The sequence below is a fragment of the Melanotaenia boesemani genome, chromosome 6, assembly GCF_017639745.1.
Source record: "Melanotaenia boesemani isolate fMelBoe1 chromosome 6, fMelBoe1.pri, whole genome shotgun sequence".
Taxonomy (NCBI): domain Eukaryota; kingdom Metazoa; phylum Chordata; class Actinopteri; order Atheriniformes; family Melanotaeniidae; genus Melanotaenia; species Melanotaenia boesemani.
In genome coordinates, this window is record NC_055687.1 from 11,047,964 (window position 1) to 11,162,842 (window position 114,879).

The 114,879-nt window shown below is 36.9% G+C and overlaps 9 protein-coding genes across 14 annotated transcripts; 5 read left to right on the forward strand and 4 right to left on the reverse strand.

Moving 5' to 3' along the window:
- Positions 1-404: 404 nt before the first annotated feature.
- Positions 405-27,818, reverse strand: bcan (brevican). The gene is made up of 15 exons (XM_041988969.1): positions 27,648-27,818; positions 16,997-17,079; positions 15,839-16,228; positions 13,087-13,261; positions 12,480-12,607; positions 10,725-11,018; positions 9,681-10,577; positions 8,476-9,234; positions 8,061-8,303; positions 6,104-6,208; positions 5,841-5,999; positions 2,620-2,702; positions 2,302-2,446; positions 2,039-2,221; positions 405-1,081 (listed from the first exon to the last, which is right to left on the reverse strand). The coding sequence occupies exons 1-15, from the start codon at positions 27,650-27,652 to the stop codon at positions 966-968; spliced, it is 3,765 nt and encodes a 1,254-aa protein (XP_041844903.1). The 5' UTR covers positions 27,653-27,818; the 3' UTR covers positions 405-965.
- Positions 27,819-31,527: 3,709 nt separating this feature from the next.
- isg20l2 (interferon stimulated exonuclease gene 20-like 2) lies at positions 31,528-36,363 on the reverse strand. 3 transcript variants are annotated; one of them, XM_041986789.1, is made up of 4 exons: positions 36,276-36,363; positions 34,155-34,937; positions 33,458-33,658; positions 31,528-33,081 (listed from the first exon to the last, which is right to left on the reverse strand). In XM_041986789.1, the coding sequence occupies exons 2-4, from the start codon at positions 34,809-34,811 to the stop codon at positions 32,968-32,970; spliced, it is 972 nt and encodes a 323-aa protein (XP_041842723.1). In that variant the 5' UTR covers positions 34,812-34,937; positions 36,276-36,363; the 3' UTR covers positions 31,528-32,967. The 3 variants fall into 3 exon arrangements, with proteins under 3 accessions (XP_041842723.1, XP_041842722.1, XP_041842724.1); XM_041986788.1 differs by having other exon boundaries at positions 36,022-36,322; XM_041986790.1 differs by lacking the exon at positions 36,276-36,363 and adding an exon at positions 35,548-35,925.
- A 79-nt stretch (positions 36,364-36,442) lies between these two features.
- Positions 36,443-41,758, forward strand: mettl25b (methyltransferase like 25B). Its single transcript, XM_041986786.1, has 8 exons — positions 36,443-36,898; positions 37,095-37,213; positions 37,637-37,844; positions 37,934-37,996; positions 38,220-38,357; positions 38,502-39,310; positions 39,543-39,727; positions 40,996-41,758. The coding sequence occupies exons 1-8, from the start codon at positions 36,797-36,799 to the stop codon at positions 41,082-41,084; spliced, it is 1,713 nt and encodes a 570-aa protein (XP_041842720.1). The 5' UTR covers positions 36,443-36,796; the 3' UTR covers positions 41,085-41,758.
- A 4,825-nt stretch (positions 41,759-46,583) lies between these two features.
- Positions 46,584-54,996, forward strand: LOC121640961 (atrial natriuretic peptide-converting enzyme-like). Its single transcript, XM_041986785.1, has 13 exons — positions 46,584-46,666; positions 46,945-47,310; positions 48,255-48,596; positions 49,065-49,448; positions 49,609-49,974; positions 51,110-51,463; positions 51,549-51,566; positions 52,381-52,444; positions 52,535-52,578; positions 52,938-53,088; positions 53,433-53,546; positions 53,659-53,726; positions 54,271-54,996. The coding sequence occupies exons 1-13, from the start codon at positions 46,622-46,624 to the stop codon at positions 54,292-54,294; spliced, it is 2,340 nt and encodes a 779-aa protein (XP_041842719.1). The 5' UTR covers positions 46,584-46,621; the 3' UTR covers positions 54,295-54,996.
- Positions 54,958-65,220, reverse strand: LOC121640959 (NLR family CARD domain-containing protein 3-like). 3 transcript variants are annotated; one of them, XM_041986782.1, is made up of 12 exons: positions 65,212-65,220; positions 64,332-64,428; positions 63,960-64,064; positions 63,513-63,611; positions 63,078-63,110; positions 62,747-62,801; positions 61,980-62,202; positions 59,101-60,883; positions 58,845-59,018; positions 57,221-57,394; positions 56,996-57,042; positions 54,958-56,310 (listed from the first exon to the last, which is right to left on the reverse strand). In XM_041986782.1, exons 2-12 carry the CDS (start codon positions 64,418-64,420, stop codon positions 55,778-55,780), a joined length of 3,315 nt encoding a protein of 1,104 aa, XP_041842716.1. In that variant the 5' UTR covers positions 64,421-64,428; positions 65,212-65,220; the 3' UTR covers positions 54,958-55,777. The 3 variants fall into 3 exon arrangements, with proteins under 3 accessions (XP_041842716.1, XP_041842717.1, XP_041842718.1); XM_041986783.1 differs by lacking the exons at positions 63,513-63,611; positions 65,212-65,220 and having other exon boundaries at positions 64,332-64,447; XM_041986784.1 differs by lacking the exons at positions 61,980-62,202; positions 63,078-63,110; positions 63,513-63,611; ... (1 more) ...; positions 64,332-64,428; positions 65,212-65,220.
- A 2,038-nt stretch (positions 65,221-67,258) lies between these two features.
- sri (sorcin) lies at positions 67,259-72,270 on the reverse strand. 2 transcript variants are annotated; one of them, XM_041986793.1, is made up of 8 exons: positions 71,983-72,270; positions 71,705-71,746; positions 71,512-71,581; positions 70,315-70,358; positions 69,069-69,216; positions 68,233-68,346; positions 67,863-67,921; positions 67,259-67,619 (listed from the first exon to the last, which is right to left on the reverse strand). In XM_041986793.1, exons 1-8 carry the CDS (start codon positions 72,028-72,030, stop codon positions 67,593-67,595), a joined length of 552 nt encoding a protein of 183 aa, XP_041842727.1. In that variant the 5' UTR covers positions 72,031-72,270; the 3' UTR covers positions 67,259-67,592. The 2 variants fall into 2 exon arrangements, with proteins under 2 accessions (XP_041842727.1, XP_041842726.1); XM_041986792.1 differs by having other exon boundaries at positions 71,705-71,749.
- Positions 72,271-74,880: 2,610 nt separating this feature from the next.
- LOC121640964 lies at positions 74,881-78,548 on the forward strand. Its single transcript, XM_041986791.1, has 4 exons — positions 74,881-75,173; positions 76,867-77,160; positions 78,121-78,190; positions 78,299-78,548. The coding sequence occupies exons 1-4, from the start codon at positions 75,008-75,010 to the stop codon at positions 78,369-78,371; spliced, it is 603 nt and encodes a 200-aa protein (XP_041842725.1). The 5' UTR covers positions 74,881-75,007; the 3' UTR covers positions 78,372-78,548.
- Positions 78,549-78,666: 118 nt separating this feature from the next.
- On the forward strand, positions 78,667-84,387 carry snrnp48 (small nuclear ribonucleoprotein 48 (U11/U12)). The gene is made up of 9 exons (XM_041988723.1): positions 78,667-78,989; positions 79,453-79,566; positions 79,712-79,772; positions 80,141-80,221; positions 81,570-81,752; positions 81,884-82,005; positions 82,921-83,024; positions 83,147-83,269; positions 83,440-84,387. The coding sequence occupies exons 1-9, from the start codon at positions 78,843-78,845 to the stop codon at positions 83,510-83,512; spliced, it is 1,008 nt and encodes a 335-aa protein (XP_041844657.1). The 5' UTR covers positions 78,667-78,842; the 3' UTR covers positions 83,513-84,387.
- A 68-nt stretch (positions 84,388-84,455) lies between these two features.
- On the forward strand, positions 84,456-111,439 carry zgc:113232 (uncharacterized protein LOC541546 homolog). Its single transcript, XM_041987460.1, has 26 exons — positions 84,456-84,701; positions 89,048-89,132; positions 89,615-89,692; positions 89,836-89,990; positions 90,373-90,507; positions 91,078-91,131; positions 91,229-91,282; positions 91,724-91,777; positions 92,684-92,737; positions 93,180-93,233; positions 94,371-94,424; positions 95,810-95,863; positions 96,664-96,717; positions 97,664-97,708; positions 101,571-101,624; positions 101,713-101,766; positions 102,558-102,611; positions 106,771-106,842; positions 107,651-107,686; positions 108,502-108,546; positions 108,661-108,693; positions 109,020-109,166; positions 109,409-109,585; positions 109,878-109,968; positions 110,601-110,678; positions 110,843-111,439. Exons 1-26 carry the CDS (start codon positions 84,681-84,683, stop codon positions 111,046-111,048), a joined length of 1,998 nt encoding a protein of 665 aa, XP_041843394.1. The 5' UTR covers positions 84,456-84,680; the 3' UTR covers positions 111,049-111,439.
- The last annotated feature ends 3,440 nt before the right edge of the window (positions 111,440-114,879 follow it).

Genomic DNA, 114,879 nt, shown 5'->3' on the forward strand with positions numbered 1-114,879 from the left:
AGACAAATACTGGGACAGTTTAATACCAACAGTAAAACTCTTTACTGATTTTACTGAATGTGAGAAGAGCTGATTCTGAAAATGAGTTTGCATTATGCGAGATGACAAACTCATAAAAATGCAACATTAGATAAATGTGAGATTTCTTTTTTTTTTTGTTTTGTTTTATTGAAATGTTAAAATACAATGTGTGGCATCAGTCAAATTTATAAATTCAACATTGTCATTGAACAGGCTGATTTCAAGATCTACTATTTTAGATTTACCTAAAATAACTACACATACACACTTACAGATTCACACATTATGTAAACCAGTAATGTTGTTAATTTTTTTCGCAATGAATGAATTTTCTTTGTGTTTAAATCTTTCTTCCATGAACCTCCTAAAATCATGTAGTTTCCTATTGTGTACTTGCAGTACATGATATTATCCATTTAATTTGACGTGTCTCCAGTTGTACAGACTAAGAGAACATACATTCTTATGATAAACTTGTTCTTCAAGCCTGAATGATCAAGAAACAAACTTTGTCTCTTAGTAACTTTTGCAGGAACATTTATCTTATTTAAAAAGAAGGTTGCCAAAACAAATCCACTCGTTACTGTTTTGAACAGAGCACGAGATTACATCTTTCAAAGAGATGTGAGTCTTTCACAGGAAAGCTATTTTGGATTTCATGTTTTTCAGGGATAGATAAGACTGTATGATTTCCAAATGGCTGAATGAACATACTCTCCCAACGTGTCATGAGCTCTTCTGAGAAACAACACACTGTGCAGTACTGGAACACACATTTTATTGTAGCACTTTTAATATGTGTAGGGTTTATGTAAATGTGGCCTTAAAATGAGTTTTTAATGCAAATTATTTGTTTTGTGCAGTTAAACATGAAGCAAACATTGGATGGGGTGGTCGTTGAAACACAGGCAAAGTGGGAAAACGAAGGAATATTGCTTCTTGCTTTAAAAACTCCACTTAATGTCCCAGAAGAGTGGAGCTGCTTTCTCTGTGGCTGCACCCATGACTTCCTCATGCTGGTGAGGCTCCAAAGTAACTGACTCCTCTTCTGCTGCGTGAGCTACAGGTAGAGAAACACATAAAAATCAGTTTAGCACCTTAATTTTCATTGATTTTGCCCTCATTTAACAGTCAGATTCGTGATGGTCAAAAGAGTTTTTCTTGTTATGCCTGAAAACTACATTGTCAACAATTAACAAAATTACCCACAAAGCTGATTTTCACTCTTTTTTTTCTTTTCAAACTTGGCCTTAAACCCATACATTAGTGCAGTAATTTTATTTCATTTTATTTCTGTTAGACACAACTACCTTTTTTCTGATTTCAGAACTTAAAAAACAAACAAATAAAAAAAACTTTCATAACACTTTTTAAACAGACTAGAAACGTATCCCAAAACATCTGGAGACACGTAAGATATTACACTTCAATTTATATAAATTTAAGAGCACATTAAAAATTCTCATTAAAAACTGTGTCACTATTGGAATCTTTTCACTTTACTTAAATTAGTGTTATGCTTTTTATTCTCTCTTTTATTCTCTCATCCTTTTATATATGCTCACTGTGGGTCCACATTCATGACAGCTGCTATATCTGTGCCGCCATTTTTACTATGGTGTCTCTGAATGGACAAACAACTCTGTATGACGTGAGAACTCTCTGAGGTTTAAAACTGAAGTACCAGCTTTTTTTAAATGGTGCTAGAGAACCATTTGGGATGGCACCTGAGTCCTCACAGATGAAAATATGTTTATGTTTGGAAGAAGATTTGACAGTGATGTAAACCCCACTATTCACAACTGTGTTTGTTGGCATTTAAAGTACTTTCCCTTTTTTTAAGACATGTTGTGCTCTAGTGGCCTTTATTGACAATAGCTGGACATGAAAGGGGGGCAGAAAAAACGGAGAATGGCATCCAACAAAGATTTGAGATTCTGAAAAAGTATTTGAGAAACCATTTAATCATTCAAATTACATGATGTGAATGACTTAAATAGGCATGTGATGTACTTACTTGACATGCAGGTAATCAGAGGCTCCTCCCACTGGCCACCAGGAAGACATTTGATAACAGGATTGAGTTTCTGCATAAAACCCTCCTCACAGTAGTATCGCACCTTGCTGTTGGTCTCATAACGCAGCCGTTTCTTCCCAAAGACCTTAGCAAAGGGAACCCGAGGGGGCTCTCCACAGGAGGCTGTTGAAAAAAAAATGTACTATTAATTCAATTCAATTGGCTGAAAAGAAATTGTAAGAGAAGTTTTAACAAGGACTCACAGACGCCCTTCTTGCATGTGTATGATAGGTGGTAGTTGCACGGTACATCACTCCAACGGCCACCATCGTGCCACACCATCACTGCACAGTCCTCACCAGACAGGAAGTAGCTGTCAGGCTGACCTTTGTACCAGTTCTCATACAGCTGACAGAGAGGTGAGGAGGTTAACACAAGCTCATCAAGGAAAAAGGATAAATCTAATCCAGCTTCTTAGTTTTTCAGACTGAATAATAATAATAAAAATACAGGATCAACTAGAGACAAATAAAAAATTAGTAAGTGAACACAAGGTCAGTGAAATGAAAAGTAAAACTCACTAGAGGGTTCCCATCTGACCAGCGGAAGTCACCCTCTATGGTTCTGTCGTTTAGTCCGATCCACTGATATTCTTTGTACTTGTCTAAATTAAACACCAAAATGTACGTTATGAAAGACTTCATTCTGAAAATAACTACAGTTATGTTAAATTCATTTCTACAGTGCCTTTTATAAATCAAATTTTATTTTTATAGCTCTTTACAATAACCTAAAGGAACTCAAAGTGCTTTAAAACAGACATAAAAACTATGTAAAAACAATGCATAAAAACATAAAATAATTAAAACAACATACAGAAACAGAATTGGAAAGTGCTGCAGTGCTGCAAGGTATTAAGAGCCTTCCAGAAGTGCAGGAAACAGACAAATAAGAACAATAAACTACACCTAAAAACAGGACTGTCCTAGTAGGAAACAAAAGCCAATCTAAAAAATTTTAATTCGATTTAAAAAGGCTGCAATCACTAGTAATAAAAGTAATTTATAAATTACATGCAAAACATTTCAAGATAAAAATATAAGAGATGAAGATGCAGGCAAAACCTTTTTTTTCCAGATTTAGCATTTATATACAGAATGAAAACAACTAGTGTGAATTCTATATTATATTGTTTTTTGTTTTGTTTTGTTTTTCTTTTAAATTTCCTGTTTGTATACCCCTCATCCACATCTATATACAAAACTTTGGAATGAACAAGTACTGTAGAAAATGAAGACAAAAGTAAAACAGATCTATAATAGAAAACGTGTTCTACGAGGAAAGTTACATTTTAGAGAAATGCTAAAACAATAATTTATGCTGATTTAAACAAAAATATACTATCTGCCCAAACTATAAGGCTTGTTTCGAATGTTTGCACACTGATCATGACTGCAAAACTGGATCAAAAGTTAATATCTGAATGGGTTAAGTCCAAAAACTTTTTGGTTTTGAGTCAGCCGTTTGCTGATATTCAGATTCCTGGGAGTGATGTCCTTATTGCTTTTTCTTACAGCTTTTTTTTTTTTTTTTACCTGTCCAGTCCAGCATCATAGCAAGTAAAATAATAATCTGGTTGCTGTATCATGTTGAACAAACTTGCTCTGCCAAGGGGAGGCCTATGGGTATAAGGCTCCTCTTGATAATCTGATTCATTTATTTACTTTAATTCACGGAATCTATGTAATCTTGCTGGACCTGACCGGAGGGGACAGAAAAAGATGGAAAATAGCAAAAAGATGCAAAAGGGAAAGAAGAGAGGAGACAAAAACATCACAGACAGAAGGCAAAGACCCTTCAATCCACACTGTCAACAGACAACAAACTGTTACACCTGTACATGAACACACTAAAAAATGTCCTACGGCTTTTACAGAAAAACAGGGCTGCTTGTCATTAAGAGTTCTGAAATAATGACCAAATCAAATAGACTTATTACAAAAGTAGCACAACCACGACCAGATACTAACTCACAGGGGAAAAAAAAGAGAAAAATGATCTCTTAGTGTATAAACCCACTGGACAACTCAGTGACTGTGTCAGCATGCAGAACATGACGAATAAGGAGTGATCAGTAATGAAGAGTGGTGAGTGAGATTGTGCAAATGCGACCACGCCTCTACGGAGGCTAGAGACAGACCAGGGCAGCCCAGAGACCTCGCCCTCAGCAGCAGCCCCAGAGCACTAACCCAAGCTACCCTTACCCGAAGACTCCAGCCCCACCCGGGGGGTGGCAGAGAAAAAGCCCCATCCAGAGCCCCCCCCCAAGTCTTGGGGCACAGGCCCCAGGGGGCCAAGATCGGCAGCCGCCAGCCCCGCCAGGGACCAGCTATCCAAGCAGCTCGAGCGAAGGGTCCAGGGCCCCAGGAGCCCAGAGGTGGAGAGGTGGAGAGGTGGATCCCCCCCCCCCCCCCCCCCCCCCCCGAACCCTCCACCTACTCCAATCTCAACCCCATATAACCCCACACTCACACCCTCCCCTGCGCGGAACAGCTTTTTGATGCCACTTCTCATTGTGGTCTTCAACCCTGCGTTTTGCAAGAAGAAAGTTAAAAATATCGAGATGAGTCCTCTTTATTGAGTAGTTAATATAAATATAGATCATACAGTTAATACAACTGTATTATCTAGCTTCAGTTAGCTTAAATAAAGCTAACACTTCATATGCTGGCTAAGAGTGACTGGTTAAAAACGATCCTTACATTTACAAATGGCATCATCAAGAAATTGTTTATAAATAAGTTCATATTTCAGAAAGACAAAAGAAGCCTCCAAAACCATATCTGATCAGAAGCAAAACTTTGCAAGAAGCACAATCTTTTATAGACTAGACCATGCAGTTAAAAACATGATGCAAAACAAAAAAAAAGAAATACACACTTTTGCAATATCCAACCCTGCTTTTATTGTTTTTTACTAAATTTAAAGTGGTCTTGTAAAGACGGCTCCTTTAAATTAGCCTATTTAACATTGTGAGTATCAGTTAATGCAATCTATAGCGACTCCCTGCAGGCTGAAAAACAAACCAGAGGAATGCCAGATTCTTATCTTGTCCCCCTGCCTCCAGACAAAATACCAACAGCAACTTCAAGACTGTGACACGGTCTGAGAAAAAAATGAAAGATTGAATAAGCTGGAAGACATGAAATGTCTTTGTCATGCCTGGACAAATTTAACCACTTCAGATCTTTCATGAATCTGAACTGGAAAATGTTAAGTGGAAAGATCTCTGTGTTATCTGCCGGAAGCAGTAACGTAGTGGTGGGTTAGGGTTTTTCTGAAGCCTTCTATTGGAGTTTTTGAGGACCTCCCACATGTAAAATGTGTGGATGTTTTCTGAGCAAGCTTCTTTCAATTAAAAAAAAACAGTTAAATTCATATTGTCCTTTACAAACCCCTAAATGTTGTACTGTTTGTAATTCAGGCCACTGTGCAATCATCACTCATGAAATTGGGCTTCAATCAGTTTTAAAAAATTGACCTCCAATACCTTTTTGCTCCTTTTTATGGAAGTTAATTTTGAACATAATACTAGTTATATGTTTGCCCTGATGGACTTATTTAGTAGCTCTGCAATATGATTTTCAAAACTATACTGAAACAGGGAAGCATTGCCTTGAAGACATTCAGTGACTTTAAAATGTGCAATATTGCCAGATTGTCGCTTAGACTCCAAGTAATAATATCTAGATAGATAAATAAATTAGTTATAACTGCCTACTTCTCTTCAGCCAACGTTTACCATTGATGTAGTCCTGCTCTTCGGGGGTCAAAACAGAGAGTAGATGTCCGCCACACATCCGGCAGTGCTGCTCAGCTGCCTCCCAGCTCTGCCGTTTGCTGAAGTGATGATAACAAAAGCCCTGAAACTTCTCCCAGCCTGGCTCACACTCCTCAGCATCTAAGGCAGAGTGGGTGAGATGGGACAAAAATGAGTAAAGAGACATTGCTAATATTTGGAAGACAATAGTTAAACAGTGTATGTTCAGATAGCTTGCACCACACCTGTCTGACAAAAGTCTCCTCCATAACTGGGCAAACAAAGGCATCTTAGTGGATCATCGTCAACACAAGTACCACCATTCAAACAAGGATTCTCCAGGCAAGAGTCTGCAAACACATGAAGGTCAAAATCTAAATTCTTTTGTAAAATATTTACTATGTCTAGAAGTAACTGTATTTTAGAAGAAGCTGTATTGTCAGAGTTGTTGGGGCCATTAACAACTTCCCTTGCAGTGGGTGCTGAAAAGTCTTTATTAGCTGCATCCCACTTTGGTCACTTCTGCACTGCATGCAGTAGATTTTTCATTAGTTATTAGTGTCTTATCATTTCAAACTGTATGTCCAGTCCCCACTTGATGCTGCACTTCACAAGCTGGGCCTCAGCAGAGGCTATTTACACAAACATTATGCTACTAGTTATTTTCCATCTGAATAAGAACGACAATGTTATATTCCCGCTTACTTTCTAATTTACAAAAGTTTTATATAACTTGCTTTTGCCTGTCTTTAGTGTGTGACTCCTGCAAAGCCAGATTCCATTTAGAAGCATCAGACAGGTTAGTGTCTCATTTATCATCTAGAAACACACTGTCTTATTGCTAGAGATGAGGTGAAACAGGTGAAGTTTTAGAGCTGTGGGAATAAATATAACAGAGAATCTGTCAGCTTGCCAAAGCATGTGACAAATTAGGACAACTTAAAAGGGTTAAACTGGCAAGTCAGGTTGTGGCTAGTTTTCATAGACAAAAAATAGAGAGCAGAGCTGAAGGAAGCCTCTACCTCCTCAGTTACAACCACTACAAACTCTCCAAGCTAAGTTCCAAGAACAACCAGTAGATGGCGATGTTACATCAAGTTTGGTTTCACTGACTGATCAGTCAAGTTTTAAGTGTAATAATACAAATCGCTTTTTGTGATTTTGTTGTATTTCACAACATTAACATTTTTGCTTTAGTAATTAAAAAAATGCAATATTTAAAAATATCTTATGTATGCAATGGTACAGTAAATACGGAAGTTTTCTTTCAAGATGATTTAATAGAGAAGACATTCTTAAGCTCTACATTTTTCTATCAATTTAAACTGATATTTTCCAGTATACTGAGGTTATACTCTGATAAGTATCACAGTATGTTCATCTGTTCACTCTCTTTTTCTGTTTATTATTCAAGCTGACTGGCTGCTTAGTATTAAGCGAACACTCATGAAGACCCCTAAAACACAACCAATTTGTACAAATAGATTTTGTATAATATTTCTTGTATTAAAAACACTAATTATGCCCCCATAGTGAGTTTCGTACACTGACAATTAAAGGTGCAGGAATGATGCAAAAAAGGTAAAGATATATGCTGCTCAAGTTGTATCTTTAAGGGGTACAAGAAAAATTTTGCTCCTTCTTGTCTTTATTATAGCTATAGTCAGTTTAAAATGACCAGTCTACCAAATATGAATGATATGAGTGAGGGAAGCCGACGTATCTAGAAAAAAACCCACACTCCAGACAGTAAAAAGCCACAGATGAGATTCAAACCAGAAACCTTCTTGTTGCAAGGTGACAGTAATTCCCACATGACCTTGCAACCTCACCTCTCTATGAAGAATTTAGATTAGATTAGAATTATTTAGATTTTCAAAGATACACTTATGAACAGTGATGAAAATCAGTGATGAATTTTGTTTAAATTAAAAGTGAGTCCACTGTATTTACCTAAAGGATCATTTCTCTCTTATAGAATACTTACTTTGGGTACAAAAATTAAAACCCTAATTTCTGTGTGCAGGAGGCTAATCCATCTGTTGTGTAGAATCTGCCTAAACTGCTCATAGTAAATTATAGTATATCTCCTGATTTGGCATTTTCAAAGGCAGACTTTCCCTTCCCCAAACAACAATAAAACACTCAAACACCAGCTGTTGTCTCCGTTATTGTCAGCTGTGCTGTGCAGAGTACAAATACCTGCAATGCCGCCCTTTGCAGCAGGAACTTTGGCAGCAGGCAGAGAGGGACCCATGCCTGTTTGTTCACCCTCTTCTTTTCTGAAATACTCAGGTTGCGGGGTTGGAGCAGCAATGGTCCAGTCACTGCTGTCAGTGGTTAAAACTGGACTGGAGGTCTCCTCCTCTTCGGGATGCCATGTGCAAATGTGAACTGAGGGCTCATCAGTGCTGTGCTCCCTCTCACCTCCCTCAGATCCATGTTCTGTTGAGAGAGTTCTGGTTATAATAAAACACAGAGAACAGCAACATTTTTTTTTTTTTGAGGCATGCCTGCAATAAATTCAAAGTGGCAAAATCATCTGGAATCTGCCTTTGTTTAAGTAAATTATTAATTCCACTCACAGCATAAAGGAGGCAACAGTCTGATACTTTACCGTTGATGTTACCCGTGGTAAACTCTTGCTCCTTAGAGATGTCATCAATCTCCTCGGTGACAGGAGGCTCGCCGCTGTATTCCCTATCAGAGCGGGACTCTTGTGGTGTGGAGGATGAAAGCTCTGGTTCCCAGCCCAGTGTGAGGGTCAGATGAGGCAGCAGTGTGATTTTTATCTCTGATGTTGGAGGTGCATCAGTGCCAGACTCATCAATAATTCCACCAGTGGTTTTATCCACTGAGAGAGTTGGGTTTGTCAAAAAGAGTTCTGGTTTCACGTGTGGGTTTTCTCCTGATGATTCATCGAATCCCTCATCTGGATCATTGCCTGTGATATTCTGGGCTGTGCTGGTGGAGACCACTGGGTTTTCTCCTAATCCCTCCTGGTCAACTTTAACCTGAATGTCTTCTATATGTTCCAACTCAAATGAAACATTATGTTTTGGTAGAAGTGTTAGAATCTCTTGAGAGTTGACTTCAACCTCCACAGAAGGTGGAGACAAGGTTACAGAGACTGGGGATGCCAACAATGTGAATGGATTACTCTTTAGGACAGGAGCATCTTCGCTGGAATATGTGTCTTCTGTGACTTGGACAATTTCTGATGTTGGGATTTCTTCTGGATCAATGTGTCCACTCTGCTCTGTTGGATCATCTGTTGCAGTATCCTCTGAAGTGGTACTGGATTCCCCATCACCACGGTCCACTGGGTTAGAGGACCCTACTGTTACACCTGAGTGCTCTTGAGTGGGATTATAACCTGTAAAGAGAGAACATAATCAGATAAATCTGTTCACTTCTGCAGCAATTTAGACTGAAAATGAAAACCGAGGGAGAAAATAATAGAAGGTCACAATGAAAATGCAGTTTGAGCATTTAAAATGCATGAAATATTTAATGACTTTTGTAGAAGTGGATTCTTATGTTGTAGTTTATGGGATTGCACTTATCTAACTTCTACTTGTTAATGGTGACTTAACGTGAAATCTTAAAAAGTTTCATTTAAATTCAATGATAACTATTTTTTTCTTAAGTTTTCACCAACTGCTTAGATATTTCATCCCACACAGGAATAGCAAACATCTAATTTCCCCTAAAAAAAACAAGTTCAAATTACCAAGAACAAATATGAGAACAGCTCAGACTTAAAACAGTTAAAATAAGTCTACAGTGAGTCTTATGTGTCATTTTCTATGTGAGACTTACTTAAATCAGAAGTAGGGACCACTTCAGAGGTCTCTATGGTGATCAAACTTTGTGTGTCCTCATCTGGAAGAAGATTTACAGCCTCCTCTTCAGATTCCTCTTCTGCTGAATCATTCTCATGTGTGCTGTTATCAAACGATAGCAGCACGGTAGTGGTATGGATATTTGTCTCCTCAGTGTTTGGTGAAATGTCAGATGAAGTACTCTCAACAGCACCAGTGGTGGCTTTTTCTGGTTGTTCTGAAACATCAGATTCAGTTACAGAAGTTACAGAGGTTTGCTCCATGTGGACACCTTGAACGATGTCCTCATGTGAAACGGGAAGATCAACCTCCTCCTCAGTCACCTCATCTGCATCTGCCTTAGATGTAGTGTTTACAACTTGCAGATCCCAGCTGTCAGTCTCAGGAAGATGATCCTCTGTTGGCTCTGTGCTTTCAATTGATGTAACATCAGCTGTAGGAACGGTTGAGTCTTGAATGGTTACCGTGGCATCAAGTTTCAGAGTTGTTGGAAGTTCATGGGACTCCTCATGATCTGGGTTTTCTACAGGAGCTGGCTGATAGGACTCTGGGTAGCTGACCTTCTTCACCAACTCCCAGGTATCTTTGGTAGGCAAGCTCTCTTCATGATCAGACGAGGGAGTTACAGACTGAGGAGAGTCTTGTGTGAATGTTAGCTCCTTTTCATAATCCTGAGTTGGTGACTGGGTGTTTGCAGGGTCCTGCTTTACTGGATTTTTTGTCCAGGCATGTTGAATCTCTTCAACCCTGTCTGGTGATACCTCACTTAGACCAACATTCTCCTCTGTGGTTAAGAAAATTATATCTTGACCAATGTCTTCTGGCTCAGTGGCAAGAAAATCATGGGGAGATTCTGTGTAGGGGCCGTGATCACCTGGAGCAAAGAGCATGATAGAAATATTTTACTTATGCTGCCTTTTTGTTCTGTTAACCACATCTTAGCATTACGATTCATTGTTATGCTGGACGGAAAAACAAAAGCAAAAGTGACACTTTACACAAAGAAAGGCCGCTCTCTTACTTCTGAAGCAGTAGACATCATGTCGAGAGTGAATCTCAGGAAAGCCTGTCTGGTTACTGTAACGGTAGATGGTTTTAACACCAGGTTCACCACCTCCACAGCGCTCCCTAGGGGTGACGATGGGGTACCGCACACTCTCATCGGCCAACCAACCCGGGCTGCAGTGGTTCAGGCCATCGTTCCAGGCTGCATATAGCTGAGCTGTGGTGGCCAGCTCTGCACCATGACTCACACAGTAAGCCTTGGCCTCCCAAAAGGTGAAGCGCTGGGGGGCGGAGCCATGAAACACTTCACCTTTTGAATAAAACAAAACAGGCGTCATGATTTTTTTTTTGTCTTTTGTCTGTTACTTAGAAATGCAAGGCCTTACTCTGTAATTTTTGCCATTATTCTTTTACTTCCCTTTCCGTTTTACATTGCATTTTATTGCTTTTATCAGATCATACATTAAGTCCTTTAGACGAGCTATATAAAATGTCAGACAAGGCAGGAGTTGTTTGACTGAAAAACAATATATTTATAGTAATTAAATTTTTTGTCTCATTTTGGGGGTTATAGAGGTTTGGTTTTTCTTTAAAGTGTTTTGTTAAATTTGTTCCTGATTTTGTTCCTGTCTAGTTAGAAAACTTGCATTTGCTCCACACCTGTTCTGTGTTTTCTTCTTCCTGGTGGGATTTTTGGTCCTTGTGTGTCCCTGGTTTGAGTTTATTTAATTCAGCCTTCCTGACTGTTACTTTTCTGATATGTTTGCTTCACTGACGACTTGTGCTTGACCTTTTTTGTTTGAATAAGTCTTCATTTAGGATTTTACCTGTCTTGTGTCTTCAGTCTGGGTTCTCTGTGTTATTTCATCATGTGTATTTATAATAGACCTCTTTTGTATTTGCCAAGCTTTTTCTGGTTGCGTTACGAAATACATCTAAACATGTTTCCACTACAAAAGTGTAATCTTATATTAAATATAAATGCTATTCTGCTTAACGGCCATATGACATTTATATGTCTTGGCTGTAAAAACTGTTAAGAGTCTGAATTAAAGACAAAAGGCAACTACAGAAATCAGTGCCATGAATGTGTCCACACAAACTGCTGACATAAATTTGGAAAACCTTTACAGCAAAACAGCATCCTGAGGTTTTACTTCTGTAGGCTGATATTTGCAAGCAAGACGTTTTGCTGCACAAAGCTTTTTGGTTTATGTTTGTAAACTGAATTTTATCAGACCTATTTGTGTGGACTTAAGAAGTGAAACACAATGCAATCTTAAAACTATTTGTCATTTTAAGATGATTTAGCTCTTTATTAGCTTTTGTTAAAATTTGTCTGCATTCAACCAACCAGTGTACAGAATGAGAAGTCTTATCAATTATGCAGATTAACTGTTTGTTACACTGGGATCCCAGACATGTTCTCCCAGAGACTAAGTCATCAGATTATAGCTGGTGGGCTTCTAGACAAAAAAAAAGGTCACTCCCTCTGTCATCAACTTCATTTTTTTTGCTGTGCTGTGGCAGCTAATTTGGCTACATGCAAGAGCTCCTATACAGGTTTTCCTTCATAAAATAAACCACATTCTTTGAATTCTTTTTACTCCAGTTTCTAAGTTTGAAAGATATGTTGCACCTTTAATATTGTTGGTATTTGATATCTGAATCCTCAAATTCTAGTCATTTAAACACAATTTTACAGCTTCCACAAGATAATTAAAATAAAGGTAACAAGATAAACTCAAGCATTTAGTTGAGGTTGCCTTACCTTGAATATTCTCCACGTAACAGTAGACGTCGTAGAGCTCATCAGGCTCTAACAGCCCGTAGTTCCTCACTCCTGGTAGGCCATCCATGTCTCCAAAACAGCCCTCTCTTGGCATCTGAATAGGATATCTATGGGTTGAAAGTCACACAACAATAAAGCACCAGCTGTCTCATCTCCTGTCATGAAAACATCAGATGAGATCCTTTCAGTTAGTTGATTATCTGTGTGCAAAAAGCACATCAATCATTAGCTGGAAGCCCTGCTGACATGCTGACCTCCATTATGTGTGCTTAGCTAACCGTCTCCGTCTAACAATATAGAGTTGTCATTCTCATAGAGCTAAAGGGAAATTTGTGAATGTGATTCTACTCTATATAACTCAATGACTTTCTAAACTTGTGGATTTTTATTAATGTTGACATTCTACACCTTGTCCAGGGACAACAGTTGAAAATTAGCTTTACAGCTAACACTGACACATTTACAGAAATGTTTATTAATGCTTACTGTCCCTGATAAATAAACCAATAAATGAAATAAATGCAGATGTTCAGAGACCAGTGATTGTATGAAAGTCCTGGTGGACCCTTTTCTCTCAGGTCCTGACCTCACTGAGTGGTCTGAGAGCCAGCCAGCATCACACTGCTCGTATCCGCTATAGTAGGCTGCAAGGAGCTGCTCTGGGGTGGCGATGTGAGCTCCAATATCCTCGCAAGCCTCTCTGCCTTGCTCAAAGGTAAAAGCATATCGACTGGATGCATCACGGTAATGGAACACCACACCTGAAAAATCCAGAGGAGATATTTTTAAAGTCTGGACCCTGCTATGACTCACATTTATACATTTAAGATATATCACTCATGTTCTTCAATATAGCACAGCTGGTTTCACACATTGATGCCTTTTGATTTAGATCCAGTTTCAGTTCATACTGACTCTTTACAAACAACGTCAAAAACACAGAAACTATCTGATTGGACTGTTCTTGTTTTTTTGTTTTTTTTCTTCTTTTTTTTTGCAGCTGTTATCCAACGTCACCCACAATATGTTCACAACTCTGGAAAATGTCAGCAGAATAAATATGAACATATTTAAATTGAATGTATCATTCTAGCATGAGCAAAAGCACATTTGAGAGTGATTCATAGAGGGCTGCTGGTAAATGTCCAGTTAACTTACCAGCTCTTTAATAGTTTTTATTTTAAAAGTCTAAATCTGCCTCTGTTTTTTACGAAACTTGATCATGTTTTAATTCTGTTTTTCCCCACACTGGAACTTTATTTCTTGCATTTTATCTATTTTCTTTCTTTTTTAATTTAATTTATTTAATTTCTTTTAATGTTTGTTTTTTTAATGCACTTGTTATTGCTTCCTGCACCCCGTTGTAATGCTATTAATGTTTTATGTAAAGCACTTTGAATTATCTTGTACATAAAATGTGCTATACAAATAAATTAGCCCTGCCTTGCCTTGTATAGTCCTTTTACAAAAAATACACAACCTTAAGACAAATATAAATGACTTAACATTTCATCCACCAAGGTTGCAGTGAAATGTGAATTATTTCAACCTCTTTGCAGCTCCAGCAACTTCCAATCACTGAATTTTACAGCATTTTGCAAGCTTTGTCCTATAGTTGCTTTAAAAAAACTATTTAATGTAAATTATTGATAGCTTTATAAATTGTCAAATTACCATCATTTATCACACATATTTTTAGACTTGGAAATTTTAGATTTGATGTAGTGACCCTTTGAAATTTGAACTTTGACAAGCCAAAACCAGAGAGCTCATCAGTCCGTTAATGTGCTTCTCTCTTTTACAGTCTAGCAAAAATGAAAGTTTGCTCCAAAATTAAAGCCAACATGACAGAAAAAGTGGAGAATAGAGGAAGGTCAGCTTACTGGATAATCTTTCTCCCTAATTCACAAATTGTGTTGTCCTGATAATAAAATACACTCAAAACTCATTTTGAAAGCTTCTGTTAATTTGTTTAGAGGACTTTTTACAGTGAATCAAAATTAATTACACATTGTACTCTAATACTAATATTAAGTACTTTAGTAAATACAAAGAAACGGAAAGTTTGATTCTTTGCCTGATATATTAGCTCACAATTGGTTGTGGTCAGAACATCCATAATCTATTACTTGTTGGGTGCACTGAATGAGACCACCATTCATCACACATGTTTGAAGCATACTGCAACAAGAATTAAACAAGAATTAAACCAACATGACAGCCTTTTCAGGTTTTTCACAACATAATTTGTTTCTTTATCCTCTTTTAAGACATCCATAGACACTTTTCATCAACCCAGTTGGCACATAATACACACTGTTTCACATGTTTCTCTTCACAGACATCTAGCAGTTTTACTAAATCCTAATAATTTTTCACAAAGAGATAAATAGCATAAACTTAAACACACAGGCTGCAAACAACTCAGCAACATAAAATGACAATGACCTTAAATAACCTGAGACTGCATGTCTACATGTAAAAATCTGCTTTAGGATTTTCGTCTTTGACAAACATTTGTGAGATAAGATTTTTTTTAGTTATTATAAAAACCTATGTAAACACCATCTGGAAAAAATAGTGCCAGCTAATGATCTTCAGGTTTCTCTCGAGGGTTGGTAGAAACATAAAACAGAGCTGCAAGAAAGTCAGTGGTGGCAATAACTTGACTCCAAATAATTGATGGATGTGTAAATAAACAGCTGCTTGCCAACAAATGAATCAATATCTTGCATTACTGTTGTGTTCACAGTTTGTCGTCACTACACCAAAGCAGACAAATAATTTGTTGTTGCAGGTTTTACTTGAGGTAATTTCTGAAGCTTTGTATACAAAAAGAATGGATAAAATAATAGGTTTACAATCTTCAGAAATACAGCAGCACAGTCAGGATAATCATGTGTTTGGAAATTCTCCTGCATCCAAATGCAAATAATAAAGCACATGTATCATAAATTTAAAAGAGGGAATTTCTGATTATTGTGTTGTATAATACAATTATTTATTTAATAGATATTTTACTGTTTAAATACAAGGCTTTAGAGTTACAGCTATGGTGCAAATATGTGGTCTTGAGATGTTATCCATCCTTTGATAACCGAGAAACTGTATCTTTCTCTCTGTTGCTACTAGACATTGTATCCCAGGGTTTCCTTATATTCCTTAGTGATGGTGCTTAAACGTCTTAGTTTTTAGTAGATTTTACAAAAGCAATTTTACTTTGAATGTTATTAAGGCTGTACTACAGTGCAACTATTATATACTATTGGTATATACTATTATATGATTTTACTTGTTAGGACTTCTCTGTCAGTCTGATAAAAAAAAGAATCTCTGACCTTTGACCTTGACCTGTGCCACATCGTCGGCATCCTCCAGACCCTGCTGCACCTCGCAACGGTAGAAGCCGGTGTCGTTCTGCCTCAGGTTCTCCAGATGCAAGGTGAGATCTGCAGGAGAGTAGGCGTAATTGAGCAGCGAGGCTCGATCTTTGTAGCTCTCGCTAACTCTCACCCTGTCGCCACGGGCCACCAGGATTTCCGTCTCGTGACCATGAGTCAAAACGCTCCATTTCACACGGGGCACTGACAGCACTGCGTGTCGGCCATTAGTGGAGGGGGATGGTGGTGGGTGAGTCAACGACACCAGGCAGGGTAAGGTCAGAGAACCCCCCAGGACAGCATTCACCGGCTGGTTGGTGATGGTTACCTGGAGGAGCTTTGAATCATCTGAGAAGATACATGTATGAGACAAATAGATAAAGATTCTGTCATTTTCTTGTCGAGAATCAGATAAGCCTATCGTGACCACTCTCAAGTCTGTCAGCTTCTGTAACCACACAGTCAAAAGTTAGCCTAGCTTAGCATAAAGATTGAAGTAAGGTGGAAGAGCAAGCTAGTTTCTGATCAAAGTTTTAAGTGTAACTAAATCCAGCAAAAGTTTATGTGATAAAGTAGCATTTATTTGATTAAATTATAAAAACAACATTAATATTAATGCAATAATTTGAGGTAATTTTCAGCAGGAATTATAAGCTAAAACTGCTTTGCCAAGTAACCTCACAGTAACCATAAGACAACACAAGTCCACAGTCTCTCAGAGGCAATATTTTAAGTCAAACTACTACTATGCTAAACATATACAATCACTTTTTGTTAGGAAAACACTTCTTGTGATCTTACATTGCTGCAAACTTCATATTGTCATAAAATTGTTCAGAAGTTATAGAACATTGTTGCAGCATTGATATGATCCAAGATTAGACATTTACAGAGCTACATCGGTTAACCTTGACTTCTTCTGTGTAGACACTGGGACATCCTTGAGAATGGTCTCTAGAGTGTATGTGTCAACAAAAGCAGTAAACAGCTGGAAATAAATGAAGACCACCCCAGTGCCACACAATGTCAGAGGTCACCGTGATTTAATTAAAGCACAAATGTCAGTTGTGGATTGGATGGCGGAAGTAATACACAGTGAGAAGGAGGGGTGTGTACCTAACTCGTGGTGGGTAGTAGAGGACGAAGGTAGGGCAAGGACACAGATGGCAAACAGCAGCACAGGTGGAGGCACATCCAGTCTACAATACGAGAGGAGAGGGAGACAAAACGTTTAAAAGTGAACATGACAAGGAATTCTCTGCCATAGAGTCTGAACAAGTCTTGTTGGCATAAGGGAAGATACGATCTAAAACAGAAAGCAACTGGTGGTAAAGATGTATAAATCAACTGTGCTGTGATTGTGACGTGTTTATATCGTACATCAAACTATAAAGCTTTTGTCACTCAGGACAAAAATTAAGATCCCTGTGAGGAGCAACTGTTTAGGGCTTGTTTTTAAAGTAAACGTGAGAATCAAGTAGGCTAGGGTTTGGTTTTAATGGTTAAGGTTAGTTTGGGGTCCAAGGGAATGCATTATGCCAATGAGTAATCCCCATGGGAATACATGAGTGTGCCTGCTGGAACAGAGAAACCGACTAAGACAGACAGAGGGACTGCCTGTGTGTCCTCTGAGTTTTCTAGCTGCTCTGAGTCAGACTTCAGGAGCTGCAACATGTGAGCTGAATTCTGATTCCCTAAAAACTTCCAGAAGGGTCGGACAGAAGCCCAGCTGTCAGCTTAACTAGATTTGCATTATTACCACTCCAGTTATCCTAAAGTATCCACACATTTGTTTCTTGTCTGACCTTTTTTTTTCTTCCTCAGTTGTAGTCAAATATTCTACTATAGGAAGTTACAGCATTGTTTTTCCTCTAATATTAATTTCTCTGCTTCTTAGAGGCTAACAACATGCTCACTTAATCAAACAACTGTGAATGGGTTTGATCAAATAAGAGAAAAAACAAAATCCACGTGCCATGGCTGATGAGTTAATATATATATATATATATATATATATACATAAATGACATATATGACCTGTTAATAAGAGGTTTTTAAAAAGTGCCAGAGGAAGGTTTTTTTGTGTCTAAGGTAAAAATAAATGGACATTTTTGCAGTGTCAGACAACAGAGTCATGTCAGCAAACAACTGCTTGTGACTGTAAGGAGTGTTAAACTTGGACAAATTACAGAGACAGACTTCTAATCAAAACCGGATTAATATGAAATCACTCTTTTTCTGCTGATGCAGTATGGAAAGCTTTGAAGACAGATGCCACATGGGATAAAAGTAACTGCTGAGATTTTTTTACTCAACAGAGATGTGGGCTGCCAGGAACTCATAAAATATAAATAGAAAATGCCAGCAGACAGCAAACTTCTACTGAATGTGAAAGAGGTAATATTGAGGTTTTTTACTCTTATGGTACTCATGAGAATCATTAAAACTACATTTTGAAATAAAGCTCAATCCTAAATTGTAAATCACTTTAAAATGAAGTAAAGTTTGTAGGCCATTGTTCAGCAATGTCCTCTTCCAGAGCTTAAGTAGCACTATGTAACATTCTGACCTTTAAAGTATGTGTTTCAGACTGTTTTGATGTCACAGTGATATTTATTATGAACATTCCTAGAGAAGTTGTTTCCCAGCAGTGTCCCATAAAACGGACAGAGTAAGAGATAAGGCAAGAGTCAATATTGGACTGACTTTTACTTGCTGGACAGAGTTCAGAATAAAGGTAGGATGCAAGATGGATGCTGAATTAGGAGGGGTTTCAATGAGAAAATCTTCTAAAGATGAGTAGAGCTTCTTTAATTTGTTCGTTGGTATTATGGCTGAGCTTCATATACTGTAGCAATAAAAGATGTCCACCAGAAAAACTGTCAGAAAAACATGATTTAAAGATTCATCAAATATTCTCAATTAGCTAAAGTTCTGGGGCCTCATTTATAAAACTGTGCATATGTTGTGTTCTAATATGCAGTTGGGTGCCGAGAGAGGGCGCTGGAGAGGATTGTATGAGAAGAGAAGAAGAAGGAATAAAGTTGGAAGTGAAGCACAGTAATGGTCCCTCTCTCTACTTCTCGAACACGTACTACTAAATACCACAGCATAGCAAAGCAGACTACAGGTGGCATACATAGGGAGAAAAGGAAATGCGGCACACAAAAACTTCCAGATTTATAAAAGAGTGCGTATCCATGTCCCACGCCTGTTTCCGTTTATATATCAGAATCAACTCTAAAGTTGGCGCACGTAAGGGAGCACCTTGCCTCATGGTGGCTATAAGAGGTCAGGTGAATGCCTATAATTAATATTCATCATCTCTTTTCCATGATGGCTCACAAGGGGAAGAGGGAAGAAGCTTGATTTGAAACTTGAGACTGAGATCCTGATGGACCATGTTGACAAACGTAAAAAGGTTTTAGTTGGTGGAGACAGAATGGTCATTACTTGTGTCAGAAAGGCAGAATAGGGGCAGCAGGGGGCAGATGCTCTCAACACTGTGTCAAATGACAGGACACTGCAGAGGCATCGGATGGTGCGGCTGGATATCTCAGTTGGCAGGGCATCCGTCTCCTGTGTGGGAGACCAAAGTTCGAATCCCAGAGGAGTGAATATTAACACCTTCCAGTTACGGCCTTAGGCAAGACCCTTAATGCAACAGGGGTAAGTCGCTTTGGAGAAAAGTGTCTGCTAAATTACAGTAATGATGCCGGTAATTTAGTAATTTGTTTTAATTTATAAAATAAATATGATGGACAACATAAATGTGATGGACCACAACTTAGATTGGTAACAGTTTATTTAGTGTTAAATAATATTTCTTTATAGTTCCTAGGTGTTTCGGCTGGATCGGCAGTGCTACAGCTGTGGCTGGAGAGGGTAAGGCCAGAGACTCCACACAGCACCACAGCTGTCACCTCAGAGGAAGTCCTGCAGGTGCAGATGGACACAATTAACACTATTAATGAGGTGGCCAAGGAGTTGCAAGAAATAAAGACCATCTGAACAGTGTAAAAATAAATAAAAAGAAATCCACCTCTTGCGTGTTTCATAAGTGTTGCATCACTTCTAGATGCTCCAGCCTCCAGTCTGCGTCTCACTCTGCTGGGTCTTAGAATGAATGACCTAAGCTTACTTTTCACATCTTCTTTTACTGAATAGTAAATGTTTGGGATGACTTCTTCAGAAAGACATCTGTGACACACCATGACCTAACTTTGATGACTTTGATGATGACATGACGACGTACTTTCATTAGCCACCTAAAGCCCTAGTTTTCAACAACAGAATACAGTGCATATCCTTGCAAAATATAGGAATCGCCTCAGTTATTTTGTATTTTGTTTTATTTTTAATTTTCATTTCATTCTCACTTGGTGCTCTTATTGCAACTTTAGTGCATCAATAGCACCGACTGCATGGGGAAACCAGGCATTGCTGCAAATTGCATTGTTATGTTTGCCTGTTCACCCCCAGTGTAGGGAAGTTATTGTAATGTTGTGACAAACCAATGATGCCATCTAACACATCTGGGATAATAAGGCTGAAGGTTGGCTGCAATATCCCCGACTTGTCAGCCCATTTCCTCTGGAAGGTGCCAATAGCTAGAAAACCCAGTTAGCACTTGCGGAGGAACTGGCACAGCATGGTTCCTCCTGGTGCGTCTCCGTAATGCAGGGTCCAAAGCATCACAGAGGTCCGAGAACATCACAGAGGTCCGAGAACACAGCACAAGGTAGTCGGAACTGGCTCAGGAGCCATTCAGTAAGTCTCACTGCTCTCTGAAAATCCGCTCACTCTGGAGTCTCGCACCATATTGTCCAGCAGTGACAGATAAGCCTTTGTGCTTCTTTACGCATTAGGGTGTGTGCCATTTTATATCCAATCATCAATTTTCTGAAAAACTACAGGTGGTGAAGTTGTAGACTGACTGACGAGCATGTTTCCACGGCAACCATGTTATTTTAATAGTAATTATTATTAATTTGTCTAGCATATGTTGGCAGCAGACTGTCCGCCTTATTTAGCATAAATGTATTTTATAGCATGCAAGTTTTTTTTCACAATAAAATATTTTAGTGGTTGAGGTTTCTTATTACTACTTTCTCCCTTTCTCTTGTAAATCCTGTTTTTTTCTGAGCATACACTCTTAGAAAAATTAATATTGAATGTGCCTCTTTATTCATTTTTGCAAAAAGCTTTAATATATAATGTGATGCGAAAAATAATATTAGATTGTGCACAAATGTTAAACATTTCACATAATTTCCTTGATTTTATTCTGTACCATTGGTGTCGCAGTGTCCCGTTTTTCCAGATTTTGTGCGTACAACTGGGTCAGAGTTGCTGTGGAATTAAGAACATTCTCCTGCCAAGTTTGGTTTTAAAAATCCTAAAAGTTGACTATAATTGGCGTACAATGGCTGTTGTACCTATGCTAGCTTTATAAATGAGGCCCTTGGACTGCAGGCCAGTAAGCCCAGCACCCGGAGTCTTTTACTACAAGCCTTGTTGTTGTGATAGAAGTAGCATGTGGTTTAGCATTGCCCTGCTGGAATATTTAAAGTTTAAAATAAAAAAAAAAGAAGAAAAAAAATCTTCAACAAGATGGGAACATATGGTATGTTGCTTTAAATTCTCCATATACCTTCAGCATTAGTGGTGTGTCTCCAGATTAAATTTACCAGTTCCTGGCACTAATGCATCCCCATACCATGAAAGATGTGAGTTTTTTTTTTTTTTTTACTTAAAGCTGTTAACATGCAGGATGGCCCCTCTCTTCTTTAGTCCAGAAGATGTGGCATCCATTTTTTCTAGAGAAAGAATTTCAAATTCTAATTCATCACAGAATTATTCCTGTTTCGAATTTAATGCTGCCTGAGGACCAAAAATTATGACTATTCAATGTTGATTTTTTTGGAATATTATTCAACATTTTTGGAATTTTGGTGAAACCAAGATTGATTAAATAGACTGACATGACTATTTCCAAGGACAATGTGAGCTCGAACTGAAACGCTAAACAGATTATCCTCAAAATGAGCCTGAAATGGAGAGATAATTTTGAAAAATGACAAAAACAAAACAACTGAGGTTTCTGCCACATTTTCATGTCAATGTGACGCAGACCAGAAAAAGCTTTAAGATTGTTGGAAAAAATTTCATCTTGCTAACAATTTTCTCACGACTAAAATCATTTCATATTTAAACTTAGCAATTTTCAGACTCACACTGTCTTGGGTGCTGAGCTGACTGTATTGCTCCTTGCCATCACCACATTTCCATATAGCATGGAGGGCAGAGAGACAGTGGGGGAGGGAGAAAGAGAGAGCAGGCTTTCCCCAGGCAAAGGATGCATCCCAGGCAACATCACGAGAGCAAAGACAGGCATCGCAAGTGGCTGAATAGTCAATGACTTCACCTTGAGGGAAACGAGGTTGGGGCCAAGAGAGGATGTTTGACCGCTCAGTTTGCCAAAGAAGGTCATTTGAGGCTGCAAGGGAGGAGGGAGAAGGAAGGGGGAAGCTACATTCTTAAAAGACTTCACCAGCTTTGTGAGAGTTTGGCCCATTTAGTCGCTTTACCCTGTGTGTGATAACTAGGCTGGTGCTCCAGTAGTTAATTCAGTGTAGAATGCAGCATGCAGCTAAACAAATGCTCAATATGAACTGATAAATCAAGCAGTCCGAAACGTTTCTTAAAGTTTCTGATTGTATTTCATGCTTTAATATGTAAAGGTTTAGTCTATTTATGGATAAACTGAAGTATTAAAGGAAAAATAATATGGAAAAAGTTGTATACAGTATTAAACAGCTGTCTGTTTGTTTGAGGCCAGCCAAGTTTGAAAATATGTAATTTAGTGAGCCGTTCTGATGAAAAATGAGTTTCTACATCACAATCCCAATCGGAGTAGAATTCAGCCTCCCCATCTTTATAACTCTGAAGTAGGAAGCCTTAACTGTTTTTTGTTTTAGTGCCAACAACAAATTCTTATTAACAGGTATATGGCTTCACCAACCCTTAAACTCTGTCGGCGTCCTTAAGTACAAGTGCTTATGTTGTGGGATAAACTGTGATTACCCTTTGGGTAATCTACAAAAGGCATTCATATCCTCTCTGTCCAGGAGATTTACAATCCAGTTGCCAAATGTAGTGATTATTCAGAGACTCTGGTCAGTCAACAATGAGAGATTCATGATAACATAATTACTTATCACATTTTTGTAATTAAAAAGAAATCACTATCACTATTATGTTACCAAGAGACCACACTGAAATTAAATTGAAGCCACATCCTGTCAAACTTTTGACCAATTTGGTCGCTTAAATGTTAATGTTCAATCAGGAGCTCAACAAGTGCCAAGAAAGTAATATGTTTGTCTGAAAAGAACAAAAATTATGGTTCTCTATGGTTGGAATAAAGCAAAGAAGAGGTTTTTGATGAATGGTGATGCCACAAAAAGGTGGTTTGGAAGTGGTTTTGTGAGGATAGTAAGTTAATCGTAACATAAATAACTGTAAATAACAAAAAAAAAAACATCAAAAGAACCATCAAAACTTAATAGAACGATATGCAGATGAGAAAAGTTTGTGTTATTTCTACAAAAACCTTAGTAATAAATTCCATTTTGTTTTTTGGGCTGACTTTAACGGAGCTATATCTGTTTATACATTCACTTTACATCACTGTGGCCTCATAATCTGACAACTGAGGCTGTTCTGAGAAAATTATTTCTGCATGTTAACTGTGCTTAAAAAAAAAAAAAGAATCAGGCAGACCAGAAATATCAAAAAATGGCTGGGAGGTTTGATGGTTAACATAAATAAGAGCTCATAATGCACTAGCAGGTTTTGAATTACTGTTTTATATCTAACCTAGCTGTTCCTCTTCTTTTTTTTCAGTTAGAGGATGGTAACATCCCATTTAATCATATAAAGTTCATGTTCTGAAAGAGAATTTTGTACCAAAGCATGTCAGATATACCATATTCCATTGGAGACGTCAGGAAATTGAGTCAACCTAAGAAAAAAGGGCAAAATATGTCCACTTTAAAACAAAAGATATAAAAAAGGGGGCTGACTTATTGGGCCAGTTCTGTTTTCGGTCGTTATTTAATTTATAGTTACAGGTTCATAAAAGAATTTTACAATACAATATTTACAGTTACAGGTCAGAATGCACACCATTCCCTCCACTTTGACTATCTGCTGAACATCTGACGTGACACACTGATAATTTAGTTGTAACTATAATCAGGGAGGTAAAACCGTTGAACCAGTGGCAAAATGATGTGGAAGCACGGAAATATTTAATGACCTTGATGAAGAGTGCATAGTTGTGCAAGCAAAACAATAGCCAAAATAGAGTGAATTCAGTTTTAACTGTAATTAGTCTGTTAACTTGCATGAGACTAAAAAACAAAAAAATCTGCCCCATTAGTTTAGATTTCTGATATTGTGAATTTGGAGGAATATCTGTATCTATCTAATAACTCCAGAAATCTCTCTTTGTGGGTCAAATTTTATCTAATGTTCTTCAACCTTGCCAGGTGCATTCCTGGATACCGTGAGGTGTAGTGCAGAAAGTAAGATCTTGTGAAAGAGCTGATCTTACGTCTGACCTAAAACGTATTTTAAGTTATGTTGCTTGCCAGGTTTCGAAATAAATAAATGCCAATGAACTCAGTGAAAGAGAAAGTCTTTCACACACAAATAACCAGGGCACCGTCTCCAACGCATCTGTCATTCAGATTTGAGAATGAGAGCAAGACCACTTGCTGAGCCATTAGACCAGCCTGACCTCCATTCCTACCCCTCCGTTTTCTCACGGCAAGGACCACCGTGGTTAGCCTGTTCTGCTCCTCTGCAGATTCTCCAGCCCACCAGACCCACATCACACCACCTCAAAGGAAGCCCATCTCCAGGGGCAACCTGAACCCCCCCTGGCAGACACAATCTGACAGGAAGCAGCACCCGGGGAGGGTTGGAAGCAAGGGAGACCTCACAGAGAATAGAGGTAGCAGCGAGAAAGAAAGAAAAACTCTGTACAGCATGACTGGGTGCTAAGAGAGATGTTAAGTTCACAGGAATGATCTGGAACAGTTCACCAGTAAGCCTCAAGCTGCAGCCATGTCTTTTAAGCTTTTAGCTGCTGACTCTCAGTGCCAGAGGGCAGAACTATTAAAGCTCTGGCAAATGCAATAAGCTGAGAGAATCAGCTGTTAGCTGCAGCACTATTTCATGAGTAAGTGCCACAAGTTGATCACGCAGGACTCCAGTTATTTTAAAATGAATACAACTCAAACATGGTAAAAAAGAAAAACAGCAGCAAACACAGATTTGGTATGAACTCATTATTGTCTGAGGAGCTGCTGGAAAGTTAATATTGTTGCTGTGGAGAAGTGTCACCTCCTAAATTTACAATAAAGTTCAATGGTTCAACCTGCATGATACCTGCATCAAGAATCAGCAAGACAAAACCAATCATTTGAATTAAAATCTGTTACAAATGCACTCAGTAAATGTGTCAATAAACTCCAATGAAACATTTAGTGAGTAAATGTACTGTAAAATTTTATTATGAACATTACAGCAACCTAAGACATGTAAGAAAATGGATGGTAGAGTGCGGCACATTAAAAAAAAAGCTGAACCAATGGTAAAGTACAGCAAGGTTCAAAAGACAGAATCCTTTATGTTCAATTTTAATCCACGTCTTTTGTTTGTTGTAACTATGGGAAAAATGTTATTATAACTCCTAAAAATGAGACTCAATTCACTGAGAGAACTACAATGTCCTGAACTTTGCGGGTGTAAACATAGTGCCTTTAATAACTTTATGCTGCACACGTCTATCATATGGCTTTTTTAAACAAGTAACTGATGACTAATCAATGGTCAGTGCTAGTTACTGTAAAGCCGAGTCTAAAAGGAGACTTGCTGTCTGTGAAATACTCACACATTCAAGGTTGTTCAAATTTCGAAGTAGCACATTTGTGTCCTCAAACTGAATTGTAGCTCCCCATTGTAGAAGCAAATGGTAGATTTCTATGGCTTCTCGTGGCTAAATCAGGAGATAAAAGAACTTCTTTCTAAAGTTTATGTGACTGTAATAATGTGCACTGCATATCCTGCAAAGGTGCATGTGTTCAAAATGTATTTGTGCCTCAATTTGTTAAGTTTTAATGTTTACAATCTTGTAATGATTAAAATCAAAAGTAGTTTACATTAGTTAATTGAAGCTACCAGAAACTAGCATGTCATATTCCCATGAGGACTAAAGTATATGTGTGTTTTAATTACAGTATAATTCATTTGGAGTTCAGATTTCTCACATAGGATACTAGAATACCTGAACATTTTCTACTGCTAGTTTACATCACACTGCATGTCAGAAAAAATAAATTTAACCAAAATTATTTGACAACCATTAGATACTGTGTAGATTTCACTAAAATGTGACAATTAGTAAACTTTCAGCTACCAGAAAGTGTACTGTATAATAAATATATTAAATAAATAAATGTTTACACCAGCACATTAAAATGCACATATTCAATAATAGGCTTAATACCAGAAAATATATTAGGCTTTAAACAAATATATCACACCCTGAAAGGTGACACTCTAAGATAATTTATCAAATACTATCACCAGATCACAGGAATCTCAGTGTAATATATAATTTTAACCCCAGTTTTGATGCTCAAGTCAAGTGCTTTCATTTCACTCTTACCTTTTTCTGACAGTCTGAAAAGTCTTTAAGCTGCTTACTTAAAAACAAGCAAACAAAAAATACAAATGTGTGTTTGTCTGTTCTTTAAATGTACTGCAATTCACAGCCAGGGCTCCCTTTGCCATCTCCAGTACCTTCAAAATCTAAAGCAAGACTCATCATTACTGTGACCACAAAATATAAAAAAATAAATAAATAAAAAATAAAAAAATAAAAATGTGTTTGATTCCCTGCACATGCTGTCTGTTAAATTTCAAATTGCATTAGGCACAAAATACATTCTAGACTTATTGACCTGCTATGTGCTGCACAACTAGATCCATAGTGCCCAGTCTCCAAACTGGGAATTTTCCATTACAGGCCTTTATTATGGTCCTTTTGCCCACTAAAAATTTAAAATATCTCTTTGAAACTTTCTTCTGTGAAAGCAATTCGCAAAGTTTGCCACACATATCACACATTTTTATTTATCTTCTAGTAAAGACTCATTTATGAAACTCACATTATCCTTAAATGTAAAGTTTTGGACCATATAAAGATAGTCATATTATTATGTGTTGTATTAGTAGTAATACATATATATTTTTATCATCATTATTATTTTGCATCATATTCCAGTTCCAATCATCAGTTCTTTGGGGGTGTTTTCATGCTGGTCTTAGCAGTCTATTTCTAAGGTCATTTGAACTATAGAACGATGCAGGGATGCTGCAGCAGGTGACATGAAATGCTGTTTATGCCTTATTTCGCCTTTGCATGTGCAGCCTAATCACGCACATGTTGTGATTTTCAATCAATGGGCTAAAGGGAGTGGGTTGGTTAAACTGTAACCAATTCATTGATAACCATGTTTTACTGCAGCTCTGCGCAAATGTTTACATGCACAATAGTAAAAAGTAAACCTCGGAAAGGTAAAAAGGTTGAGATTAGAGCTGAGAAAATTTAACAGACAACAAAAAGAAAAAAAAAACCTAAGCAGTCTTATTTTTTTATCTAATAAAATGCGTTAAGCGCCTACTGCCTTACTTCATTTTCAACCGGATTAGGTCTCAGTCTTGTTTTTCAGAAGTTGTGGAGCCGTGGTGTCTTCTGGACGACAAGCTCCGGACAGGTGCGGGGTTTAGTTCCTCCTGCAGCCCCTCTGTGCTGAAAGTGGCCAAATCTTTCCCTGCCGCCAGGATGAGGGGAGGTGAGGAGGAGAAACCGGGATTGGAGCAGCGTTAAAGGACCAAGGACCCCCCTCCTCCTCTTCTTCTTCTCCTATCTGGGAAACGATAAAACCTGCTGACAGACGAACACGTGTAAAATAACGATATTAATCCATTATTTTCACACTGTTGTGCAGTGAAATTAAAGTCAAGAGGGGGGGGGGGTGGGTCCCCAAACACTAATCTGATATAAATTGAACTACCTGATTTCAGGGAAAGAATTAGTGAAAGTTAAAGATGCAATTACCCGGACATATTTGGCCACTAGAGGGCGGAAGAGCTTCAGTTTTTTCTGTAATGAAATCTTTTTTTATTATTTGATTTTGAGATATTAAAATGTCATGTCAGTATCTTCATGCAGTGGCAATTACTATGATTTGGTTGCCTAAATGAATCAGATAAAATAAATTAAAACAAATGCCAGAGTGATGAAGGAGGAAAATTAATATAATTGAAGGTAGGTACCACATAGACAGTATGTTTATCACCATCTTTTCATTTGTGTTTGAGAATACAGGACCTATGCCACACACACACACACACACACACACATATATATATATATATATAGATATATATATATATATATACACCATTTAGTGTCACAAAGTCAGATGTAATCCACATTAAATGTACTCAAACAGCAAATAATTTGGTAAGTTCAGCAGGAATGTATTTTTTGCTGGGTGACTCATTCATTCATTTTCTATATTGCTTATTCCAATTCAGGGTTGTGGGGATGCTGGAGCCTAACCCTGCAATTAGCAGGGAAGAGGCAGGGTACATCGCCAGTTCATTGCAGGGCCAATACACAGAGACAAACAACCACCCACGCTCAATCCTAGGGAGAATTTAGAGTGACCACTTAATATAACATGCATGTCTTTGGGTGGTGGGGGAAAGCCAGAGCACCCAGAGAGAACCCATGCATACATGCAAATTCCACACAAATTCTACTGTTTAAACCTCCGCCTCCTGGCTGACTGAAAATAATAACTTTTTTTCTAGTAGAAAATTTGAAAAAACATAGATAGCAATATAAAAACTTTATGCACATTCCAGTACTTTAACATTTTAGTTTCTCTAATCTATAAACTGAACTAATGCTATTTCTTGGTGAATCAAAACTTCTGGTCTTCTGCTAAAGGCAACTCTTAGAAAATATTTAATTTATGTAGGTTTTCTTTCAACTTGAACAGGTTTCTAACATAAAACCCTCAATCCCCCCCACAGCCAACAATCTTGACACCAGCTCACGCTGTGCTCTGCATGTACTGTATGTGTAAGTTCAACTAAAAATCTGTAGAATAGACAAATTCCTGGCGGCTTGGCACTGGGTAATAAAAATTGAATTATGCACAAAGGGGCTAATGCAGAGCCATGACTAATATGTACACAGTGTGTGTGTATGGAAAAGGATATACAGTAAAGGATAAAGAATAATCTACAGAGTCTAGTTTCCAATAACTTGACCCAGGGGGCAATAAATTACACAATATTCAGTACAGAATAGTCTAATGAGACCGGCAGCTGTTTCATATATTCCAAGGTCTTATCAACACAGCAGGTGATCATATAATCTTCTTTAATGTAAATATTAAAAAAGAATGTATTTATATTAATATTGTAAGTGCACATTCAGCAAAGGTCTAACTCAGAAACAAAAAAAAGGAGAAAAAAAACAATTTAATCTGAATTTTAAAGAAGAAAACAATAAATCCTCTTTGGGGTTATTAAAAGCTATTTTCACAAAAGATTATGTAGACCATACATGTAGCTGCAACTGTTTTTTTGTTTTTTTACTTTGCTTTCAAAAGAATTAGGGATTATTTGCTGGATAAAGAGCCAAACGTGACAGTTTAAGGCCTTGAGTTTTCAGATGAAGTGTGTTTGATTGTTCCACATCTTTTGTAACTGTCTTAAAACAGCAAACCTGATAATCACAAACACTTTGTTTAGTAATTAACTGGATACTCTGAGATTTGGGCAGGCGGGTTTTAATCTGTATGATAAAAACTGAAAGAAAAAGTGATCACGAGGTTGAAACACTACAAAGATTTGTTCAACAGACCAGCACACTGCACACACTCACTGTTTCTCCAGTATGCCTAACTGGTATTTATTTATTTATTTATTTTTTTTATTCTTATCTTAAAAACTTAACAATATGATCAATTGATCAATTACACAATAATAATAAAAGGTTAATAATTTTCTTCCAAACAATGTGTTACAAATTTGATTGACTGTGGGGAAATTGCCGACTGAAAAACAAAACAACATGCTAATAGAGGCTAAAATGCATGTGGAACTGAGGGGTACCTGCTTAGTTGTGTGATTATTCTCAAGAACTAGTCTCATATTACAAAGACATTTGATCCACATTAATTACAATTTCAAAGGACTTCATATATACATTGAGACAACATATGTGCTGTAATTGTAGAGGCCTCGTTAAGTAACATGAAGTTAACAGGAAGTGCCTGAAAACCATTGCTAATCTTCATGTGGATTGTTGCCTGTGAGGTTTGGTGATTTTCTGCCTCTTTAATGAGCTTCCATGTGCCAGCAGTTGTGTCTGATGCGGCTTTCTCAGGAAGGATGGCATGCTGTATAATTAATGTGCTGTCAAATTCACAGCAGGGAAGTGCTGATGCTTTCACATTTAGGGACAAACAGTTGCCAGAGGACAGACACAGTGGAGCAGTGAGATGCTAATCACAAGAGCTTAGAGGCATACCAAATGTGACAGGTGGTCAAATAATATCCAACACTGGTCAAAGGCCTTGCTAGCAGGTATGAGCATTGATTTAAAGACTGGTAACAGAGCAGAAATATTTTACGTTTTTTTTTTTTATATATTGATTAGAAGTAAGAAAAAAACCTTCCAATTAAGAAAATTGGTGACTAGTGTTCATGACAAGTTCACAATAGGTTAGACAGTTTTATCTGCTCATAAAATAAAATAAAAAAAATTAAAAAGCTATTATGAAACATTATAAAACAGATTTTTCATTGAATTTATTCTCTTGAATTTGAACACATTTTCTTGGTCTTCGCAGAATAAACCTGCAGACGTTCAGTTTCCTCGAACAGAGACATCACAGCTGGACAGTTTTCGTTATTTAGTGAAATACTGTATATTAGGGGTTATGATGGAATTTACTATAAATACACAAAAATCTGATGACTCTTTATTAATTATTTTACTTGGTTTTTGTTGCGTTTTGAATGCTGAATGTTTTATGGGTAGGTGTAAAGATGAGCTATAGGACCCACAGGGATAGTTATCTATCTATCTATCTATTTAAAGTACACCTCATTAAGAAACGAATGCAGTCTATAACAAGGGCCCTGCAATAAATGATAACTCGGTTGTTTTTGTGTTGCTGTAATATTGAGTTGCTGAGTTAAATGTACAACCATGTAAAATTTTACTGTAAATTATACTGTTGTTTGTATAATCAAAATATTTTAACATTTAAGGCCTCATTATCCTAGTGGACAACATAATCTTATCAATATCCCTCAGTATATCAGCTGGAAAATAACATCTGCTACATCTATGCTTATAATGTGCCATAACACAGCAAAAATAGAAGAACAGACTTATTAAAAGTTTAAGTCATTTGTACGTTTGAACCTCAGTTGTTACCTAAACAGTCCCCATTGTGACAATTAGTCCATGACCTCCAAAATGATTTGGTAATGATTTATTGAATGTAAGACAAAGATGAATGTATGAAGCAAAATTAAATTTGTGAGACAATGGACAAGAAACTGAACAAAATAAAGCAAGCACTTTAACAGCAAGTTAAACTTAACTTTGGCAACAGGCTTAGATCGAGAGACTGAAGAGTTCCGATAATCACCGAACTCTAGGACATTGGTGGTCACTTCTGTCAGGAAAACGTAAAGATCACCAGGACAGTAGCTTCCGACGGGACCATGAAATAATTTCCTCATATCATGCAGTGTAAGTGGGTTTTTAAAATCCACTAGTGCAAGTTACTTTGAACTTCAATGAAAATCTCAAAGTGATGCGTCATTATCAGCCTTTTTTTAACCTGTTTACCTAAAAATTCAGGCTTCAAATATGTTTGAACATACTCCATTTCTAAATCATGATTTTTCATATTGTAAGTATATTACCAGCATTTGTCAAAAGTGAATGTTTTATACTGCATTAGAAAAAAATGAACATAATGAAATTACTGAATAATTAAAAGAAGTTAAATTCGTAAGTTACATGCAGGACTCTTGACTTTTTCTAAAATTCCTCCTGTAGCCCTGAACATAACTGATTGCATAAATTTGAACAGTATGACAAAGTCTAAAACATATTTTCTTTAAAATATTTATCTCTTTGAAGCATGCAAGTAAAATTTCTTCATCATCAGTGATCAGACTGCAAGAAGAGGACAATACACACATGTATTGTAAGACAACAGAACCTCCTGACTTGCTTCTGAATATCTGCCTTGTGATGACTTCAAACCAATCTTTCAGATGTTGAGGAGTAAACTGATTCCATTATGAACATTTGCTGCTGGAAAGACACCACTGCCCCCAAGTGGCAAGAGCACCATTTTAAATTAATGTAAATCCTGAGAAAGAATGTAGTAGTTTATATGTGTGGATTCTCACAACAACGCTTCTCCCATCATTAGTACAGACTTAAACTGAGCATTTTATATGCTTAAAAACTAATCGCTATTCTTCAAAATTAAACATGTAGAAAATATACAGAGAAATAATCCCCTCAAGCTATTCTGATGTCATTCTATACCTTTACCTAATCTAATATACAGAACCTGTATATACGTTGTCTTGACTCTTGTGCTTGTCTGAACCAGAAAAAACAATAAAGTGTTGCTAATGTTGGACTAACCATGTTCCCGATGGCCAACTTTGAGTCCCACATTGTTTCACAACCTGCTGTAGGAATACTTTTTCATGAAACTGTCAGTGACAACCTGAAGTTTCAAGGTGCACATGCTCAGCATTTTGCTCTGACTACTTTTTATTCTAGTATACCAAATACACCATATGGGGATTTTAAAAGATTTATCACTGGGGTTGGCAAATTTAAGATAATTGTTTAACTTAATTTCTATATTTTCTACCCAAAACTGGCACTAAGAGGCCATTGATTTGGTGACAAGAGTCCTCTCCCATTGCTCTTCCACCACTTTGTAAAGCTCCATAGTGGCTTTAGCGTCCTCCACAGACGAGTGGCCCTTCTTCCCAGTCTGAGGACATGAGAGGAGGAGTTTAGTTTCATATGTTGACAACAATTATTAAATCATGGTGGCATTACTTTAACATTTCAGAGGAAACAGTTATCTTGACAATCTGAAGTTTCATATGGTTTCAGCTAGATCCAGTCATCAACAGAGAATACATGACACAAAAAAGTAATGAAAGCCTCTATAGTTCAAAATGTACAATTAACTAAAGTTTTTAAAATATTAGAAATATCTAATGTATTTTTACAACTTTTAGAGGGCAATTATAGTATAAGAAGACATATTGACTAGGATTCCTTTTAATGAAACACTGATGTATTCTTAAGTTGTATTGGATTGAACCAAAATTAATCTCGATCTATTAGATGACATTGCTTACCTGGATGTCACGGTTAAAAATAGCTTTTGTGAGTCTCTTCAGTGAAGCGCACTCATTCTCAGCGAAGCCGGCCTTCAGGTTGAGCAGAGGGATTCGGGATGTGTCCCTGGTCATGACACTAGGGTGAGTGTAATGGAGGGCCTTGAAGTCATTGTGGATGGCGTGGCCAATGACCACCTTCCCAATGAGCAGTTTCAGAATCTACACAGATAAATAAAATATTTCAATCATTGCACTCATTATGATTAATGTAAGATGATGATGGCAAATCCAATCCCATAGAAAATTAAGCTAAACTAAAATTTAATATAAAAATGTTCTAATCTTTGCTTTTATTTCTGAGCTGCATCAACAATCACAGTAGCTGACAAGCATTTATGCTGCAGGAATTCCAACTCCAGTGTCTTGTATCTTCAGTACTTTGTGTAATGCAAATGGACTTTTTAAAGTATTAATAGTCCTTATGACAGAGAGAATGTTGGTTAATGATGTGACTGGTTCACACAAGTGTTTGCTGTGGTCATTCCTGTATAATATCTCTAATGATTTTAATTTAGCTTTTTAACTGTAGGGATATGATTCTGTTCTCCAACATGACAATTACTGATTTATTTTATGCTTTTTAACTGGTAACCAGACATGTAGAAAACACTTATTACATTACTTTGAAACTTTTGGGATATGAGCACTTTCTCACCTCCTTCCTGGCCTCTGAGTATGGCATGGCCTTGATGAGGTCTCTCGGTCGAATACCACTCCATCGTGTGCGGTAGTCCGTAACAGGCATTGATGGTTTGATGAACTTATCAAAAACAACATCTCCTTCATAGGACACTATACTGCAGCGTGCAAGCTGGTTGATGCTGCCTTTCGGTCCTGAACCTACCATCTCACAGTCAATAGCAAGGTACTTAGTGGGGTTCCCTGCTGAAGAGGTGGTGGGTTTATGGAAGCCTGATATTGAAGGTTTGGGGCCAGGTGCAGTTTTTGTGTCCACAGGTTCTTTTGGCATTTCATGGCTGCCTTTGCTGTTCACAGTGATAGTAACTGAAGGCAGGATGTGAGCAGATGTTGAAGGTGAAGAGAAAGAGGTACTGGCAGCGCTGGCTAGATGAGGTAAACTTTTGTTATGTGTGACAGTAAAGGAAGACGTTGTGGGTTCTCCATTCTGGCATGGAGTTTGGTCATGTCTCTTGTAGCGGGGATGATTTTGTTTATCTTTCAGGTAGCCCTTTGCCGCTAAGTGTTGCATCTTTCTCTGAAACAACTGGTTTTTCCTCTTCTTGTTTCCTGCTGGTCTTGTTCCTTGTGAGCTGCCATCAGCGGAGCAAAGGTTGAGCATAATGTCTGACATGTTAATGTCAAATATAATGTTTTCTTAATGGACTTGCACTCAAAGTTCTGCGTATTTTGAAAGCCTCAATAGGTTTATATTCTTTGTAGTCCAGTTAGTATAAGAAACCAGTTTAGCTGTATCATCCTGCAAGAAAAAAAAACAAAACAAACTTTATCAAACAGTGTCTTGATTGACTGAGCTTCCAAGCTGTCACAACCAACGTGTGGGTGGGGAGCATCTAAACATGTCGATAGTCAAGTTTAACTGGAGTTTCTAATTAGCGTGTGATAATTTGAGGAAATAAAAAAAGCAGACATGATTTTTTTTAAGTTTTGTAAACAAAACAGAAGAGATTCTGGCTTGCAGATGTTAGGATCTCAGTTGACTTGCTGTCATTGTTTTTAACTGTTTATCAAAAGATTCAAAAAGAAATCCCCCAAAAAACTAGTTTACTACTACAGTTAGTGTCAAACTTGTGGTGTGGACTAAATGGCACATGTCGATTTATAGTTCAAAATTGGAGTAATTTTTGGTGTAGATAGGCTTAAAACAATTTAAAAGTACTTTACTGACAGCTATAGAGTACAGTACTTCTCTGTCATTTAAAGACATTTCCACTTCATCTACAGACGAGGGGTTTTCATTACACTGGAACTTTCTTACTTGGAAGCTACCCTTAATGACTAAGTGTTATTAAAAAATTAAATATTTGAGTAACACAGAAATCTAAAATACGACAACAAAAGAGACTAACCACGAACTCTGAATTGCTGCTGGTCTTATTCCAATCCTGAAGTCACAAGGAGCTCGTACTGAGCAACAAATCAGTTAGAGTTGTAAACACATTTGCTTTTTGTTTGGCTTTATAGTCATAGGGGAGGAACATAAAATTTAAAGACAGTTTTTTATTGGACGCCAAATTAGTCCCTAATGTAGGATGATGAACATTCTTTCACTTGTTTATCAGGAAATAAAACTCTGAAATACGATGACAAATGTAAAAACAACAGTTTCGCTGTTCTTTTGGTCGGAGACAACCATAAAGCTGATGGCTATACAATAATTTGACATTAACGTAAAAGTTACTACTAAAATAACACCCAAACAACTGCTAGAATATAATAAAAATAATTCAATAAGAAAGAAAGAAAGAAAGAAAGAAAGAAAGAAAGAAAGAAAGAAAGAAAGAAAGAAAGAAAGAAAGTTAATATTCAAATATTCCTATTACCATAAACATCCTCTCATCTATCGAAGTATGCAAGTTTCAATTTTGACATAAACGTTAGCTAGCGACTAATGACGTTAACCACGGCTAACCACGGCTAACGTTAGCCCGCTAATTGTTGCTGGTCGTTATAATAATACGTTGATAATTAAAATGAAAATTCGACTTAATCTGTTTATGAACAATCATATGTCCATGTCGGTATATTCCTTTAAATGATATATCTGAGAATAGCTCTGTGAAATACAAAACCAGACCTGCTGTACGACTGGAACACGCGAGGCTTTCTACCGAACAAGAGATCAATATCCGGGTTATGCTGCCTTCACGGACGTTTACGCCTGTCTATTTTCATAACTGTTTACGTTTAATTTTAAAGCTAGACTTTTCGATTAGATATATTTTTTCATTTAATGGATTGCAGGCTTACTCATCACAAAAGTTGCCATTTTGCATTTATTCGGTACATATATTTCAAAGTAATCTAACGTGGCCACTAATATCGTAAAAAAATTACGGGGGGTAGTTGAATGCATCGACATGATATAAATAAAGTTACAGTTTACTACAGGAGCTAGGTACTGTTTAAGACCACCAGGACTTCGTCCACTTAAAGCACTCTACGTTTCGTTTAGCAGAAAACTGGTAACCGTCTCGGTATTCTAGACACTATTGTTTTTAATTAGAACAATAAGGCAGCTTGAACAAGCTAACGCATGTTAGCATTAGCTCCACAACAAGTCTCGTGTCAGTTCTGTTAGCAGTACAGGATGTTGAGATGTTTACACCAAGTTTCTCTGCAGAGCAACAGAGGGAGCTGGCGAAGAGATTAGCGGCTTTTTTGTCTCAATACAACCATCTGACCGACTCCTATATTATTGTGCGTACAAATTTCCTTTGTATAATTTGCACTCTGTTGTGCTTCCTTGTGTTCCATGGTGCATTTTTACCCTCACTGATTCAACATCAGCAAATGAGGGAATTTCCCTTAAATAGTTCAATAAAATTCAATGCATTTCTAAGTTGCACAGTTGGCATATGTCTTATTTGTAAGAGTCCGTTTGTTCTATCTACAGGAGTTCTTCTCTGAAGATCTTTGGCACACGTTACCCAGCACCTGGCTGCTGGTCTTACAGGACCTGACATATCCACAGATTGCAGACCTATTACTGGACACTTATCATGAAGACAGAAGGTACTACTGGATTATAATTATGTACCTCTATAAATGCTTAAAGTAAGGGATAAAAAGAATAATAAAAGGTCAAAACAAATAAAAACTGCAGTTAGTCTGTAACTAGCATTCAACTCACCCTGCCCTTGTACATAAACAGTGAATGATAGTATGTTTCAGTAAAATACAAATAACTTTACAAACTTTTCTTGATTTCTCAATAAGAATCGAAATGTGTTTGAAATGGCATACACAACATTGTTTTCAATAGGCTTGTATATCATTTATTGCATGTTTTGTGTTAACACAATTACATAAAAGGGCATTTTGATAACAGAAAAGACAAATAAATTGTGCCTTATTTTATAGAAAGTATTATTAAAGTAAAATTATTATGGAACAGTAAGTTAATTAATAATAAATACAAACACTTTGTCATTACAGATATCCTTCGGTGTGGCCGCTGTCTCTTTTGGCTTTCCGTGCTACAGCTCATGCCCTGGCATTTCCCAGAGAGTGCAGAGGCAAGGTAGCCGGCTTGTTGAAGCCTGAGGAGTTCCAGGAAAACCAGAGCCAGAGTTCTCTACTGGGACACATATTCAGGAAACACGTTAAACCCAAGAAACAGCATGAGATCCGAAAGCTTGGAATGGTACAGCAATTTTTGTTCTTTGGGCAGTTTTAAAACATTGCATTGTTTATTTTTCCTTTTCGGTGTTATAACTTTATTTTTTCTGACAGCTGGTGAAACAACTTTGTGACCAAACCGACTGCAGAAAAGTAGTGGATGTGGGCTCTGGACAGGTATCGTTTGCCAGCTGTGGTGATTTACTGTGTAATGCAGGACTTACATGCTTAAATTCATCCACTATGAAATCCTTCAACATACTGTATTACTGAAACATACACATTTTGCAACAAAACTGCATGCGGTCATCGTTGTGTTTGTTTTTCAAAAGCTTTGAAAAGCAGCTAAAGTTGGATATTTTAACTGAAACTTGAAACCTTCACTTTCTTCTCTAAACAGGGTCATCTTACTCGTTTCCTGTCTTTCGGGCTTGGACTGTCTGTGACTGCTATTGAGGCCGACCACACGCTTGTTTCTATGGCATCCAGATTTGATGGACAGTTACTGTGGGCCTTGGAGAAAGAAAGGCAGAAAAAGGTTAGTAATTACTTAATCATTTTAATTTTATTTAAAAAATTGTTAAGATTAAAAAGTTGTTTTTTTTTTATAGAAACTTGTTTGTCATTCTTTCCATGTATAACATAAGGAGTAATATTAATAAATGTCTTGTCCCTGTCTTAGAACTACTCCTCCTCTCAACTGGCTTTGTCTCAGCCCTTTCCCAGGCATGTGGCCGGTTGGGTAAACCCCAGGGCATCATGGGAGGCTTTCATCAAGCAGCTAAGAGCTGCAGATCATATCACTAAAGGTCCCCCAACTCCATCTGGACCCAGCAAGAAAAGACCACGGGACTTTGACCATCAGGGGTGTTCTTGTATTATCCAGACTTCACCATCTCATAACTCCACATGCCTTGATGCTCACTCGCAGGATGCAAACAAGAATGAGGCTGAAGAGGAGTTATCTGGGAATTGTTGCTCAGACATCCAGGCTGTTGATCAGGAGTTTGTTAGCCAAGACAAAAACAGCTTGCAAAGCCGTCCAGACTTTGTCCTGACTGGTCTTCACGCCTGTGGCGACCTCAGTGCCACCCTCCTCCGACATTTTGTCAACTGCCCACACGTTCGCGGCATCACCTCTGTGGCGTGTTGCTATATGAAAATAACAACCAAAGAAAATCCCACCCCTCCAGGGTTGGTCATACCTTCTGCCCCACTCATACCAGATACCGGATCGTTTACCAATGAGTTTGGGTACCCGATGAGCTCCTGGGTGGCGGGGTTGCCGGGACATCAGCTGTCTTATAAGGCCCGAGAGGGGGCATGTCATGCTGTGGAGGACTACATACGGAGGCTGAGGGAGGAAAGCGAGTTGCTCAGGACTCACTGTTACAGAGCTATGCTGGAGACCTTCATCAGGGATACGAGGCCAGATCTACGCAGAGCAGGAATCCAGACCATAAAAAAAGCCCATTTACTACCTTTTATTGAGTGAGTGAACTCTGCAGCTTCTAGACATTCATTCAAGTTTTTTTTAATTTCAGCAAACTAAAAGCAAAGTTACTGTATTTTCCAATCTGCTTACCCCCTCACCTCTTTGTCATTTCTGCTATTTTCATTCAAGGTTGTCAATGTCAGACACTTTCAGTTTGTTTTTTTTTTTTTTTGTTTTTTTTTTTTGGTAACACTTCATACCTGTGTCTACATCTACCCTCCCTCCCAGATATGCCCGTCTGGGTCTGGCTCGGGTCGGCCTTCCTCCCAACCTGCCCCTGGACCTGGAGCGAGTGGAGGCCATGTTGAGGCATCAGAACAGGGTGGTGGTGTACTTCAGCCTGGCCCTGCTGCTGGCTCCTGTGGTGGAGACGTTGGTGCTGCTGGACAGGATGATTTACCTGCAGGAAAATGGTGAGACAAATGATCCTGTGACAAGGGATGTCACGATTATCTGATTTTACAAGTAATCAGAGAATTATACGGCACAATTAAGTAATCGTAAATATCCCTCAGTGTTGTCACTTTCTATAAAAGATTGTGTCTGAATCACAAAGGCAGATCAGCACATCTTGAGATGGAACGAAAACAAAGTTAACTTCGTTAACACATTAAGTTGTATTTGTCAGATCTTTTTGGTTACTGGAGGAAAAGGACCAAGGTGTCATTGTGTGCTGCCAGTCTGTAAAGCAGCCTTAAAAAAAGAGGTTGCAGTGAAAGAAGGAAATACATTAAATTTTATCTCCTGCAGGATAACCACCAGGTCCGTACGCTAAAGTAAAGATAAATTTTCCATAGTTTTGTTAACTTTACCTAGCATAACAAGTAAATTAAATGTTATGTCATTTACAATTTCATAATTGCCTGTAACTCAGGTTGGGCTTGCAGTGCAACAATGAGTTTAACAGCTTTCACAGAACCTAATGTTATATGGATGAAAAAACAAGAAAAATTCTTTCAATTTCAGTCTTGACTGTTTTTCAGTTCATAATAAACACAATCAACTCAGCATGAGGTCAGCGCCTTTTTGCTGTTATTTGCAAAGGGCCTTAGAGGAAAATATTTTTAATTTCAGATATATGGTTGTTTATTTTCACTGTTCCAGTATTATTTATGTTTCAAATGGCAACTAAACAGATAAAGGAAAGCTGAAAATCAAAAGCTAGCTCGATGTTTTTTGTTTTGTTTATTTATTTATTTATTTTTTTCCTGTTTTAAGATTCTCTACTTGGGTTCAGAAGAAATGTGCAAAAACATTTTTGTAATATAGTTTACCTGGACTAGGGAGGCTTCTTTATGTACAGGTCCTGTTGCATCTGTTTTTTCTGAGAAAAATCCAAAGTTAATTTGTCGTCATTATCATCCCTTTATTTATAAAGCGCTTTAACACCAGTTACAGCTGAACAAAGGGCTAAACAACAAAGATAAGTAAAACTGTATTGTGTATATATATATATATATATATATATATATATATAAGTAGAACTTTGAGACTAATAAGTGTTCATGTAATTTTACATATTTATATTTTTGTGAAATTAACTGATGCACGATTACTATGATAACTGAAATTGTAAAATCTTACTTTGAAAATCTAAAATCATGACATCCCTAATGGTGACTTAAAGAATTTTTGTGTATTTTCATCCTCTTAAACTAAAGCATTGACATTCTCTTTGCAGGTGTGGACTGTCACTTAGTTCCTCTCTTCAACCCAAACTTCTCTCCAAGAAACTTTGTGCTGGTAGCTCTGAAGCCTTCTGGACAATAAGGACAAAAAGGGAATATAAACATTTTTCACGCTTGGTTTTTAGTAATATTGAATCATGGATGTATAGGAATGTTTCTGTATGCTGGCCTTTGGACATTAACGTTCCTACAGACACGTATTATAACCTGACAATCATGTTTGTCTTTTATTTTTACTGCATGGTTTAGTGTCTGGTTAAAAAAACCTGAGTTTTGTGGATTTTATCTTTTTCTTGTTTTAATTTATAATGACACATTTTAATAGAGCTGTACGGGTCAGTTTTGTTCTTTGATGCACTGTTTCTTTATTTTATCTTTTCTTAAATGAAAGAAGTTGTTGCAGCAGAGTATTCTTTTGTTGTGTCTTCAGTACAGTCTTTTATCTTCACATGATGTTTTTCATAAAAAGCAGGTAAAATAAGTATTGAACATGTCACTATTTTTCTCAATAAATATATTTGTAAACGTGCTATTGACATGAAATTTTCACCAGATGTCAGTAACAATTAAGGCAATCCACAAATGCAAAGAACTCAAACCTTAGATTCCCATAAATTAAGTTATTATGTGTAATAAATGGGATGACACGGGGGAAAAGTATTGAACACTTGAAGAAAGGGAAGTGCAAAAATGCACAGAAAGCCAAGACACCAGCTGAAATCTATCAGTACTTAGAAAGCAGCCCTGCCCCTCAGTGCAAATTAATATTAGCTGGTTCAGTACCAACTGATGGCCTACAAACAGGTTTGTAATTTTCAAGGTGTAACACAAGATGTATCTTATGATGGGAAGAAGCAAAGAGCACTCTCAAGACCTTCACAACCTTATTGTTGCAAAACACAATGATGGCATTGGTTACAGAAGCATTTCTAAACTCCTGAATGTCCCAGTGAGCATAGTTGGGGCCATTATCTGGAATTGGAAAGAACATTTCACCATAAACCGGCCATGACCGGGGGCTTCTTGCAAGATTTATAGCAGAGGAGTTAAAAGAGTTGTCAGAAGAAATTGGAATTAGAAGGTACAATTTTTTTTTAAAGAAAATAAGTAACACACTCAACCGCCATGGCCTGTATGCATGCTCACCTCACAAGAAAAGACATGTAGCTTTTTAAAAGTTTGCTGCACAACCTTTAGACAAGAAACACTAGGAGAATACAGTCTGGCCAGATGAGACCAAAATTGAACTTTTGGATGCCATAATGCACACCATGTTTGGAGGCCAAGTAGACCTGCACATCACCCCAAAAACACCACATCAACAGTGAAGTTTGGAGGTGGAAACATGGTGGGTTTTTTTTTTTTTGTTTTTTTTTTTAGCTTACAGCACTGGCAAACATCATATAACTGATGGCAGGTTGAATGGAAAATGTATGGTGACATTCTTGATAAAAATCTGCTGTCTACCAGGATGATGAAGATGAAACGAGGGTCTGCATTTCAGCAAGACAATGGTCCCAAACATACAGCCAAGGAAAGAGAAACAAAATAAAGTTGCTAGAATGGCTTAACCGATCACATGGCTTTAATCCAATAGAAAACCTATGGAAAGAACTAAAGATCAGAGTTTACAGAAAAAGCCCACACACCCTTCAGGACTTGAAGACTGTTTGTGTGGAAGAATGGGCCAAAATCACACTTTTTCCCTCCATCATTCCTTTTTATTACACATAACCTTTTATGGACATCTAAGGTTTGATTGATAGTAACATCCAATGAAAATTTAATGTCAACATCACCTTTAGAAATATGTTTATGTGATGTGTTCACTACTTATTTTACCTGCTGTCGAAGACATAAGTAACAGTTTCCTTAGTCATAAATCCCAGGAAGCTCATTTTATCAGTCATGCTTATATATAGATATATGTGTAATGAGTGTGTAAAAACATTTCCATCCAATGTGTAAAAAATGGGCAACTTTTAGGAGCATAAATATAATATAACCACATTTCTGACCAAGCTTAAACATGGATTCTGGTGGTTAAACAGGGAAACTGCAGAAAAAAAACCCTTTGCTGGCATCACTCTATGCAATTTCAACATCGACATATACTCTTTATCTCCATGAAATAATTATTTCTAAATTAATAATTCAGAGTGTTGTAAAAAGAGTGTTGTAATATAACTGGGTATGAAAATAGCTTGTAGAGGAAATAGTTATGCTGAGCTCTGTGTGTATTAATCTCTTCAGTTGTGTTTTCAGTTTCTGTAATAAAATATTTGATAATCTATACTGATGCTTTCCTCATTAAACTGTTTTGTTTAATTGTATTTTCTTTTAAGATGCAGTGTTTTGAGCTCATATTTATGTGGTGAAAGCAAAACTCTCTTTGGAATGTGTTTCATTTTACAACTGTAAGACGATCTGAACTCACCTCTAGTGGTGCTGGGGGCAGCCGTTGTTACCAACAGTTGTAAAAAGTCATAAAACATACCATACATTTTACCACACTTGAAGGATGTTAAAAGGTCTTGTACAGTCTTGACTTTGTCAGGGTTCTGCTGTTACTTACAGTTTGTAGTCCAAGATTTCTAATTATCATGCAAATTTTGCAGACAGCTACATATACTATAAGAAAATAGTGCTGTGTTATTAGATCAGTATATCCAGAAATCAATGACAAAATCAAAGGATTTAATAACTTTTTACTTGCCATTGTGCATACAGACAAGCTTAAAGAAGCGTTTAAAGTGAACTGCATAAAGTGTAAGTGGTGACATGAGCAAACATTTAACCCATAAGAACCTGAGGTGACATATTTGTAACATACAGTTTCTGAGACATTTTGCTTCAATTTATGGTATGAACATTGCTTCTGTCCCCTAATAGATAATCAGAAGCAGAAAACCATATAACATTTTTAATATATCACATGGTAAGAAATGGTAGATATCCCTCCACAAAAAAGTTAATTATTTGTTACATTTTGTTACAGGGCCAAATAAAGAGTTCATATTTAAAAAATTGGACATTTCTTACCATTTTTTCATGGGTTGGGCCCTAATGGGTTAAAGTGAATTGAGAATATACTTTTTAATCTTTCAAGTGAAAATGTCATCCAGCTTCTGTTACAGTGTTCAGTTTTAGTTTCAAGATAATCAGCTTTTGCATTTTCTTTGTTTTTTTTAGTGAGTTATGATGATGAGATGTAGTGAATGTGGGATTTTGGAAATAACATTTCCTGTGAGCTAGACACACTGCTCTTAAAGCATGTCAGCTTTTATTACTTTCAGTTTTATCAGTACTAAAATACTTTCTGTCCAAGTTGCCTGTATTGTGTGTGATTTGTGAAACTGATTTTCACTGCCTTGGTAAACCACTAAGCACATTATCACAACCAGATGTTGCACATGCCACAAAACTCTTAGTCCTTGAGATTGAATTTCTCCAAGAACTCCTGTTCTGAGACCAGTTTGGCTCCTATGTTGTGTGGAGAATCTTATTGATGTGTGACCTTACCGGCGGTTCTAAATCAGTAACCATTTTGTAAAAGATCGATTTGTAGATGCATACTCCTTCTAGGTAATCAGCACAAATTAGTACTAGTACCAAATTTCCTAAAGCTTTGTAAAACAGTTCAGCACTGTTTCTGAAATCACTTTGAACCGTGAAGCATTGTTTGTTGATGGTTGTGTATCTGCTGCAGTTTCCTCAGCAGGCACACAGCTGGAGAAATAGCAGGAGAAGCTGCAAGCCAGTAACATCCAGCTTTTGTCAAGGTTTGGGTTATACCACTACCCTTCATCCAAAAACAGTCCAGGGCTACAACCTTCAGCAAATTAATTAAATTTTAGAGATGGCCTGTTCAATGTATATCGCCATTCTCATGTATCATGTTTTTGTACCACAGAGGATGACAATCACAAAAAAACCAAACATACAGAGCTCTCTAAAGTCAAGAAAGATTGTGAGTCCAAACTATGAGCAATGTGGTCATTTGGGCCCATGAGGTTCCAGTGTAAGTCTACTAGAGTCAAACTGTATACAGGTGGGTATAAAATAATTACGAAGTTAACTCCAGTATGTGAAAGGTTCTTGAGAGAAGTTATTACTAGTGGCTTGGGCACCAAATGATTAAATCTTAGATCTTGTTTCTTGGGAAGAAATTAAAATATTATATAACCCAAAATGTAACTTTTTTGGGATGAAAATGACTAAATAAAGACCATCAGCAAGAGCACTTGTGTTAGACCAAAATTATATCACTGATCCATATTTTTATGCTCCTGCATCCCTGCTACTCAGACTACCACTGCTATATATCGGGAACAGAGAAGCCAGACATACAGTATAATATGAACCAGCCCCAAACCTCCAGCATTAAGATGGAGAGGTGTTTATTGCTTGTGCTACTAAAGTTGTGAATATATTTATAATCACCTTTACATTAATCAAATGTATTTTTTCATAAACATAGCTTTTGCAACATGCCTTATGAAGCACTGTGTATGAATCATCCAGACAGGAGACGAGAGAAGCTCATACATGTCTTTATTCCCCAGCTCATCTGTACATATACAGTCCATCATCCATACGTGTCCTACCTAAACCAATAGACATTGGTTCCTACTACAAATTCACTCCTGCTACAGCTTTAATCGTCATGTTTCAAAAGTCTCCCACTTCATCCTAGAGACCTAAATCTGCACTGAGGCTTCTTAAACAGTGAAGATTGAACTTTCAGTTTTCTTTGAAATGTTAAATAAGATTCCAGTACCACTCAGCAAGAATGTAACCCATTAATAAAACAATCTGATACCACAGGATGGATGGGCTACTCTCCAGACAAACACAGATACACTTCTGCTTTTTTTTTTATATATATATTATAAATGTGTCTATTGTTTTTACTTTTCATTTCAAATTTTGTCCATAAGTCAGGTTTATTATGCCAGTTTTAAGCACAAACACCTCCCCCATATTGGTGAAAGAGAAAGCACATAATCACAGTCAGATGTTGTGCATGCTGCAATGATCACTTGGTCAAATTTCCTAGAAAGGGCCCCTGCTCTCAGACCAGTTTGGTTTTCATTATGTGTTGAGTATCCTAATGTTTTGTGACCATGCCAGTGATCCTGAATCAGTACTTGTATGTAGAAACTTCATTCGCAGACCTCTACTCCACCTCCTATTCTTGAAGAAGCACACACAGTAGTGCCAAACCTCCATAAGCTTTGTAAACGTATAGGACTGTTGTGGAGATCAGTGGTAACTATGAAGCATTTGTTCTTGGTGGCTGTGTGTCTGCCGCTGTTGCAGGCACAAAACTCAAGAAATGACAGGACAAGCTGCAAGCCAGTAACATCCAGCTTCTGTCAAGGTTTGGGATACACAACTACCCTTCATCCGAGCGGAGTCCAAGGCTACAACCTGCAGCAAATTGGTCAGATGGTGGAGACGGCCTGTTCACCACACATCGCCACACTCATGTGTCGTGTTGTTGTGCCTGAATGCAACTCAGAGAACGACAGTCGCAAGAAACCGTGCAGAGCTCTCTGTGAAAAAGTCAAGAAAGATTGTGAGTCCAAACTAAGAGCAAAATGGTTATTTTGGCCCATGAGGCTTCGGTGCGAATCTCTACCAGAGTCCAACTGTGTACAGGTGAGTATAAAACAATTATGGAGTAAAACTCCAGTGTATGTTAAGTTGTTTGCTTTTTCTCCTTCAGACTGAGAGGATTTATTACCAGTGATTTGGGCGCCAGAGGAAACCTAATAGAACGGCCCAAGATTCACTGAAATAATTATATCTCAACATTTAGGTGGATGAATGGATGGATGGATGGATGGATGGATGGATGGATGGATGGATGGATGGATTGATGGGCACTTGTGTTAGATTAGGATGAAATATATCACAGATTTTTTTTCCTCCTCCAGGGTCAAGCCATCACTGCAACTCAGGCCCCCCCTGCAATATGTCAGCCGATCACTGTCCCTCTTTGCAAAGATCTACCTCACACCGAGACCATCCTGCCCAATATTTTAGGTCACAAAACTCAGGAGGAGGCCGGCCTTGGGATACATCAGTTTTTGCCACTTGTAAATGCTGAATGCTCCCCTTATTTAAAACCTTTCTTGTGCTCAGTCTACGTGCCTAAATGTGTCTCAGAGAGACCTCAGCCTCCCTGCAGAACACTGTGTGAGCAGGCGAGGTCTGGCTGTGCATCACTGATGAGCAGTTTTGGCTTTCAATGGCCTGATTCCTTCAGGTGTGAAGCATTTACCACAGAATCGTGTGAACAGGTAAGCAGGAAGAGAAATATATGTTTTTAGGAGGTGATATGTGAATTTGGAGCATAATGTTAAACAGAAAGTAGCTATAAGTTATTGTTCATTTGTTTTTAAAGAAAAATACACAAAATGTATCAGTACATTCTGTCAGGAACAGAGAAGTCAGATAGTATAATATGAACCAGCCCCAAACCTCCAGCACTAAGATGAAGAGGTGTTTGGGGATTCTGCTACTAAAATTGTGAATGTATCTACAGTCTTTCACCTTTATATTAACTAAATGTAATATTCCATAAAGATAGCTTTAATCCTCATGTCTCAAAAGTCTCACACTTCATCCTTGAGACTATATCTGATACTACAACAGTGAAGATTGAACTTTCAGCTTTCTTTGAAATGTTAAATAAGATTAAAATACCACTCAGCAAATTGTAACGCATTAATAAAACACTCTGATACCACAGAATGGATGGGTAACTCTCCAGACAAGCACAGATTTTTTTTTTTAATTATCATTTTTAAAATGTGTTTTCACTTTCTTTTCTATCTGTGCTGAAGTACTTTCTCACCATTAGTCAGGTTTATTGTGCCAGTTTTAAGCACAAACACCCCCCACATTGGTGACTCAGAAAGCACATAATCACAGTCAGATGTTGTGCATGCTGCAACAATCTTTTGGTTATATTTACCAGAATAGACCTCCTGCTCTCAGACCAGTTTGGGTTTCATTATGTGTTGAGCATCTTATTGTTTTGTGACCTTGCCAGTGATCCTGAATCAGTGCTTGTATGTAGAAACTTCATTCGCAGACTTGAACTCCACCTCCTATTCTCAGACAAGCCCACACAGTGGTTTAAAACCTCCAAAAGCTTTGCAAACGTATAGGACTGTTGTGGAAATCAGTGGTAACTATGAAGCATTTGTTCTTGGTGGCTGTGTGTCTGCCGCTGTTGCAGGCACAAAACTCAAGAAATGACAGGACAAGCTGCAAGCCAGTAACATCCAGCTTCTGTCAAGGTTTGGGATACACAACTACCCTTCATCCGAGCGGAGTCCAAGGCTACAACCTGCAGCAAATTGGTCAGATGGTGGAGACGGCCTGTTCACCACACATCGCCACACTCATGTGTCGTGTTGTTGTGCCTGAATGCAACTCAGAGGACGACAGTCGCAAGAAACCGTGCAGAGCTCTCTGTGAAAAAGTCAAGAAAGATTGTGAGTCCACACTAAGAATAAAAAGGCTGACCTGGCCAATGAAGCTCCGGTGTGATTCTTTACCAGAGTCCAACTGTGTACAGGTGAGATCAAAATTGTTTTTGAACTCTTGTGAATGATTTTTTCCCCCTTTTTTCCCTAAGTAAACAGGGGGATTTAAGGATTCATTCAACACATTTGTGAACATATTTTTTTCAGTTTCCTGCAGAGATCAGGAAAAACTGCATGAACAAAATTGTACATAAAGTTTGTTTTCTATCACAAACTGGCAGCAAAATGGAAAATTACAAAAAGAAATTCACCAACAATCATCGATCAAATAACAGTTTAAGTGATTTTTTGAATGGATTCAGCATAGATGTTCATATGAATGTGCCTTGATCTAAACTGAATGTGAAACCTGACTTATAGTCAGCATAGTAAATTATAAATCCCTATTCATGTTAAAGGCCACTAGTGTCAGTTTATTTGGTGAAATGAGAGGGGGAAAGGGTGCTCGTGATTGATGAAAATTAAATTCATCACTGATTTAGTATTTTCTGCTCATCCAGGTTCCGTCCATCCCTGTCAATCCTGTTCCATCTCAAAGGGAAAGCACCCCTGCAGCATGTCAAGCAATCACTTTGCGTGCATGTGAAGATCAGCCTTATTCAGAGACCATCCTGCCCAATATTCTAGGTCATGACACACAGGTGGAAGCTGGCCTTGAGATTCATCAGTTTTACCCATTTATAGAAGTGGAATGCTCTCGGCATCTGAAGCCTTTCTTGTGCTCAGTCTATGTGCCTAAATGTGTCTCAGGAAGACTTCAGCCTCCCTGCAGATTACTCTGTGAGCTGGCGAGGTCTGGCTGTGCAACACTGATGAACAATTTTGGCTTTCATTGGCCTGAGTCCTTGAAGTGTGAAGCCTTCACCACAGAGTCATGTGGACAAGTAAGTCTGTCAGATGCTTACACTGTGAAAACTGAACAGAGCCCCATACTTTTGCAGCTGTAACTGTACAGTGTGAGTCCTGTCAAACAGTACCGTTTTAACAGAATTTAAAAAAAATACATTTATTCTTACTGGACTGGTTTATGTTTCTATTTAACAGACTCCATTCATCGGTGGTCCTGAAACATTCCCATCAACATGCCAGGCTATTACCATTCCTTTCTGCAAAGACCTGCCTTACACAGAAACTGCTCTGCCCGGAGTTACTGGCCACAAAACACAGGAAGATGCCAGCCTGATATTAAATACCTTCACACCACTTGTACAGTTTGGATGCTCCTCTCATTTAAAGCCTTTCCTATGCTCTGTGTACCTTCCCAAATGTGTGTCTGGGAAAGCTCAACCTCCATGCAGAACGCTCTGTGAGCAGGTACGAGCAAGCTGTGAGCCACTGATGAACAGGTTTGGCTTCTCGTGGCCTGAAACCCTCAACTGTGTGGCATTTAGCACCGAGTCCTGTGAACAGGTAAGTCTGCCTGGTCTCTCAAATATGAAAAATAGGAGATGTTTACATGAAGATTCATGCCTTACATATTTCAGTTGTTCACTATCTAAGCATTACTGATAATTCCTTAAATGTATCATTGTGTACAATTTTAATTTAGAACAGCACCAGCTCACCAAAAATAGGTAACAGGTTTTTGCTTTCGAGTAACAAAGAAGTAGTTTTCAATCTATAACTTTTAAGACCAAAAAGTGTACTGAGAATCGACACTTGCTATAAGATTGTAATTTGTTCAGACTAGATGATTTCATGTAGCATGAAAAAAGCCTGGCCTTAAAAATTTGTCTACTCTGTGGCATCCACTGAATTTTCTAGTTGTTTTAGAATAAATATAATACAGATCAATCTGGCATCCTTATGACATATCATGATTTCCTAATCGTAGATGTAATAAGAGATGGCAACCTATGGCTTGTTTAGGAATTATGTGTATTTATTCACATTTTGCAAAAGTCCTACATTTATAATTCTGCAAGCGACTGATCTGATCGCATGAAATTCTTGTGCAGACCCGATGCAGAAAGGCCATACCTGGTATTTAACTGGGAAACCTGTTTGCTTATGAGTAATGGTGCTAAATACTGCATCACGCTGCCCTAACACTGTGATGAAATTTCTACAGTTAGCTTTATACTGCTCATTTTTGCATAAGTTGATTGTCCACTATTTGCAGAATATCAGCATCATTGAACACATTGTGCTTATTCAAACTGCTATGAAACTTTTGAGGTTTGAGCTTCTCTTTGGATGGCACAAATTTGGTCCCATGTAGCTTTTAGCTCAGCTTTCCCAACATTGGCTAAAAATGGGCCTCAAGAGATGACCAGTGGCTCAAGTTACCACCACAGTTTATAAGGTTGTATAAAGTTTTGTTTCCTTAATGCATTTTATTTCTCTCTAATCACATGTTGTCTTCTCAGCCTCTTTAGGGCCCTCTTGAATTAGTGGTCGAATTTTAACGAAAACAGCCTGTTTACAAGCAATATCCGTTTGAACAGGAATGCATGAATACAGTCAAATAAATCCGTTTTAAACCAGAGAAGTTTACAGTAGCTATGGTCACACCCAGAGTAAAAGTGTTCATTTATATCTGCAGTATGGAGTGAGCACCAGTGGAGGAATCTGTGAGCCAATCAGCATACCCGTGTGCCAAGGCTTGTCTTACAACCAGACCATTGTTCCAAATCTCCTGGGCCACAAAAGCCAAAGAGAAGCAGTCTCAAAGATGTCCTTTTTCAACTCAATGGTGCAGGCCGTGTGCTCAACAGACATTCGCCTCTTCTTGTGTAGGGTGTACGCCCCACAGTGCATTGAAGGGAAGGTGCAGATGCCCTGCAGGTCTTTCTGTGAAAAAGCCAAACGGGACTGTGAAAGTCTAATGAACAGTTTTGGCGTCTCCTGGCCTGAAGAGCTGCAGTGTAAATCATTCCCAGAGGAAATGTGTATATCTGTAAGTAATCAACACTTTATTACCATAAAAAAAAAAAATTTAATTTTTTTTTAAATAACATTTTGCTTTTATTTTTCTTTCACAGGAAGAAAGCAGAGCAGAGGCAAGTAAGCTAAGATTTTTCAGAAAATGTGTTATTTTAACTGGGTTTAATAAAAAAATAAATAAACGAATAAAGAAAGAAAGAAAGAAAGAAAGAAAGAAAGAAAGAAAGAAAGAAAGAGCCCAACAGAAGCAGGAACACCAGTAACAAAACCTAACAAAGGAAGGGAATAAAAGGACAAGCTGAAAACTAACAACACAGGCTAACAAAGCACAACTAACACAATGAACTGGTAACAAACAAAGGAAAACCAGAGGGACTGAATCAGAATCAGGGAGCAGAAAGTAAACCAAACAGAATACAAGGGGATAAACTACAAAATAAAGCAGGAAACAAGGCAGAGGACTGGAAGACAACAAAAGACAAGAAACTAAACAAATGACTACAATTAAAAAAAATCACACACACAATTAAACAAAGCAAAACGCACAGTTTATGACAGCAAATGGTGAAGCCATATGTCAAGCAATGTTTTCAACCATCACCATCATCACCCCAGATTGGTTTCCAGATGGGTATTGGTTTAATTAGAAGCATGATAAAATAAGAATAAACTTGTAAAACACAGGTATATGGTTTCTCTGCAGAAAAATACACCACAACACACTTCTGTTGGTTCATTTGCTCATTGAATGTAATTTTATTTTATTTTATTTTATTTTATTTTATGTGCCTCAAAAATGTAAAGTTTATCTGCGTTTTATAGGCTGTACTGCTTAATATTTTTGCCTTGTTGAACTATGCTATATTGTGTGAAATAGAACTCATTATAATTTTCTCTAGTTAATCTACTTTTATTGGTCTTTACTTGCAGATGCTGAAGGCTGAAGATGTTCTTGCTAAACTTAAATTTGGTGGATATACTGTTCGTGGCAAATGTCAGTTTCGTTTCTGCCTATTTCCAGATATTCTCATCTGTTGAAAAATAGAAATGACATTGATGTTTGTATTTATCATTTGAAACTTAGCTCTTACTCTCAGGACGGCCCGCCTGCTTTTGATTCTCATGGATGTATCCTTCCCTACTCAAACTGCTGGATTATGTATTATTATTTTTGTTGGTCTGCTCAGTGAAAAGTCATATTTGCTCACTTGTTACATGGTCTGTTTATGTTAGAGAAATCAAATTCCCAAGTTTCAGGTAGCTCCTCCTTCCTTTGTTTTACTCTTCTTCAGATGTTATCCCACATGGTTTAGTTAATGCTGAATCTATCCTGCATAATCTTACCATGCTTTGTTATTTTCATTCCTTTTTGACACTTAGAAAACAATGATGGTTCTTACTTTTTTTGACAGTTACCACAAATAGAGGGCTTTGACTAACAGTGTGTTGAACTTTATAACTTTTACGCTCTTTAACAAACGTTTCAGGCAGACAAAACGGGAGACCTGAATGTGGTGGAGCTGTTCAAACTGGAGCATTATGTGGCTATTATCAGGAGAGATTATGTGGAGAAATACGAGAGCACAAATCCACCCGCTGTCACACAGACCCAAATGAAGAAGACATTTGACACCTATGGTATAAAATTTAAGTTTAATAAGTAAAAATGCACACACACTGTCTGATATGTTATTTCTAAAAATTGTGGCTGGGTCTGGATGGAGATATTTTCTTATATCTTTAAATTAAAGTTACAATGCAAGATAAGTTTATTTTAAGTAAATATTTATTCACTAATAGCAACAGCAGGGATTTTTGTTTAGTGGGTTGTGCTAGCTAAAACCAGAGTTAAACAAAATTCTGTTTCTGTTTGCATTCACCTTTTTAATGTAATATATCAGATTTTAGCATGTTAGCATCAGCGTAGCATGTTCCAGGTTTCATTTGATTGACTTTCACTCAATACTGTCTTCATCATGCAGATTTTCACGTAGATGAGGAAACTTTCAGAGCTCTGTGGTTTGAATACCACTCCCAAGGTGGGATTGACTATGACAACTATATGGCAGTCCTCACTAGACTTCACATCCTCAAAGGTAAATTTAATCTCAAGAAAATTACTTTGGCCTATTATACATGTGCATGAAGATTCTGTGTATTTGAGTGACCCTAAAGGTCAAGTTCAGTTGGTTGTAATTCTTGTTTCAGGTCGTTTCCAAGCCCATCTGCAAAATTTGCCTTGTGACTGCCAGGTTGCCAGCTTCTCCTTCAAACAGGTGAGTTTATCCACATTTATTAATCCTGTTAAATCAAGTAGTAGTAGTACACAAAAAATTTAAAATATAAAAAGTTAAACATCATTTTGAAAATAAAGCAGGTTCTTACAATTCACAAGTCTGTATTATCAGATATTTAAATGTAGGCAATTCCTTGAGGGGATTTGGTGCCCTAGTGTTTACAGAGGTTAGTTTGAGTCTGGAGGACCTTGGTGTGATTGCCCAACACAGGTGAGCCAATGTGGGCCCCTGAGCAAGGCCCGAAATCCTCCCCAGGCACCAAAATATGGCATCCTTATGCTCTTCAGTAGTATCTGGAAGAGCTGGGTCAAATGCAGACCTGAATATCTCAATCAGGATTTTAATTGTGCTTAGAAGGTTTAATATTTGAAATGTTTAAAGCAGTGACATCTTCTGGTTTTTGGCAGGTATTGCACATATAAAATTAAAGACTTATAGATTATAGACTATTTAAAAACTGACCACATTTTGATACAGATGAATTCTTGAAGTTAATTATGTGTTTTTTCGTTTCCTTTTCCAGTTCATGAAATCAGCCATAATCTGAGGATCGACGGACCTCAATGAACCTCTGAACCGTTTAGGGCAGAATTACACTACTTGCAGTGTGTATTAATTATTTTCAGCAACATATTTTAATAGTTAGTATTTTTAGTTAGTTTTTTAATAGTTTGTATTCTTTTTTTTAAAAAGAAGAGAATAAGCAACTGAGCTTTTTCATTACGAAGTCAGTCATAATTCACAACGTTTATCTGTGTGTTTGTATCATCAGTAGTTATATAGCCTATGTAGGCATAGATGTTCTATGAAAATGTCAAATATTGTAGTACTTCAGACTTAGAAGATGTTTAAATATCTAAAAAGAAAAACAAATCACATTTTCTATATTATTTTTCTTAGATGCGTACATTTATCTACATATATACCAGAAGACAGAATCTTCCATGAATGTTGACATTTTACTTTTGATTTTTTTTTCTTTAAATTTCCCTGAATGTAAGAAAAAATAAACATATAGTCCTCTGAGGAAACCAAGTGAAACAAAAAACTTATTAGGCCAGGACCTTAAAGGAGTGTTCCATCACCCTTAAGTTTGATCGTAAGAGGAAAGTTAAAGACAAAGAACTAATTATTTATAGCTTCCAGGGCGGTGCAAAGACAAGCTAAATAAAGAGCCTTAACTTTCCCTGCATCTCATTATATGAAACACATTTGAAAAAAAAAAAATAAATAAATAAAAAAAAAAAAAGGAAATATAATAGAATACAAGCTGAACTTAAAAAGTGACTGATAATAATAACAGTAATGACAATAATGATAACATAGTAGCATCCAAATTAAGACATAATCTTATTCGCAGTTTATCAAAACATAAATAAAATACAGTTGAATTTACAGAATGAAATTAACTCAAAGTGTACAAGTTAGATTTTAAAGGAATCACATCAATTTTCAGATTTATTAAGAAAAAGAAAGTTTGTAGAAATAGGAGAATGCAGATCAGGCTGTATGGACATATGCTGAGGTCTACCTCAGGGGTTACTGCTTGGGTCATAGCTGTTGATGTTATACAAAAAGGACTTATGTAGTGTTTCAAGCTTACTGAAATTTATATTATTTGCAGATGAAACAAACATCTTTTGCTCTGGAGAGAGTTAACAGCAGCTTTTAGAGGTAATCACAACAGAAATGAACTAAGTGAAACAGTGGTTTGGTTTGAATAAACTCTCTTTAAATCTGAGTAAAACAAATATAATGTGGTTTGGAGAAGGAAAATAAATTAATCAAATATTAATTGTGGATAATTAGTGTATAGAAAGGGTGTTTGAATATAACTTTCTGGGAGTGATGCTAGACCAAATAATCTTATATACACCAACCAATATATATATATATATATATATATATATATATATATATATATATATATATATATATGTATATGTGTGTGTGTGTGGCATGGAAGCTTCCTCTATGTTTTTTTGTTTTTTTTTGCTTATGTTTTTATGCTTGAAAACACTTCTAACTAACTAACTAACTAACAAAGTCAGTGATGAGTTAAAGGGCTCGGTCCTTATCCTGAAAGCTGGGTACAGCGGTTCAGTGAAAGTGGCATGGAAGGTCTTAAGGTGGGTCAGTTTGTCAGAGGAGACCCTGAAGAAGGACAGAGTGCCTGCAGAAGAGTCCAGATAGACTCCCACTCTGTTGGAAGATGCTCCACGGACAGAAGCTCTTTTGTTATTGTGCAACCCAGTGTGACCATCACTGGAGCACAGCAGGCTCCAGGAGTGATTATTTTTCCCAAGGGAGCAGTCGTTATTTTGTCCTTTTCTTTTGATTTCTTTGTAAGTCACTGCTATGTAAACCTGCCCTACCCACTCAACCTCCCAGTAACAACGACCAGTCAAACCATCAGTGCATAACACTTGTTTCCAGTAGTCAAACCTGTCAGGATGATCAGGATATGGCTGTTTCTCTTTTTGGATTGTCACTGTTTTGTTGTTGTCAGACAGAAGGAGGTTTCTATGAGCTGTGTTGGGATCCAGAATGAGTTCACAGGCATCTGATGGAGAAACACCAGTTCATTATTTCACCAATTTAATTAATGATTCATGATATATTAAATGCACTTAAATTTACTAGCTTTTTTGTTGTTCAAAATATTTTCATGGTTTTTATACCAAAAAAAACTGGAAATAAATTCTAACTGTATGAAATGTTGAGAAATAGAATGACATTTGACACACTGGACATTTCACCACTTGTCCACTTAAAAGTTTACAGAATGAAGATCCTGAATTGCATTTTAATATATTTTAATTAAATTTTTCTATGAGACAGCATGAAATGCTTTGTTATGGAAATTATGCACATGCGCAGCACTGAGCCTGTTTACATGACCATAAAAATCACGGAGTAATAAGATAACTGTAATAATAACCCATCTACATGTGAAATCTGAAATGTGATATTCAAAAAACCCTTGTCTACATTTTCTAGCCTATAACTGGATTTTTTCTGAGTATGAACATAGTGACTTAACTTTGTGTTTTCAAAACATCTGGTCTTTTTTAACATAGCAGTGCCTGCGGTCTTACCATTATTGTCCTAAGTAGGAGCTAATAAGCCTGCAAAAAAGACTGTAACTAAAAGACTGATAAGACTTTAGTAAATGGTTAATATTGCATTTTATAAACATTTTGTAAATAAAAAATATGTCAGTGATAATAAAAAAAGAGTTTACTTACACTTCTGCAGACCTGGTTTTAGAAACTGTGATCCACTTGGCTCCAGCCTGGTATAAAATTTTAAAGACAAAAAACATTAATAAGCATTATCCTGGTTACACACACACACACACACACACATATACATATATATATATACATATATATATATATATATATATATATATATATATATATATATATATATATATATATATATATATTTCATAGCTTGTTTGCTCATACTGGAGTGCTTTTAATGCCCAGCTTGGATCCTCCAGTCCTGCAGACAGAAGCTGCTTTTCAGATTCTTCTAGATGATTGTAGCTCAGGTCCAGCTCTTTCAGATGAGAGGGATTAGACCTCAGAGCCGATCTCAGCGCAGCACAGCCTGTAGATGTGATGAGACAGCCTGAAAGCCTACAAGCAAGGACAAAGATTCACATTTTTAAAAACAAGAGCATTGTTAAAAAAAATAAACAAAACTCTACATACAACTTAAACTCTGGTGTCCCATTTTTAACATCTAACATCAGGGTCTCCTTTTAACATTTAAAATTTGCTGCACTATATCATGGTGATGCAATCAGAACTACTTAAGGATTTTATTTTTAATCATACTCAGCAACTACTTCCCTCTGGCAGCTGCTAAAAAAAATCTACTGTTCATGTGTGCAGTTTGTCAATATTACGAGGCCTAAATTATATTTACAGCATATGTTTCCCTATTCATCTCTTGCATGTAAAATGTTTGTTGTCATTAAGAATTTTATTCCCAAATTTATCATTTATGACTGTTAATGCCCAGTGGGGCCTTTAGTGGCAAGATAATTCCTTGTATGTTCCAGGTACAGTTATGAGAAGACTTCCATCCATCTCTGTTGTATGTACGTGTTAACACGGCACATTCTAACTTGCTGCATGCACATGGTTTGGTACCAGCATCAAATAGCTGTGCATGGCTGTAATAAAAATAAAATAAAATAAAGTTGCTGACATGATTGTCAGCAGATATGGGAGAGTCAGGAAGTGATTTTGAAATCTGAATTGTTTGCAAACAGCATTTAGGCTGGCATTGGATTTTGGCAGTTCTTGCTGGTGGCTGCAGGTGTGTGATGAACATTATTGGAAGTAGTTGACTGTCAGATGGACCACTTTGTTTGACAAGAAACAGACACTCAAGTCTAAGGAAGATCCTGATTATAGATGAAAAAATACAAGTAAAAAAAACATGTCTGATCAGTTTCAGTTTTCGTTAAAAGGCTGGTGCCCCTTGAGGGCCTTCAGGTCACACTAATAACAGCTTTTCTTATATTTATGTCATAAATATGAATTCTGTCATTATGTATGATTCTATAAAAAAATCTGCATCATTATCTTAGTTATTTTTATATATCAGCTATGAGAAAATTCATGATTTTCTTGGCTTATTGTATTCTTTTTATTGTATTCTTTTTTTTTATAAGCTGTTAGTGAAAGACTTCACTAACACTGATTATTTTGTACACTGTTATATAATAGGATGTATAACAAAGAGAATAGGACCTAGTGCCTAAAATATATGAGAAATATACTTATCAGTCGAATGTTAATCATAAAAAACTTCTTGTGCAGTAACCTGAAACGCTTTAGATTTCCAGTGACAATGTGAGAAGGGCCTGTAACTTTGTGCAGTTATGGAGGTAAATGTAATAGTCATGTCTAATCAGTATTTATTTATTTATTTTTATATTAAAGTTCTTAGAAAAAAATAAAAATAAAATTCTATCAACCTTCAATTAAATAGAAAAGCCAGAATCGGCCATAAAAATAATAATCATTGTATCTCTAAATCAAGTGTCATCTAGTGGATAAACAGATCGATCCTGACCTGAGAGCTTCCAGTGCACATTGTTGGTTCTGCAGTCCTTCACACAGCTGCTTCAGACCTGAATCTTTCAGGTCGTTGTTACTCAGATCCAGTTCCCTCAGATTGAAACATGGGGAGATCAAAGCTGAAGTCAGAGCTTCAAAGCTTCCCTCTGACAAGTTGCAGCAACTTAGCCTGAAAAAATGCCAACGTATATAAAGATTAATTTATATTAACTCTAAATAGATTTTATTTGCGTAGCTTTTTTCTTGCTTACACTGCTTTGGTAGCTGCTTTTACCACAGGTAGCAGATGTCGCAGAGCCTCATCTGAAGCGAAGTACTTCTTCAGATCAAACTCTTCCAGATTTTCATCTGAAGACAGTAAGATGAAGACCAGCGCTGACCACTGAGCAGGAGACAGTTCATCTGTTGACAGACTGCCTGATTTCAAGTGTTGTTGAATCTCCTCAACTAGAGAAGAGTCCTTCAGCTCTTTAAGACAGTGAAATAAGTTGATACTTTTCTCAGAACAAGAATTCTCATTGATCCTCCTTTTGATGTAAAGGACTGTTTTCTGACTGGGGCCACTTCCTGTCTGGGTCACAAGGCCTTGAAGGAGAGCCTGATTGGTCTGCAGTGAAAGACCCAGAAGGAAGCGGAGGAACAGGTCCAAGCGTCCATTTGGACTGTTTAAGGCCTTGTCCACTGCACTCTGGTACAAGAGATCATATTTGTTTTCAAACAGCCTGGACCAGACAGATGTAGGTTGTTCTGACAGAAGATTAATGTTGGTGTTGATGAAGGTCAGATGAACGTGAAGAGCAGCCAGAAACTCCTGAACTGTCAGATGAACAAAGGAGTACACCTTGGCCTGGGTAAGCCCACCCTCTTTAAGAAAGATCTGCGTGAACATTCCTGAGTACACCGACGCTTCTTTGACATCGATACCACTCTTCATCAGGTCAGACTCATAGAAGTAAAGGTTACCTTCCAGCAGCTGCTCAAAAGCCAATTTTCCCAAAGAATAAATCATCTTCTTCGTCTCTGGACTAAAGTGGGAATCTGTTTCAGCTCCTCCATCAAACTTGACCTTCTTCACTTTACACTGAACCACCAGGAAGTGGATGTACATCTCAGTCAGGGACTGGGGCAGCTCACCTCTCTCTGTTGTTTTTAACAAATCCGCCAGAACTGTAGCAGAGATCCAGCAGAAGATGGGGATGTGGCACATGATGTGGAGGCTTCGTGATGACTTGACATGGGAGATGATCCTGCTGGCCTGCTCTTCTTCTCTGAATCTCCTCTTGAAGTACTCTTCTTTTTGAGGGTTAGTGAATCCTCTCACCTCTGTTACCAAGTCAACACACTCAGGAGGGATTTGACTGGCAGCTGCAGGTCGAGTAGTTATCCAGAGGCAAGCTGAGGGAAGCAGGTTCCCTTTGATGAGGTTTGTCAACAGGACATCTAATGATGAGGACTCTCTAACGTCTTTCAGAGTCTCATTGCTGTTCATGTCCAGAGGAAGTCGACACTCATCCAAACCATCAAAGATTAACAAAATCTTAAATTCTTCGAATGTGAAGATTTCTTTGGTTTCAGGAAAGAAGTGATGAATAAGTTCTACCAAACTGAACTTTTTCTCCTTCAGTAGATTCAGCTCTCTGAAAGAAAATGGAAATGTGAGCTGTATGTGCTGGTTGGCTTTGCCTTCAGCCCAGTCCAGTGTGAACTTCTGTGTTAAGACTGTTTTACCAATGCCAGCCACTCCGTTTGTCATCACTGTTCTGTTGGGCTCATTTCTTTCAGGGGAAGGTTTAAACATGTCTTCTACATGGATTGTTATATCTGATCTGTCTGGCTTCTTGAATGCTTTTTCAATCAGTCTGACTTCATGCTCTCTGCTGATCGTTGCAGGGCTTCTCTCAGTGATGTAGAGCTCTGTGTAGATCTGATTTAGAAAAGTTGGATTTCCTGCTTCAGCAATTCCTTCAAATGTGCGTTCATACTTTTTCCTCAGACTTGACTTCAGTTTACGACGACACATGGCCATAAGAGTTTCTACAAGAATAAATGACAAATTAGATTACAACATGTTTTCCAGTCACTTTAATTTCCTATCCCATTTCCTTAAAACAAGCTAAAACACTGAAAATTCAAAGATGCCATCAATTCATAAAGCAACACAACATAACTTTCTGACCTTAAAACTTTGCTTCTGACTTTCGATGGTTCACTGACAAATATTATGTACATATCTAGAGTCATCATTGTCCAGCAGTGTCCCCGGGACGAGAAACTGGAATTCATAACTTTATAGGGCATCACGTGACATCTGAATTTTGCTTTACGACCCTGCATCACACACCAGCAACTGGATATCAACATACTGGCTGTTATGGACATGCACCATGGTTGATTCAGCAAAGAAATGCAAGAGAACATTATAGGCGAAAGAGAGGAAAAGAGAGAAAGGGACGGTGCATGAGATCAGAAGATTCAAGTTCAGACTGACTTTTACTGTCTGGAGAGATCTCAGAAAAGAGACAGGATGCAAATTGGACACCAAATCCAATCCAATACCCTACCTATACCACCACATTATCAAAAAAAGTGCTATAAAACCATGGCAGATTTTCTCACTGAGGTACTTCCAAACAATAGCTAATTCGGCATTCATCTTGCATCCTGCCTCGACCCTGAGCTTGAGGTTTAAATGCAATGTGTTACTGGATATTGCATTGGATAGCCACTGAAATAAGTCTAAGTTGACTCTTTTCTTATCTCTTGCTTTGTCCCTTTGTCTTCTTTTTTTGCTCTCTACCTCTGATGTTCTCTTGCATTCTTTTTATGAATGCATGTTCAAAAGAATTGGTGTGTTGATATCCAGTTGCTGTCATGAGCAAAGAGCAAAACTCAGCTGTATACCTACACAGCAACCTGGAAAAAACAGTTGCAAATGCAATTTCTCAGCCTTAGGGTGCTGAAGTAATAAATATTACTGTGCAGTCAAAACAAGAAACGCATATTCTTAAGGTCAGGAAGTGCTACTTTCAGGACCTGTACAAAAAAAAGATTTTAACATTATACAAAGCCAAAATAACCACAGATCTGATGCAGTTTTTCTTTTTTCTCAGAAATATTAAATGCCTCTTACTGGTCAGTAAAGTATCAGCCAGATCCTCCTGCTTCATTGCCCTCAAAAACTCCACAGTGATCTTCAGAAAAGCCTCTTTGCTGCTGTTCTTCTGTTCTTCTTCACAATTACTCAGCTCCTCATCCTCACTCTGGGACTCTGAGACATTTTTATCTTTTTTCAGAAGCCAAAATATCTCCTTCAGCTCACTCTTCACAAAAGTAACAATTTTCTCCTCAAGACTCTGCAGTAAAACAAAATCATAATTTAAAATTTAACTTTAATAAGAAAATTAAAGATTAAATAACATCTTCATAAGGAACACCTAAGGTAAAATTAGTATTATAGATTCAAACACTGTTCCCCAAATAATAAAAACCAGAATACTCTTGGTGCCACCCATGAGTGCCACAAGTGCCCATTACAATGCCACCGTGCCTCAGTGGCGCCCTCTGCTGTCCTTTTTTTCTTTCTGCAGTTTTTGGCTTCCTTGGTGCCTCGCTCGCCCTGCTCTCCCTCTCCATCCTCAGCTGTGGCCATGGCTCAACAGAGCTGCTGCCTATCACCCCACCAAACTCTTCAGCTTAAAGCTCAGTTTATTCAGAACATCTTGCTTATGTAGAGTATGTATTAGAATTAATTATAAGAAGCACAAATGATGTAATAGTAACCTTACAAAAATGTCTTTCAAAATGCGGCAAAAGTATTATATTATAATCATTATTATAGCAATATTATTTGTGAATCATCTATTTACAAGCATTAATCTGTACTAAAAAGATACTAACCCTAAATATCTCATGCAGGTCTGTTTGAGAATTGGTGGAATCCTGTGCCATTATTCTGTGAATAAAAAATAATTCATTATTGTTAACAACTGCACCGCTTTTGTTTGTCCCCTGACATTGAAGAGATGGGACAAGAACATTTTTGTGTGTGTGTGTGTGTGTGTGTGTGTGTGTGTGTGTGCTCTCATAAATTTGCAACAGCTGAGTTTAAAATGCTGCCATTAGCTGTAAAGGCATTTGCATCTATCATGAATAAGAAAAACAAGTAAGAACACAACATAGTTACAATTGTTTATAAGAGACTGTGTGTATGGAAATGCTTAAATATTACCTTGGTAAAGGCTCTTCATGTTTCTGCTTAAACCTGAAAGACATTAAACAGTAACAGAAGTCCAGTGGCTTTATTTGGAGTTTGGATTGTCATAATAATAATAATAATAATAATAATAATAATAATAATAATAATAATAATAATAATAATAATAATAATAATAAGTTAATTCGACATTTATTTAAAAACAGCAGTGCTGCCTGTGTTGCCATTGTTGTGGAGCTCCTGCTGCTTATAGCAGCTGCACAGACAGAGTTGCACTGTGTACTGGTGGCCTTTATGGAGTGTATCCTGCCTGACCACTAATTTTAGGAGCAATCAATGCAGATGGACTTAATTTGAAATAATTTATTCTGCCTACTGAGAAAACTGTGGATCAAAAGGATTTCAAAAGAAAAGGTAAGAGAGTTTGAGCTACAATTTGTGCTAACTTACTTTGGAAATGACCCTGGCTCTTTAAAAACAAGAGGAGCGTCCATGGATCTGTTACTCTTTAGAGACACAACGCTTGACGGAGCGTTTACTTGCTCAGTCCTGAAAAAAATGAAGCATTCAGAGAGTTTTAAAACATACTTTTATTGGACTGGACAGCTTTCCTTTATTATAATTCCCTTAAAAAATGTAACAAATTATATATATATGTATATATATATATAAAATTTGTTACATGTTTTTATTTAAAAGATTTTTTAATGTATGGAGCACTCTAACATCTAACATTTGGTTAGATAAAAATACTACATAAATAAGATTAAATTAGTAACTACCATATGTTTTTAGTTATGACATATTATTTTTGTCTATAACTGTCACTTATCAGACCTGTTTTTAGGACCAATTCTTGCAGGAAAAAAACTGAGCTAAAGAACTGTGCTAACTTACTTTGGAGATGACTCTGGCTCTTTTAAATAAAGAGGAGGGTCCATGGATCTGTTACTCTTTAGAGACACAACGCTTGAAGGAGCGTTTACTTCCTCTTGCTCAGTCCTGAAAGAAATGAAGCATTCAGAGAGTTTTAAAACATACTTTAAAAACAAGAGGAAGGTCCATGGAACTTTCTCTCTTCAGAGGCACAACGCTTGGTGCTCTCTCTTGCTCAGTCCTGAAAGAAATTATGACAACTCAATGGTCAGGTGAATGTAAAATAATAGACAAATTAACAGTCTGCAATTTGTCATTTCTTTAACTTTTACCCAAACTGTTTGTGATGATGTCAGAGTTTAAGCTGTAAACAGGGGCAGATCTTAATATTACCTCTCAGATGTGGTCCTGCCCTCACTTTCCTGAGCCAGACCGTCATTTGAGGATGAGTCTTCTTTTTCTTTTTCTTCAGACTGACTCATGTTTATAACTGTTAAAAGTACATCCAGCATGCTGCATTAGATGGCATTATTGATTTCATGCAATGTTGTTAAACTCTTCTACCTAACTGCATATATTCTGATGGGAACAGGAAGTAAGTCTGTTACACTCCACCTTTGTTTCCAAGTATTTTTCACACTTAAGCCTTAGGTTTGTTTCTTTTATTTTGCTACCATGTCTTAAATTTAATTTTAAACAGTTTATTTTATTCGTAACTGCATGTATAGGATCTTGACAGAAGACCCATGGACTACCAGAAAGCGAAAGTAAGGAGATCGACTGCTGATGATCTAACATGGTTGAATATTTAAAGTTTTGTTAATAAATACTGAGCACATTGTAATCTGTAATAATAAAACAACAATGATGCTTTTTAGGATGATTATAATGGTTCTGATTACACATTATAGCCTACTTGAATGGTTGAAATAGTTCTCTCGCAAAGCTGCTAAAACCTAGTAAAGCTGAAATACAGACTGATGATTATATTTATAATCATAATATTACTACTACAAATGAGGATGATGATAAAGTCAGTGGTGGCCTGGTGCGTACGTGTATTTAGGCATCTAGCCGTGGAGAAGTGAGTGGTCAGCAGGTCCTATTACTTTTGTACAAACGTCTGCTTCGTGTTTAGGTTAAACGACAAAACGAACAAGCCAAGAAGCCACACATAACATGTTACAGCTAAATATCAGTAAGCTAGTTCGGCTAGTCTCTGTAATGAAGTCGAAATATTACATTTAAATACAACCATAAAATGTCGGTTTACCTTGTCTGCGTCAACAGCCGAAAGAGAAAGTGAAACTCAGTCCGCTTTGGCACGGTTTTATATATATATAAGTATATAATATACGTTACTTGAACTTGTCTGTCAAGTTCCTTGTGATAACACATCCAACAACATTAAAAAATAATAACTGAAAACTAACTTAAAATACAACCTAATTGGCACAAAAGTTGAGATGCTGTATAAAATGTAAAACAGAATACAAAGATTTACAAATCTCATATTTTATTACTAATAGAAGATGAACAAGATATCAGATGCTGAAACTGAAACATTTTACTATTTCATGGAGATTTTTCTTAAAAAATGTTTGAAACTGTCTTAAAACATGAAGCACGTAAGAAATTGGACAGATGCTGTCCTGGGTGTGATGGATCAGCAGCCATTTCCCTTGTTTTCCTGAGATACTGCATGCTGTTATGTCCTCAAAAGAAAGTAAGGGACGTCAGTGATGTTTTTGCAGTTTTAGAGGTTTTATATCAATCAGTTAGTCAACCAGGATATCAGGAATAATGGTATGAAATGCCTAGCTATAGTCTATGAGCAGCATCCTGACATAACTTGCAGACCGCTCAAGGAGGCAGAGTACCGTATGAAGAATGGCATCCTCCATCCATCTGTGAGGAAGCTGATGTGGGTCCAGAGTTATATTGTTATAGGATAACATAAACTACAGCTTCCCATCTCTGGTAACATTTTAATTGTGTAGTTTTTAATGGTAGCATAGGCTGTTCGGGGTTTTAACAGTTTATCACGTGCACCTTAAAATGAGCAAACCAACAGGATGAGCCAAACTAAATCAGGAGCAGATTCATGTCAAAGTGTGGGGTTGTGTTTTCACCCAAGTTTGAAGATTGCATTGAGCCAGAGCCATATCAGGATTTCATGACAGTAGTTTTCTTTGAATACAACACAACTTACAGTGAACCTTACCTGTGTAATTATTTGGTAAATGTTATACTGGCCTCTCAGTGGGTTGTTTAAATTCTTAAGTCTTTTGTTGCTCCCTCAAGAAGCAGCACACCTTTGTCTTTTTCTGTGTTTTGAGCTTTTTTATTTTTATCAAATTAAAAGAAACTTGTGAACCTGCTACAGTGTGAGGTTATGCCTCTGATATTCTGTCAGGAACCTGTATTTTTCCTGTGCTGAACGAACATTTAACCTGATGGAAGTAGTACTTTTCAGAATACAAAAGCTCCCTAAATGATTTGGCGTGTTGTGGCTTCCACAGTTATTGCATCACAACCTAAGAAAACATGCAGTATGTATATTTACATTTATTTATATGTATATTCACATTATGATTCTTTAAGTTCTGTTGTTGACTTCACTCACAGACCTTAATTTTAGGTTATTCTTATCAAACACCTACAGCCATCTTTTCCACGCTGTTAGATCAATGAAAGCTTTTTATTTCCCCTTTGTGCCCTGCAATTTTTGGAGTAATTTTTGTGTCCTCCATGCATAAAACATTTTGGACTAATGTCTTAGACAAGTTTCCATTGCCATAATTAAAACATTAATGATAGAATGCATCATCTATTTTTTTAAGGAATGGTTTCCTCTTGATCCAGGAGACCTGCAGTAATGTCAAGAGGCAATGAAGCTGTTTTTGGCATCATGTGATTCACTAAGTTGTCTTCTAGGATGGCAGTAATCTCATATTTTAACACATAAGAGCAGATATTGTTTGTGATTAGTGTAATTTTATTAAAATAATACTTTTCTCAAAAAGTAAAGCATAACTGGAGTTTGGTAGGCAATAGCAACATTTCCAAATTAATTAGTTAAACTTCACAGAGGCCAATGTTTCCATGTGTTCCCTTCACCTAAACCTTTCTAATCATATGGTTTCTCTATAAGATTATAAAATATTTACTTTTCCAAATAATGTACCATGAAATGGCTTAATCAAATAAAACAAAATCGAAGTATCTAAAAGAAATGTTATCATTCAGTATCTGTCTTATCCAGAATTAAGACCAATAAAAAACAATTATCTTCAGAAGGAAATGAGAGCCATTATCAGTAAATTCTATTATGTTTTATTAATATAATAAACGTGGACTATTATAAGCTGGAGAATACTACAAAATAATAACTCTTGTGATGAGATGCTGGAGTGATAGCATTTTCCAGTATACAGGCTGTGTTTGTCAGTGCTATATTTTGATGTGAGTATGTTCTTATTAGTCTGTTATAATAATTAATTACCTTAAAAATTAAAAACAGGTCCTGATAAACTGGAATGTGACATTTGGACCTGGTTTGTACAACAATGAGTAAAAGTAAAAACATTACAGGCTGTTAATGAAGAAAAAAGTAAAAGGTTGGTGTGGTCCCACTGGTTGGTTTTGTTCCTTTCATACACTCATGGTGACCTGGATAAACTAGACAAAGAAAAAAATCCAGTGTTACTTTGCAATTCTCAATCATCAGGCATCAAACATGACTGTCTTTTTGTAAATTATGACAGGAAACTCATTATACAGGAAAATAAATCTGTCATTATTATAGATTAACTGTACATCTGTATGTAGCTGTTGGGGCACAAAGCACAACCAGTACAGTTTTCAGCAACATTAAAGTTGCAGAAAATAAATAAATTCTAAAAAATCTCTGTGACAACTTACATCATCATAATGAAATGAGGCATTTCCACTGTGGCTTGTGTCCCTCCTTCGGAAATGATCTAAAAACACACAAACACATTAAAACAAATAACTTAGCGGGTTGTGAAATAAAACCAAACATTCAAAAGTGGCTTTCTTATTTGTCTTCAACTTTAACACACAAATATTTCTTTTAAAGGGTTAATGAATGAGCAGATGTCCTCAATCTAAAACAAAAACATAAACTCTGAACAAGAAGAGTTACGGTGACCCATCAGAAAACCTCCATTTTCTGACTAAAATCATCATTTACTGACTAAAAGCTCTAAAATCAAAGATGATTTTTGAAAGTACCTTCAGGCAGCTGTTATACATTTCTTGACCCACTCACCAGTCAGGGCACGAAGTCTCACGCAACAACTCACAAACTCATCAAAGGGGATTCTGCCATTAATGCTGTAGCGCTTCATGATGCTATTCATCGCCTGAGGGCTCAGATGGTAACCTGCATCAACACACACAGTGCAGGCAAGAAAAAATAATACCTTTACATGAGTTAATAATCAAACATCAGCCTCAGGGGCACTTTAGGACTAAATTGTTTCAGATAACACGTTTGTGTGGATGATTCATTTTTTACATGTTGTTCTACCCCTTGTGTAATAAGCTACTGTAAGTCACCGTTTTACTGATGAAGTAAAAGTGAATATGTAGATTAAAAGTCATTTTTACAAAATAAAGATGTCATTTTTTCATATCTGCTCTAAAACAACTGCCAAATACCGATTAAAAACCCTCGAAAGGGTGATCAGCGAAATTATTTCCTCTTTTTTTGTATTCACAATATGAAGAAAAAAGAACCAAATCTGTAGTGCCACACTATTCATTTGGGTTTTTCCAAATAAATAAAAAATAAATAAAAAAAAGGTGGGTGGGTGGATGGATGGATGGATGCTCTGTTCGACATCCATCCATCTATTTTCTATACCACTTAGTCCAATTCAGTGTTGCGGTGAAGCTGGAGCCTTTCCCATTGATTAACAGGCGAGCAGCAGGCTACATGACTCACCTGTCTAAGTCCGTTGAGCAACAGTATTTGAAATATGAAATTTGTACTGCAATGACAACTTTAAATCTTACTCAGGAAAACCTGTTTTTACAACCAGCAAGGACTATTTTGCCTGGCCATCACACAGAAACTTGTAAAGGACTTTATTTTGTCCCTACCCATCGTTGTAATGGCCTGCTGCAGCTCGGGACCCTCCACCGTCCCACTTTGGTCCCGATCAAAGGATGCAAACGTTGCCTTCCAGCCATTCAGAGCCTGCCACAGGTCCTTGAACTCGTTAAAGCCCATGGTGCCAGACATGTCTCTCTGAGAAAGCACTCAGTCAAGAACTTCTCACTCAGTCTCAGGTATTAATTACTTTACATAGTGATACTAACATGATTAGATAATGTTGGTAATTAAGTAATTTGTAATGTTCTTCAAACTACTCTAATTGCAAATATAAACTTGCATAGCTGCTGTAACTGTGACTAAAATCTACCATTTTTGACTAATTATTCATGTGAACTTTTCTTTATTTGAACCTTCATCCAGTCTATACCTTAAAAAAGAAAAAAGTAGTATTTTGGTTCCAGCATTAACACAGTTACATAAAGAGGATCTTTTCACCTGATTTACAGTCAGTTATCTACTGTGCTTCTTAACAGCCAGGCTGGTAAAATCTTAGAGGTTAAAACTGTAGCATGCTAGTTAAGTTTCGCCATTAAAACATTTGTAGTACCTTAAGCAGCTGTTACTATGGTAACAATTGAAATAGTCTGCACATGCTGATAATGCATTACAGACATGTCTTTTCATTCTTGTTGCTGTGAGACATTAAACTTTAGGACCTACTCTTGAGTGTTGACAGTTTCAGTTATTGTGTTACAGTCTTGTCCTGGTACCTGTCCAAGTTTATAGAAATATTTGAGTCCAGAATGCCGTTTTTCAAGTCATCACACTATGATAAGTAGCTTTTAGCTTCAGCTCATCCTCCATAGAAGCTCTTTGACCTCTGCCTGCTGCATGTCATATATAAATTCCTCATAAACACTTCCTACAAACCCAGTTTGGAGAAACCAAAATATCCCTTTAATATTATCGTACTGGATTATATCTAAAGTTAGCAGTTTTCCATTGTAGCCAACCAGCTTACATTGTTGTACCTTTAGCATGAACTTGTTTTTAAGAGACATTTACTTTAGATCTGAAACAACGGAGTAAGTTGTGCTTGGCTGTTTTCTGTTACAAAGAGTTACCCTAAATATGAAAGACATACCCGACACAGGAACTCGGCTTACTGCACTGCAGTGGTTCTGAAACTGAAATAAAAACTATAATTTTCTAACATTTTAATAAAGAAAGATCATGAAGTGTTACACTCAATCAAATCAGTTCATTTACTAAGTGATTGGAGAAGGATACATCCAGCATGCTGATCATCAGTTTGCATGTATCCAGGCTGAAGGCTGTAGAGGAAGAAACACACAATTAACGACCAAATCCACACCCACACAGGTAAATGAAAAAAATAACATTTAAACACCAAAATTTGGTGGTTTGGAGAATGTCGCCATGCTGTCCACCTCAAACAATAAAAAAGCATTTTTGATGGGAACAGTGGTTCTGGTATGATCAGTAATTTAATCCAGTTGCAGCATAGTTAATGTAATATATTGTATAAAATAGCTCCAACAGCTTGTTGTAAGGTTCTGCATGATGACCCATTAGTTTGATTCAGATGTGTTGAAGCAGGGAAACATCTAAAACATCTGGGATAGTGACCCTCGAGGACCAGAGTTTGACATCTCTGCTGTAAAACATTAAAAGGTCAACTGATCACAACCCCATGTACAACTGGACTTAAAACCTTATATGTCCATCCACAACTTGACTTGTAATCACACAAACAAGTTAAATCCAGGTTAAAGACCCAACTGTTTTCTGCTGCATTTGAATGGTTTTATTTTTAAGTCCAAATCTGCATCTGTTTCTTTTAAGCTTGAATTTTTAAACTTTATCATGTTTTATTACAGTTTTTATATAATGTACTTTTTCCTTTGTTTTATGTTTTTAATTTAAAATTATGCTTCTTATTTCTTGTTTCGATGTTTCTGTAAAGCACTTTGAATCACTCTGTCTTTGAATTGTGCTATACAAATAAACTTGTCTTGCCTTACTTTTTACTTGGAAATGTGTTTTTATATAACTTGTGTGAATGTGTAAGTTGCATAGAAGAGGCTGTCAATTTATTGTTCTTAACACACTGGAGCATAGACAGGGCGTTTGGAGAGAAAAAGGGTGGAGTGGCATAGAATAAATGATCAAGGGTCAGACTCAAACTTAGACCTGCTTCAGTGAGGACTTCAGCCTCTGTGTGTCAGGCGTACACTTTACCAGGTTAGCTAATGAGCTAAGTTGACTGGAGGTTTAAAAAAATAATAATAAAATAAATAAATAAAAAGTTACATACCCTACGTTTTAGTGATGCTTATTTTCCAAAGGGCAACAGGTAAAATTTTCATTGATAACAAATTGTAAATGCAATCAAACAAATCAGCATTCTGCTTTTAAATCACAGCATTTCTATTTAAGCAGATATTTAATAAAACTTGTTCTTACGTTGGTATGAGCCAGAGATGCCCGAATGTGTGAGGCAGCGCTGCAGCTCATCTGCTGAGATCTGTCCATCCTGACAGTTTCAGAAAACAGAAGGAAGGACAAACCCAGTTTGTTAAAATAACAGTCAGTTAACGCACAAACGGTTAGAGAAGCATCAATACACTGCTGTTCATCTACAGAGCAGGTGACTTACCTGTCCAGCAACAGCTGAAAAATATCCAAACAGCGGATCTTGCTGCTAAGAGTCAGAAAAAGAAAAATGTAAGCTTCTTAGACTTACTTTGTTATTATTTTTGTTTGGCATTTTGGGGAACTAAACACTGAATGTGACCCAATCTTCCGCTGCGGTTTAAAAAGCTTTCATTTCAAATGCACGTCAACTTCCGCACTTTTGACAAGACGTTCACCTTAGGACATAATAACCTGGGCTACTCTTAAACCGATGTACATTCACATTGTACACGCTCTTACCATTCCTGGAAATCCGCCTTGTGGTGCACCATATCCTGGGAATGCCATTTGACTGCTGTATCAAAACTGATTAAACGAGGAATTTTAATCGAAATCTAACGTTCTTTAACTCGAAGGTTGGGCCTACCAAGAGACACAAAACCTGACAGTAGACAGAAGTTAAAGGGGTAACGGGTAACTTAGTCTAAGGGACAGTGGGACAGAGGCGTGTCTACACAGTAATAAAGTCGTAATAAACTGTGGCAGACGTAAAATCGTTCTGAGGGTGTAAAACATCCGTTTCCTACGTGCGTGTCACACCCACTACATTCTGATTGGAAGAAAAACACCACGTGACTCCGGATCTTTACTCACGAGCCTTGAGAGAAGAGCTGCTGTAAAAAAATATTGATAACACTAATAAACTATCATGAATAGTGCATTTAATGTAGTTTCAACACATTCAGAGGACAAATGAGAGGACATGAAATAATATTAACTGGGATTTTTCACAATGTGATAGCAATCTATATGATAACTGGATTTAAGCACTTAAACAAATCAGAAATTGCACATTTACTAGAGACCACGTATAAAATGCAGACTTTCTATTCTTTTACTCTTAAACTACAAGTGTTCTTTTCACTCTGTGACACAGATAACACTATTGCCCATTTTTCATTATTAAGATAGATAGATAGATAGATAGATAGATAGATAGATAGATAGATAGATAGATAGATAGATAGATAGATAGATAGATAGATAGATAGATAGATAGATAGATATTTTTTTTCTTGCAGCTTGCCATTGGGCTCTGTTCAGAAAATTATAATAAGGTTGCAGAGATGAAATATACTCATTTTATTAGGCTTGACAAAATAACTTCCTGTTGTCATTTCTTATGTTAATGTTTTTTAAAGATTGAATTGAATTGAATTTTATTTCGAATAAACATGAAAGCAAAATAAAACAAAAGACAAAATTTAATACAATATAAAAAGTACAATTACATGTTCGAAAGGGAGTGGGAAGAAGTATAACTTATGAACTCCCACCCCTTCTCCTTAAATAATAAATAAACCTGATAACCTCCTGATTTAGACCTGCCTAGAAGATAACCTGATATGATTAGTTACATGACAACTTAAAGACTTTAATTTTTATATACCCATACTACATACATATTCATTGTAAACATACCCATACATACGCCCTTACATACACAAGTCATAGATACCTGTATCCGTACCAAGTTAAAGTGACCAGTAAAGAATATAACACAAGCACAAGATCCTCATAATAGCACTACTTAACAGTTTCCTCATCCCTGTACCTCTGAAAAATAGTGTCCTTGTATTTCAATTTAAATTGTTTCATGGTTGAACACTGCTTCAAATCCATAGTGATCCTGTTCCATAGTCTTACCCCGATGATGAAAACACAAAAACCTTTCCTGATTGTTCGAATTAAGGGAATATTAAAATTAATCTTCCCCCTTAAATTATAATTTCCCTCATGAACAGTAACAAATTTCTGGATATTTCTTGGTAATAGATTATTTTTAGCTTTGAACATTATTTAGATTGTTTGATATTCCACAATATCAGTAAATTTTAGTAATTTTGACTGAATGAATAATGGGTTTGTGTGTTCCCGAAAACCAACATTATGAATTATCCATATTGCTCTTTTTTGAATAATGGTCAGTGGCTGTAATGCTGTTTTGTAGTTGTTTCCCCAAACCTCAGCACAGTATTGTAAGTATGGTAAGACGAGGGAACAGTAAAGAGTACGGAGCGATTTCTGATCCAGGACGTTCTTAGCTTTGCTTATTATTGCAATGCTTCTTGAGACTTTCGTTTGTATGTGTTTTATATGTGATTTCCAGTTAAGTTTATCATCTATGATTACTCCTAAAAATTTTATTTCATGCACTCTCTCAATTTCCACTCTGTCTATTGTTATTGATAATGGCGTATTGTTTGCATTATTACCAAACAGCATTATTTTAGTCTTACTCAGATTCAATGATAGCCTGTTTCTGTCAAACCATTTCTTTAGTTTGTTCATTTCTAACATGATATTCATCTGTAATTTTTGTAAATTATCCCCAGAGCAAAATTATTTGTGTCATCAGCAAACAAAACAAAATGCAATATCTTTGAAATACTACATATATCATTGATATACAAAATGAAAAATTTAGGGCCTAACACTGACCCCTGGGGGACACCACAAGCAATGCCCAAACATGATGAGACACAGTCCCCCAATTCCACAAATTGCCTTCTCCCATGTAAATAACTTTCCACCCAATCTAGCACTATTCCCCTGATACCATATCTTTCCAATTTCTTAGTTAATATTTCATGGTTGATTGTGTCAAAAGCCTTTTTTAAATCCATAAATACCCCAACAGCATATTGCTTGCAGTCTACAGCATTTGTGATGTCCTCTAATGCCTCCTCTATTGCTAGTGAAGTTGATCTGTTTGACCGAAACCCATACTGGTTCTCAGCAAGTTTTTTTGTGCTTTTCAAGAAATGAATCCAATCTGTTTTTAAAGAGTTTTTCCTTTTTTTTTGAGTATTTTTGAAAATTGTGGTAGTAAAGAGATCGGTCTGTAGTTACTGAATTTATGTTTGTCTCCAGCCTTAAACAAAGGGATGACTTTAGATGTTTTCATTTTATTTGGAAATAATCCAGTTTTAAATGATAAATTATAGATATATGTTAATGGTTTCAAAATGCCCTCAATGACCTTTTTTACTAGAAACATACTGATAAAGATGATCTCATCACACGGCAGTCATTGAGATGGGAAAATATAGGAAGGCATTACATCAGAACCAGGGAAAAACCTGTCCAATCAGCTTGTTTGCTGAGATAACACATGCAGACACTCCTTCTGTTCCTAGCTCCAGTCCAAAAATCCCTAACCAGATGCTCCATCATCTCTTTTAGGGACAGAGCTGAAAGGAGGAGATCCTGGATTTCACTTCAGACATTCAGAAGATTCTGAAAACCAAAGTTGGGCTGCAACATGTACAGATTTAAATCTGACTGTTGGATTTGGTCTCCTGGTCCCCATTTGTGTCACCTTCCTCAACATTCAGGGAGCATTGCGTCAGGTGTGCTGAACAACCAAGAAGAGCAAGAAGAGGAGAATGAAGCAGAAGATTTTTCTGTTGTGTGCCACCACACCACAGGTAGGCATAACATAACACAACATAACACAACACAACATAACACAACACAACATAACATTACATAACAAGAATTTTTTTGTTTCTTTGAAATTTTGTGAAAATTACAAAGAGAAAGAAGATGTATGGATGTAATATTAATGGCAGATCTCAGTGTAAGTAAACATGGAATTAAGAAAATGCACGAACAAGAATATCTTGAAATTACTTAAATTAACTTTATTCAGAGATGATGGTAAACTTTTGTGATATCAGTCTGTTTAAGAGCTGTCATGGGTGACCATCTATTTTGCTTATTCTTGCATACAAGTATGTGCAGTACTGATATCCCATATTACCGTGTTTGATAGAAAAACTCTGGTCTTCTTTAACAACAGTTACTATCATTCTACATAAATATCTCCAGTGTATCCTAATTCTTCTAAATTTAAGTATACTGTTAATAAAAGATCATCATATTTTGCTAACTCTTGACACGCACTGGTAGCCTACAAATGTCCCCGCTTAGGAAGACTGTTTTGAATCATATAAACTGCTTGAATTACATAGACTTAGAAATCTGAAGACACTAGATAAATTCAATTAGTTTTATTTAGAATATCCCGGTTACCGTTTATGATACTACATGTATGTACTTATGATGGTATTTTTGTGCCTTGAAAACCTCTCATTCTCTGCTATGAGTGCATGTGTACTCTGTGTGTACATGCATACCAGTTAAAGGTGACGACTGCTGACCATGGTTTTTGTCCAAGCTCAGCAGGTATGTTGAGCAGGCACAGGAAACAGATGGGTCAGACATATGACTCAGCAATGGTGAACAACTCTAAGCAATCCCTTGCATCAGTCTAGTGTCCAATACTACCTTGGGTAATATAAGGAAATTATAATTGGTCCAGAATAAAGCAGCACAGATAGCTCTTTCGTGGGGGTTTAGAGTGAATGTCACTAAAATGCATGAATGTCTTTCTTGGTTTGAAGTGAAAAGTAGATTGCTGTATTCACTGGTTTTCAGTAGGCCTGTTATAACAACAAAGACCCCTTTTGTAGAAAACAAAACTACATCAGTTAAAGGTACAATAATTGTAGGAGCAATGCAAGAATGGAATTATCTCCCAAAACAGATTATACAACAAAACAATATATGGTTTTAAAAAGACACTAAGAGAGCATTACTTGAGAGGAAATTTTTAGAAATTAATAAGTATTTTTGGTGTAATGAACCTATGGGCATTTTTTTTTTTTTTTGTAATATTTTAAGTTAAATAAATATATTTATATATTATTATAGATTCAGTCGGACTCTACCAAAAGTTGTGTATGTCTGTCTTTATGTTATTTAAATTGTGTCACTTGTCAATATTTTATTTGTAGTAGATGTACAGTATGATGTGTTCTGTTATGTATTTGTTATGTTATGTGTTTTGTGATGAGTATTGATAATGTGTATTGTTGTATTGTCACCATGTAAATTGTGCAGACCCCAGGAAGAATAGCTGCTGCTACGCAAAAGCTAATGGGGATCTTAAATAAACAAACAAACAAACAAACAAATCAGCCATGTGTGTTTGGATTGATTGTGTATAAAACTCACCCTTTTTTCATTCTTTTTTATTTGATTTACTCTCTAGTTTGTGTCCATGTTGACTGTAGTCATTCTATGATCACTTTATTCTTGTCTTACTTTTACTTTCAGGTTGTGATGACATGGTCAGTCAGGTTGCTGATGCTCAGTGGTCCACCTACGAACCTCCAGTGCACTTACAGATCCCCACCACATCAGGCCTGACTGAATGTGATCCAGGTGCTCATTCATCACAGCATCCAGTAACAGTGATGGAGGCTGATCAGGGAGAAATATCCCAACATTTCATTGGAAGTTATTGCTGGGAAGATCCAAGAATTGAAACTCACAGATGTGTTTACAGACAAGGGGATCAAGAAGATTTGGAGCCATGCTGGACACAGTCTCCGCTCATTTACTACGAAGGTGAGATTATATGCTCTTATTGTGGTCCAATGGTCAGATGGATCTTGAAGTTATGGAAGATGAACTGCTCTACCCTGCATGGAGCATCACTGACTTTAATCATTTTCTGGTTTCTCTGAATGCACCATAAACAAAGCTATATGCACACACGCACACACACACACACACATATATATATATATGTATGTGTGTGTGTTTAATTAACATATTCAATCAAGGCAGTTGTATCTATTCATCCAGACACAGGACAGTTTCCACTCCACTTCAGCTTCCACTCCACTTTTTACATTTGGTAAAAGCAAAATACATTTTTAATCTAGAGGATTTCCTGAACTACTGAGATTGCCAGTAAAAGGTTAAACTTACCTTTGCAGGTTTGTCTTGGAGCACAACTCACCCTTTAAATTATAAACCCTGATGTTCGTGTTTCCTACATATCAGTCAATCACAGTATAGTGACAATGGCATTTAGCCACTCAGCTGGGTGAGGGGAGAGATCCGTTAGTAATGCTCTTCAATAATCAATCCAAAACCGCTGTTCAAGTTGGGTGAAGTTCCCGTTTATTTTCCAACCTATGTTATAGTATGCGTTGATAAAGGGTCACATTTATGATTGAAATAAAAAGGTGCCAATAACAAAAAATGTGAGCGGTAAAAACTGTGTCCTTATCCCACACCCAAGCTAATTAGAAACCCACATCACCTGTGGCTGTCGTTTAATACACCTGATGCTCCTTTTTACTGCCACCCAGTGTGATAATATGAACCAAAAAATGCAAGTGACACAAAAACAACAAATGGCTCCTACACACAGTCCACCACAAAACAATTATTTAGCATACAAAAAGATAAGTAGTCTTAAATAAACTGAGTTATTATCTGCCATGTTATATTCTGAATTAATACTGGGCAAATGTGTAAGAGCAAAACCAATAACATTCCTGTATTTTATTCATGTAGCTATGAGGAACGTGGTGGTAGGAGTGGAGGTGGTTGAGGAAGTAGCTGTTGAAGACACTCTGGAAATAATGTAAGTAGTGTAGTAACATAAGAATTTACATTAATGCTAATTATTTTAAAAAAAGAAGAAGAAGAAGAAAAAACAGTAAAAACACAGTTGCTGTTTTTCTTTTTGCAGAACAGAGGAAATATATGCCAATGGCCAGATGGATCTTGAGGTTTTGGAGGATGAACAGCTCTACCCTACATAAAGAATCACTGCCTTTAATTATTTTCTGGTTTCTCTGAATGCACTCTAAACAAAGCTATATGCACATATTCATCTAAATTTTTTATGTTACATTATTGCTATATTTATTGTTGTCTTGGTGTGTTTCTGATACAAAAATCTATTGTATTCTTTGATCAATAAAAATAATTATGTTTAACTGCTGTTTGTATTTTTCAGTATAATATAATATAATATAATATAATATAATATAATATAATATAATATAATATAATATAATATAATATAATATAATATAATATAATATAATAGTCAAACATTGTACTGTAGGACGAACCATACTACAACTACCAGCATTCATTGAAACTGTACTCCCGACAGCTTCCTGTATACGTCATCACTTCGCGCAGACAATGCGTACTACGGTGTAGTGTTAAGGAAACTCGAGATTTCGAGTAAAATTCATCATTGGTTTGGATTTTTAAACTATAAAATGTCTGATTCATTACAATCACAGACTTTACAGGATCGTCTGGACCGTCTGCAGGAGTTGACAGAGTTTACTGAGAAGTGTAAAAAACAGCTACGCGACATATTTGAAACGCTAGGATGGTCGATGGACTACAAACCTTCCAACCAGGTAGCCGATCTTTTGCTAGCGTATATGGTATTAGAGTTACATTTAGGCTTATCTCTAAATAGACCATAACGCGACCTGTCTTACTGTAATATAAGATTATTGTTTTATTTATGAGTGCAGTTAAACAAAAGGAAGTAATTGACTTTCATATAATCTTAGCTAAAGAAGGATCGTCCATTTGAATGAAAAAACACGTATTAAACCTAACTGTAACATCTGAGTAGATTCTCAGTCGTCCAGTTCATATAGACCCATTTTAATCAAACCTTACCTTTAAATTCAGCCAAAGATAACAACAACAACAACAATAATAGTATTTTGGCAAAAGTGAACCATATAGACCTCGGTAGCATTAACTAGCTTTTCCAAAATGACCATAAAACCTACTGATTCATGTGTTTATGCAGTGAGAGTGGAATTCACCCAAAATTGTATATTTTTCTTGATTTTGGTGAAATCTCAGGAACCAATGGAGCAGTGTCCCTATGACCCAAACCACAGGGTCCCCGTCAGGTCCATGGAAAAACACAAAGCCTCCTGTCAGCTTCGACAGATGGGCTACTCAGCAGATGAGCTGGTAACACTCACAACTTCAGTCTAATTGAAACAAAAACAGAAATGTTTCAGCCTGAGACAAACAGCAAGCAAAATAAACTGAATGGGGCTTTTGTTATTAAGTTTACGTTTTTTCTTTTGACTATCTTTGTATAACTATTTTGCAGGCAGAAATGTCTGATCCCTCTGTATGTTATGAGAACACCAACGTCAGAAGCTTTACAATGGGTGAGTCACTGCAGGTTAATATTAATATTTACCTCTGTCCTTTATCAGCTGAAGTTTAGTCAGGTGTTTTTCTTTAAATATTTAGTTATTTTTGTTACTAAAAGTAGACATTTCTTCTGGTTTAATTAGTAACTTTTCAGATGTTGACACATTTGGTTGGAAAAAAATAGGCTTCTGTGATTAAAATTTGCAGCTTACAAAGTTCACCTTATCACACACACAAAGAATTTCTAGAAAGTAGTGCCCTTTTGTGTAGAATAGTAAATTATACCCTCCACTGAAAGTGGGCTAAAATGCTTGAAGCTAAAAATCTCTTTGGCAGGAGAAGAATTGTTTTTATTTGCTCTTGTGTCATCTCCTTCATACAGACAAATCCACCCAAAACCAGGTGATCTTACAGGCGAGATCTGCAGCACCGCTGATGAAGATGGAAGGAGTCTTCTGGCAAGGTATTGGCTCATCTTGAAAAGTTTCATATAAAATAGTTTGTCAGTTGTTCTCTCTGAACCAAGATGCTAAATGTAATAATTCACTTCACCTTCACTTTTCTACTCCAGGTGCACTAACTCCACTAGATGTCACTCTTGTATTAAACTAACATGTTGCAGAGCTCTTTGGGCTTTCTCGGCCATCATCACCAAATGTTTATCTCAGGACTTTTTTTTTCCTTTTATTTGGGATTGGCTCCCACATTTGATGTGATTTTTCTTTTGATATGTTTGTGTAATTTGTGTGTTGTGTGTTTTGTTTGCAGCAACAGGGGTGAGTATTAGAGAGGAGATGGGCTCTAGAAAGTTCTGCTGCTCTGGTTCAGGCTTGCCTGATTACGTGCAGTATCCTTTAAATATAATATCCTTTCAAACCACAGGGCTGGGCTGTGGCACTCTTACATGCGTTCACACAAGCACACTTTTCCCTTTACGTGTTGGGAAAGGTCAATATTCAGACTGTTAGACTTACAAAGAATATGCTAAATTCTTTCATGAAGTGTCCTCCACTAAAATTCCTCTTTTTTTAAGTGCCACGGTTGCTTACCAACAAGGCATAAATCTTGCTTTCCCTACAAGACTAATACTGATAGTACTTGAGATGGAGTGACTAAAACAAGCCATAAAGGTACGATTATTAGAGTACAAACAAATGAGAGTTTGTTGTGGTATGTTCAAAAAATCTTTTCACCTGCAACACAGTAACAAACCTAGCTAAATAAAGAGCACATCAGTCATGATGGACTCATTTTACTGGGTTATTATAGGTTCACATACACACGCGGACAAAATCGTTGGTACCCTTCGATTAATGAAAGAAAAACTCACAATGGTCACAGAAATAACTTAAATCTGACAAAAGTAATAGAATTTTGATTTATTATGAAATTTAACCAGTTGAAGTCAGACATTGCTTTTCAACCATGCTTCAACAAAATTATTTAAAAAAATAAATTCATGAAACAGGCCTGGACAAAAATGATGGCAACAATGGCTTTACTGAAAGACAGAAATCTTGTGGACTTATCACAGAAGACATCACAATTCTACTAATTATAATTCATAAATTTAAATGAAATCAAGTCTCTGGATGCTTTGATTTATTTGTAAGATTTATTTTTCTTATTATGTTGAGCTGATAAATTAAGGTCCTGCTGGGAGATTTGAGGAACTTCTGAAGATTAACAATCATTGAATCATAGATTCATATTCTTTGAATACATCATGCTGTGATTGGATAAATGAGTTAACAACAAACTCTAATATCTGTAATGTTTCAGTATGTAAAACTACTCTGGTCCTCCATCAGGTCAGTACTCCGGCCAACCTGTCGACGTACCTCAGAACCATAAGCGAGCGGTGTGTGACCTCACTGTTGCAGATCGATTGGCCCTTTATGATCATGTGGTCAGCGTTTTCAGCCAGCAGAAGGAAGCAGGCTCATCCAGCAATGAAGATCTCTATGTAGATCTTGTGTCCAAACTTCAAAAGAGTAAGAGTCACACAACGTTTGGAACATCTTTTAAATGTCAGAGTATTATTGAGGCTGTTAGTGAAAGGAAGAGGAGTTTGAATCCTCCCTCAGCACAGTCCTGTGGTACAATAACTCGCGTTTGTGTGCAGATGAAGAGCAAAATGAACCTAAGAGTCACTTGGAGCTGATGGCAGAGATGAGGGACTACAAGAGACGACGTCAGTCCTACAGAGCCAAGAATGTTCACATCACCAAGAAATCTTACACTGAGGTAAATCAGTCACTGGTGTGTTTGTGTTCACCCGAATCCTTCAGTTAAATGTGATCAGTTTATGTCATTAACCTTTTTTTTTTTTGGCTTCTCCTATAATTTGGCATTTAAAGCCACACTACATAACTTTCCACCTTTAAAACTTTATGCTTCTGAATTGTTTTGATAGCACACTGACATTTATTATGTACCTTACCAGAGTCCTCATTTCTCTGCAGTGTCCTGAGGCTGAGAAACGGTACCTCATAACTTCTTTTTCCAGCCCAGAACAACACGTGACAGCTGCACTTTACAGCACCATGTTACACGCCAGCAAGTAGATGTATATATAAAAAAAAAACTGGCTGTTTTAAACATGCATCATGGCAGATTCAGTAAAGAAATGCAAGAAGATATCAGAGGAAATGAGGGAAAGAAAGAGAGAAAGGGACAGAATAAGAGATAAGACCAGAGTTAACTTCAGAGTGGATTTTACTGGCTGGAGAGAGAAAAGACAGAATCCAAGACAGATGCTGAATTAGCTTTCGTTTGGGGGCATTAAACTTGATTAAAGTACTCATGTTTATTTAACTAAATGTAGATTAATTTGATTTCAAAGTGACAAATCTGTGCAAGGCCAAGGGATTACTCTCAAACACTACAAAGGTACAGGAGTCCCAACCTGAACAAACAGTGTTCTTTATGGTTCTTTATTTTAACTTTGTTTTTATGTGTTATAATTTTTTATTATATATTTTATTGTGCAGCACCTTGGGTAACTGGGGTTGAGGTAAATGTGATATATAGATAAAACAGTAATTGAGTAAGATCCTGATCGTGTTACTAGCTGATCCTCGTCCATGAGTCGTCAGTAAAAGCTCTTCCTGTTTGAACTGGAGTTAAGAAACTAATGTGTAACAAAGCATCACTCTGCAGGTTATCAGAGAGGTGATCAGTGTCCATTCAGGCGAACTTGCCAGACAGTGGAAAGAGGAAGAGGATGAGAAGGAGTCGATGAGATCTGACCAGTCCTCCCACAGGTAGGGTTATGAAAAGACTCGTGGTGTTTGTGTCTTGTTGTTGATTAAGAAATCACATGAAAACCCTAGAAGAGTATTTACTCAAAGGGTTCACATGTTAAAGACATGATTTCTTTTGTCAGTCGTTGGATAGATAAAAGACGATCAGCATCCTCAGAATCCCGCCATTCACACAGCAAGCGCCATCGCAGCCGAGAACGAAGCCACGACAGAGAGAGCAAGAAGAAGAAGAAAAGGAAGGAGAGGTGAGGGAGGACCACAGTATCATTTGTGATGTGACCAGTTAAAAATTATATCAGTATTGTTTATACTACAGCAGAATAACTTTTCATTTAATTTTTTTTTTTTTTACCTTTGAAAGTTTAAAATGCATTTTTGATTTTGGAGATTACTGTTTTTGTCTTTGTCTTTCCAGGGATTCCCGTTCCCCAGATTACCACCACAACCATAAGAAAAAGAAGAAGAAGAGAGATGATAAAGAGAAGTGAGAGTGCTGGATTAACAGAAGTCTGCTCATCCTGACCTTTTACACGTCTAAAGACGACAGGCGTTGTGACATTTAAGTCTGCAGACTAATGGGAATCCAAGAACTTAAACATTTTTACTTTTTGTTAAATCATTTTCAAATAATCTTAAACTCGCATTTTTATTGTAGCTTTTTACGTTTTGAAGGTGTCGGCTGATGTTGAGCAGGCCACGCCCCCTTCCTGAGTCACCTGGTGTGTTTTTTTTTTTCTCTCTTCATGGAATGTTGGACAGATGTGTTATAACTGACACGCTTTCACCACGGGGTCAGAGGTCACTTCTTTTGAGCATAAATCTTACTGTGACCTGTTCACATACCCTGGAAAGTGAGACTCTTATCAGAGATGTTATAGGACTGATTAGTATTCTGTAAGAAAAAAACTTTCCCGACTTATTGAAAGCATTTAATTTCACCAGTACATCAGCGGATGTTATTTCAACTCCATTAAACAACTACAGGAGATTTTGGACCAGTATGTTTACTGGTATGTTGACCATGGTGTTAACTATTATTGTCATAGTATTACATCCATTACTAGACTCTGTATCTTGGCTGCTCCTTTAATTAACCAGCAATTCACACACAGATTTAATTAAACACTTTTGTAGTTACCGTTGGACTCAATTAAACTTACTTCAGACAGAATAGTTTTTTTTTAAATGCCAAATCAATGTCTAATGAATTTAAATGATCATGATGATCCATCTCGTTGCTTCTCATTTCTGTTTCAATGTGACATTTTATGCTGCAACTGTTATTTGAATTCCTAAAAGTTATTTTTTGCAAACATAAATTGTGGTCACAATTATTAAATTGAAGTTGTTGGTCAACAACACATTTGCATGAGTTAATGCGTCTCTGCTGATGCTGGATTCTGGCACAGGTATTTCTCACACTGCTGAGAAGCAGAGAAAGAGGACAAGACAAGCTAAATATACAGAAAGGATCCCGTCGGCGCCTGGGAACCTGAAGGATCCTGAGGAGGCAGTTAGGATAGGGGTAGCTGCCGGAGTGATAATGCTGTGAGGGGAACTGCTCAGGTAAAGCTTGACCAGGTTGGGTTTTTCCTCATCTGTGTCCTGAGAGCATCCTGTTCAGGATCTGGTCTGATCTGAGGAGACTACAGCACTATGGGGGCCTCTGGTAATAAGGTAAGAGATGATGGTTCGGGTTAGCCTATAGCCCTGTTGGGTCGGTGTAGGGATGGGATTAAAATGAAGTAATTAACAGTAGTAATAACATGTTTCAGTTGCTATTACTACTATTATTACTGTCAGTGTGACATTTAGCCGGTTACAGTTCTATTACAAGGCAATGAAAGAAGCCTGTGCTATTTGTAGAAATAATCAAGGCCACATCAGTAAGAATTCAGAATGTCATCCAGTCTTAAAAGCTGTTTAAGACACAATGAATATAACTACTTTTTTTATCCATGTGCTTTTAAGCTGTAAGATCTGTATCAGCAAAACCCACTGATCTCATACTTATTGATATACTCCTTTAATTTCAACCAAATCCTTGATGTAAGAAAATAAAATGACATCAGGATCTGCAGCGAGAAGTCAGATAAAAGTAGTTTTTCAAAGAAATATTTCTTATATATTTCTTTTAGAAATATTTCAAAACAAACAGTAATGTTGGGTCTTTAAATTTTCTTATTAAATGTTAAAGGTAAGATTCTGCTGTACAAATTCTGGCTTTCAAACCATTTTTTTCAGTGCACTGAGGAAGTTGAGAAATGGTTTATGATTTGTTACAAAGAGGGCGACGCTAATGATTAATTAATTACTATTCTCAATTATTGATTAGTTGATTTTTTTTTTTACAAAACTTTTCACCAATTCAGATTTCATTAAGTCACATTATCGCCTTTGTGTTGTTTTTTTCCTTAATTAAAGGCAGATTAGAAAAAAATAAGTTAAATAAGACAGATTACACAGGAAATTACACAATATAAACTTTGGTGACCATTTTAAAAAACCAAAAGTAATAATTTTGTCCCAGTGCACAGGTATCGGCAAGATTTATATATATATTAAAAAGAAGTGTCAAAGAAAACAAGAATGAAATGAAATGCAGGTCAGTTGCACCTCAGGGCCCCGGAGGTCCTGCAGTTCAGGATAATCAGTTCATCTTTGCTTTGACGTGTTCTGTAACTGTTACTGAACCTGTTGGATTTATTTTCCAGACTAGCTGGTGAAATAGGTGTTTAGTTACAAGTCATCATAATTGTAAAAAAAAGAAAAAGCTTGGCAAATGTTCTTTTAAAAATGCTAATTGTTGTGAAAATCCACTTCATGACAAGCTCAGTCTGAGATTTACACGAGGAAATTGTGGTTATGGTCGAGGTTTCATTCGCAACCTTTTATTTATTGCTCTTCTGTCAGTGCATTATACAGCTCGTCTGGTCAAACGTGCAGGCTTTTTCTTCAGCTGGTGTTCAGGCTTGCAGTGCGGCTTGAGGAATGTCAGATGGGTCTGAGAAGAGCTGAGTGGTTTTCATTCTGACAAAGAAACCTCAGTCTGTTGAGTTCTCACCCAAACACCAGTCACATCTGAGCAACTCAACCGGCAGGACAACCAGAGTTCTGCAGGCCTGAAAAATGGATCTGCTTTTTTTTTTATTTCTCAGATCCTCCTTAATACCATCAGCAAAGGTATCTGCCTCCTATTCCTCTGTTTGTCTTGACATTAGCTAAGATACAGTCCGATGGATGCGGCTGCTTGAATCTGCACCACAGCAGATGTTTTCTATAAGTAACCTGAAGTCAGAAGACCTGTATTTTGGGACCATGTGGATTATGTTCATGTGTTTTCATCTGATTCATAATAAGCGCTGCACTAACCAAGATACATTCTGTTTTATGTACATGTTGTTAAACACTCACACACACACTAGACACACTAACTCATAACCAGTAGTCATGAACATAGCTTAATGAGCTTTATGTTTCTGGAACAGCTGATTTCACCAGCTCTTGGTTTTAGTTGTTACCATACAGTCATGGATGTCACCACCATTTATGTGGTGATGAACTACAGGCTGAAACGGTAACTAACAACAGTACCTTCATAAGCAGAGCTCTAAATGTTAAATATGCAGCTGTCCTCAGAAAAAGCTGAGAAATTATGTTGGAGGTCAACCCTTTAAAATGATTGAGTTTTTACTTAATTATTACATCTGTACTGGGTCAGCTGTGTGTGTCCACCAGAGGGAATATGAAGCACATCAATGAGCAACCCCATTTCCTAAAACGTCTTGATGTAAATGATTTCCAAACCGGTCTGAAGCTACTCAAGTATCTGCAGAATCTGAATGTTCGGGACAACAAAAAGAAGAAAATGGATATGAGGTGTTCTCAGGAAGGCTGCCATAATAAACCCCTCCTGACTGAGTGGAGCAAGCATACGTATCAAACCCATGTACAGCTGGAGCATCACTGGCTGTGGACATCACCATCTCCAGCAGCAGCAGATAATCCACAGACCTGAGAAAGTCAAAAATATTGTTCTAAATAGAGTTGATTCATGCAGAAGTTTTCTTTTAATACACTAAACACAACCTTCACACTACTGTTCACATAGTCTATACACACTGTAGATAAGTTCAAAGTTATGTAACTGCAAAAATGTGTGTTTTGGAAGATTTTTACTTGAAGTTAAGATTTGTTTTGAAACCATACTGTTTCAAATGTAATGCAAAGTTTTCTTTTATTAACCTGAAGACCTTCAGCATTCAGTTTTTTTTTTATCTTAAAGTGACAGATTTAGTTAGTTGCTCAACTGCCATCCTTTGCCTTTACAACTATCTTTAACAGGTTAGTTTAAATTTAGATATCCTAAGAAGTTCAGATGTTTTCTACCCTTTAACCCGTTAAGGCCTGACCCATGAAAAAATGGCAAGAAAAGTATTTACCATTTATTACCATGTGATATATTAAAAATATTTTAATATGCTTTTCTGCTTCTGGGTATCTATTAGGGGACAGAAGACAAGTATCAGATTATGTTCAACAGGATTTTGAGCAAAGTTTATACCATAAATTGAAGCAAAATGTCTCAAACTGTGTGTGACAAATATGTCACCTCAGCCTCTTATGGGTTAAAGACAAGACACGAGTTTTGCAGATTTTCTCAGAGATGCATTGATTTGGTATACATCTTGCATCCTAACTGTACTGAATTCTCTACATCCAGTATTAGATAGTTTTAGCTTGACTCTTATCTTATTTCTTGTTCTGTCCCTCTCTCTCTCTCTCTCGCTCTTTCTTTTCCTCTCTTCACCTGATTTCTCCTTGTACTTTTTTAATGAATTAGCCATTGTGCATTTTCAAAATGGCCAGTGTGTTGATATCCACTTGCTAGCATGTGATGCGGCGCTTGAAGTGAAACCTAGTTGAAACATCATGCGGCATACTAGAAGATAAAGCTGTGAAGTTCAGTTTCTTAGCCTCAGGACGCATGAATGTGCTTAATAAATGTCATTGTGTCATAGTACAAGTCACGAACGTGGACTTTTAAGGTCTGAAAGTTACATAGTGCATTTTTAAGGACAAACTGGTTGCAGATCACAAACTCCAGTTTTGACTTTCAACCTTATCCCCCTGTGTACAGAGACTCCCTCTGATTCTCTAAATCTTTTTTTGTTATTATGCACCATAGATAAAGGAATTTTTCATGGAAGAACATGTTTCTGACACTGTTCCACATTTTACTGACTCAGTTTGCTGTAAATTTGGTGAACTTCTGCCCATCTTTACTTTTAGACGCTTTATCTCCCTGAAATGCTGCTTTTATTATACCCAGTCAAATTACCGGCCTGTTGCCAGTTAATCTAATTAGTTTGTCAAATGCTACCAGTTGTTTTAGATTTGTGTAATTTACTTTTCCAGCTTTTTGTTGCCCCTGTTCCAGTTTTTTTTAAGATGCATTGCTGCCATCAAATTAAAAATGTTAAAATTTTCCATGTAACAGTAAACTATCTCAGTTTTAACATCTGATGTGTTTATGTTCTTTTGGGAATAAAAAATGGGTTTATGGAATTTATAAAGCATGGCATTCTGTTTTTATTTACAGTTACACTGCATCACAACTGTTTGGAATTACAGTTGTATGCGCCTCAAATAAAATCCCATTAAATCCCAGCTTAAAACATTTCCACCCACAGAGTATCTTTACTGTCACTGGACTGAGTAGAAGTGATCGACAGCATGCAGGATTCTGCGATTCTTTCATTAGAAAACCTTTATAACGTACGCATTTACACACCTATCAATGAGACTTTTTACCATCTTAATTTCTGAGCTTGTGATCCTCCAGGGGGAGCTGGTGCAGTTTATCAGAATTTTGGCTTTTGTGAACCAAAACATGAGCTGCTGCCATAGTTGATCCAAATATCTACACAATCATTTTCCAGAGCAGCTGATTCAATACCTGCTAGACGTCTGCTCTAGTTGTACATAAAGATAATATTAAATTTAAGCCATGTTTTCTGCAGATGTCTCTCCTTTCAGGGCTCCTTGTGCTTGTGCTGTGTGTCGTCTCTTCTCTCTGCCAGGAGGATTATTCTGAATACCACTCAGGTTAGACTTACTTAACACTGAAGCTCAGAGCACTATTCCTCTTGTTGATTACTACCATGTCTCACCACATGTAATATAACTGTTTAAGTCAGTTTTGCACAATCTCAAAAGGAAGCTACAGGAAATTCTGCTCAGTTATCTGAAATTAATGCTGTCCACAGTATTCTAATATTTGTAACCCTTTCAGCTGTAGAAACAATTGTAGACATGATTGTCAGTGAAGGCTCATCCAGGATTTGAACATTCAGGACCTCTTGTACCAGTGACAATCATTCCCCTAGAATAGTGGTTCCCAAACTTGGGTAAAAAGCATAGTTTTTGCACTTCTAGAAAAAAAACACGGAGAAATTAGTAAAAGTACTAACAGCCCCAGAGAGAGATCAGTGTGAAGAGTGACATTAATGTTTGAAAAAGTAACAAACCAAGCTCCAACAGATCAGACAGTCGAAATTTGATCTGAAATGTCTTTCTTATCTGTATAGGTGTGGAAGACCCCTATAAAGAGTTGTCTTCTGCTGAACACTATGACAACGTAGCTTCTGGTCAACCAGGTGAGACCAGTGAGTCCCTTATTTATAATTTATAATAACCTGGAAGTGTAAATTGTAACTTTGCTCTTTTAAAAGACCAACTAAGACCATCAATTTTAAATATGCCGTGCAAACTGGATGTGGAAAATATGAATAATTTTTTAATTCTTCAGATTATGAGCCTGAGCCAACTGAAAACTATGAGGACCAGCTAATAGAGGAGGATGACAATGAAAGGACTCAGGTCACCATGGTCACTGAGGATGCCTTTCCCTTTGCCACCACAACAGAGTCCCACTATGCCAAAGAGGACAAAGAGACCATGCAGGTGGGTCGGCTGATTAATCAGTTAAGAGGGCTTTAAGCTGCAGCTTTCACACCAAAAAATGTAAATTTGTACTTTCTGTTTTCCCTTCACAATGCAAAAAGTGAGAAAAAAGTAACATGGGGCATCTGAAAATCTTTTGCAACTGAGATAAACTTTACTCATAAAGAAGATATACGAAAATGCAAGATTATAAACTGCATCATGAGATGAAATAGCTTCAGAGGTCAACACATATAAAGAAGTTAAAAATAATCCATTAGAAAAGCTACAAAGCCCCACATCTTTTTTCTTTTCTCGTTTTTATGTCATTCAAATTTATGTATTTCAAAGTGGGTAAACTTTGAAAGCAGGATCCTGACGGAGTAATGATGGTGTGTTTCAGGTGCCATACGAGTATCCTCCAGGAGGACCTGACACTGACTCCTCCTCAGAGGAGTTGGGCCTTGAGAAGGAGGGGCCGACAGACTGCAACTGTGAACCAGGAGAGCCCGGATTTGCTGGTTTTGCAGGACCGAAAGTACTGACTCATTACTTCTTGTCACTCATTACAAGTCTTTCTATAAAAATTAGATACTAGGGAACTTGTTGGAGGCTATTTCTTTAAACTTAAAAAATGACATTGCTTTAGATTAATAAACCATTCAACAGCTCCTCTGTTATGAGTTGAAGTTGATACCTCTTGGATAAAACCTGGAGTCCTCTGATAAACAGAAAGATTAGCACCACAAAGATATTTTTACAATAAGGGATTTAATTAGTTTATGTCAAGTTATGCTCATGCATTGCTCCAATTAATGCTGTTTATTAGTGAGAAAAAAAATGTGTGAAAAATGTTTTAACTTTTTGAACCGGATCCGTGGTTTTCTGCATGTTCACGTGATGAAATGATGAAACTCAGCATTCAATCAGTTTATTGCAGAGTTTCATCTGCTTGCATCTGACAAGTTTCAGTGCACAATTTCACTCTTGAAAAATGTAACTCCAGAGTTTGCCCAAACACAGCAGTGGTGTTTCTGTCTTTATGAGATGAGGCTTATCTTAATTCCTCATTTGTGTATTTATCTGATTCTTTTTGTCTTCCTGTCAGGGATCCAGAGGTCTGCAGGGTCAAACCGGCCGTCCAGGAATTCAAGGCAGAGAGGTCTGAGTCTTAAGTTACACTACGAAAACTTTACTAATGTATAAATAAAATTTCATATCTTGTTTCACTGTGTATTATTTGTTTCTATGTTTTTTAGGGTTATAAAGGAACCAAAGGGGTTCAAGGAAGAAGAGGAGACGCTGGACCAGTTGTGAGTTAATCTTAGGGACAATGAAGGCACCAGATGTGACAGTTTATATTGATAAAAGTTACCTCCATAACATGTGCAAGAAACTATGTTATTAAAGCGAACAGGGACTGAAACTAAAAGTAAAACAAAATTATAAACCACCAAAAGCTTGAAATGAAAATGAAACCAAATATAACTCTTTAATTTGAAAGAGAGTAAAACAGATATAAAAAAAGTGAAAGTAAGTATAAGGAATATGAAAGGTTCTACAATTACAAAAGCCACACAATATATTTAGTAGTTTATGCAATTTATTTTCCAGCATATCTAAAAGACAACACTAGTATGATACTAAACTTTGAATGTCCTTAACTATAGCTGCCATGTAAGTATTTTTTATTTATTTATTGATTTTCTTTTAAACATATCCTTAGTTTTGACTTTTGATTTCTGTGCTTGCAGGGCAATGCTGGACCTGAAGGAGAAGAAGGAGGTTCTGGTTTTTTTGGAGGGATGGTGAGTTCACAAGTCCAGAGCCCACTGCAGACCTTCAGTCAAGACAGTGGTTCCCAAACTGGGCAGGCTAGCTAAACATGGACAAATTTGTGAAAGTACCAATGATGAATCAAGAACAGAAATTTCAGCTACAAATATATATATATATATGTATATATATATATATAAATATATATATATATATATATATATATATATATATATATATATATATATGATGAGGCATATCTTTACCTAGGCATGAGCAGGTAGTGGTCAGTGGTGGGTAAGAAGACAGACCACAGTGTTGTATGCCTCAAAATTTCAGCATCTGACAGTCTGAAGCCAAACAAGTAATCATGCTACTTGGAGACATCTCATCCTGAAGACAAAGAAAAGCATGTTGATTACTTTATAAATAAACTGCTCACCTGTCGTCTATAGCAGAGCTGTTTTACTAAAGCAGCATCTGTCTTATTGAAAGCGCATCTCATCTGAAGTAGTTTGCAGAGTTTCCTGGTTTAAAACATCTCACACTGAAGCAGGAGTTGATAATTCCCTCTGCCACTGACATGGTTTTAACTATAGTTAACAAAGTAACAGCCAATAAACTAAAGACCACTTCATGGCACATTTCTTCGTATGTTTCTTTGTTAGCTTTGGGGTGCATGTGGTAGTAGGATTAGGGGGCTTGACATTATTGTTGTCAATGAAAAGGGGGCCCTGCAGACAAATTTTGGGAACCACTGAGTGAAGGTTTACACGAAAATTAGAATCTATGATTTACACATTACATTAATATGAAGACACAGTTTCAATGTAAAATTTAAATTAACCATTAGCAATATTTCCATTACAGTCCTCTGCATAAATCTATCTGAAAAAAGAGGAGCTGCAAACAAATGGCTCATTAACTGCTTGTTTCAGGGAGAACCTGGACTTCAAGGTGACCCAGGGGTCTCTGGAGGACCTGGTCTGAAGGTAAACACACAACAACCCACACGATAATGAGTATGCACACACCACCTCATCAGTCAATGTCAAAAGTGAAGTCTGAATGGAGGCTCTTTGAGAATGTTAGTGCTAAAAGTTGCAGAGTAATTTACAAACACTCTTGTGCATGAGATAAAGTATATTTAGAAATTAAGTTGTTGCCTTATTGTTAATTAGACAAAAGTTGTAGTTAAACACACCTTATTAAACATGTTATATCTAAAAGGAGTAAACACAGACTTCTGTACTCAGTAAATGACAGATTTGTATTTACTTGGGAAACTTTTCACCCATTTTAAGCTCAGATGGGTTGTATTTCATTGTTTCCTCCTCGTCTCTCACCACCCACAGTTTACCACATCTGCTCTGCAGCATTCAGCTCAATCAGATGTAATTGTTTTATAAATCTGGTGTTTCCTGCTGTCCACAGGGTGATGTCGGTATGACTGGACCCCGCGGAGGAGTTGGAGCTCCTGGTGAGACTGTAAGGACACACAGCAACTTCTAAGCCCATCTGTGATAACATATATACCTCCTCATATGTAGACTGAAATGAGCAGAAACTTTATTTCATTGAATGAATTCAGTGCAAATCTGGCATCTCATATTTTTATTAAAATCTGTGCTGAGAGGACTTCTCACTGAAGCCTGCTGTCAAGTAAAATTTCTCATATGGGAGTAAAAAAAGCGTACAAAGTTCATAATACATTTTATATTTAAACTGAGTGATTATTTTCAGAGAACAGTTCAGATCTCAGGTCTTTACCAGGGTGGAGACCGTGTGAAGAGTGATGCAAGTGAATGAAAGAGATATTAATATGTGTTATTACAACCACCTACTACTCTGTGAAGTAAGCCAGGTGGCTTTCAGCAGGTGCATGACACTTTATTGCTGGGAACTACCAAGACTTTTGGTTTTGGCTCCGCCAGCGGCCGCGCTGTTAGCATCAACAGATGGATGATGCAGTAAAAAAGACTGATGGTGATTTTGGGGTTTTACCAGCCAACAGCTGCTAACTGTGACCCACAATTAGGACTAAACTGCTGTTTTAAAATTGTTTTATGTGCCAGTTTTTAAATTTACTTTCACTTTCAACCATCAGCAAAAGCTTTGTTACCTTTTAGCAGAAGCCTGCAGATTCATATATATATATATATATAGAGAGAGAGAGAGAGACAGGAACTAGAAGGAATACTTTTAATTCTATGAAAAGAAGAGTGGCATCATCTGTTTGTGCTGTGTGTTGCGCGCTTGGGTGTGTGTGTGTGTGTGTGTGTGTGTGTGTGTGTGTGTGTGTGTGAATGTGTGTGATTTCAAATGTAAAGTAGATAGCATTTGCATTATTCTACTCTTAGATTTTTAATATATGTTTTTACACTGTAAAGCACTTTGTATTGCATGACAATGTATGAAAAGGGCTATACAAATAAAGTTTGAATTGAATTGAATTGAATATATATATATATATGTATATATATATATATATATATAAAACTACTAAATATAATAAACTTAAATATCATCTTAACATTTTTCCTTTCACTTTTAGCATTACAGCTCCAGCAAGTTCTTTTTATAATGTTTTTTTTTTTTTAGTTTAATCATGTTTGTTTATTCCAGGGGCCTCGTGGTGACCTGGGTCCTCCTGGTTCTAAAGCTGGTAAAGGTATCAAGGTAACAGTTCTATCATTGTATTATTCTCCAGGATATTTATAAGTATGTGTACAGTACACATAAATACAGGTCTTAACACTGAAAGTCTGAACTAACGGTACATAGATGCCATCTGATGCTTTTTAAAACATATTTTAGACTTTTATTTCTTATTAGTTTTCTAACAATAAATGCTCTTTCTGGTTGCAATTTTTTTACCTGTCCTGTCCAGCATCATAGCAAGCAAAATGATAATCTATTCTATTCTATTCTACTATTCTACAGTCATTTAGCAGACGCTTTTATCCAAAGCAACTTACATTTGAGAGTAAGAACAACACAAGCAAGAATTCAAACAAGATGGGACGTCATCATAAAGTTGTAGTCAGACTGCTGTGAGTCCAGTTGGACCCATGTGATGTCGTGTAGTGCTAGAGGCAGTGCATACAATTTTTTTTATTTTTTTTTTTTATTATAAGTTTTTTGTAGTTTTTTAAGTCATTTTGTTTGAATACAAACATTACGATTTCATCATTCAATATCAACTTGGGTATAATTAAAAAAAAAAAAAAAAAAAAAAAAAAATTATCTCTTAGTATATAAACCCACTGGACAACTCAGTGACTGTGTCAGCATGCAGCGCATGAGGAATAAGGAGTGATCAGTGATGAAGAGTGGTGAGTGAGATCGTGCAAATGCAACCACGTCTTTACGGAGGTCAGAGGCAGACCAGGGCAGCCCAGAGACCCGGGCCCTCAGCAGCAGCCCTGGAGCACTAACCCATGCTACCCACCCCAAAGACGACTCCAGCCCCACCTGAAGGGCAGCAGAGGAGCCCCAGCAAGAGCCCCCCACGGTCTTGGGGCACAGGTCCCAGTGGGCCAAGATCGGCAGCCGCTGGCCCCGCCAGCCACCCAAGGCAGCCCAAGCAAAGGGCCCAGGGCCCCCCCAAAGAGATGCCCCCCCCCCCCAACCCCCAAAGGCAGAGGGCCCGCACCATGCCTAGGAGAATCAGGCCCCCCCTGACAACCACCCGGCGTAGGCCAGCGCACACCCCAATGTTCCAGCCACACACCCCGGGAACCAGGGCGCCATCGACCCCCTCCCCCCACCCTCCACCTACTCCAATCTGCACCCCAAATAACTCCACACTCACACCCTCCCCTGTGCCGTACCCACAAGCACTCACTATCACACATTCACGTCACACATAACCCACCCACCATGCCCCGTGTGAGACACCCCAGGCGGACCAGAGGACAGCAAGCCCAAAGCACCCCCCACCCGGCCACACCCAGGGGGAACAGGGGTGTGAGAGGTCCCCATTACCCTCTCCCTACCCGCTCCTGACTGTTTATGAAGTGTTTGCAATTATTAATTTTGTTGCTTGTGTGTTTTCTGTTCAGGGGTCTCGCGGCGACCAAGGCAAGCTGGGTCCTCTGGGAAAAGATGGACCAAAGGTAAAGAGATAAAACTTAAAGGCCTGTGAAGCACATGCTTGGTTTCCTCCAACTTTTCGCTGGATTCTGTAAATACAGATACGACATTAAATGTACAAAGCTGAAATAAAAAGATTCACTAGTAAAATTTGATTAAAATTTTTTTCCAGATAATTTATGATATTTTCTGGGAATTTATCAATAATTAATTATTCTCATTCATCTCATATAAAATACATACAAAAGAACACAAATACGTTTTTTGACATTATCATGTGCATAACTAGAATAAATAAATAGTAAAGCTGACATACCTTAAAAAAAACATGGAATAGACAAACAATATGGAAGCAGCAGTTAAAAGAGACCCTAGTGCAAACAAAACTAGAGCAAAAATAATTCATGAAAGTGATATAAAATTGTAATAAAATAATATAAATGAAGCAAATGCCTTGTTGTGTGTTGAGTTTGCAGGGAGCAGAATGACTAAATTCTATTTATCAGTCTTATGAATTGTAGGAAGAAAGTGTTGCCCAGTCCGGCTATAACCTCATGCCAAATGGGAAAAGATTATGTAGTCCATGACCAGGATGGTAACTGTCTCTTACAGTGAAGAGGTTTTTCTTCCTGCATCTGTCTTTACAGATGTTGTGAAGGGAGGACAGTGAGACTTGAAACACAAATCCAGTTGTTTTCATCACTCTCGTTAAGAGGGACTAAACTTAAAAAAAAAAAAAATGTTTTAGTTGATAATTCTGTTCTTGTGCTTCCTCGTTGTGATCAGCAGATGTCGACTCTGATCATCCTGTCTTCTCTTTCAGGGTCAGACCGGAGCGCCTGGGTTTCCAGGTGACGTCGGTGAGAGAGGCTACAATGTAAGACAGATCCTCAGTCTTCATCGTTCAGTGGCTTCTTCCACAGCCACTGAAATAATCTGAACTCCTCAGCTTTTACTTGATTTAAGTATCTTTATAAGCTGTCAGACCTGAGCACGGAAAACAACTTAAAGAAAAGACTTGTAGTATTAAAACTTCTTGTAGTCTGATGCAGTCTGCAGACTTGCCAACACAGCTGCAGTAATGATGTATTTCAGTTTGGAGCCAGCACTCAGGTTGAGATCTTCATGCTGTAAATATGACACCACTCTGAGGATACAATGGATAAAAAAAGAAAAATATATCTGTTCCCACTAAGTGTGTTTGCTAGTTTGTTTTTATCCACATAATTATCATTTTAATTCCTTTTCCTTTGTTTCTGCTTGGTGCAGAAACAAGATGAGTCAGTCTTTGATGTGGAAGAGATCATTTCCACTAAAATGTTTTGTCTCCATTAGCACATATATTACTCACTTCCACTCAGTAAATTGATAAAGTCTTATAGAAACATTTTTCTGTCTTTAAATGGTCTCACTGAACAGATCGGAGACATAAACTTAACTCCTGCTAACAGGTCACGAGACATTCACAGTTGTTGTAATGTAACTTGTGGGTGCATTTCTCCTTTATTTGCTCTCCATTACGACAGACACTGAAATAAACATGTGACACTCTGCTATTTTTGTTGTGGTTCAAACTTCCTTAACTGAGTTTTGCTCCATCTACATAGTAACGGATCATATCATCTATATCATCTCTTAAAGTGACAGACAAGCTTTCAGATTCAGCTCCGTTATTTTATTTTATTAAATATTGTTTATACTTTTTATGATGATGAAGCATAGGAAGCACTTTCTATTTTTGCATTATCTTTGAAAGGATGAATGTTTTGCAAATATTTGTATTTGACAATGTGGACTGAGTATGTCTTTTCTGTCATCCTCAGGGTTATCCAGGACAGCCAGGAGCCTTCGGACCAAGTGGATCAAAGGTACTCATACCCACAAACTGCATTTTCATTTTTGTGTTTTGTCACGTCACTGTGACCATCAGTGTGAGAGTGTATTTGTGGGTTGTTGATGGTATTTGATAAAGCGTTATCAGCGTATGTTTCAGTGGAGCATTTGACTTTCCCAACAATGGCCTTTTTGCAGTTATATCCAGAAAGGAAACTGAAGATGAACTGATTGTGAGTCAGTAAAATTACCCTCAGGATAAAAAAAAACCCTAAATATCAAAATCTGTTACACCTAAAGAGAAAAGTTATATATCTGACATTGTCATGTGATGAAAACCCAGAGATAAAAGAACACAAAACATGATTATATAAAATGTTTAGTGTCTTTGTTATCAATAACAATTCTGTAATTCTTTTACAATATACTTGGGTTTGGACTACATGGAGGTGTAGTGGTTAGTATGTTCTACTTGTGTATGGGTGGATTCTTTTGGGTATTGGCATTCTCCCACAGTCCAAAAACTTTTGAACACTTCATTATTCTTTTTATCTATATAATTGTATTGTCTTGTATTGTATTGTATTGTAATGTAGTTATACGGCGGTGAATCCATTCAGCAATGACATTGCATTTCTGGTAGGAGATTACTTAAATCATTACCTGCTGGATTTATGACATATTGAGATTATTTCAAGACAAAATTGATGATATCCATGTGCCCCAAATAATCACATGAAGAGACGTTATCTTTCTGTGCATCTCACCTGATTCTCAGTAGTGTGTGACTCTAAATGTGACATTCAGACTTTAGACAAACACACATCAGATCACAAGGCAGTTTGTTTGATTTGCCAATTTGTCAATAACAATTTCCCCAATTCGGAAAGAACATTTCTATCTTCTGGATTTTTTAACTTTTGAAGTGATTTTCTTGCAGATTTAAATTACCTGCAGTGTTGCCCCACAATTGTTCAATTCAAGTTGGAAGATGAATCAAAAGAATTTTTCTTTCTTTTTTTTTTTTTTTTTTTGTACATTTAGCACAAAAAGTAAGAAAATTTAGGTTCGGCCAATTTTTTCCCATTTTTAAAAAAAATTACTGTTGTATTATACACAATTGGAAAATCTAATTAGTCACCTTTACAACGAGGTATAACTTGCAATGATTGTGTTTCTGTGGAAAGAGAATTACAGCTAAACATGTGGTATCCCCAATAAATGTACCAAAATCTCCTGCAATGTTCTCCTGTTGGTATTCACTCGTATCTTGGCTTGCGTAGTGGATTGCTCTCCCACAGTAATAAGGAAATATTGACCATTTTTACACTTTATTTATTTTACACTGTCAGGGACCTCAGTAGCATGTTGAAGATCCACACGCAGCCACAGCAGTGTGGAACCAGCATGGCTGGGTTTGTCACTCTACCACGTTCAGCATGCCAACCTAATCCCACAAGTTCTCAGTGGGGTTCGGGTCTGGACATCAGGCCATTCAGTCCTCCCAGCTCCTAAATTCTGGAGCTACTCTCTAATGATCCTAGCTCTGTAGGCGAGAGTATTGTCATCCTGGAGAATGGAGTTAGGTCTGGAGATATGGGATCACCAATGACTCCACAATCTCGTTCTGATATGTCTATCAATTAGGTGCCACACATCTGTACCTGGAACACACCTGACAGCACATGACTCTCAAAATAAGAGTTAATACCAACAGGAGAATATTGCAGGAGATTTAGGTACATTTCTTCGGGGCAACACCTGCACGTGTAGTCATGCTGCTCATTCCACAGAAATGCAATCCTTCAAAGTTATACCTTGTTGTTAAGGTAACTAATCAGGCTTTCCAGCTATACAATACAAAGTAGAGGACATCAGACTGAAATAACATCAACATAAAATAGAAACTGACAAGGAGTGTATACCAAAGCTGTGAACATTGTGTTTGTTTAGAAAACACCCGGCCTCTGCATGGATTTCTGAAAATTTCCCAAGCATTTTCTGTCGGTTTGACAAAACATCCGATTTTTTGTCATATGTACTTACGATGTTAACATTTTAATTTTGTAGCCATTAATTTACATTGTAGATGCAGCACTTTCCCAGTGTGTCCTGGGAATATCTTTAAACATTTCAGCACTGTAGTTTCCCCAAAATAAAATGAATAGAAAAACTGAAACAGAAACTACAAAAGCAGCAACAACTGAAGTTAAGGTAGATGGGACTGTGTCTAACTTTTGGTTTCACATAGTAGTCATCTTCAGTCAAATCATTTTTATGTTTGACTGCTTTTCTATGGAACAAGCTCCAGATATTTACATTTTCTGTCACAGTCTGATGAAAATGAGGCAGGGTTCAGTATCATATCCAAATACGTTTCGAGATGAGAGTAGGTTACCAGCTGCTCCTCCTGAGCCTCAGGTATATCATACCTCAGGGTGCAGAAAATTTATTTAAAGTCTCATAAACTCCTTGAAACATCCAATGTGAAAACATCAAACTTATTTGTTTCAGAAAATGTAAAAAAATAAAATAAAATATATCCAACTTTTAATCTTTAGCTTTACAGGCTTAGTGTTTAATTCAATTTAATTTCAATTCAGAGTCAAACACAGGACCCAGATATTTCTAGGACTCGTCCAGGCTGATGAGTCTGATTAAGTAAGTAAAGTAAGTAAATAAATGTTTATTTATATAGCACCTTTCAAGATAAAATCACAAAGTGCTTAACAATAAGATAAAACACTAAATAACAGTAATACAGAGAGAATAAAAACAAATAAAACTAAGTAAAAGCAAGTTTAAAAAGATGTGTTTTTAGCTGAGATCATGGAGTCCACAGATCTCAGGTTTAGAGGAAGGGAGTTCCAGAGGACAGGGGCCACTGCTGCAAAGGCTCTGTCACCCTTAGTTTTCAGCCGTGTTGGTTTAACAACCAGCAGATCTTGATGAGTTGATGATTAATGTCTATTTCTGTGTTTGACTCCAGATTGAAATTTTGATGTGAACGTTAAGTCTGTGTTTATTTCCCAGTTTGGGATTAATAAAGTATAATAAATAAATAAAAAAACCTCAGAATTTATTTACTGAAGAACTCTTTTTTTATGTTTCTAAGTCTATATTATGCACATTTCATTGTCCTTCAATAAAGCCAAAGTTGAATTATGTTAATTACATTAACATAGAGCCTTACTTAAAAAAAAAAAAAAGAAGAAGAAAAAAATAGGGACAATTTGTGGACATTAATCATAATGGCTTTTAATGTTCAAAGCCTCAAGGACCACCTGTGCTCTTTGGGACCCCAGGTTGGGAACCAGTGTTTTAATCAAGTGATATTTAAACCCGGATTAATTTATTTTGTATTTTTTATTATTTTAGTGATTTTTTTTAAAGGTACTTCTTGTTTTTTACTTATTTTGGTCTTAAGATCTTTTTGTCTGGGCTGCTGGTTCAGACATAGACCGTTGTTTCTCGTTCTGAAGACTTTGTGTTGATACGTGTATGTGGGTGTATGTGTGGGCATGAAATGCACTTTTGGGATCAATAAAGTTGTCTTGAATCTTTAGGATCCACAATAAAGGAAGACTCAACATTTTTGCTTTAAAATTAATTAAAGTAAGCAGGAGTGGGCAAACAATCGTTCCACCTTGAAAATCATGACTGATTTTAATTCAAAGGTTAAGTGAACTCATGACAAGTTAATTTAGTCCTCAGCTTTACTTTCCAGGGTTTAACATCATTAACATGGATTTAAATTGATTTAACATTCATACAAGGAACTGAAATAACCTACATCTTCCAAATTTATTAAGGCATTTGAATATGAAGCCATATAAAAGTCCACAGAGTATTTGTTGTTTTTTTTTTCTAATGTCTTTTTCTTCCTCCATCTCTCAGGGCACTAAAGGTCACAGCGGCCTTCCAGGCAGCGACGGTGAACCTGGAGAAGATGTGAGTGGGTTAAAATAAGAGCAACAACTCTGTAGCAACTGTTCAGTCATCTGCCTTTACACTAAATCCACAACTTTTTATTCCTCAGGGACCTTTAGGAGTCCCAGGGTTGATGGGAGAGCCTGGACCATTTGGTGTCAAGGTAGCATTGCAATGTTCTTTGCTCATTTTTTTTTTTTAACTTATTCTGCTCTGCAAACATCAGCAAGGGCTACACAATGTTCACAGTCATTTTATTTCTTCACTGTACCACACTGTGCTGCTCTAGAAATGAATTCTCTATATTTACATGTTGCCTTTCTGTGCTGGTAAAGTTGCACTGAACACTGCAATACTCATGAGTCATTTCAGTGGAAAATACAGAGATTAATACTCAGAGCCATGCAGTTCAGCAACCAAAAACAAAATGCTCCAAAACAACAGCTTCAAAGTCCAATGGTACATTCACAGAAATCCTGAACAATACCACAAGTTGTTCAAAGCCCAACTTTTAACTAAGTCTTTGATGATAAAAATCTTAAACATTAGCGCAACTCAACCAAGAGAATTTTTGTGAGTCACTCTCTATTTCCTAACAAAGATAAGCATGGTAGGAACTCTGGATGCCAGTCTTTACTCACTCTGACAACTGTTTTCTTCAGATTTAAATCAGTGTAACATTGTTCAGCAACACCCACTGGTCCCACATCCTGCTTTCAGAATACCCAGAGTCTTTGCTTTCTATAGATAAGTCCTAACATGATGCAAAGATGTTAAACTATGCAGAAAGACATGCTGCCAGTCATTGAATTATAAAGCTCAAAGTCAAGCATATACATTTTAAAAAATATCAGATTATGATAAAATTGTCCAAGTATAATGTTATTATATGGTAAAGTAATATAAAAATATTTCACACCTGTTCCTTCTCTAATACCTGTTCCTTATTTTCAGGGCAGTAAAGGGGATCGTGGTGTCAGAGGACGTCGAGGCAGAGTGGGCAGAGTGGTGAGTGACATCATTTTGACAGATTAAAGAACAACATCTAAGATTCACTGGAAGAGGCAGACGCAGTAAAATGCACACACAGGTTTGAGCCTTACACTTCATTACATCAACCCGAACGCCTTCAAGAAAGATATTGAACACAGAACTACACCTTTGGAATCTAGAGAAATCTGATGTTCACTTAAGTCTTTGGATCTTACCAGGTTTGTCTCGAGATTTAGCTTTCTCCAGTACTTGAGTACTGGTAACATAAGTAAACCATTTATGATGTTTCTCTGACTAGGACTGCATGCATTAAACCATTCAGAGCTGTAAATCATACAACATAGTTGTGAACTACTTCTTGGCTTTTCCAGATATCTCTAGAACAAACTTTACCTGTGAAATGTCTGAGAAGAGAAATATGAAACCACAGAGAAAGAGCTCTGAATAAATTAATCAGAATTATAGCATTCTTTTTCTGGTGATGTTTAAAGATGTTTCAGTTTCCTTTATAATGTTTATTTTTTGTTTGTTTGTTTTTTATTACATGTGGTATTACTAGAATTACAAGAAGTCGATTGCCTTCTAAAAATCTTCTAAAGCAGTGATCCCCAACCCTGCTCCTCAAGCCCCACTATCCTGCCGGTATTAGATGTTTCCTGCTGCTACACACCTGATTCAGATTTAATGGATCTCTGACCAGGTCTGCACAAATCTGCAATTGAACCATTAAGTGAAGGTGAAGGAAAGGAAACATGGAAAGTCTGCAGGACACTGGGCCTTGAAGACAGGAGTTGAGAATTCCTGCTCTAAAGCATCAATAAGCAAACTACTTACTTATGTGAATCCAAATAGCCTCTACCTGGTGTACTTTGACTGGTGGTAACACTGAAACCAGCATTAAATACTGACTTTGGCGTTTGGCTAATTTTTATTTTATTTTATTTTATTTTTTAAAAGGAACCATGTAGCTAATATTTCAAACATAATGTTGCCCTTTGATGAAATGTACTAGAGTTAGCCATAGGCTAATTTACATCGGCAATCCCCTGGCAGGACACGCTAACACCAGGCAAATACCACATACGGTTACACCCCCCAACCCACACAGACACAAACACACATCTATTCAGCACCATAAGAAAAAACAAAAGGTTAAAATTTAGAGTCACATAAGTCAGTGGTTACAGATTAGTTTGGTTTATAAAAACTGTTTTAGTTGAGATTTTAAAAAGTTTATGAAGCTGCAACTCTTTATTTTGTTGCTCAGTGTATTCCTCTGTGTAGTGGCTTTAAAACACAAGGGAGACTGTCCAAAAGTTGTGTGGCATAAAGGTACCTTACAGTTATAGATGTGTCATATACGTAGATGGTTTAAAAAAAAAAGGGGGGGGGAGTGATCATATCCACCACTGCTGCCGTGTTTATGTCGTTTCATGTCCATGTCTGTCAAGCCACCCGCATAAATGTCATAAACGGTCAATGAACTTGTACTTATATAGCGCTTTTCCAGTCAGTTTGACCACTCCAAGCACTTTACACTACTTATCACATTCACCCATTCACACCCCGATAGGCACATCAGGAGGCAACGTGGGGTTAAGTGTCTTGCCCAAGGACATTTTGGCATGTAGTCAGTGGAAGCCTAGAATCAATCCGCCTACCTTCCAGTCGAAAGACGACTGCTCTTCCTCCTGAGCTACAGCCGCCAGATTAACTCATAGCTAATCTTTGAGTTCTCTACAACTCAGGAAAGTCCTGACATTTGCTTTAGTCTCAGTTTTGTAAACTTACCAAGGGGAAGTGAGAAAGCAGAAGAAACAGGATCTTTAACATGACACAAAAGTAGGCACACTTGTGATGTTGTTTTTGTTAGCCACCTCTCAGATGTGTTGCCCAAGTAAGATTAAAAAAAGAATAATAATAACTAAACATCTGAAGATATTTAATCAATGTGGCACATTTTTTTTTATCAAGAAGACAGGAGACTTTAAGCAGCTTTGGTTAAAAGAGGTCACATTTATTGTCCTGTTACATGGCCTAATTCCAATCAAGGTTCAACAAGCCCAAATCATCACCTCTCCACCACCGTGCTTGACAGTTGGTATGAGTTGTTTATGCTGATGCTGTGAGTAGTTTTTGCCCAATGTGGTGCTCTGCATTCTGGTGAAACCTCTCCATTTGGGTTTCATTTGTCCAAAGAACATTGCTCCAGAGGTCTTGTGGTTTATTTAGTTACAGCTTTGTAAACCTAAAACATGCTGCTCATACCTTTTAGAAAGGCTTTATCCTGGACAGATAGAAATTTTTTTCTTTGAGAACCCTGCTGATGTCTTTCCTCCTTGCCATTGTGTTAACACACATTTGGATGCTTTAGATCAATAAACAGCTAAAGTCAGGCTCTTACAGAAATGGTCGCGCTTGCTGATTATCATTTCAGTTGATTGGTAGCACCTGACTGCTACTTACCCTTTTAATCCCTTGTGGGATTTGCTGGGTTGTACTAAACTCTTCACACTTTGCTTCTACCATGACCTGATCCTTAATCTGAGTTTATACATCTGTTGAATGACTTCATTCAAAATGAAAACATTTTCTCTTTACTGTTCAAGTGTAGATTTAAGTTATTCTGAAGCCATAAGGGAAGGAAAACTGGGTTTATTTTCAGCAGAGATTTCCAAGTTATTGTTTACTTCCTTGATGGGGAATATTAAAAAACTTGGAAAGTTTTTTAAATGTTTCTGTTGTTTTCAGTTAGGTTATTAAATGGTAACAGAAAAGGGATATCCCCAAGAAAGACAAATAAAAACAAAAACCAAAAAACGTAGTTGGTTCAGCTTATTTCCAATGTACACAATAACAGAAAAGTTCTTTTGATTTGCTCTGGTGAAACGTTTGCTAAAGTAACTCAAATGTAGACTTTAAATTCTGTAATAACTGAAAAGAGAAAGTTAGAAAAGTGTATGCCAAACTCTAGAGGGGCAGTGTGGCTCAGTGGGTACAGTGGTAGTCTTGTATCCTGAGGGTTGCCAGTTCAATCCTTGACCTGTTGAGCTTATTTTGAGGTGTCCCTGAGCAAGCCCAAATTTCAACTTGAACCCCAAATTTCTCCTGATGGGTTGTGGTTAGTGCCTTGCACGGCAGCTTCTGCCAGCAGTGTGTGAATGAGTGGATGTGATGTATAATGTAAAGCACTTGGGGTATCATTCCAGGTACTGTAGTGCCATTTACCATTTAAAGTCACCAAACAACTGTCATACATTTGTTTTATTCATAGAGCTAGAAGTGCAAGTAATAGAAGAAGAAGTTAGGATGTTTTTTTAGGAGTTTTATTTTTATTTGGATTTTTTGCCTTCAGTATTTTACATTGTTAAGACAATGCAGTACAAGGTAATACTATTAAATTTGATTGAGTATTGCACCCAAACAGAAATTTAATGGAATCAATGAAAGGACATATAAAACAACATTAACTGGGCTTAGTATGATGTTCCCCAAGAGATTAACAGGATCATACAGATGTGTGCATTTATTTTTTTTCTCATGCTTGTTTTAGTCATCATCATTGTCAAAGCAAGATTTCTCACCGATACATTTGTTTCAGTCAGAATGTCAAACCACTAAGATAAATCTTACAATGAGTCACCTGCTTTCTTTTTAAGTGGCAGCACCAGTATGAACAATTTAGCAGATTTACGACTGTTTAATACTTTATAAGTCACTGTCTAATCAAATGTGTCTAATTTCTATGACAACCTGTTCTAGTTTCACAAATCGTTGATTCAAGATCAAAGACTAAATCTTCACTAACTGTGACTAAAACAGATCTCCTGCCTTTAGTGTGTTGAGTTTTGCCTTTCAAAGATATCAAGAGTTTAACCCTGAGAAGTTTAAGCTGCATTTTTAACTCTTTGTCCACCTTTTCTAAGTTGCAGCCAAGTGAACTTTCTCATATGGTATATTTATTTCTTATTTTATTTCAGATATTTTATTGCATTCTGTTGGGTTGTGTAGTTTATTTCTTCATAGTGCTGTACAGTTTGAATTCTTTTTTTGGAATAAACATGAATTTATTTCCATTTATGTTTTAAGGTCCCCAACATGAGAGTTAATAAGAATATTTAAGAGGCAAAGCTGCCAGCAAACCTAATTACCTTACTGTGTTTATGTCCTACAGGGAGCTCTAGGAGAGCAAGGAGATGCTGGAGTACCTGGAAAACCAGGACCAAAGGGCCTTCCAGGACAGACCGTGTGTACACAAGCTTACACTCAGTAAACAATACAAACAACAACACTAAAGAACATTTTATTCATTTTGGGACTGATATAATCTCTCATTAAAAGCTAGACATCCTATCATTTTTACAACCTTCATTAAATAAAGAGACACTTATGTTAAATGATCAAGTAACTGTCACTTTAGTTTAGAATATGTTTGTTTAACAGTGGTTTTGTCAATAGATATTCGCCAGGTTGCCATGGTAGCCAGAACGTGTAACTGGCTCTCAAAGAATAATATAATAATGTACATTATCAAATATTTCTAAAACAAAATAGAACTATTGACTTATTTTAAAGTACAGATACGGAGTTATCAGATGGAGGACTATCTGCATTGTACTGTACATAAACTGTTGCATCAGCATGTCATTACATACATGTTTTGCACATGTATGCGCTGGAGACAGTTTGTTTTTTAAGTTATATTTGGTCTTTCCTCAGTATATTCTGAATTTAAAGTCTATTTGGACTCTACATTGCACTTTATCCAGGAAACGTTCAAATTATGTAATGTCTACAATTTCTCTCATAAACAAAATAGATAATAAAATTTTATTTACTAAGGATTTAAAACTTAATGTAACATTGAGAGTCAGTAGATAAGAAAAATACATTGCTGCAGTGTAACAGTGATGTAATACCCTGACCAGATTTACAGGCACAGACTCATCAAATACAAACCCGACAGTTAAAACTTTACCACCATATTTTCATATGAAATCTGTAAATTTAAAGAATATGTATTTCAAGGTTGTGTTTAACTGTTTGTCTTCCAGGGGGCCAAAGGTGAGACGGGATCTGATGGGGAGAAGGTGAGTTCTTCGAAAACACAATGAAAATAGATTAGGAAAAAGGAAATTTAAACTAAAATGTTGACTAATAAGATGGCAGTGGAGTTTCTGTAGCTTGTGATCTTTGCTACAGTGAGAGTACTAAAGTACTCGGTTAAACATCTTCAGTACCTTAAAAATTCATATAGAAGAATAAAAAGATCAGGATCTGGTAGAATTTTTTTTTCCTATAAGTCTTGTATGATTGAGATTTCTGACGTTAAAATGATAAAATCTTGTCTTTTGGCTTTTCCCTGTGGTGAAAGAGACCAAAAAGCTCTTATAAATTCATAGACAAACATTTTTAAACCATACTTAAGAACCCTGCTATTCTAAGTCCAACTTTTGTCTTATCAGTCGTTTGACAATTTAACTAACATCTTTTCCCCAATTGACCTTTATGAGGGCATTGAGGTGTTCAGTATCTTGCAAGATCACTTGCAAATATGAAATGAGAAGCTGGCGATAGACCCAGAAGCGTCTAGACTGAAGGATGACCACTTCTTCTTTAGATAACAGGGCATGTACAGTATGTGGTTTTGTTAAAAGCCAGTATCAAAGCCAAACAGTCCAAAATCTCCCTTCACCTCAGTAAACAGCAGATGGGATTTCCCTTACTGTCTGCTGACATTTTCTTTGTGTCACCTCGTTCTTCTTGTTTGTCAAGTATTTATTTTTACTCTAATGTTGTCGTAACTTGACCAACCAGTCGTCTGCTGTTTTGTTTTCTATGAAACCTGTGACATATTTTTACAACTTCCCGTTTCACTACATGATTTTATTGTTATTTACTGCAGGGTGCAGAAGGAAAAAAGGGCAGTAAAGGGGAAAGAGGACAAAAGGTAATTTTACAGTTGATTATCAGGTGAAACTATTGCTCCACATACTGTACACTCCATTCATTTCCTCTTTCCACATCTGCTGGGATTTACTACCTTTTCCTTTTTGCCCCTCAGGGAAGCAGGGGAGATCGCGGAGACAAGGGACAGGTGATAATATGGTTTATGTTCTTTTTACAATGAAGTCATAGAAATGGACACACAACTGATGCAGGAGAAAAGTTTCTGTCAGAGAAAACTCATGCTTTTACAAAACAATTTACAAATTTATTGCAAAGTGCACTAAAAATAATGCAGAGAGCAAAAATACCAAACATGTTTGTGTATTTTATGATAAATAAATAATAAACTTACTCCACAAAACAAACTTAACTGCCTGTTGTCCATAAAACAAGGTCAGCTTCCATCTTTACATCATTATGGTCAGATGTTCGCCTTCACCTTTCTTACTTCCTTTCATTCATCTTTTTCTAAAGAAAGGGCCGAAAGGTGGGGTCGGCCGTGCTGGTGTCCCCGGCCCTGTTGGACCTCCCGGCATCCCAGGGACCAGAGGAGAACGTGGTCCGATCGGTGACCCAGGTGTTAATGGCCAAGTGGGACCAAAAGGAGTTCAAGGTCCATCTGTGAGTAACATCTACATGACCTCAAAAACCCTTATTGACATCAAGATGTTATAAAATATACAGCTATCTTCTTCATCAACCCTAACCATATATAATTATAATTAAAAAATATTGATTAATCACTTATTTAGTCAAATCCTTAAATACATTTTCCATTTTGTCTCAGGAAATGTTGAAAAAGTTTGTAAGAATTTACCCAGATTTAAAGACTCATGTGTAGAATCATGTGTTTGTTCCTGCAGGGTCCTGGTCTGACTGACGAGCAGGTCCTACAGCTCTGCAGAGGTGTGGTCACAGCCCAGATCGCCCAGTACGCCCAGTCAATCCGAGCCAAGTGCTCCCAGGGTTGTCCCATTAACAACCGGACATTGATTGGACCACCAGGGGTCCAAGGACCACTGGGACCACCAGGCAAAGCTGTAAGTTTCACTGTTGGTTTGTGTAAATGATTTAATACAGATTTGCATTATTTAATCTAAATTATTCAAGATTTTACAAAATAAATAAGTTCTGATGCAATAAAACAAATTTCTATTGCAGGAAACAAACTGTTTTTCTCTTTAGTTGGTTAAAACTGTATGTTATTGAATACTGCACAGCACACTGATCATTTTGACAGAAATGTTAACATGTCAAATTTATATTGAATCTGAAAGTACTGTTCTTAAACTTCAGGAGCAACTTAACTCTATTCCTGCCTCCATCTCTCAGGGTAAAGCAGGAAAAGCTGGAGCAAAAGGAGGCAGAGGTGTTCAGGGTGACAAAGGGCTGGAGGGACAGAAGGGAGCTCAGGGAGAAAGAGGTAAGATTAGCTGATTACACTGCACTAAAGGAGGTACAACGAACCTACTAGTGATGAATAAGACAACAAATCTACTCATTCTGATTTTTTCCGGCTTCAAAACAACATTTTCAGCTTTCACCAGACACTTTTTTTTCCCTACACAGAGCTAATCATCACAACCAACATGGAGTTTAATTAGAAAATAAAGATTTTCAAGTCAATTCACTTAAATTATTCATCTTCGTATCCTGGGCTTTGCATTTTATTTCTCAGTTTTGTGATTTATTGACTTAAATTATATTAAATTTCTTAGCTTGTCTTCCTAAATGAACAACTCCTGTATTTGAGAGAATGAATCAATTTCTAAAATGACTTAATTAATGGTCAGCCTTCATTCCAGTTGTCTCCTTCATATTCTGTTTGTTAAAACATGAACAAATTACAAGTTATAAGAAGGTTGTGCTTAAGCACACGTTAAAGACTTGGAGGGATTAATTTAGCAGTTTAAGGGCATGAAGTGAAACTGTAATGATTCGTGTAAAAACTCGGAAATCAGATTTGAGGGAAGCAAATTTATTGTCTTACAGCTCCAGTTCTGTGGCTTACAGTCTTCAGTTTTCCTATATGCTGTTTATTTTTCTTCTCAACAGGTCAGAAGGGACCTAAAGGCATCACAGGTGATCCAGGTAAAGGCCTGCAGGGACCTGATGGACCACAGGGACTCAGAGGTGAGATACTCCTCCTCTCCACACAAAACCAAACACTGTAGAACAAAATCTGTATCAAATCCTATGAAGTTTGTCTCATTCTAGTTGTTTTTTTACAGAGAAAAAAAAAGAGTGGTCCTCTTCTTTTTAATGTGCAGACACGTTTTCATAATGCCCTTTTCCAGGTCTGCCGGGTCACCCAGCTGAACCCAAAAATGGCATGGAGGGCGCCCGCGGACCTCGTGGCTTCCCTGGTCCGGTGGGTGTACTTGGTATGGTTGGTATCGCAGGTGTGCCGGGATTTTGCGAGGCGCGGGACTGCAGCATTCACGCGCCGGTGATGCGCAAAGAGCAGGGTCTGGTCAAAGGGCCCACGAGTACAAAAATCTGAACCTGAGTGTAAACACAAAGGACCGCCGTGGCACCACAGAGCTTCTGGAGGCAACACCACGGTTCATAACATCAACAGGAGCTTCTTCCCCTCAAGAAAAGGCTTGAAATGAACACTTACATCCTAAACCCAAGTTTCACTAGATACAGTTCAGCCCAATGTCTTGAGATTTCATTAAATAAGAGTAAATTATCCCTTCCTCTTGATTAGTTTTTTGTTTTCTCTAATAAATAAATACATTTTGCTATGTAAATATTATGTAAAGAACCTACTGTGCTATGAAAAAGTATTTCAGATAAACTATGTTTTTTTACCCCAAGTCTCCTGTTTGTCAGTCGTCACATTTTAAGACTTGGTTGTTTATTTTGTGATAAATATTAATAAGAAATAAACCCAGAAGTGGCCTGCTTCCAGATCAGTAAATCTACACCAACATCCAAGATGCTTTTGAGTCAAATGAAAAAGTAAATGACAGTTCAGGGTGATAATCAGGTTAATATAAGGGGGGGGGGGGGGAGTTAAAAAGAAGATAAATTAACTCCATAAAAGGATTGTTGTGTTGTTAAAAAATATAAATTTACTTAGGTTTTGCCATTTTAAAATCACAATTTAAATTTAATTAAAATGTGAAGTCTTTAAGTTAAAGTTTTAAACTCAAGCAAAGGAGGATTTTCTTGTGATAATTAAAAAAATACTTCTTTTACAAACTTGATGGTTACAAAGAAAGAATCTTAAAGAATTACTTTGACAAGTGAGACACAGCTTTACAGTGTTTTTTTTTTTATTTTATGTAGAAAGTATAAAAGCAGCAACACGAGTGGAAAAATTGCATCGTTTTATGAACTAAAATACTTTGATCTATCTTTTTAGGTGAAGATGATTTAAACAATACAAAAAAAGAGAGTTCATGATTATTTTAGATCAACTTTCACATTTCTTTCCAGCTGGATTCACAAAGAACTGTGGATATGGTACCAAATAATAAAAAAAATTAATAACAGGGATCATAAGAAACATTCCACAAAACAATGATAAACAAAAGCACCAAATTTTCACAGCACCGTACATGTACTGGTACTACTTGGCCATGTAGTCCAGTTCGTCTCCAAAGTAATGCCGACACTTTTCAAGTACACTATCGTAACTTTTACAGTAGAGGTTAAATAAAAGCTTCAAGTCTGGTTTTAGTGATTTAATCACTGAACAGAGAGAACGGAGATAGGAGCAAGAAAGAGCATCAATCAAGCTTTCTCTGGGAATCATTGAAGCAGAGTTTGTGAAACCAGTTGATCTTTTAAAAGATTTAGTTTGACAACCAAGATAACAGGAATAACTAAAGTCATTTAAAATGATTAGATTTTTATTTCTAATCAGGTCATTTACTCGATTTGTTGCAAACTGTCTTGGTAACAGTAATGACGGTGGAACTGTCACATGAAACTTTATGAAAACCTGATCAGGTTTTCTCTCTCAGAGACAAAGAATTCTGGTTTTTAAATAACTTAATGGACCACCTTACATATACTATATATGGAAAAGTAAACTAGGGGGCAGAACGTAAACATTATAACAGGTGGCTTGTTGCAATAAAGGTGAAAACAGTTTAAAAGAGTTCCTAACTTTTTCTCCTTCTAAGAACTAAACTTCTAAACAATACTGAAATATATAGACAGAAAATACAGACTCGGGCACAATTAAAAATAATATATAGCTTAAATAGAGTTTTAGCTTCATATATAAAGAAGGAGCCTGAGCTGGTTGAAAGTGCATTATTAGTGTATACAGAGCAGAAGACAGCTCTGCTATGAAAAGCATTATGACATTATAACATCTGCTGATGTCTGGTTTTATACTTATATGGATTAATTATCACTGGAGAGTTTTTATTATGCTTCATGTAACACAAGTTGTCAACTGTTTTAACGTGTATTCGTTCCTTTAAACTCAAACATACACAGTGGAAGAAGACACTATAGCAAATGCACATGACACAAAAAGGCAGTAAATTCACGGTGAGCTAATTTGGCACAAGGGTGTATAAATGAGGTAAAATGATAAAAATGGAGGGACCTTTTCTTTTATTGCATTGCAGCGTGACACAGAGGATCCTGAATACATCTAATTTCCATTTGGTGCTGCTTTTTTTTAGCTAAAAAATGTATTATTGTTGTTACTTTCATAATTCTTTTATTAGTTTGCCAATATTTTGATCATTAGTGCCTTAAATATTAGTTTGATTACGATCTGAAAGACTCCTTGATTTAAGCTTTTGCATTTTCACAAAACATGTAAAACAAATAATTTAAATAGCTTATTTACCAGCTCACTTATTGAAAGATAAGTAAGAGTTTGCAATCATAAGAAAAGCAGCAATTTTTTTTTTTTAAGCAGCTTCAATAGATGAAAAAATCGAAACTCTGAACGTTTACGAATGTGTAATATTCAGTCACTTGATAGTGTTTTTTTCTTTAGGGAGAACCATGATTCATTAAGCCTGAAGAACACTTGATTTGTCAGTTTTTGATAAAAGCAACTAATTTTAATATCTCAGAAGTTAAATTATGTGACAAACATCAGATATGAATGAAGTGCCCTCCACATAGAAATGACTGTGACATCTGACTGTAGCTGTGACTAAAACAGAGCTAGTATAACTTGGGTTTTCTAGTTGAAAAGGCATGGGTTTAATTTGTGCTTACACTTTACCTTTAACAGAAAACGTATTTGCTTCTAAATTAAATTTTTTAAACTTTCACTTGACTTTGAGCAATTTGTTTCAGGACTCTTGAAAACTAAAAGCCAGATTCAAGTTTAAACATGTTCTTTGGTTTTACTCTCCAGACTTGACACCAAATGCTCTTTTTTGCTCCTACTATCTCTCATCTTGCCTTTAATACATTCAGCTACACAGTTTCCTTTAATAATTTTCTCCCACACAAACATAAAATAAACAATCTTATGAAATGTGCTTAGTAGCAAGGCATTTTCAGTGCAAAATACAGTGACCGTTGAACGACCTGCATTGGTTTTCTTCCCTAATTCCTATATTAAAATCAGAAATATCCCTGTTTATCCGGTCAAACATAATACTTGGTCCACTAATGTATGTGAGTTCTAAACTTTAAAGTGATCTAAACATATTGCTTAGTTCCCTAATGTGCAATACAACTGTGTATATATTAAAAGTGTTAAATAAATAGATTTATTTTTACTAGCGTTTTGATTTACAAATTGATTTGGTCACTGAGGGAGTAGGAGACCATCCTAACTGCTGACAGGTGAGGGGCTAAATTAAAAAATATATTAAAAATTCCAGTAAAAAGATTTAAAAGAACAATAACTGGGGAAAAGGAATGTAAAAAGCTTGCAATCTGCTTTTGGTTAAATCTCATAGATGTAAGATTTTAGTTGAGTTGATTTAAGGCTGATGTTTTTGTTCTTGTTCAATTTACACAAGATGTAATCTGTTAACTTTGAGGGATGTAACGTGTTTCAGCAAATAACATTGTTATAAATATAGTTAGCAGAATAAAAGGTTGTTATCAAATTAGTGAATGAGAATCACATTTCCACTGTGCTAAGATAGAGCATGAGAAAAAGGATAGCAAAGATCATTTTTTGCAGCTCATCATTAACTTGCTAAAATCTAATCAATCAAAAAAGAAAAAAAAAAAACAAGGTTTTTTGGAAATATGCATGAAAAATTAGTAAATTAAGGATTTTAGTTGAAGTAAATCAAGTGCAAAAATAGCAAGCAAAGAAATCAAGCTTTTCTCTACTCCTAATCTTACAGTACAAAAAGCTTCTTGCACAGCAGAGAAGTCAGTGCAA

Coding starts and splice junctions, on each gene's coding strand:
- LOC121640964 (XM_041986791.1), top strand. CDS start 75,008: ATGTACAGATTTAAATCTGACTGTTGGATTTGGTCTCCTGGTCCCCAT. Junction 75,174..76,866: donor TGTGTGCCACCACACCACAG/GTAGGCATAACA, acceptor TTTTACTTTCAG/GTTGTGATGACATGGTCAGT. Junction 77,161..78,120: donor TCCGCTCATTTACTACGAAG/GTGAGATTATAT, acceptor TTATTCATGTAG/CTATGAGGAACGTGGTGGTA.
- LOC121640961 (XM_041986785.1), top strand. CDS start 46,622: ATGAGGCTTCGGTGCGAATCTCTACCAGAGTCCAACTGTGTACAG. Junction 46,667..46,944: donor CAGAGTCCAACTGTGTACAG/GTGAGTATAAAA, acceptor TTCCTCCTCCAG/GGTCAAGCCATCACTGCAAC. Junction 48,597..49,064: donor CAGAGTCCAACTGTGTACAG/GTGAGATCAAAA, acceptor CTGCTCATCCAG/GTTCCGTCCATCCCTGTCAA.
- LOC121640959 (XM_041986782.1), bottom strand. CDS start 64,420: ATGAGTCAGTCTGAAGAAAAAGAAAAAGAAGACTCATCCTCAAATGAC. Junction 63,111..63,512: donor GAGCCAGGGTCATTTCCAAA/GTAAGTTAGCAC, acceptor AATGTCTTTCAG/GTTTAAGCAGAAACATGAAG. Junction 59,019..59,100: donor AAAGCAGCTACCAAAGCAGT/GTAAGCAAGAAA, acceptor GCATTTTTTCAG/GCTAAGTTGCTGCAACTTGT.
- isg20l2 (XM_041986789.1), bottom strand. CDS start 34,811: ATGTCAGACATTATGCTCAACCTTTGCTCCGCTGATGGCAGCTCACAA. Junction 33,659..34,154: donor ACTCAGAGGCCAGGAAGGAG/GTGAGAAAGTGC, acceptor TTATCTGTGTAG/ATTCTGAAACTGCTCATTGG. Junction 33,082..33,457: donor TTTTTAACCGTGACATCCAG/GTAAGCAATGTC, acceptor TCATGTCCTCAG/ACTGGGAAGAAGGGCCACTC.
- mettl25b (XM_041986786.1), top strand. CDS start 36,797: ATGTTTACACCAAGTTTCTCTGCAGAGCAACAGAGGGAGCTGGCGAAG. Junction 37,214..37,636: donor ACTTATCATGAAGACAGAAG/GTACTACTGGAT, acceptor TTGTCATTACAG/ATATCCTTCGGTGTGGCCGC. Junction 37,997..38,219: donor TGGATGTGGGCTCTGGACAG/GTATCGTTTGCC, acceptor TTCTCTAAACAG/GGTCATCTTACTCGTTTCCT.
- snrnp48 (XM_041988723.1), top strand. CDS start 78,843: ATGTCTGATTCATTACAATCACAGACTTTACAGGATCGTCTGGACCGT. Junction 78,990..79,452: donor ACTACAAACCTTCCAACCAG/GTAGCCGATCTT, acceptor GTGAAATCTCAG/GAACCAATGGAGCAGTGTCC. Junction 79,773..80,140: donor CGTCAGAAGCTTTACAATGG/GTGAGTCACTGC, acceptor TCCTTCATACAG/ACAAATCCACCCAAAACCAG.
- bcan (XM_041988969.1), bottom strand. Junction 16,229..16,996: donor TACTACCCACCACGAGTTAG/GTACACACCCCT, acceptor GTATCTTCTCAG/ATGATTCAAAGCTCCTCCAG. Junction 11,019..12,479: donor TTACGTGGAGAATATTCAAG/GTAAGGCAACCT, acceptor TTTATTCAAAAG/GTGAAGTGTTTCATGGCTCC.
- sri (XM_041986792.1), bottom strand. CDS start 72,030: ATGGCATTCCCAGGATATGGTGCACCACAAGGCGGATTTCCAGGAATG. Junction 70,359..71,511: donor CATCTCTGGCTCATACCAAC/GTAAGAACAAGT, acceptor CTTCCTCTACAG/CCTTCAGCCTGGATACATGC. Junction 69,217..70,314: donor TGATGATCAGCATGCTGGAT/GTATCCTTCTCC, acceptor GTGCTTTCTCAG/AGAGACATGTCTGGCACCAT.
- zgc:113232 (XM_041987460.1), top strand. CDS start 84,681: ATGGGGGCCTCTGGTAATAAG. Junction 89,693..89,835: donor TGGTCAACCAGGTGAGACCA/GTGAGTCCCTTA, acceptor TTAATTCTTCAG/ATTATGAGCCTGAGCCAACT. Junction 108,547..108,660: donor AAGGGGAAAGAGGACAAAAG/GTAATTTTACAG, acceptor TTTGCCCCTCAG/GGAAGCAGGGGAGATCGCGG.